This window comes from Callithrix jacchus, chromosome 7 (genome assembly GCF_049354715.1).
Source record: "Callithrix jacchus isolate 240 chromosome 7, calJac240_pri, whole genome shotgun sequence".
NCBI lineage: Eukaryota > Metazoa > Chordata > Mammalia > Primates > Cebidae > Callithrix > Callithrix jacchus.
The window spans coordinates 60,595,379-60,738,874 of record NC_133508.1 but is presented as its reverse complement, the minus strand read 5'-3'; the positions used below and the strand labels follow the sequence as shown (position 1 = coordinate 60,738,874).

The following is a 143,496-nucleotide window of genomic DNA, read 5'->3' as shown; positions in this document are numbered from 1 at the left end:
GACTCCATCTCAAACAAAAACAAAAAACAAAGACATCTGCCAAGTGCTGTGGCTCACACCTATAATCCCAACACTTTGGGAGGCTGAAGCGAGTGGATCACCTGAGGTCAGGAGTTTGAGACTAGCCTGGCCAACATGGTGAAACCCCACCTCTACTAAAACTACAAAAATTAGCCAGGCGTGGTGGTGCATGCCTGTAATCCCAGCTACTTGGGAGGCCGAGGCAGAATTGCACGAACCCAGGAGGTGGAGGCTGCAGTGAGCCAAGATTGCACCACTGCACTCCAGCCTAGGCAACAGAGCACTCCATCCACCTCAAGAAAAAAAACCCCAGAGACATCTGTGGTTCAGTAGAAAAATGGTGGTGAAAAAGTCAAGGGACCCTAGTTCAAGTCCTAGCTTTGACAATATCTGGCTGTGTGCCCTTCAACAAACCACTTAATGTCTCTGAGCCTTGGTTTCCCACCTCTAAAATGAGCAGCTGGATCACATTATTTCACTGAGCCCCTACACCCTGACAGTCTGTTCATACCAGCAACTTCCTCAGTCCATCTTGGTCTTGGGGTGGTTTCTCCTCTGGGAATCCTATCTGCCCTTTCCTGATAATAAACTCCTTGTGGATAGAAAGATAGTAAATTACTGCCCCTCTCACCCCGGGCCCCAGTCTCACTGCATGCACTGTACCAAGAGCAATGCTGGCACCTAATGATAACTGGCTGGTGGTTTGACACTAGTTTGAAGCATATTGTTACTAGCTCCTGCTTCCTTTCCCTTCCTGCTCCATTCCTCCTTCCCAGGATTTCCGCAGAGAGTCGCATATTACAGTTCCAAGGAGTGTGAAATCATCGTGCAGTTTGGTAAAATTTAAATAACTTCTCACCACCAGATTGTGCAACAGGCGAAGTGAAAAGCTGCAGAACAGATGTCATCTTCCAGCCCAGGACTTCGGATCCTATGTGTGACCATCAGAAGGAGCAGAAGAAAAGAAACAAATGGACAAGCTTTTGTTCTGGGTCTGTTTTCATTTATTTTCCACAGGCATCCCAGGTCACATTGTCAATCATGAAACTAATTTGATTGCGAATAAAACACAAGTTAATTCACTCCATGAACAATTTCTTTAATTTCTGCTTTTAAAACAGCATTCTGGCTGGGCGCGGTGGCTCACACCTGTAATCCCAGCACTTTGGGAGGCTGAGGTGGGCAGATCATGAGGTCAAGAGATTGAGACCAGCATAGCCAACATGGTGAAACCCCATCTCTACTAAAAATACAAAAAAATTAGCTGGGCATGGTGGCACATGCCTGTAGTCCCAGCTACTTGGGAGGCTAAGGCAGGAGAATTGCTTTAACCTGGGAGGCGGAGGTTTCAGTGAGCCAAGATTGTGCCACTGCACTCCAGCCTGGTGACAGAGAGAGACTCTGCCTCAAAAATAAATAAATAAATAAATAAATAAATAAAACAGCATTCTAAATTTAATTTAATTAGGAATTGCCTAAAGGATAGGCGAAGGGTCCCAACCATTTTTGGCATTTGGTGGCCTCTCAGCATTCGGCAAATTCCAAAATGTCAAAAAAAAATTTTCTGGCAGCAGAGAGTTCCATAGAAGCCACAAAAGCAGTCATCAACTTTAGGAACTTGGGCTAGATGAAGGATTCATTTAGAGATAAGGTAAATGGAACTCTTGGTGCAGAGCTCGGTGCTGGGACATGAGTGATTGCATTTAATCATAGAGCTCTTAACAGCTCTATGAGGTAGGCTATGAAAAAATGTAATATGCATGCTATCCCTCGATAGAAAAAAGAAGGAAGGAAGTGGGAGAGGGATCCTTTCTTAGGAAGCATCCTAAAAAATCAAATACTCTGCATGCTTGTAATCCCAGCATTTTGGGAGGCCAAGGCAGGAGGATCGCCTGAGCCCAGGAGTTCAAGACCAGCCTGGAAAACAGGAAGAACCCCTCTCTCTCCAAAATAAAAAAGAAATCAAATAGTCTATAATTATCTGCTGACTGCTCAAAAAGAAGTATGTGCTTAAATCTGTCAAATATGATGCCTCTTTATAAATCAAGATAAACACATTATAAAGAACCAATTATAAACAAAATTCAAGTTGTCATAAAATTTCTCAAGTTAAGGCTATTCTTCGCCACACACTGGACAACTCTTTCTGACTATAAGCCCTTGACAGACACTAAGAAGGAAAATCCTTAAAGCAAAAAAGGCTGTCCTGTTGGTTTCATGCCAGTATTTCCTCTTTCTGACAAATAGTGATACCCTAGATCTTCCTATGAACAAATAAAACAGCCCCTGACCAAAACGGCATTTATCTGATATATGCATAAATCAGAAAAAGAAACAAACAAAACAGTTTTGTTATAATGCTTATCCAACTATAGTTTGATTATTACAGTGGGAGGCCAAGGCGGGTGGATCACCCGAGGTCAGGAGTTCAAGACCAGCCTGGCCAACATGGTAAAACCCCATCTCTGGCTGGGCGCGGTGATGGCTCATGCCTGTAATCCCAGCACTTTGGGAGGCCAAGGCGGGCGGATCACGAGGTCAGGAGATCGAGACCATCCTGGCCAACATGGTGAAACCCCATCTCTACTAAAAAACACAAAAATTAGCTGGGCGTGGTGGCGCGCACCTGTAGTCCCAGCTACTTGGGAGACTGAGGCAGGAGAATTGCTTGAACTCGGGAGGTGGAGGAGGTTGCAGTGAGCCAAGGTCGTGCCACTGCACTCCAGCCAGGCTCCTGACAACAGTGCGAGACTCTGTCTCAAAAAACAAACAAACAAAAAAAACCATCTCTACTAAAAACATAAAAAATTAGCTGGGCGTAGTGGTAGGTGCCTGTAATCCCTACTCTACTACTGCTACTACTAATCCCCTCAGCTACTCAGGAGGCTGAGGCAGGAGAATTGCTTGAACCTGGGAGGTGGAGGTTGCAGTGAGCCGAGTTCCTGCCACTGCACTCCAGCCTGGGCAACAAAAGCAAAACTCTGTCTCAAAAAAAAAAAAAACTTATGAATGGTTTTCTGATATTCTGATATTTTTCATTTCATATCTTCAGACCATGATTGACTGTAGGTAACTGAAACCAAAGAAAGTGAAGCCGTAGATAAGGGGGAACTACTGTATTCTTTAGAGTAGTACTCCCTAGAATAATAGAGGAAAGTGGAAAAGTTTGGCTGGCACTCAGCATTTAGACAAACATTTCAAAAATTATGCTTCTCTGTCTCCACAATAAAATATAAATATCTGAAACCACCTAACCAAATTGATGACAAAAGCCAGCTCATGAGTTGTAAGATATTTTTCAAACAGCTGGTCAGCTAAACAAGTTTCCCACCTTCATTTAACCAGAGAAGGCCTATGTCACGAATCTTGAAGCCATTGTGATCAGTGATGTTATAAAACCAGAAGTGGCTGGTGATTATAGAAAACTGTTGGCCAGGGCACAGTGGCTCACACCTGTAATCCTAGCACTTTGGGAGGCCGAGGTGGGCAGATTACTGGAGATTAGGAGTTCGAGACCAGCCTGGCTAACATAATAAAACCCCGTCTTTGCTAAAATAATTTGAAATATTAGCCAGGCATGGTGGTGGGCACCTGTAATCCCAGCTACTTGGGAGGCTGAGGCAGGGAGAATTGCCCGAACCCAGGAGGCAGAGGTTGCAGTGAGCCAAGATCGCACCATCACACCATCCAGCATGGGCGACAGAGCAAGACTTCATCTCAAAAATAAATAAATAAACAAGCAAACTAGCTCTATTTACGTATTTACAAGGAAAAGTATCCCCTATATACAATGAATTATTTTTAAAGCCACAGAATAATACGTATAGACAAGCTTTTTCCCTTCCATTTCAATGTCTACACAGAAAACAAGCATGTCAATTCTTCCCTCCACCAACAGATGGCATTAGCTATAATGAACGGTCATGTAAACCATATACAATTCAACAATGTTGCTGTTCTTGTGTCCAAGTAATTTTTCACATATTATCAACCCCATAATTGCCAAGAATAATAAAGCCCGGGAGAATTCTGAACATGCTAATAAGAGGCAAGCAATTATAAAAAGAAACAGACACAGAAATAATATTTACTTTGAAAGTGGTGAGAAAACAAGAAAGGTAACATTGCATGTGACTATGGAGGAGATTGCCATCATGGAAACAGTTTTTGTTTGTTTATTTTAAAGATGGACATCTCACTCTGTCTCCTAGTCTGGAGTGCAGTGATATAATCATGTCTCACTATACCCTTGAACTCCTAGATTCAAGCAATCCTCCCACCTCAGCCTCCTGAAGAAGTTAGGACTATAAGCAGCTACCATCACACCCAGCTAATTTTATTATGATTATTAATTTTGTAAAGACATAGAGTCTCACTATGTTGCCCAAGCTGGTCTTGAACTCCTGTGATCCTCTCACTTCAGCTTCCCAAAGCACTGGGATTACAGGCATGGCTACTATGCCTGGCCAGGAACAGTTTTAAAGGACAAAAAATAAGGCATGCAGTACAGGAAAAGTGAGAATGATAAAATGGAAAAAAATTCAGTTCGTGACTAAATAATCAGAATCAAATGAGATATCTATCAGCTAATTTGTCTGGAAGTAAGTAGTGAGGAAGAGTCAATGTTTAGGCCTGAATTTAGATCAACCCTCATGAATTCAAGGAGACAGAGGGAGATGAGCCCCAGGACCAAAAGCCCCCTTCACCCCAGATCGCCACAGAAACTGTGGGGTTCCCTTTGCCGGCTACCCCTCCGAGCCCCTCCACTGCCTAAGGTTCCACCTCAACCCCTTAGAAAGAAGAGACCCTGAGATCAGGTAGTCTCGCTACACTGATTCCACAGCCTGGGGGTTGGAGAAGAAGGAAGAGTGACAGATGTTCCTGCTTGCTTCACCCTTGCAGGACTTCTGTATTGCCAATGTCACCGCGCAGATACCTGCCTCTGAAGAAAGTGAAGGTTTGTCCTAAAAGGACTCCAGCAAAAGGCAAGGCAGAACCAAACCAAAGCAAACAGGTCCTAGTCAAACAGGCAGTTATCCAAATATATCCAAAACATGTAAATATATCAATACATTTTTAAAAAGGAAAACCACTTTCTTCCAGACTGTCCAACATCCCCACCACAGCCCTCTATCCCAGGCCACAACTACCTACCTCCCAGACACAGGTTTAAGACAGCCTCAGCTGGGCACAGTGGCTCATGCCTGTAATCCCAGCACTTTGGGAGGCTGAGGCAGGTGGATCACCTGAGGTCGGGAGTTCAAGACCAGCCTGACCAACATGGAGAAACCCTGTCTCTACTAAAAATACAAAATTAGCCAGGCGTGGTGGCACATGCCTATAATCCCAGCTACTCAGGAGGCTGAGGCAGGAGAATCACTTGAACCTGGGAGGCGGAGGTTGCAGTGAGCCAAGATCAAGCCATTCCACTCCAGCCTGGGCAACAAGAGCACAACTCTGTCTCAAAAAAAAAAAGTCTCAATCGGGCTGAGTGCATTGACTCACATCTATAATCCTAGCGTTTTGGGAAGCCATGGCAGGAGGATCACTTGAGCCCAGGAGTTCAAGACTAGCCTGGGCAAACATAAGGATACCCTGTCTCTACAAATAATTGAAAAATATATATTTAATAGCCAGGTGGCTGGGTGCAGTGGCTCACACCTGTAGTCCCAGCACTTTGGGATGCCGAGGTGGGCAGATTGCCAGAGCTCAGGAGTTCGAAACCAGCCTGGGCAACATGGTGAAAACCCCTCTCTATTAAAAATACACAAAATTAGCCAGGCATGGTAGCATGAGCCTGTAGTCCCAGCTACCTGGGAGGCTGAGGCATGATAATCGCTTGAACTCGGGAGACGGAGATTGAAGTGAGCCAGTATCATGCCACTTCACTCCAGCCTAGGTGACAGAGTGTGATTCTGTCTCCCCACCCACCCCCCACCAAAAAAATAGCCAGGCATGGTTGTGCACACCTGTAATCCCAGCTACTCAGGAGGTTGAGGGAAGAAGGATTGCTTGGCTGGGCGCAGTGGCTCAAGCCTGTAATCCCAGCACTTTGGGAGGCCGAGGCGGGTGGATCACAAGGTCAAGAGATCAAGACCATCCTGGTCAACATGGTGAAACCCCATCTCTACTAAAAATACAAAAAATTAGCTGGGCATGCTGGCGCGTGCCTGTAATCCTGGCTACTCAGAAGGCTGAGGCAGGAGAATTGCCTGAACCCAGGAGGTGGAGGTTGTGGTGAGCCAAGATCGTGCCATTGCACTCCAGCCTGGGTAACAAGAGCGAAACTCTGTCTTGGAAAAAAAAAAAGAAAAAGAAGGATTGCTTAAGCCCAGAGGTCAAGGCTACAGTGAGCCATGACTATGCCACTGCACTCTAACCTGGGCAACAGAGTGAGACTCTGCCTCTAAAAAGAAAAAGATCCACATAGATGCGCTCTGCATAGCTGTCAAAAAAAAAAAGAAAGAAAGAAAGAAAGGAAGAAAAGTAGAGGCAAAAAGGAGAAGAATGTCCTCATTTTTATTTTCTGTTGGTTCTGGAATCTATGTTTCCCTCCGGCTTCCACAGTATCTCCAGGGTTGACTTTAAGGAAAGGAGGTAGCAATCCAAGCCAGTTCATCATCTAAAATTCAGGGCTCAGTGCTTCTTTTAAAATTATGATTGCAGTATAATTTACATGCATAAAATGCACAGGTCTTGAGTGTACAGTTTGATTAAAAATTTTGACAACCATATTCCACAGTAAAACCAGTATCCCCAACAAGATTTAGGGCATTCTAATCAACCCAGACATTTCTGCCACGCCACACACGAGTCAATCCCTTCACAGGCAACCATTGTCCTAATTTTCACAACCACAAATTAGTTTCTACCTGTCCTCCTGCTCCATATGAAGAGAATCACTCAGTATTGCTCTCTTGTATCTTGCTTCGTTCACTCAATCTGTTTGTTTGTTTTTACACAGGGTCTCACTCCAATGCCCAGGCTGGAGTGCAGGGGTGCGATCTCGGCTCACTGCAACCTTCGCCTCCCAAGTTCAAGCAATTCCCCTGCTCAGCCTCCCAAGCAGCTGTGACTATAGGCACGCACCACCACGCCCGGCTAGATTTTTGTATTTTAGTAGAGATGGGGTTTCACCACATTGGCCAGGATGGTCTCGATCTCCTGACATTGTGATACACCCACCTCGGCCTCCCAAAGTGCTGGGATTACAGGCGTGAGCCACCTCGCCCAGCCTAGGTGACAGCATTTTAAAGGAGAATGGGGGTGAGAGTGGGTGGAGGTGAGCAGGAACTAAAGGGAAAAATTATCAAGTATAAATGCAGTCAGCCAGCTGTGTCTGCTAGCTGGCGATCAGCAAAGTTGGGATTCTGTCTTCCCACAGAGACTGGGAGACAGAGGCCTTCCTGATAATCACATTTCAAAGGAATTGCTTTCAGGTCTTTGAGAAAGGAAAGTTGTAGGAGGTACACACACATCTCAAAGGGGCAGAGGAAGGAGTCTCAATAGGAAGCCCTTTTCATGAATGCTTTGTGAAAAAGCAGTCAGGGGTCTACGTTAGGTGCTGGCTGCAACAAACAGTGAAGACTTTTGATAGTCCGGAGATTTTATAGACAGGAACTTAAAAAGGGGCTGGATGGTCCCAGAGATGCCACCACAGGCTGCTAGAAGCCATGATAGACTGGTCAAATCTCTTAGCACAGGGGTTTGGACAGTCATTAGGTGACAGGAGTTCCTGGCAATTCTAACTACCATCATCCCAGACCCCAGTCAGGGACCCTGACCTTGCCCTTGCTACTTGCCTGCCTGCCAGCAACCTCTATTCTTGCCCATAAGCTGCCAACAGCCTCACCAATAATTGCTATTTACATCATATTTGACTTGGAGGCTCACAGTCTGCTGCTGGCAGAGGAAGGACTCAACTTTCTTTGCCGCTTGGGCTCCTGGTGCTACAGTTCCATTAGCTTTTGTTGTTGTTGTTGTTGTTGCCCAGGTTGGAGCACAATGGCATGATCTTGGCTCACCACAGCCTTCACCTCGAGGGTTCAAGTGATTCTCCTGCCTCAGCCTCCCAAGTAGCTGAGATTACAGGCATACGCCACCACGCCCAGCTAATTTTGTATTTTTAGTAGAGACGGGGTTTCTCCATGTTTGCCAGGCTGGTCTTGAACTCCCGACCTCAGGTGATCCGCCTGCCTCAGCCTCCCAAAGTGCTGAGATTACAGGCATGAGCCACTGTGCCTGGCTCCATTAGCTTTTATATCCAAATTAGTTTTCTTCCCCAGTGCAACCATGAGCCACCACCCTGTGCACAGCCACACCCTGTGCAAAGAGCAACTGCCTACATCCCATACAAGGCCCCACGTCTGAGCCTAGCATGGCATATTCCTTCTTCTCCATTGCGGCTTCTCCCTCTGGAACACAATTCCACCTATGGTGTGGCTCCATCCCCCACCAAACATGCCCAGGTAAATTTGACCCCCAAGTGAGAGCAAAGCTCACATTCTTTACTGGTGCTCCTAGACCTGTGAAATAAACAGTTGTAACCATGCAACCAGATGCTATTTTATACTGTTATCTAATGTGGGTTTTGTTTCTGAATCTTTCCACCCATTTCAGAAGCAGGTAGGACATTTGAAGCTCATTCCCTCAGGAAGTGATGGGGGTGACAGCAGAACAAAGAGTCCATTCTTAGCTTTTGAGTTTCAAATAGACCTTTGAAATTTATACCAGAGAACATATTTGTGGGGGAAAATAGGGGCAGGAGTTGAATTTTTAAATCTAAAGCCTGGGCCAGGCGCAGTGGCTAACATCTGTAATCCCAGAGCTTTGGGAAGCCAAGGAGAGGATTGCTTAAATCCAGGAGTTTGAGACCAGCCTGGACAATATAGCGAGGCTCGGTTTCTACAAAAAATAAACAAAAATTCACCAGGCATTGTGGAGCACCTGTAGTCCTAGCTATTTGGGAGGCTAAAGTGTGAGGATCACTTAAACTGGGAAGTCTGAGGCTGCATGAGCCATGATCGTGCCACTGCACTCCAGCCTGGGCAGCAGAGTAAGATCCTGACTCATAAAATAAAATAAAATCTGGCAGGGTGCAGTTGCTTATGCCTGTATCCTAGCATCTTGGGAGGCTGAGGCAGGAGGATCATCTGAGGGCAGAAGTTCGAGACCAGCCTGGCAACATGGTGAAACCCTGTCTCTACTAAAAATACAAAAATTAGCCAAGCATGGTGGCACACACCTGAAATTCCAGCTACTCAGGAGGCTGAGGTGGGAGAATCACTTGAACCCAGGAAATGGAGGTTGCAGTAGGCCGAAATGACACCACTGCACTCCAGCCTGGGTGACAGATTGAGGATCTGTCTCAACAAAAAATAAAATAAAAGCTAAAGCCTGAAAAAAAATTTATGTCTCAATAAATTCAGTGTGATGAAGTCCAGCAATTGCAGCTTCAAGACTGAGAGGACTGAGTCAAATTGTGGGGGGGGCACTTAGGTGTTGTGTCACTGAGAAGGGGCCCTGTTCCATGTCATGCTTGTTCCCTGGCCCATTCGCAAGGGTAAGAATGATGTCAGACCCCATCGAGACTCATTGAGGATCCAAGAGCAGAGAAGACCAAAGGCAGATGTTCTGGGAGGCTCCCACAGCTCAAGCTTTGGCCCTTTTACTTGCATTGGCCTCTCCCAATGCCCTGGACCTAATTTCACATTAACAGTTTCATTGTCTTTTTTTTTTTTTTTTTTTTTTTTCTGAAATGGAGTCTTGCTCTGACGCCCAGGCTGGAGTTCACTGGCACGATCTCGGCTCACTGCAACCTCTGCCTCCTGGTTTCAAGTGATTCTCCTACCTCAGCCTCCCGAGTAGCTGGGATTACAGGTGCACATCATCACACCCGGCTAATTTTTGTAGTTTTAGTAGAGCCAGGGTTTCACCATGTTGGTCAGGCTGGTCTCAAACTCCTGACCTCATGATCCACCTGCCTCGGCCATACAAAGTGCTAGGATTATAGGTGTGAGCCACCGCAGCTGACTAATGGTTTCCATTATCTTTAAAGAAGACCCCTAGAACTACATAAGCTTCAGGATCTGCCCCTGAAGAGGACCCAAGCCTCACTTCCTCAGAAAGAATCCCAGGACACTAGCCTGTTGGACGTAAGACCAGGAAGAGCAAAAACACCCTGGCTGAAACCGCAATCAAACAGCTCCCGGCCAAAGCCCCAGCTGACTGCAATTGCAAGTGATCTCGGACGAGACCAGCGGAAGAACCATCCATCAAATAGCTGACCCACACAGTCCTAAGCAAATAAGACAGTTGTTGTCATAAGCCACTAAATCCAAGAGTGTTTTGTTATACAGAAATAGATAACTGATGCAGTGAATTTGGACAAGTCATCAAAAAAAAAAAAGAATTTTTGGACGAGTCACTTTATTCACTCAAAATAATATTTACTGGGAAAAAGAAGTGAAGGGCGACAGAATACGCCACCACAAAATATGCCATTTTGGCTTAAGAATTATTTTGAGTTAGGGCCGGGCGCGGTGGCTCAAGCCTGTAATCCCAGCACTTTGGGAGGCCGAGGCAGGTGGATCACAATGTCAAGAGATCAAGACCATCCTGGTCAACATGATGAAACCCCGTCTCTACTAAAAATACAAAAAATTAGCTGGGCACGGTGGCACGTGCCTGTAATCCCAGCTACTCAGGACGCTGAGGCAGGAGAATTGCCTGAACCCAGGAGGCGGAGGTTGCCGTGAGCCGAGATTGTGCCATTGCACTCCAGCCTGGGTAACAAGAGTGAAACTCCATCTCAAAAAAAAAAAGAATAAAGGCATGAACACTGACACTTTTTCTTTCTAAAAGCAAATCCCCAGTGAAAGTTCTTCTTTCAGACCAGTCCAGTGGCTCACACCTATAATCCCAACACTTTGAGAGGTCAAGGCAGGAGGATCATTTGAGTCCAGGAGTTCAAGACCAGCCTTGGCAACATGGTGAAACCCCATCTCTATTAAAAATACAGAAATTAGCTGGGCATGGTGGCACATGCCTATCATTCCAGCCACAAGGGGGACTGAGGCACAAGAACTGCTTGAACCCAGGAGGCAGAGCTTGCAGTGAGCCAAGATCACACCACTGCACTCCAGCCTGGGCCACACAGCAAGACTTCATTTAAAAAAAAAAAAAGATGGGCGGGACACAGTGGCTCATGCCTATAATCCCAGCACTTTGGGAGGCTGAGGCGTGTGGATCACTTGAGGTCAGGAGTTTGAGACAAACCTGGCCAACATAATGAAACCCCCACACACACTAAAAAAAATACAAAAATTAGCCAGGCATGGTGGCAGGCACCCGTAATCCCAGCTACTCGGGAGGCTGAGGCAGGAGCATTGCTTGAACTCCGGAGGCGGAGGTTGCGGTGAGCCGAGATCATGTCACTGCACTCCAGTCAGGGCGACAAGAGTGAGACTCCATCCCCCTGCCCCAGCCACAAAAAAGAAAAATATCCTGTGTTAGCAAGACTCTCAAAGGCAAGCTCTGAATACGTCAACTGGAATGGCAAAACTGAAAGATGCTCTCCCAGTGCCTAAGCAAAGCTATTCTCAATCCTAAAGCTGGGGAGCCCTGGAGTACCCTCCCCAGAAGTCTTTCTTACCCAGGATTCAGTGTGCACAAATTCAAAGGCTGAGGGAGTGAGTAGGTTTCCTAACTCAGTTCTCCATGCCAAAGTTCATCCTCCCAGCTGAGAGCAGGCTAGAACTATTTCAGGCCCAACGTCAACATCCTTGAGAAGTTCTTATCTGGAAAGAGTGGGGAGGTTGCCATGGCAACCTTTCCCAGGCCCAGCCCTGGCAGCACTCCAAGGCACACAAATAAAGCCATTAGAATGTGGTGCAGAGCTCAGGGTGGGATAACTAGAAAGTTGCCAAGTTTCCATGAAAACCAAAAACATGAGGCCTCAGCTCCTGGAAGATGTCAGCAGGGAAGCTTGGGTCCTCACAGTGTCTACCCATTGAAATATAACACATTCCTCAACAGCACATATGTGCGTGCACACAGGATCACATGCACACGGCCTGCTTGGAGGACAGCGACACTGCTTCTTGAAAAAGAGGCTTGTTGAAAGGAGAGCACTGACCTTAGAGCCAGACAGAGATTCCAGTGCCCACCCTGACAATTCCTAGGAACCCCAGGCCTGTTTCTGAACAAATCCTCACCGCCACCTCTCTTGCCTTCTCCATGTGTTTGCTCCAGGGTCATCTTCACAAGACATTCCCGGTTCTCTCTCTCTCTTCTTTCTTTCTTTTTCTTTCTTCCTTCCTCTTCCTTCCCTTTCCTTTCCATCTTTCCTCCCTCCCTCCCTCCCTTCCTTCCTTCTTTCTTTCTTTCTTTTCTTCCTTCCTTCCTTTCTTTCCTGGCCAAAGAGTCTTGCTCTGTTGCCCAGGCTGGAGTACAATGGTACAATCTCAGCTCACTGTGACCTCCACATCCCAGGTTCAAGCGATTCTCCTGCCTCAGCCTCCCAAGTAGCTGGGATTATGGGCATGTGCTAATTTTGTACTTTTAGTAGAGACGGGGTTTCACCATGTTGGTCGGCTGGTTTTGAACTCCTGATCTCAGGTGATCCACCCACCTCAACCTCCCAAAGTGCTGGGATTACACGCGTGAGCCACCTAGCCCAGCCACCCTGGTGACTAAATAAAATTGCAGGCTGGGCACATTGGCTCATGCCTGTAATCCCAGCACTATGGGAGGCCAAGGTGGGTAGATTGCTTGAGGACAGGAATTCAAGACCAGTCTGACCAACAAGATGAAACCTCATCTCTACTAAAAAGACAAAAGTTACCAAGTGTGGTGATGCATGCCTATAATTCCAGGTACTTGGGAGGCTGAAGCAGGAGAATTGCTTGAACTCACGAGGCCGAGGTAGCAGTGAGCAGAGATTGTGCCACTGCACTCCAGCAAGATTTTGTCTCAAAAAAAAAAAAAAAATCAGGCCGGACACAGTGGCTCACACCTGTAATCCCAGCACTTTGGAAGACCAAGGCAGGTGGATCACAAGGTCAGGAGTTCGAGACCAGCCTGACCAGCATGGTGAAACCCCATCTCTCCTAAAAATAAAAAAATTAGCCAGGCATGGTGGCATGTGTCTATAGTCCCGGCTACTCAGGAGACTGAGGCAGGAGAATTGCTTGAACCCAGAAGGCAGAAGTTGCAGTGAGCTGAGATCGCACCATTGCACTCCAGCCTGGGCAACAGAGCAAGACTCCGTCTCAAAAAAAAAAATCAAATTGCAGCCTCCCCCACCCCCCAGATCCCACTCTTCTTTATTTTTCTCCATGCTCTTAGCACCATCTCACATACTCTGTATTTTACTTCCTTATCTTATTTATTGCCTTGTTAATGTCAGTTCCACAAGGACAGGAATTTTTGTCCATTTTGCCCATGCTCTATCTCCGATGCCTAGAACAGTGCCTGGCATGTAGTAGATGCATGAGGAACATTGTCGAGTAAATGCATGGACTTCTGCGAACATTAGTTTTGTCATTAGCCAAATAGGAATCATTGTACCACCAAAGGATTAATGTGAGGGTTGAAGGAGACACTATGCCATAAGTGCCCAGTCCTTAGGAGGGGTATTAGCGTCACTTCTGGTTACATCCTCCATGTGGTCAGGCCTCCTCATCACCTTTCTTTAGTACATAGATCGAATTTAAAAACAATTTTCATGGAATCTTACTTTCTGTCTGGGTAGGGGTATACCTGACCGCTGAGCCCAAGAACTTATCTGTGTCCTAGTCCTGCAAAACTACTAGACATTAAGCCATGTGTGGTGGCTCACACCTTTGGGAGGCCGAGGCAGATGAATCACAAGGTCAGGAGTTCGACACCAGCCTGGCCAACATGGGGAAACCCTTTTACTAAAAATACAAAAATTAGCCAGGCATGGTGGTGGACACCTATAATCCCAGCTACTCGAGAGGCTGAGGCAGGAGGATTGCTAGAACTTGGGAAGCAGAGGTTGCAGTGACCCAAGATCACACCATTGCAATCCAGTCTCGGTGACAGAGTGAGACCCCACCTCAAAGAAACAAACAAACAAACAAAAACCACTAGACATTAAAGACAGTGGAATCAGAGATTCAGTCCACAAAGAATTTTACCCTAAATATTTGTTAGGAGACTGTGTAAATGAACTAGTTCATTAATAGGAAAGCACATCTCCAAAAATACAAAGATTTCAACAAGCAGGAAATGTTTCACCTGTGAAAGGAGAGAACAGGTTATTTCTTGCATCCTTAACACATAACAGGTGGTGTGTTAGGCACCTGACATGTCTTTTGTCATTTCCTTCTGTGTCAACCTTATAAGTAAGATATTTAAAAATGAAGAAACTGATCAGGTGCAGTGGCTCACACCTGTAACCCTAGCACTTTGGGAGGCCGAGGCAGGCAGATCACTTGAGGTCAGGAGTTCAAAACCGGCCTGGTCAACATGATGAAACTCCATCTCCACTAACAATACAAAAAAATTGGCCAGGCGCCTGAAATCCCAGCTACCTGGGAGGCTGAAGCAGTGGAATTGCTTTAACCTGGGAGACAGAGGTTGCAGTAAGCCAAGATTGTGCCACTGCACTCCAGCTCGGGTGACAGAGCAAGACTCTGTCTCAAAAACAAAATAAGAATGAAGAAACTGAGGCATAGAGGTTATGAAAGTGGCCTGAAGTTTCACAGTGGTAAGCGGTGCAGCAGGAGTTGAACCCAGAATCAATCAAGCCCTGAAGCCTGTGTTCTTCCTATTGTCTCACCCACCTTCTTTGAAAACTCATTTAATAAGAGGCCTCCGCCAAACTAGGAGTTTGGATGTATTCTGTAAAATACATGCTAAATGCAATGCAATTCTAAAAATAAAAAAGCAACTGAGTGTAAGTATTTGGGATCTACTAAGGAAGCAGAAATTATTCCTGCCAGAGATAAATCAGAAAAGCTACAGAGAAGAGATGGCACTTCCTCCCGGCCTAAATGCTTTAGAGACTTGTATTCCATTAACTCATCTTCACAGAGTTTATCGCTGGCTTTTGGTTCTGACACGTGACTGTGAACAGCAGCCTCTACTTACATGAGTTTTCCATCTTGTCATATTTTCAGCAGGTCAGACCTTTGGGATCCTTTATTTTTACTTATAGCCTTTTGCATCACGTGATTGCAGGACTTTCGCATGTTCTGGCAACGGGCAGTGTCTGGGGGATGGGAGTCTCTAAGCACTACAAATCTTTTTTTTTTTTTGAGATGGAGTTTCGCTCTTGTTACCCAGGCTGGAGTGCAATGGCACGATCTCAGTTCACCGACACCTCAGCCTCCTGGGTTCAGGGATTCTCCTGCCTCAGCCTCCCGAGTAGCTGGGACTACAGGCTCACACCACCATGCCTAGCTAATTTTGTATTTTTAGTAGAGACGGTGTTTCACCTTGTTGACCAGGATGGTCTCGATCTCTTGACCTTGTGATCCACCCGCCTTGGCCTCCCAAAGTGCTGGGATTATAGGCGTGAACCACCACGCCTGGCGGCACTACAAATCTTTGAGAAAGAGGATATGGGGCCAGGCAAGGTGGCTCATGACTGTAATCCCAGCACTTTGGGAGGCCAAGACAGGTGGATCACGAGTTTCAGAGTTCAAGACCAGCCTAACCAACATGATGAAACCTCGTCTCTACTAAAAATACAAAAAATTAGCCAGGTGTGGTGACACGCAACTCTAGTCCCAGCTACTCAGGAGGCTGAGGCAGGAGAATCCCTTGAACCTGGGAAGTGTAGGTTGCAGTGAGCCGAGATCATGCCACAGCATTCCAGCCTGGGCAACAGAGCAAGACTCTGTCTAAAAAACGGGAAAAAGAAAGAGGGTATGGAATTTTCTCCGGCACAGAAACCTGCAAAGTCTAACAAAATCTAAAATCAGGGGCTATATCTAGTAGTGTGCCGGGTTCAGCTTGAACCAGCTCTTATGTTCAGTTACTTCAGGTAGCTTGAAATTAGATAAGGTAGAATTATTTATATCACAGAAATTGACAAATGTTATAAATTAAGAACTTTTTTTGTCTTCCTAAGGAGCCAGTTGTTAAACATTTACCAGTACATAACTGGCTACACCAGGTCTCCTGAAGCCCTGTCTATTATAAAAGAGCAGAAAGAATCCTGGATTCAAAGTCAGAAAACTTGAGTTTTAGCCTGGCACCATTATTAACTCACCGTAAACGTTAGACAAGTCATTTCGTCTCTCTTGGCCTCAGTTTCTTCACCCGGGGGTTATTAGCTGAATTCAAAACCCAGGATCACCAGGTCATAAGTGATTTCCCAAAAAAGAAAACAGCTTGGAGATTCTTCAAGCTGTTTTCAATATTTTAAAAAGAAAAAAAGTAAACCATGCATTAATCCTCTGGTAAGTCCACATAGGTTAACTTAATAAATAAATTGTGTCTGATGCTTAAAATCTTTCAAAATATGAAACTCGTGGAGAAAAAGATAGTAGGAGGAGTCAGCCCTCTGTTCCCCTAAATCCAGTGCATTGACCACCTGAAAGGAGACAGTCATTGCTGGTTTCTGATGTTTCCGTGGTGAAGAAAACACTGCCCTGCCCTTGGGAAATGTACAGATGAGGGCGGCAGATACACAGGCAAGTGCGCATCATAATAAAGAGAATCCATGCTCCACTGGGCTAAGAACTGGGCTTGAAGAGAGCATATAGCAAGAGCACTAACTGTTCAGAGAAGGCTTCTTGGCAGAAGGGACATCAAATGGGAATTAAAGCCCAGACTGGGTGCAGTGGCTCATGCCTGTAATCCCAGCACTTTGGGAGGCTGAAGCCGGCAGATCACTTGAGCTCAGGAGTTTAAGACCAGCCTGGCCAACATGGTGAAACTTATCTCTACTAAAAATACAAAAATTAGCCAGGTGTGGTGGCAGGCACCTGTGGTCTCAGCTACTGTGGAGGCTGAGTCAGGAGAATCTCTTGAACCGAGAAGCAGAGGTTGCAGTGAGCTGAGATTGCACTACTACACTCCAGCCTGTTCAACAGAGCCAGGCTCCATCTCAAAAAATAAAAATAAAAAAGCCCAGTGGTCACACAGTAGGAACACTGAGGGAGTTGCAGTCATTGAGAGCAACAAAAAATGTCTGGTACAAATTGATGCTGGGAAGGCACATGGGGCCTTGTGTATCACGTAAGGGAATTCAAAATTTACCCTTAGCGTTCTGGGAAGCCACTGAAAGGTGTGTGAACAGGTGAGTAATTTGAGCTTTAGAAAACTCATTCAGGCTGTTGTGTAGCGCATGAATGGAAAGGAAGCTTCCACTGGGAGCTCAGAGACCAGTTTTAGAGGCTCTTGCAGCAAAATGAGAGCCTGGTGACCTGGAGAGTGGATGGATGAGAGGGTACACTAGGGCTGCAGGAACAAAGTGCCACACACTGGGTGGCTGAAAACAACAGAAATGTATTGTCTCACAGTTCTAGAGGCTAGACAGTCAAAATCAAGGTGTCAGCAGGCCCTCCGCCCCCTCGAGACTCCAGGTGGAATCCTTCCTCCCCTCTTCTTAGCCATCTCATGCCACTTTCTACCTGGGCCATCACATAGGACATTCTCCACCTGTGTCTTCATGTCATCTTTTGATAAGGACATGAATCATATTGGATTAATTGAGAGGGCAGAACCCCTCACCTCCTTCAATTTCACCTCCTCTCTCCCCCTCTTCCAGATGGGAAGTAGGGTGAAGAATGGGAAAAAAATTAAATAAAATACCAAAGCGCTGGGAAAATAACTCCCTTTTTAGTTCCCAGTGTCTCTGCTATCTGTTAACCTTTGAAAGAGCTGCAAATGAATGTTATTCCTGCCAGCCAAAGCCTGGCACTGGGTCACGCCCCCACGTTTCCACGGACCATGCTCCCTCCTGGAAATCCCTCTGCCAACAAACAACTTGTTACTTTTGTCTTGTCTCTGTAAGCCCCCTTCCCTGCCCATGCTGCATACGAATTAGCAAATCAATAAAGCCAAAAGATTGTAAGATCGGACATCCAGCAATTGGACAATGACATAGTTCTGCCTCAGTTTCCCCTTTAGCATCGTAAGCCTATAAAAGGGGAGAGAAGCTGCAGCTTGGGGAGCTCGGTGGATGAGACTGTAGCCCCCCACAGCTCCTGGCCAAATAAAATGCCACTTCCTTCCTAGTTCGTTGTTTGAGAGGTTTGCTCCCCACCGCTCCTGCTACACAATGACCCACTCTACTCCATTATTACTGTCTTAGATTATTAGGGCTTCCATAACAAAATGCCATAGACTGGGTGGTTTATAAACAACAGAAATTTTTTTCTACAATTCTAGAGTCTGAGAAGTTCAAGATCACAGTGTCAGGGCTGGGCATGGTGGCTCACACCTGTAGTTCCAGTACTTTGGGAGGCCAAGTCAGGCGGATCACTTGAGGTCAGGAGTTCAAGACCCAGCCTGGCCAACATGGTGAAACTCTCTCTAATAAAAATACAAAAATTAGCAGTGTGTGGTGGTGCACACTTGTAGTACCAGCTACTTGGGAGGCTGAGGCAGGAGACTCACTTGAACCCAGGAGGTGGAGGTTGCAGTGAGCCAAGATCATGCCATGGCACTCCAGCCTGGGCAACAGAGTAAGACTCTGTCTCAAAAGAAAAAGAAAAAAAAAAGTTCGCGGCCAGGCGCGGTGGCTCAAGCCTGTAATCCCAGCACTTTGGGAGGCCAAGGCGGGTGGATCACGAGGTCAAGAGATCGAGACCATCCTGGTCAACATTGTGAAATCCCGTCTCTACTAAAAATACAAAAAATTAGCTGGGCATGGTGGTGCATGCCTTTAATCCCAGCTACTCAGGAGGCTGAGGCAGGAGAATTGCCTGAACCCAGGAGGCAGAGGTTGCGGTAAGCCGAGATTGTGCCATTGCACTCCAGCCTGGGTAACAAGAGTGAAACTCCGTCTCAAAAAAAAAAAAAAAGAGATCAAGGTGCCAGCAGATATAGTGTCTGGTAAAAGTCCAATTTCTCATAGAGCCTTCTCACTGTGTCCTCACATGTTGGAAGGGGTCTATTTCATGAGCACACTAATCTCATTCTTGAGGGCTCCACCCTCATGATCCTATCACCTCCCTAAAGCTCCCCCCCATGCCATCACCTTGGGCATCAGGCTCTCAACATATGCATGATGGGAGGGTGCATATTCTTTCAGACTATAGGAACAACTTCATCTTAACTAATTATGTCTGCAACAATCCTATTTCCAAATACAATCACATTGTGTGATGCTGGGGGTTAGGATGCAAACATATCTTTTTAGAGCCAGGCGTGGTGGCTCACGCCTGTAATTTCAGCACTTTGGGAGGCTGAGGCAGGTGGATCACCTAAGGTCAGGAGTTCAAGACCAGCCTGGCCAAATTGGCAAATCCCCATCTCTACTAAAAATATATAAATTAGTCAGGCATGGTAGCAGGCACCTGTAGTCCCAGCTACTTGGGGAGGCTGAAGCAGGATAATCACTTGAATCTGGAAGGCAGAGGTTGCAGTGAGCTGAGATTGTGCCACTTCAGCGCAGCAGAGCAAGACTCCGTCAAAAAGAAAGAAAAAAAACATAACCTCATAACCTCTTAGGTGACACACTTACTCTGTAATAGAAAGAGATTTCAATCCACAAAAGTTAGAAATTGGTTTGTAACCTCAACACTTTGAGAAGCCAAGGTGGGAGGATCACTTGAGCCCAGGAGTTTGAAGATATCCTGGACCACATAATGAGACCCCGTCTCTAAAAAATAAAAAATTAAAAAATTGCCAGGTGCTGTGGCTCATGCCTGTAATCCCAGCTCTTAGAGAGGCAGGGGCAGGAGGAGAGCTTGAGCCCAGGAGTTCGAGACCTGCCTGAGCAATATAGCAAGATCCCGTTCTCCACAAAAAGGAAAAAAACAAAATGACAAAAGAAAAAAATTAGCAGGACATGGTAGTGTCCACCTGTACTCCCAGCTACTTGGGAGGCTGAGGTGGGAGGATCACTTGAGCCCAGGAATTTGAGGCTTCAGTGAGCTGTGACCATGCCACTAACTCCAGTCTGGGCAACAGAACAAGCCCCCGTGCTTAAAAAAAAAAAAAAAAAAAAAAAAAACGAGAGATAGAAGTCAACATTTCCCGAAGCCTTAAGTTCACGTGTCCCATGGCCACTTCCTCAAGGAGGCTGAGGAAAACATTACTTTTAACCAGCACATTGCTACCCCACACAAAATCAGGGCTCTTTATTAAAAAGAAATAAAGGCAGAGGTTGCAGTGAGCTGAGATCATGCCATTGCACTCCAACCTTGGCAACAGAGCATGACTCTGTCTCAGAAAAAACAAAAACAAAAAGAAATAGAGTGAGTAGGTTTGAGACAGGAAATCAGCAGTTTCTGCCACGGTCCTCCCTTTGGCTAGCCAACGTTCAGATACATCATCTTCCCATGAAGAAAATACATTTCGTGGCAGAGCATGGTGGCTTGCACCTGTAATCCCAGCACTTTGGGAGGCCGAGGCGAGTGGATCACTGGAGGTCAGGAGTTCAAGACCAGCCTGGCCAACATAGTGAAACCCCATCTCTACTAAAAATAAAAAAATTAGCCGGGCATGGTGGCACCTGCCTATAATCCCAGCTATTCAGGAGGCTGAGGCAGGAGAAATGCTTGAACCCAGGAGGTGGAGGTTGCAGTGAGCCAAGATCGTACCACTGCACCCCAGGCTGGGAGACAGAGCAAGACTCCATCTCAAAATAGAAAAAAGAAAAAGGAAATGTATTTGCCCCCTCTCCCCCACCACCACTCCCACCAAGGGATACAGCAACAAAGTTACAACCAGTTACTAAATCCAGCTCAAAGTCCAGGATCTCTAGAAAATTAGGATCAAGATGTGGCTTCTCATGACTAGGGATCTGTAAGTTTAGAGACAATTTATCTCTCCCTAACAGGGTAAGTGCAATAAAAACTCCCTTTGGGAAAAAGAGAACATGGCAAACACTCAGCTGTCTCCAGACCATAGCACTTGTACAGTCCTGCAGGGCGGGAATAGTGGGGACTCGCTATCCCTGCAGTAGAGTGTCTTGACTGGCCAATCTATAGCCCCTAGTTCTGTTCTCTGGAAGGATTCGCCTGGCTTGCTATTCCCCATGGCTGCATCTGGGAAGGGCACTGTGTGGAAGTCCACTCCTGGAAGCTGACAAGCTTTAGCAGACCTCTCCTGCCCATATAGATCAGGCCCCATCAATTGCCTTGGGACTGAACAGTCACAGGCTGTGCTGAATGAGGCAGGATCAACTCAGCTTGCAATTACTGCAGCTTTGAAACCCATTTGTCTCTGCCACCATCCTTACCAGGACAACGATTTCCGCTAACACTGAGTTCACAGTGAGCCAGTTCTATGCCAAGTGGGTCCATATGCCTTATTTCCTTTCATTCTCCCTCTCTTCCTTTAGGTCTCAGTTCAAATGGCACCTCCCCTCTGAACCTTCTCCTTAGTTCTCTATCCTAAACCCTTCACAGAACATACAGCAATGTATAATTATTTTGTTCCACTTACTTTTAGTTGAATGAGTGTTGAACGCCAGTAACCACTCTCCAAGGTGGTTACCATTATTATCTTATTTTACATCTAAGAAAATTTAAACTCAGAGATTAAGTACTCGAATTTGCCGAAGATTGCAGAGTTAGTAAGTGGCACACCTGACAGTGGAAGCCAGACATACCTGACTCTAAAGCCCAAGTTCTTAATAATACCACTTCCAAAAACCTTCAACATATGAGAGGAATGGCCAGGAATTAGGGACAGGCAGAAGAGAGAGGAGAATATCTGGGTCACAGAAGAGTGGAAAGACCAAGGGACTTTCTACTAGAAATGGTTCAGAAGTAGCCCTGAAAAGGAAAGAGGAATCCTCACCCACTTCCTGATCCCAGGTATTTGAGAATTAGACAAGGAGTGGCATCCTTCTGAGAGAGCTACAGAGAAATCTCAGATGATGTCTACGTTTCCATCACACACAGAGAGGTAGAGACAAGAGTTTCCATGAAGAGCTCAAATTCTAGAAGGGTTTGCATAGCATGACATGAGTCTTCAGCAGGTGCAGGGGGAAGCTTTGGAGGAGCAAGGCAATGGGAAAAGGCAACACAGAGTAGAATGGAGAGGAGGCTGTAAAAGAAGAGGTTCATGCTTGTAATCCCAGCACTTTGGGAGGCTGAGACGGGCAGATCGCCTGAGGTCAGGAGTTCGAGACCAGTCTGGCTAACATAGTGAAACCCCATTTCTACTAAAAATACAAAAAATTAGCCTGTGGTGGTGTGCACCTGTAATCCCAGCTATTCCGGAGGCTGAGACAGGAGAATTGCTGTAACCTGAGAGGTGGAGGTCGCAGTGAGCTGAGATCACACCATTGCACTCCAGCCTGGACAACAAGAGTGAAACCCATCTCAACAACAACAACAAAAAGAGCTCATAGGGCAATAGAGGGTATTATAGATTACAGGGATGCTTATATTTGGAGCATTAAATCAAGGATTAGAGGATTGCGAGGGAGGGTAAGTCCAACTGGCCACAGCATTTACAAAGAATCTGTCCTGGCAGTCTGTTAATGGGCAGGGGAAATTCAGAGCATTCTGGAAGAAATCAGTCTGTCCTAAGTTGGTAATGCTTTTAAAGACACTCTCATCCAGGTAAACTGATCACTGATTGTTCTGTTGAGTCCTAAGGACTCTATCAACAGTTGAACCAAGAAGAGGGAGGGTAGGCGACAGAGGGAGTCTCCCATCTCAAAAAAAAAAAAAAAAGAATGCTATCACTTAAAAAATGTGGCTCTTGGTCAGGCGCAGTGGCTCACACCTGTAATCCCAGAACTTTGGGAGGCCCAGGCAGGAGGATCATGAGGTCAGACTGGCCGACATGGTGAAACCCTGTCTCTACTGAAAAATACAAAAATTAGCTGGACATGGTGGTTCGTGTCTGTATCCCAGCTACTTGGGAGGCTGAGGTAGGAGAATTGCTTGAACTGGGACCCTGGAGGAGGAGGTTGCAGTGAGCCGAGATCACGCCACACTGCACACCAGCCTGGGCTACAGAGTGAGACTCCATCTCAAAAAAAAAAAGTGGCTTTTTATTTATTATTTATTTTTTATTTTTTATTGCATTTTAGGTTTGGGGGTACATGTGAAGAACATGCAAGATTGTTGCATAGGTACACACATGGCAGTGTGATTTGCTGCCTTCCTCCCCATCACCTATATCTAGCATTTCTCCCCATGCTATCTCTCCCCAACTCCCCACCCCCCACTGTCCCTCCCCTATTTCCCCCCAACAGACCCCAGTGTGTGATGCTTTCCTCCCTGTGTCCATGTGTTCTCATTGTTCAACACCCACCTATGAGTGAGAACATGGGGTGTTTGATTTTCCATTCTTGTGTCAGTTTGTTGAGAATGATGGTTTCCAGGTTCACCCATGTCCCTACAAAGGACGAGGTTTCACCATGTTGGTCAGGCTGATCTTGAACTCCTGACCTCACGTGATCCGCCTACCTTGGCCTCCAAAGTGCTTGGATTACAGGCATGAGCCACCACACCCGGCCTGCATTGATTTATTTCTAATGTGATCATATAGCACAACAGAGATAAGCCTGAAAGTTCCCAGACAAGAAATACTATGTTTATTCAGCTCTGAAACTCCAGAATATAACAGATTCCCACTGCATATACTAGAAGGTACCTCACTAAATGCTTGTTGAAGAAATAAATGAACAAATTACATATACTGTTTATACTACTTGGGATGCCATTTAGCACAGCCATATAGCAATATAGAGTACTATAGAGCATTCAAATTCCAGATTAGATCAATAGGCCCCTCTCCCCACAAGAATAATCCCTGAAATAGACTGGGTGCAGTGGCTCATGCCTGTAATCTCAGCACTTTGGGAGGCCAAGGCGGGTGGATCACCTGAGGTTGGGAGTTTGAGACCAGCCTGACCAATATGGAAAAATTCCGTCTCTACTAATAATACAAAAAATTAGTCAGGTGTGGTGGCGCATGCCTGTAATCCCAGCTATTCAGTAGGCTGAGGTAGGAGAATTGCTTGAACCCAGAAGACAGAAGTTGCGGTGAGCCAAGATCGTACCATTGCCCTCCAACTGGGCAACAAGAGCAAAAAGTCAGCCTCAAAAAAAAATAAGAAAGAAAGAAAAGAAAATCCCTGAAATACAGCAAACTTTTATCATAATGAAAGTAGCTCAGAGATCACAAATGAATACATTTAATGTAAGGAAGAAAATGAAGATTACTTACACGACTGGGAAAGTATTCAAGGTAAACTTATATTTTCACTGAAAACCCTCTTTATTTGAAATGTTGGTTTTGGAACTGAGCCTGCAATTTCTCGACTACGTTTCCCAAGGCACTCAGTGCAACACTAAACCTTCTGTTTAACACAGCAAAGCTGGTGCTATAAAACAAAGTGCAGCCATCATCATTAAGTAAAGTGTTGAGCAAAACTAGTAATATTTGCGGTTTAAAAGTTGCTACCTGAATTACGCCTCCATTGCCAATGTTAATAAACCCCTTTAAAGACATGGTAAAGGCTGGGCATGGTGGCTCAAGCCTGTAATCCCAGCACTTTGGGAAGCCAAGGCGGGTGAATAACCTGAGATCAGGAGTTCAAGACCAGCCTGGCCAACATGACAAAACCCACCTCTACTGAAAATACAAAAATTAGCTGGGTGTGGTGGCACGTACCTGTAATCCCAGCTACTTGGGTGGCTGAGGTGGGAGAATCTCTTGAACCAGGGAGGTGGAGGTTGCAGTGAGCCAAGATTATGCCACTGCACTCTAGCCTGGGTGAGGATGCATATCTGCACCAATAGGAAGCAGGAGGGGCTGAGCAAGGTCCTGGCTGCCAATGAGGAAAGCTGCTGCCAAGAAAGACTGAGCCCCTTGCCCTGCCCTTTACCTGAAATAAAGAACAGCTTGATGGGGAAAAAAAAAGGTTGAACACAAAATGGTATAAAAAGTATATTCTTTTGTGGCCGGGCACAGTGGCTCACGCCTATAATCCCAGCACTTTGGGAGGCTGAGGTGGGTGGATCACGAGGTCAAGAGATCAAGACCATCCTGGTCAACGAGGTGAAACCCCATCTCTACTAAAAATACAAAAATTAGCTGGGCATGGTGGTGCGTGCCTGTAGTCCCAGCTACTCGGGAGGCTGAGGCAGGAGAATTGCTTGAACCCAGAAGGCGGAGGTTGTGGTGAGCCGAGATTGTGCCATTGCACTCCAGCCTGGGTAACAACAGCAGAAACTCCGTCTCAAAAAAAAAAGGATATTCTTTTTTACTTATTTTATTTTTATTTTTTTTGAGATAGGGTGTGGCTCTGTCACCCAGGCTGGCATGGAACACTGTGACTATAGTCCACTGCAGCCTTAAATGTCTGGGCTCAGGCAATTCTCCTGCCTCAGCCTCCAAAGTAGCTGGGACTACAGGTGCATATGACCACACCCAGCTAATTTATTTTTTATTTTTTTTGTGGAGATGGATCTCATTTTGATGCCCAGGCTGGTCTCAAACTCCTGGCCTCAAGTGATCCTCCCATTTTCATTTCCCCAAAGTACTAGTTTTACAGGCATGACCTAGCACATCCAACCCCAAAAAGTACATTCTTAAATTTGACAAAACATGGGCAAAACTTCAATCCTGAACACTCTGGCAGAACATCACTAAGAGAAATTAAAGAAGACCTAAATAAATGGAGAGATATACCATATTCATGGATTGGAACACTCAATACTGTTAGAATGCTTTAGTTACCTTAAGAAAAATGCCCATCATCAATAATTCATTGTTCAGAATGGTTGCTTACATTTTACATTATTTAACATCTGAAAAGTATAACCATTTGTATTAAACTTAGTTTGTTTCTGGGTAAGCTTAACAACAAATTAGTTTCTAAACCCATGAAGGAGATGACCAGAGCTAAGATTGTAGGTTTCTTACTGAGGGAATATCCTAGCAATGAGCAAATCACTTTGACTCTTTTTCACTTTAACAGTCTGAGATTAAGCCTCTGGCTCACAGGTAGAAGTCATATGTGAAATAATTTCTCAAGATAATATTCCTGGAATAGTCTTTAGGGCAAGAAATCTTCCATTTTCTCACATGTAAAATGAGATGAATTCCTATGTTGAGCAATAGGGCTATATTACAGATAAAGTCAGATCTTCATTTTTTTTTTTTTTTTCCTGGAAGGTAGATGTTATCATCCTTATTTATTTTTTTTTTTTTTTAGAGGGAAAAAGAGAAAAAGAAGGGGAAAAAAAGAAAAAGAGGGAAAAAGGAATATTACTTCATTCCTAAAATGGGTTTCAATAATGGCCGATCAATATTTTGAGTGTTTAAAGTGGTTAATGCATATTTTATGTGTTTAAAATGGAGACCTCTTTTGTGTTTATTTGTTCTGGCTCTCAGTTCAAGTCCTGGATATCGTTATCAATTTGTTGTCTTGTTGAATCTAAATCTCATTATGTGTCTTATGTATCTGGGTGTTAAGATCTCTTACTGTTACATTAATCCTTTTACCCTTGCATCCTTGTAGCTTTGAAATCTATTTTATTAAGTGTGAGAATTGCAACTCCTGCTTTTTATTTATTTATTTTTGTTCTCCATTTGGTTGGCGAGTTTTTTTCCATCCCCTTGTTTTGAGTCTTTGTATATCTTTAGATATATCGTTAGATTTTGTGGATAATGTATATTTTGTGTGTTTAAAATGGAGAGCTCTATTGAGTTTATTTGTTCTGGATCTTAGTTCCAGTCCCGGATATTGTTATCAATTTTCTGTCTCGTTGAATCTAAATCTCATTATGGGTCTTATGTATCTGGGTGTTAAGATCTCTTATTATTAGATTAATCCTTTTACCCTTGTATCCTTGTAGCTTTGAAATCTATTTTGTCAAATGTGAAAATTGCAACTCCTGCTTTTTATTTATTTATTTTTGCTCTCCATTTGGTTAGTACGTTTTTTTTTTTTTCCAACCCTTTATTTTGAGTCTATGTATATCTTTGGATATACCGTTGGATTTTGTCTGTATCTTTTGATTGGGAGATTTGGTCGATTTAAATTTAGGGTTGCTGCTGTTTGATATTAACTGGCTATTCTGTCCTTTCGTTAATAAAAATTCTTCTTTATGTTAATGCTCTTTACTTTTTGGTGTATTTTTAGAAAGGGTCATACTGGTTGTTCCTTTCTGTGTATAATGCTTCTTTTAGAAGTTCTTGTAAAGCAGGCCTGGTGGTACTAAAATCTCTGAGTACTTGCTTGTTCCTAAAAGATTTTATTTTTCCTTCAAATGTAAAGCTTAAATTGGCAGGATATGAAATTCTGGGCTGAAAGTTCTGTTGATTAAGTATATTGAATATTGGCCCCCACTCTCTTCTAGCTTGTAGAGTTTCCGTTGAGAGATCTGCTGTAAGCCTAATAGGCTTACCTTTATGGGTAACTTGATCTTTCTCTCTGGCTGCCATTAATATTTTCTCCTTCGTTTTGATCTTGGTGAATCTAACGATTATGTGCCTTGGGGTTGGTCTTCTTGAGGAATATCTTTGTGGTATTCTCTGTATTGCCTGGGGTTGAATAGTGTCCTGCTTTGCTAAATTAGGAAAATTTTCCTGGATAATGTCCTGGAGAGTATTTTCCAGCTTGAATTCATTCTCTCCGTCACATTCAGGTACACCAATCAAGCATATATTAGGTCTTTTCACATAGTCCCATATTGCTTGGAGACTTTGCTCATTCCTTTTTATCCTTTTTTCTCTGTTCTTGTCTTGTCGTTTTGTTTCATTAAGTTGGTCTTCGACCTCTGATACCCTTTCTTCTGCTTGATCCATCGGCTGTTTAAGCTTGTACATATTTCACTAAGTTCTCGCGTTGTATTTTTCAACTCCATAAGTTCATTTGTATTCCTCTCTATATTGTCTATTCTTTTCAACATTTCATCTAACCTTTTTTCCAAGTTCTTAGTTTCTTTACATTGGGTTAGAACAAGTTCCTTTAATTCCCAGAAGTTTCTTATCATCCACCTTTTAAAGCCTACTTCAGATAATGGAACACAGTCCTTTTCCATCAGGGCTTGTTCCGTTACTGATGAGTCCTTTTCCATCATGGCTTGTTCGGTTGCTGATGAGTCCTTTTCCATCAGGGCTTGTTCCGTTACTGATGAGTCCTTTTCCATCAGGGCTTGCTCGGTTGCTGATGAGTCCTTTTTCATCAGGGCTTGTTACGTTGCTGATGGGTTCTGATTTTGAGTATACTCGGCCTTCTTAGGCTGTTTTTTGCCCTTCATTGTAGATGAACCGCCTTTCTAATTAGGTTTCTGAGTCGACGTCCGACTTATTGATTCCCAGTGCTGGGATCCGAGCAACCCACTGTGGTGGCCTAAATAGCAGCAATAAGACTGATGGTGGTCTTCTGCCCGGGAATCTCTGGTCTGGCTTCCCTCTTGAGTCCGCAACAAGCGGCTCTGACTTCCTGGAGCTCCAAACTCCGGTCAGTAGGGGAAGCAGTCCCGTTGGCTCTGCGTGAAGAGCTGCTGCGCCGAGACGCCAGCAAAACCGCTGCGGCGGCCACAAGAGTCGCGCTGGTGACCCGTGGGGCTCCTCCACTGGGAATCGGCTAATCGGTGAGTGACGAAAATTCGTCTAAAGATGAGGCGTTGTCTCGTTCTCTGAGCTTTCACTGGGAGCTACAATCCTGAGCTGTTAGTGGTCGGCCATCTTGGATCAATCTCCAAAGTCAGATCTTCAGAACAATGGAAAGAAAATCACTGTTAGTAAGTTTTATGCGAAAATCATTCCCAACATTAAGAGTCAGGTTTAAAAGGAAGAATGAGCAAGGAAGACTGAAAAGGAATGTCTGGTAGAATAGGAGGAAATACAAAGATGATTAGGTACTGTATTAATCAGGGTCTAATCAAAAAAATCAGACTAGGTATTTCAAAAAGAATAAATTACTAATGAAACTGGCTACAAGAGTATCAAAAGAGGGGAGATAAAATTACTCAAAGATCAGTAACTTCAGGAAACCATTACTATCTTGGGACAGAGGAACAAAAACATTACCCAAAACTCAGAGACAGAATCCCGTTGGCTGTGGATCCAATCCAGTTGTCTAAACAGGAACCCAAGAGTCTGTACTTCTTTTTTTTGGTGGGGGGGACAGAGTCTTGCTCTGTTGCCCAGGCTGAAATGCAATGGGGTGGTCTTGGCTCACTGCAACCTCTGCCCCCAGAGTTCTAGCGATTCTCCTACCTCAGTCTCCCAAGTAGCTGGGATTACGGGTGCCTGCCACCATGCCTGGCTAATTTCTTTGTATTTTTAGTAGAGACAGTGTTTTGCCATGTTGGCCAAGCTGATCTTGAACTCCTGACCTCAGGTGATTTGCCCACCTCGGCCTCCAAAAGTACTAGGACAACAGGCATGAGCCATCGCAGCTGGCAAGAGTCTGTACTTCTAAGTCATTGCTCCTGTCCCTGGAGCCACCTCCCAGATCCATTACTACCATTTTCACTGGAGCCAGTGTCATCACCGTCAGTTACCTCTGCTGGCCAAAGATGCCACCAGAATCCAAAAGCAGGAAGACAGTCTATTCTCTCCTCCTTCCATCCTCCAGTATCACACCAATGCCTTTCATTGGCAGAACATAAACAGAAGCCAGCAAGGAAGCCTAGAAAATACAGTTTGTCTCTCTCTCAAATGTCTACCAGAGTGCAGAAGGGCAGGTGAGAGCAACAGCACAATCTACCCCATCGGTTACCCAGAATGTTTTGTCACTCTACCTACATTTAACTTTTTCTTTTCTTTTTTTTTTTTCCAGATAGGATCTCACTCTGTTGCCAAGGCTAGAGTGCATGGCAGTGGTGCCATCACGGCTCACTGAAGGCTTGACTTCTCAGGCTCAGGTGATCCTCCTACCTTAGCCTCCTGAGTAACTGAGACTACAGGTCACTCACTATGTTGCCAAGGCTGGTCTTGAACTCCCAAGCTCAAGGGATCTGCCTGCCTTGGCCTCCTAAAGTGCCAGGATTACAGGCATGAGCCATTGCTCCCAGCCTATATTTCACATTCATACAACAATTAAAACTACTGTATGCTTTCCTCCTTAAGAGTATGCAAATAAATAATCTCTCCCACAGACACATTCTCTTCCTCAAAAATGTGAGATATAAAATCCACTTCTGGTTGAGCGTGATGGCTCATACCTGTAATCCCAACGCTTTGGGAGGCTAAGGCGGGTGGATCACCTGAGATCAGGAGTTTGAGACCAGCCTGGCCAACAAGGTGAAACCCTGTCTCTATTAAAAAAAAAAAAAAAATTAGCCAGGCTACTCAGAAGGCTGAGGCATGAGAATCACTTGAACCTGGCAGGCTGAGGTTGCAGTGAGCTGAGATGGTGCCACTGCACTTCAGCCTGGGTGACAGAGTGAGACTCCATCTCAAAATAAATAAATTAATCAATTAATTTAATTAAATCAAATCCACCTCTGAATTGATCTCTGGCTGAAGCCAAATCATCTTTTAGCCCAATCACAACCCCATCTGGATGTTCAATAACTCAGAAACTAAGTTGAAGTTAGTTATCAACACTGCCTTATCTTATAATGTTGTACATAAACCTTTGGAGGCTCACTGTTTATCTTCAGATTATATATAGTCAAAATCCATCTGGCTGTGGTAGCTCATGCCTGTAATCCCAGCATTTTGGGAGGCCAAGGTGAAAGGATTGCTTGAGCCCAGGAATTCAAGACCAGCCTGGGCAACTGGTGTTATAAGTAAAATTTTGATGCCGCAAAAGAAATAGCACTCGAAGATAAATCCTCTCAGCAAGGCAGTTTACTTCTATAGAAGGGTGCAGTGTACAGATGGAGCAATGCAAACCACAGGCTTGGACAAGAAGAAAGGGGTTCTTATGCCTGATGGGGGTCATCCCCAATGCTGTATTGTTCCCCTTTTGGCTAGGGTTACAGGCACAAGCTAGACTAATCCCAATTGGCTATATTAAAGAGAGCAGGGTTCCGAGCTGCAGTGGCAGGGTGGGTGTTTTGAAGAGAAGGATGGTTATGGGTGGGTCACAGCAGGTAGCCAGCGGTGACCTAGGTCAAAGAAGGTGACCGGAGCAGGTGACTGGGGCAGGTGACTGGGATGAGTCAGGATGGAGCCGGGGGCTAGGGGAACAGATGTGAACTACTGATTAGAACCAGTGGAGAAGGTTGTTTACTGGAATTACAAGGAAGTTGAACTTTAAAATAGAGAATTAAAGAATAAGAAAGCGGAACACACTGACATAGTGATTCTTTGAAGAGAAATTTGGGTTTCACTATAATAATAAGGAAACCCTGTCTCTGCAAAAAATTATTTTAATCCTAGCTGGGCATAGTGGCACACCTGTAGTCCCAGCTACTCAGGAGGCTGAAGCAGAAGGATCATTTGAACCCAGAAGTTCCAGGCTGCAGTGAGTTGTAATTGCACCCCTGCACTCCAGCCTCGGCAACCGGATGAGATCCCATCTCAAATAAATAAATAAATAAAGTCTCCCACATTTGGGGTTTAAGGATCTACCAAGCTAAACCAAAGTCCTTACTTTCCTTTTTTTTTTTTTTCAATTAGCAACAATCGAGCCTCGGATAAACCTCATTGGCTACAATATTGCCACTGCACAAAGCTCAATCTTCCTTTCAAAACTTTTCACTACTGATTAGATTGATCTATATTTCATTTACCAAACACCCCTTATAAATTTCTCCCTCTAAGCTTTTGAGCTTGTCATTACTCCCATCCCAAATGCTTTCTCCATTCTCTTTTTCTTTTCTACCTCCTCTGCTCTAAACCTACCAATTTTTCAAGGCATAGCTCAGGTTCAATTTCTGCACACAGCTCTCTCCCAAAGGCACCAGTCCTCTGGGATAAACTTACCCCCTTGAGTTTGATTCTTCCCGGCTTTCCCACAGCACTTAGTGGCACAATGCCTCCCACATATCCATTTACTGACAAATACGGGGCTGTGCAGGATAGGGAAAAGGAATTGGCAGCGCATAGCTGGCTATTAATTTAAAACCCAAGGCACTTAATGCCCAACATCAGCTTCCTGTAGTCTCCCATCATCCCTACTCAGGATCTGTTTGATTCTGAGTTAAAATCTGAAGCAGTACATCCATTCACCACAGCAAACTTTGAAGGAGTTCAGCTGGTCTTCAGAGACACTGTTGTCAGATTACTATCAAGCTAGCAACCTGGTTGAGGTCATTAGCAAATCACACCCTTGCCAGCTAACATCAAGTCAAAGAGCAAACAAAAGGCTTTCAAAGGGGCATTTCTCAACAGTAATTGTTCACCCTGAGGAAACATGCAGGACACTGAAGAGCAAAGACGCAGAACTCAACAAATTCCTTCTTATCCGTCCTGGGTTTGCTCCCCACAAAGCCTAGAAGATGCAAAGCAGTTGCAAATCTTCCTTCTCTGTAGGGGTTTGAAGATGTGATTTGGAATGCTAACTTCTAACAACAATGACATTTTCATAAACACAAAGGGCAATTAGCAAAGAGCTTCAACACACAGTTCTTGTCCCAGTTCTGCCCTGGATGAACCTTGTATTTTCCCCTCCCTGGATCTTAGTTTTCCTATCTGAAATATGAGGGGGGTTGAACTAGATGATTTCCAAGGACCCTTCCAATCATGAAATCCAAAAACATCTTTAATTGCTTTCTGCTTTCCTTGCTACGGATGCCCAATTGTTCATTGAAGACCATTACTGTCTATTATCTTGGAGGCTACTAGCTATTATCTTGGAAGCTACCACATATGACTGTTAGAGTTGTGCACTGAACAAATCCAGAGAGCGCCATTCACATTACAGTCTATGCAAACTATATTACCGTGTTGAGCAGTGTGCAACCAGAATATCCATCTGGAGTGCAGTGGTGTGATCCATGGCTCACTGCAGCCTCAACCACCCAGGCTCCAGCGATCTTCCCGCCTCAGCCTCCCAAGTATATGGGACTACAGGCATGTGCCACCATGCCCAACTAATTTTAATTTTTTTGTATTTTTTGTAAAGATGAGATTTCACCATGTTGCCCAAGCTGGTCTTGAACTCCTTGCCTCAAGCAATCTCCCCACCTCCGCCCCTCAAAGTGCTGGGATTACAGGCATGAGCTACCACATCCAGCCTCTTTTATCTTCTTTTTTTTTTTTTTTTTGAGACAGAGTCTTGCTCTGTCTCCAGGCACCAGGAGTGCAGTGGCTCGATCTCAGCTCACTGCAACTTCTACCTCCTGGGCTCAAGCAATTCTCCTGCCTCAGCCTCCCGAGTAGGTGGGACTACAGACCCGCACCACCCACCCAGCTAATTTTTATATTTTAGTAGAGATGGGGTTTCACTATGTTGGTCAGGATGGTCTCGATCTCTTGACCTCGTGATCCACCCGCCTCAGCCTCCCAAAGTGCTAGGATTACAGGCGTGAGCCATCTCGCCCGGCCCCTCTTTCATCTTCTTAATATCCATTATTTCCTGACCTTGGTTCCTGCTGACAGAGCTGAAATTATATTAATATGTAGTACTGACTGACGCAAGTACTCTCTTAATAACTAACTCCTAATTATGTACATTAAATGAGAATAATAATAATGTTAATATTTATTGATATTTGTAAATATGTATTGATCACCTACCATGTACAAGATGCTTGACATGTATTACTACATTTGTTCCTTATGAAATCCTATTAGGGGCCGGGGGCGGTGGCTTATGCCTGTAATCCTAGCACTTTGGGAGGCTGAGGCGGGTGGATCATGAGGTCAAGAGATCAAGACCATCCTGGCCAACATGGTGAAATTCTGTCTCTACTAAAAATTTAAAAATTAGCTGGGTGTGGTGGCACACACTTATAGTTCCAGCTACTCGGGAGGCTGAGGCAGGAGAATTGCTTGAACCCAGGAGGTGGAGGTTGCTGTGAGCCGAGGTCTTGCCACTGCATTCCAGCCTGGCTCCCGGCAATGGAATGAGACTCTGTCTCAAAAAAAAAAAAAAAAAATCCTATTAGGTGTAAATTACTATCCTTATCTTTGGATGATGACATACTTTGGATGTGTGTCCCCTCCAAATCTCATGTTGAAATGTGACCTCCAACGTTGAAGGTGGGCCTGGCGAATGGCGTGGTGCCATCCCCATGGTAATGAGTTCTTGTTCTGGTAGTTCACACAAGGTCTGCCTTTTGAAAAGAGCCTGGCATCTCTCTTGCTCTTTTTTGTCTCACCATGTGACATGCTGGCCTCCCTTTGCCTTCCACCATGATTGGAAGCTGCCTGAGGCCCTCACCAGGAGCAGATTTTGGCACCACACTTCCTGTACAGCCTGTAGAACTATGAGCCAAAACAAACCTCTTTTCTCTATAAATTACCCAGCTTCGGGTATTCCTCTATAACAACGTGAATGGACTAACACAGATGAGAAAGCTGATGCTCAGGGACTAAGTAAATGGCCAAGCATCCATAGCTACAGCTAGAAAGTGGCCGAGACAAGGATTCAACCCCATCTCTGACTGCAAAGCTCATCCTCCTTCCACTTCACTACCCATTAGAGAAACTTCTCTGTGCTCCATGATCCCCCTACAAGCTTGACACCCTTGTGACATCGGTAAACAAGTGCAAGTAACTAGATCATTCCGTTAACTGGAAACGAGGGTAATGTCGCATAAACACACTGAAAAGAAAGTCATGACTCTCCAATTTCCATTCTGATGTTGTCACTAACTAAATAATATGCTTACCTCTCTGTGGGTCTCAGTGTTTTCATCTGTCAAATGGGGTGGTGTCTTGGGACCATGTTAGAATATTTAAATATCAGTAATTCCTATAGCAATAAGCACTAAATTATTTGCATTCTCATTTTTCAGTTTATTAGTCTTGTTGTCACAGCTGGACTCTTCTGACATTTTAGGAGAGTTCCCTGTGGCCCCTGCTTCTTCGTGGTCCAGCTCTGCTAAGTTAGGAAAAGGGGCCTGGGATTGGTGATGCCTCAATCAGGCCCACATCTTAGCTGCAACGGAGGCTGGGAATACAAGCATCTGCCTATGGCATCTATGCCTAAAGGAATTCCCCATACTGGGCATGGGGTTTAGTTGCGCAGGAAAAAGAACTACAGATGTTTATAATACAGCTATTACTTGTGGATATTGGGGAAACCCCTCATCCTCTGTTAGCTTTAGCAAGCTCAACTAAAAGAAAAACGGTAACACCTGCTTCATAGGATGAACGCCCAGGAGGCAAAGGCAAACCCAGATCCAGCCTCCCTGTCTCTCCAGGTGTGGCAGGATGGGGAAAGTGGATACTGGTCTCCCAGGAGAGGACTGAGATGGTTGTAAGGAGTATGAGCACAGGTGATAATATTTTGATCCTCAAGGCAAAGACCTAAGCTGATACGCCCATTCAAAGTGAGAATAATACAGAAGCCATTTCTTCCCAGCAGTTATCACTGAGCAAAGAGGAAGAGTCAAACTTAAATAAAGAAAAAACACATCAGCCGGGTGCGGTGGCTCGTGCCTGTAATCCCAGCACTTTGGGAGGCCGAGATGGGTGGATCAGGAGGTCAAGAGTTCAAGACCAGCCTGGCCAACATGGTGAAACCCCATCTCTAAAAAAAGATAAAGAAAAAACACAGAAAAAGATGCTCTGAAGTGAAACACTCTGTGTACAGAGTCCAGAGAGGGAGGAAAGTCAAAACCTAGAACAGTCCTGGCCGGACACAGTGGCTCATGCCTGTAATCCCAGCACTTTGGGAGGCTGAGGTGGGGGAATCACCTGAGGTCAGGAGTTCAAGATCAGCCTGGCCAACATGGTGAAACTCCATCTCTACTAAAAAAAAAAAAAAAAAAAAAATAGCCAGGTGTGTAATCTCAGCACTTTGGGAGGCTGAGGCTGGTGGATCACCTGAGGTCAGGAGTTCAAGACCAGCCTGGCTAACATGGTGAAACTCCATCTTTACTAAAAATACAAAACTTAACTGGGCATGGTGGTGGGTGCCTATAGTCCCAGCTACTTGAGAGGCTGAGGCAGGAGAAGCACTTGAACCTGGGAGGCAGAGGTTGTAGTGAACCAAGATCACGGCACTGCACTCCCGCCTGGGCAACATGATCGAAACTCTATGTAAAAAAATAAATAAAATAAACATGCTTTTAAGATATAAAGGTTTAATCTATAAAAAATGCAACTTTTTTTAAGGTAATACCCAGAGTAGGTGAAGATGGCTGACACAGGCTGAGAAAACAGCTTGGTGTCCTTAGATATCACCTCCCTTACTAAACAAGAGTGAATCAGGGCCAGGCACTGTGGCTTCCATCTGTGATGCCAGTGCTTTGGGAGGCCAAGGCAGGTGGATTGGTTGAGTTCAGGGGTTTGAGACCAGCCTGGCCAACGTGGTGAAACCCCGTCTCTACTAAACATACACAAATTAGCCGGGCGCGGTGGTGCATGACTTCAGTTCCAGCTACTCGAGAGGCTGCGGCAGGAGAATCACTTGAACCAAGGAGGCAGAGGTTGCAGTGAGCTGGGATACTGTCACTGCACTCCAGACTGGATGACAGAAGAAGACTCCATCTTAGGGGGAAAGAAAAGATAAATCGAGTCCTTTTCCTTTGAGTTTCCACTGTCACCTTAAATTTACATATATTGTACCTTATTGTTGCTGGCTATTTACATGCCTATATCACCCAGTTAAATTTCAAACCTCTGAGAACTGTGGCTTATTCTTCCATATATACCTGGCACAGAGTATAAACTGTACACATGTTCACTGTGTGTTTATTGAATGAGTAATGAGAGTGAAACCGATGCAACCTTCCCAAAGGGTATTTTGATCTTGTACATCAAGTTCTTAAAATTGTTCATGTTCTTTATTCAACACTTCAGAATTTGTCCTTAAAATTTTGTACTTCTGAGACAACAATGATGGTTATCTCAAGGTTAATGTATTAGTCCATTTTCATATTGCTATAAAGAACTGCCCAAGACTGGGTCATTTATAAAGGATAGAAGTTTAATTGACTCAGTTCAGCATGGTTGGGAAGGCTTCAGGAAACTTACAACCGTGGTGGAAGGTTAAGGGGAAGCAAGGTACCTTCTTCACAAGGCATCAGGAAGGAAAAGTACTGAGCAAAGGGGAGAGAGCCCCTTTTAAAACCAGCAGATCTCAAGAACTCACTATTATGAGAACAGCATAAGTGAAACCACGGCCTTCCCCCTCCACCCCACCATAATTTAATTACCTCCACCTGGTCTCTCTTGACACGTGGAGATTATGGGGATTACAATTCAAAATGAGATTTTGGGTGGGGCACAGCCAAAGCAAATCAGTAAGTTTTAATAATAAACAGTGGGGCCAGGCCAGGCACCGTGGCTCACGCCTGTAATCCCAGCACTTTGGGAGGCCAAGGTAGGCAGATCACCTGAGGTCAGGAGTTGGATACCAGCCTAATCAACCTAGAGAAACCCATCTCTACTAAAAATACAAAATTAGCAGGGTGTGGTGGCACTTGCCTGTAATCCCAGCTACTTAGGAGGCTGAAGCAGCAGAATCACTTGAACCTAGGAGGCAAAGGTTGTGGTGAGCCAAGGTGGCGCCATTGCACTCACTCCAGCCTGGGCAACAAGAGCAAAACTCAGTCTCAAAATAATAATAATAATAAATGGGTCCGGCCCAGGTGGCTCATCCCTGTAATCTCAGTGCTTTGGAGGCCAAGACGGGCAGATCACAAGGTCAGGAGTTCGAGACCAGCCTGGCCAATATGGTGAAACCTCGTCCCTACTAAAAATACAAAAATTAGTGGGGCATGGTGGCAGGTGCCTGTAGTCCCAGCTACTCAGGTGGCTGAGGAAGGAGAATCGCTTGAACCCAGCAGGCAGAGGTTGCAGTGAGCCAAGATCATGCCACCATACTCCAGCCTGGGGGACAGAGTGAGACTCCATCTCAAAAATTTTAAAAAAATAAGTAATTTTTAAAAAATGGGAAATAGGGCCAGGTGCAATGGCTCATACCTGTAATCCCAACACTTTGGGAGACTAAGGCAGGCAGATTGCTTGAGCCCAGGAGTTTGAGACCAGCCTGGGCAATGTGGCAAAACACTATCTCTATAAAAACAATGCAAAAATCGACCAACTGTGGTGGTGCACTCCCGTAGTCCTAGCTAATTAGGAGGCTGAGATAGGAGGATTATCTGAGCCTGGAGAGGTCAAAGCTGTAGTGAGCCATGATTGTGCCACTACACTCCAGCCTGGGTGACTGTCTCAAAAAAAAAGAGAGAGAGAGGGAAACTGTCTCTAAATAAATAAATAAATAAAAGGCTGGGTGTGGTGGCTTACGCCTATAATCCCAGCACATTGGGAGGTCAAGGTGGGTGGATCACAAGGTCAGGAGTTCAAGGCCAGCCTGGCCAACATGGTGAAACACTATTGCTATTTATTTAAAAAAGAAATGATATTTAAAAAAAAAAAAAGGAAAACTAGGAAATAATGTCTGACATTCAGTAACAGATCAATTTTTTTTCTATGTTTATAGCCTATTTTTTAAATTGTGGTAAAATACGCATAAGATACAATTTACTATTTTAACCATTCTGAAGTGCACAGTTGTGTGACATTTAGTACATTCACGATGATGTGCAATCATCACCACTATCTAGTTCCAGAATTTTTTCATCACCCCAAAAGGAAACTTCACACCTATTGAGCAGTTTACTCTCCTTAGCCCTTGGGAGCCACTAATCTGCTTCTTTTTTTTTTTTTTCAGGTATCTTGCATTGGAATCTCCTTCTTGTCTCTATGGATTTTCCCCATTCTGGATATTTCATGTAACTGGAGACATACATTATGTGGCCATTTGTGTCTGGCTTTCCCTTAGCATAATGTTTTCAAGGTTCATCTATGGTATAGCATGTCACAGTACTTCATTTTTTTATAGCTGAATAATATCCATTGTATTAATACACCATATTTTATTTATTCATTCATCAGCTGAAGGACATTTGGCTTGTGTCCAACTTTTGGCTATTGTGAATAGTGCTGTCATAAACATTCGTGTACATGTTTTTGTTTAAACACCTGTTTTCGGTTCTTTTGAGCACATACCCAGGAGTGGAACTGCTGTATCATACAGTAATTCTATGTCGAACTTATTGAGGAGCTGCCGAACAGTTTTCCACCGGGACTGCACCACTTTACATTTCCGTCAGCAATACACAAGGGTTCCACAGATTAGCATGTTATTCCACAGTTTTGCTGTGCCAGACTATTCTGTCACTGATAAAACAAAGTCCCTGCTTTTAAGAAACACGTAGTCAGCAGAGGAAATCAGTTTATAACACAAATACTGTAAATCAATATTAATCTTCTTTGACTAATATCAAATAAATGGTTGATTTTTTCCAACATTTAAAACTGTAAAACAGGTGGGTGCTGTGGCTCATTCCTGTAATCCCAACTCTCTGGGAGACCAAGGCAGGAGGACTGCTTTAGGCCAGGAGCTCAAGACCAGCCTGGACAACATAGTGACACCAAAAAAAAAAATCTAAGACAGAGTCTTGCTCTGTCACCCAGAATGGAGTTCAGTGGCATGATCTCGGCTCACTGCAACCTCCACCTCCTGGGTTCTAGTTATTCTTCTGCCTCAGCCTCCGGAGTAGCTGGGACTAGAGGCATGCACCACCACACCTGGTTAATTTTTATATTTTTAGTAGAGATTGGGTTTCACCATGTTGGCCCGGCTGGGCTCGAACTCCTGGCCTCAAGCAATCCACCTGTCTCGGCCTCTCCAAGTGCTGGGATTACAGGCATGAGCCACTGCACCCGGCCAAAAAAAATGATTTTTTAATTAGCCAGGCATGGTGGCTCAAAGCTGTAATTTTCAGCTACTTGGGAGCATGAGGAAGAAGGATCACTTAAGCCCTAGAGCTCAAGCTGCCATGAGCAACCTACTACTGCATCATATAAGCATAGCACTGCACTTCAGCCTAGGCGACAGAACGAGACCTTGTGTCCTAAAAATATATATAACAAAATACAATAAATAAATAAAAATGCAAAATTCATTATTATTATTATTATTATTATTATTATTATTTTAAGAGGGGTTTCACCATGTTGGTCAGGCTGGTCTTGAGCTCCCAACCTCAGGTGATCCACCTGCCTTGGCCTCCAAAGTGCTTGGATGACAGGCGTGAGCCACCACGCCCGGCCGCAAAATCCATTATTAGAATGTAGGTGATACAAAAACAGGCTGCAAGCCAGATTTGGCCTGAAGAGTATAGTTTTCTGACCCCTAATACAGACACCCATTTACCAAGACTTATATAGCTGCTGCCTACCTACCAGCTACAAAAACCAATGCTGTGGCTGGGTACGGTGGTTCACCGTAATCCCAGCACCTTGAGGGACCAAGGTGGGCAGATCATCTGAGTCAGGAGTTCAAGACCAGCCTGGTCAACATGGCAAAATCCCATCTCTTCTAAAAATACAAAAATTAGCATTGTGGGCACCAGTAATCACAGCTACTCAGGAAGCTGAGGCAGGAGAATCACTTGAACCTGGGAGGCAGATGTTGCTGTGAGCCAAGATTGTGCCATTGCACTCTAGCCTGGGCAACAAAAGTGAAACTCCGTCTCAAAAAAAAAAAAAAAATACTGAGCAAAAAATTTAATTTAATTTAATTTAAAAAATGCTGAACCCCCCCAGCACTATTCCTCACAACTGGTCTCAATTAACCCTCCTCAACAGGAAAAGATAGAGTTATTATTCTAGAATGGGGATTGGGACTGGGCGTGGTGGTACACGCCTATAATTCCAGCTACTCAGGAGGCTGAGGCAGGAAAATCGTTTGAATCTGGGAGGCAGAGGTTGCAGGGATCGTGCCACTGCACCCTAGCCTGGGCAACAGAGACTCTAAAAAAAAAAAAATAGAATGAGGATTGGGATGAAGATACATGGAACCCAGGTGATCTATATGGGTGTCTCGTCATTTCCTTTGCCAGTTGAAAGTGAATGGACAAGTGCTGCGACCTGAGAAGGGTGTAAGGAGGCATGACTTTTCTCTACCCTCAGAGTTTTCAACTGGGTCTGCAAATTAAATCGACATAATGCAAATTAACAGGAGAAAAGCCTACAGGCACATCTACATTGAGAGCCCTCATTGGAAAATAAAGACCCTGTGTAGGAAAAACTATGTTTTTGGGGGTTTTTATTATTATTATTATTATTAGAGACGGAATTTCACTCTTTTTACCCAGGCTGGAGTGCAATGGCTCGATCTCGGTTCACTGCAACCTCCGCCTCCTGGGTTCAAGCAATTCTCCTGCCTCAGCCTCCCGAGTAGCTGGGACTACAGGCGCGCCATCATGCCCAGCTAATTTTTGTATTTTTCGTAGAGTCAGTGTTTCACCATGTTGACCAGGATGGTCTCGATCTCTTGACCTCGTGATCCACCCACCTCAGCATCCCTAAGTGCTGGGATTATAGGCGTGAGCCACCGCGCCCGGCCTATTGTTTTGTTTTTGAGATGGAATTTCGCTCTTGTTACCCAGGCTGGAGTGCAGTGGCACGATCCCCACTCACTGCAACCTCCGCCTCCCGGGTTCAAGCAATTCTTTGCCTCAACCTCCTGAGTAGCTGAAATTGCTGGCACGCACCACCACACCCAGCTAATTTTTGGATTTTTAGTAGAGATGGGGTTTTACCGTGTTGGCCAGGCTGATCTCAAACTCCTGAACTCAGGTAATCCACCCACCTTGGCCGCCCAAAGTGTTGGGATTACAGGCATGAGCCACCGCGCCGGGCCAAAGCTCTATGTTTTTCCCCTACTCTCATACCTCAACAACCACATCAACACAAAAGAAGATTTCTGTGACCAAATGAGTGGGGTTTTTTCCCATACACACCAAGCAGCAGACACCAGCTGGGTGTCCTCCAATTCAGTTCTAACACCACGTACCCTTAGACAGTGCCAGATCCCACAGGTTGAGGGCTCAGTCCCCAAGACTGCCCCTGCCCCTCCACCACACACACAAACACCCGTCATAAGTCCAGGCCTCCGGAAATTCTGACCAATTGGCTTCGAGTTGAGGTTTCATGATCCCCCTCTTTGAGTTCAATTAATCTGCTGGAGCGGCTCCCAGAACTCAGAGAAACGCTTACATTTACTGGTTTATTATAGGCTATTGCCAGGATACAGATGAAAGAACATGTAGGGCAAGGTACGAAGGAAGGGACTCGGAGCTTCCATGGTCTCCCTGGCTGTGCCACCCTTCTGGAGGCTCCACTTTTTCAAGTATCCAGAAGCTCCTGAACCCTGTCCTCATGGATTTTCATGAAAGCTTCATGACATCAGCATTCCTTACCTCAGGGTATAGGATGGGACCTTCTTATAGGAGAGTCTTAAGACCCATAGTCAGTTGGGCTGAGCACAAGCATTTTGGGAGGGCAAGGCCGGTGGATCACCTGAGGTCAGGAGTTCGAGACCAGCCTGGCCAACATGGTGAAACCCCGTCTACTAAAAATACAATAATTTGCCAGACATGGTGGTGTGTGCCAGCAATCCCAGCTAGCGGGGAGTTAGAGGCAGGTTCTTGGGTTCTTGCTCGAACCCAAGAAGCGGAGGTTGCAGTGAGCTGAGACGGCACCATTGCACTTCAGCCTGGGCGACAAGAGCTAGACTCCATCTCAAAACAAAAACAAGCCGGGCGCAATAGCGGGTCCCTGTAGCCCTAGCTACTCGGGAGCCTGAGGTGGGAGGATCGCTTGAGCCCAGGAGTTCTGGGCTGTAGTGCGCCATGCCAATTGGGTGTCCGCACTAAGTTCGGCATCAATATGGTGACCTCTTGGGAGTGGGGGACCACCAGGTTGCCTAAGGAGGGGTGAACCGGCCCAGGTCGGAAACAGAGCAGGTACTGATGGGAATGCTGATCAGTAGTGGGATCACACCTGTGAATAGCCACTGCACTCCAGCCTGGACAACATAGCTAGACCCTGTCTCTAAAAAATAAAATAAAACAAAGAACAAAAACTCACAATCAGACAATCAGAAAGGGCCAGGGTTCATTCTTCACAGAATTAGAAAAAACAATTCTAAAATTCATATGGAACCAAAAAAGAGCCTGAATAGCCAAAGTAAGGCTAAGTAAAAAGAACAAATCTAGAGGCATCACACTACCGGATTTCAAACTATACTACAAGGCCATAGTCACCAAAACAGGATGGTACTGATATAAAAACAGGCACATAGGCCCAGGTGAGGTGGCTCACGCCTGTAATCCCAGCACTTTAAGAGGCTGAGGTGGATGGATCACCTAAGGTCAGGAGTCTGAGACCAGCTTGGCCAAGCTGGTGAAACCCCATCTCTACTAAAAATACAAAAATTAGCTGGACGTGGATCTCCATCTCAAAAAAGAAAAAAAAAGATAAATAGCTGGGACTTCATTAAACTAAAGAGCTTTTGCACAGCAAAAGGAACAGGCAGCAGAGTAAATAGATAAGCCACAAAGTGTAAGAAAATCTTCATAATCTATACCTCTGACAAAGGACTAATATCCAGAATCTACAATGAACTCAAATAAATCAACAAGATAAAAAAATCCCATGAAAAAGTGGGCTAAGGGCCAGGCACGGTTGCTCATGCCTGTAATCCCACCACTTTGGGAGGCGGAGTTTGAGACCAGCCTGGCCAACATGGCAAAAACCCATCTCTACTAAAAATACAAAAATTAACTGGGCATGGTGGCACCTGTAATCCCAGCTACTCAGGAGGCTGAGGCAGGAGAATCTCTTGAGCCTGGGAGATGGAGATTGCAATGAGCCAAGACTGTGCCACCATACTCCAGCCTGGGCAACAGAGCAAGACTCCACATAAAAAAAAAAATTTTTTAAAGGGCTGGGGAACATGAGAGTCTTGGCATTGTGCAGGTGAAAGGAGGGCAGGAGGTCAGAGGGACTGCTCCTGTGGCCTAACACACCCAACATTAGAACAAAAGACTGTAACTAGGGTGATGGGAGTTATGAGCCAGAAACCATGGTTGAAAACAAATAAATAGGACAGGCATGTTGGCTCATGTCTATAATCCCAGCTCTTTGGGAGGCCAAGGCAGGAGGATCACTTGAGCCCAGGAGTTCAAGACCAGCCTTGGCAACATAGTGAGACCTTGTCTCTACTGGAAACAAATAAATTGGCCGGGTGTGGTGGCACATACCTTTAGTCCCAGCAACTTGGGAGGCAGAGGTGGGGGGATCACCTCAGACTGGGGAGGTCAAGGCTGCAGTGAGCCATGTTTGTGCCAATGCACTCCAGCCTGGGGAACACAGCAAGACACTATCTCAAAATAAAATAAAATTATATATATATATACTACAGACCCAAAGAAGTGGAAAAATCTAAGTGCTTGTATTCCATGTTGAACAGAAAAAGGCAATTGCACAAAAGTAACTAAAATATGTGGGGAAAATAATGAGTATTATAATAAGGTCTATTTGTACAAATTTTTCTCAGCCTTGACTCCCTATCTCTGGTGACAAGAATGTTGCTTCCTCCTGGCTTAGGGAGGACATCTTTCACATGGGAGTTTTATCTCCTGCTTTCAGGAAGAAGAAAGAGAGGCCAGAGTCCCCTTCTTGTATCTACCATTTTTCAAGTGCCTTCAGTTCAAAATAATCCTATGTCAAAGTGGCATATTTTGTAGCGTCATATTCTGCCACCCTTCACGGGCATGATAACAGGAGCTCAGGTAAACCATCAAGATATCCCCCTCTCCTTTCACAGGGTCACATCCAGTTTGAAGACCCTGTTCAGGTCCACCTTTTCCTGTTCTGTGTTTCTCCTTTCTATTTCACATGTATTAACCTCCATAGATTGATTGCATTTTTTGCACCATCTTGGCATCTGCTTCCCAGAGGATTCACCATAGGACCTAGTAATTCCACTTCTAGACATTGACTCATGAGAAATAAGACCATACATCTACAAAAAGACTGGTGCACAGATGTTCATAGAATCTTCATTCTTTTTCTTTCTTGCTTTTTAACAGTCTCTTTTTGTCACCCAGGCTGTTCAGTGGCTCAGTCTCACCTCACTGCAACCTCTGTCTCCCGGGTTCATGTGATTCACATGCCTCAGGCACCTGAGTTGCTGGAATTACAGGCACGTGCTCCCACACCCAGCTAATTTTTGTATTTTTTGTAGAGATGGGATTTCACAGTGTTGTCCATGCTGCTCTCAAATTCCTGGCCTCAAGTGATCTATCCACCTTGGCCTCCCAAAGTGCTGGGATTACAAGCATGAGCACCCGCACGTGGTCTAGAAGCTTCGTTCTTTTTTTTTTTTTTTAAATAAAGACAGGGTTTCACCATGTTGGCCAGGCTGGTCTATGAACTCCTGACCTCAGGTGATCCACCCACCTCAGCCTCCCAAAGTGCTGAGATTACAGGCGGGAGCCACCATGCCTGGCCAGAAGCTTAATTCTTAATGACCCCAAATTGGAAGCAACCCAAATGTCCAGCAATAGGTGAGTGGATAAACAAATTATAAAATAACCACATGTATTCTTCAAGGTTCCCCGGGGAAACAGGACTAATAGTATGTGTATATCTATCTAGAGACCAGAAATAGTGACAGAGGTAAAAAGATTTATGATGAGAAATTGGTTCATGTGATTATGGAGGCAAGAAGGCCCAAGATCTGTAGTCAGCAAGCTGGAGACCCAGGAGAGCTGATCGTGTCATTTCAATCTGAGGGCAATGTCCCAGCTCAACGAGTCAGGCAGGTGAAGTTCCCTCTTACCCAGCCTTTTTGTTCTATTCAGGCCTTCAATGGATTGGATGAGGTCTACCCCCACTGTGGAGAACAATCTGCTTTACGAGATCGTTACTCTCATCCAATCTGCTTTACTGATTCAAATGTTACTCTCATCCAAAAATAACCCCACAGACACACCCAAAATAATGTTTAATGTCTGGGCACCTCATAGCCGTCACGCTGACACATACAATTAACCATCACACCATACAATAAGATACTACTTGGTCACAAAAAGGAATGAATTACAGATTGATTACAACAATCTCAAGGAGATTGCTTGAGCAATCCTCCTGCCTCGGCCTCCAAAATGCTGGGATTACAGGGGTGAGTCACTGCACCTTAACTTGTTTTTTTTCCTCTCCCCAACAGATACAATTCTATATATTGGATTTCTGGTAATAATTTGTTTGAAAAAGAAGCTCTGTGGCCTTTTAAAGATGACTGAAATCCACTGACAGGATGACCTCTATTTATTTATTTATTTTTTTGAAACAGAGTCTCCCTCTGTCACCCAGACTGTAGTGTAGTGGTACAATCATGGCTTATTGCAGCTTCAACCTCCTGGGCTCAAGTGATCCTCCCATCTCAGCCTCCCAAGTAGGTGGAATACAGGTGCATTATTTTTTTTTTTAGAGGTAGGGTTTCACTATGTTGCCCAGACTGGTTTTGAACTCCTGGCCTTATGCAATCCTCCCATCTCAACATTCTCACACAGTCATGCATGGCTTAATGATGGGGATTTTTTTTCTGAAAAATGCATCATTAGGCAATTTCATCAATGTCCAAACTTGAAAGTATACTTACACAAACCCAGATGATATACGATATGCTCCTAGGCCACAAACTTGTACAGCATGTTACTGTTCTGAATACTACAGGCAACTGTCACACAGTGATACTGTACTAAATAGTATAAGCAACTGTCACACAGTGACCATGTTGTCCAGACTGGTCTCAAACTCCTGACCTCAAATGATCTGCCTCCCTCGGCCTCCCAAAGTGCTGGGATTATAGGTGTGAGCCACTGTGCCCAGCCCAGAGGCTACTTTACAGTTAACTTTCTAATATGTAAACAGAAGATGTACACTCTAAACTACACTTTTTGGTGGTTATTAAAAACTATTAATAATTAATATTATATGTGTATATATTTTAACCCATGAATATATACATATCCTGTGTTTTCCCAAAATATTAAAAATAAAAAATTACCCAAAATAAAAAGCATAATATAGTAAATACATAAACCAGTAACATAATCATTTATTATTATTGTCAAGTATTATGTACTGTATATAATTGTATATGCTATACTTTTTTTGACAGGATCTCACTTCCACCTTGGCCTCCCAAAGTGCTGAAATTACAGGTGTGAGCCACCACACCTGACCTATGCTAAACTTTTATACAACTGATAGCCCAGTAAGTTTATTTACACCAGCAACACCACATAACAATAATGACATTAACCTATGACATTAAGACAGCTACGACATCACTATAATGCCATAATCTTTATAATCAGCTCATTATAATCTCATGGGAGCACCACTGTACATAGCTGGCATCCCCAAACCCCAGGCCACAGAATGGTACAGTCTGTGGCCTGTTAGGAACTGGGTCACATCGCAAGAGGTGATCAGTAGAGCTTCATCTATATTTACAGCCACTCCTGTTGCTGGCATTCCTACCTGAGCTCCACCTCCTGTCAGATCAGTGATGGCATTAGAGTCTCATAGAAGTGCGAACCCTATTGCGAACTGTGTGTGCAAGGGATCTAGGCTGCAGGCTCCTTACGAGAATCTAATGCCTGATGATCTGTTATTGTCTCCCATCGCCCCCAGATGGGACTATCTAGCTGCAAGAAAACAAGCTCAGAACTCCAACTGATTCTACATTATGGTAAGTTATATAATTATTTCATTATATGTTACAATGTAATAATAATATGAAGTACACAAGAAATGTAATGTGCTTAACTCATCTTGAAACCATCTCCCATCCTTGATCCATGTCCATCAAATTTGATCCATCAAATTGTCTTTCATGAAACCAGTCCCTGGTGCCAAAAATGTTGGGTGAGACATTGGTCACCACCTGCAGAAGTCTGACCTGCAGACCCTGACTCAAAGACAGATGAGTGAATGCACTCTCACGCCATTACAGTGATTCAAGTGGGCTAGGGATGGCCATTGGCTGCTTTCTGAGGGTGAAATGCAACCAATGCCCCAGACTCCCTGTTTATCCACACATTTACTCCCCCAAGGTTTTACAACAGAGGTTCTAAGTTAACATACTTGTGGATAATTAACATGGTTAAAAGAGTGGTTTTACAAATGATAAAAGCTTTAGGTTCTGGGCCCAAAGTAAACACTATTAACAGGTAATTCCCCTTTGATCTCCCCCTGAGAGGCACAACGTTTACCTGAGTAAGCAGAGTAGAGACAAAGGGATGCAGGGTAAACAGAAGATGGGAAAAGCCTCTTCCCTATCTTCTCCCTAACTTAATGGACTGGCCAGCTGCCTTCAGCCTGCCCCAATAAAACCTTTTGGCCTTCCAAAAGGTTTGAGACTAATCTATAACTTTCCCTAAATGTTTTCTGTCATATTTTGCCAATCACCCCAAGTGAATTACAACAGTTGGGGACTGCTAGTATACAGGGCTGTTTGTTGACCAAAACCTCGTTATGAAGTCCATGATTCTTTTCTTCAGTTCTTTCCCACGCCCTTTGTTACATGATACCAATTGTTTCGTGTTAGCCTAGATAACCAGGCTACAAGAACAGTAAGCCTTGGCAATTCCGCAAAGGTTTTTTTTTTTTTTTTTTTTTTTGAGACGGAGTTTCACTCTTGTTACCCAGGCTGGAGTGCAATGGCGCAATCTCGGCTCACCGCAACCTCCGCCCCCTGGGTTCAGGCAATTCTCCTGCCTCAGCCTCCTGAGTAGCTGGGATTACAGGCACGCGCCACCATGCCCAGCTAATTTTTTGTAATTTTTAGTAGAGACGGGGTTTCACCATGTTGACCAGGATGGTCTCGATCTCTTGACCTCGTGATCCACCCGCCTCGGCCTCCCATCCGCAAAGTTTTAAAGCAAAGGTTCTTACCTCTTCTCAGCTCCTACATGCACTCCTTGGTAAATCAGAGCTCCCTGATCTACTTTTCTAGGGAGATGTCATTTGACATTTAAGAGTCAGGCTCCAGGCTGGGCGCAATGGCTCATGCCTGTAATCCCAGCACTTTGGGAGGCAGAGGTGGGTGAATCACTTGAGGTCAGGAGTTCGAGACCCCATATCTACTTAAAATACAAAAATTAGCTGGGCATGATGGCGGGCACCTGTCATCCCAGCTCCTCAGGAGGCTGAGGTAGGAAAATCTGGGAGGCAGAGTTTTCAGGGAGCTGAGTTAGTGCCACTATGCTCCAGTCTGGGTGACAAGAGCAAAACTCCTCCTCAAAATAATAATTATAATCAAAGTTTTATTAGTAATTAGTTCTGAGTGGTAGGGTAACAGGTGACTTTTGCTTTCTTTAAAGTTTTCATTTCCAAATTTTTAACATGTTATTTGAAGACATTAAGCCAGGAGTAGTGGTTCATGCCTGTAATCCCAACACTTTGGGAGGCCCCAGTGGGAGGACCACTTGAGCCCAGTTTAACAGGGGCCAGCCTGGGTAACATAGAGAGACTCTACCTCTACAAAAAAAAATTTTTTTTTAATTAGCAGGGTATGGTGGGTTGTGCCTTAGTCTCAGCTACTTGGGAGGCTGAGGTGGGATGATCTCTTGAGACTGGGAGGTCAATGCTGCAGTGAGCCATGATTGTGCCACTGCATTCCAGCCTGGGCAACAGAGTGAGACCCTGTCTCAAAAAAAGAAAAATTAAAAACATAGAGAATGTGTTAAACAAATATGTCTATTAGCCATGAATTCTCCCACAGAGCAGAACTAGTCAGAGCAGGGATTAAAAGGAGAGCCTGCACATAGATATCAATAAATTGATAAATGTGTACATATGTATGTGCCCAAAAGTTTCCAACTCACAAGTAAGGAATGTTTAAACGAGAACACTGAGTTCTCCGCAGCCTGAGGATCTTGGCTTGCTGCTCACTTACTAGAGTGAGGTGGCTTATAGGAAACACCAGGCATGTCTTATTAAACAAATTAAATGAACATGCTTCTAATTGATTGCTTGATCATGTTGACAGAGACACAACACCAAGCACTGTCTGTGGCAGCTGTCTGAATTAAGTAATTGTACCAATAAAATTAATATTGTATTGACTCAAGGCCTTGGTTCTGATTATGGAGTCAGACTCATAATTCCACTGACTTATTAATACACAGAATTTGTCCATGCAGCAAGCAGCATGGCTCAATGAGTGTGGTGTCTGTGCCACTGCCCACAAATCAAGGAAGAACTATTTCAGGATCAAGGAAAATTCAGTTATATTCTTTATATTTGGGTCTTATTTGTGCAGTTCTGAGAACAGTACCCAAGGACAGTGGTTTTCTAACATAAATCCCAATAAAACATAATGTCTTCAAGAAGAGGTACAGTGCCCAACAGATCATTTTCAGAAATTAACGTTTGGAGGCCAAGTGCAGTGGCTCATACCTCTAATTCCAGTACTTTGGGAGGCTGAAGCAGGATGATTGCTTGAGCCCAGGAGTTCGAGACCAGCCTGAGCAATACACTAAAATCTCATTTCTGCAAAAACCTTAAAGAATCAGCCAAGTATGGTGGTTTGAACCTGTAGTCCCAGCTACTAGGGAGGCTGAAATGGGAGGATCATTTGAGCCCAGGAGGTGGAGTTTGCAGTGAGCTGTGATTGCGCCACTACACTCTGGCCCAGGAGTCTCAAAAAAAGAAAAAGAAAGAAAAACAAAGGAGGGCCAGGTGCAGTGGCTCAAGCCTGTAATCCCAGCACTTTGGGAGGCCGAGGCCAGTGGATCACGACGTCAAGAGATCAAGACCATCCTGGTCAACAAGATGAAACCCTGTCTCTACTAAAAATACAAAAAATTAGCTGGGCATGGTGGCATGTGCCTGTAATCCCAGCTACTCAGGAGGCTGAAGCAGGAGAATTGCCTGAACCCGGGAGGCGGAGGTTGCGGTGAGCCAAGATCATGCCATTGCACTCCAGCCTGGGTAACAAGAGTGAAACTCCGTCTCAGAAAAAAAAAAAAGAAGAAGAAAAGAAAAAAGAAAAACAAAGGAAGAGAAATCGAGAGAAATGAACATTTGGATCTTCAAAAAAATTACCAGCCCTGGTATTATACTCAGAATTAAATACAATGCTCTTAGCACATTGGGCAGCACTTCTGGGATGCAACGTTGTACTTTGAAAATTCCTTAGTGTATCTTCCCTTGTTCCTCTCCCCACAATCTCAGCTGATTCGTAGTTTGGTAAATTACCCAGCTCAAACCTCATCTCTGTCAGAAAGAAGTTTACTCTTTCTCTACTTTTCTCTTCATCATCATTTTCTTGGTTCTGGGATCCTACAGCAGAAAACATCAAAGGGACACTTTGTGGGCCGGGTGCAGTGGCTCATGCCTGTAATCCCAGCACTTGGGGAGGACAAGGTGGGTGAATTATTTGAGGTCAGGAGTTTGAGACCAGCCTGACCAACATGGTGAAACCCTACCTCTACTAAAAATACAAAAATTAGCTGGTCGAGGTGGCACATTCCTGTAATCCCAGCTACTTGGGAGGCTGAAGCAGGAGAATTACTCAAACCTGGGAGGCAGAGGTTGTGGTGAGCCAAGACTGTGCCACTGCACTCAAACCTGGGTGGCAAAGCTCTCTCTCCGTATCAAAAAAAAAGGACACTTTGTGTGTGAGGCAGAAAGGAATTCTGGTGTGTAAATATTTGTCCTTCAGTTGCCTGTATTATTTCTCAAGGCATTATGAAAAATAATAATTGCTAGCATTCCGGGCCAGCTCCTTGAGCGTGCTGCTTGTGCACTGGAATGGACCCACGCTCAGAAGGACCCTGCACTTGGCTTACTACTCTGAGATTGTCATTTTGAATTTCTTAATAAATAGTGAATGAAGGGCCTTGCATTTTCATATTGTACTGGGCTCCTGTGATCTTGTTAACATTTTAGGGCACTTTCTCTGCATCAGACTCCATTCTAAACCTTCACCCTATTAAACATGAGTGGCTGGAGTACCACCAGACTGTATAAATTTCCTCCATTACTTAAGGTAATTTGCAGGAATCTGTTTCCTTGCCACTGAAAAGTGCTTGACTTTTCAGTGAGGGGCAGGGGAGACACTTACTCAGCAAGGCCTTCCTAGGCAACCCTGTTTTAAAAAGTAAAAACAAGGCCGGGGTTGCAATGCCTTACACCTGTAATCTCAGCACCTAGGAAGGCCGAGGCAGGCAGATCACTTGAGGTCAGGAGTTCTAGCCCAGCCTGGCCAATATGGTGAAACCCCGTCTCTATTGAAAATAGAAAAATTAGCCAGGCATGGTGGCGGGCGCCTGTAGTCCCAGCTACTCAGGAGGTTGACACAGGTAAATTGCTGGAACCCAGGAGGCAGAGGCCACAGTAAGTTGAGATCCAGACACTGCATTTCAGCCTAGGTAACAGAGCAAGACTATGTCTCAAAAAATAAAATAAAAGTAAATAAAAATCAAAAACAAGAAAAAACCCATTGCATTACTGTTTCTTTCATATCACGAATCTGCGATTACTTTGTTTACTTATTTTCTCATTGTCTCCTCTAGAAATATAAGCTGTATGTCTTTCATTACTGACTTTCAAGCTGCTAGCAGAATGTCTGACACATAACAGGTAATCAAACTTTTTGTTTTGTTTTTCACCTCAGCCTCCCAAAGTGCTGGAATCACATGTGTAAACTGTCAGGTCTCCATATGCAAGCCTGGAGCCTGAAAGTCTGAAGTCCTGCTTGCCTCGGCTGAAGTCTCCCACCCCCTACCTGCATTCGCCATTGTCCCTGATTGTCCAGCTGAGCTTCCTCCGACAAGCCCCTCACCCAACACTGCCATCTTAACTGTTCTCATGATAATGTAAATACCTCTCACCCAACCCCACCACTGTAACTGAACTTACTCTGCAACGCCCCCACCCTCCAAAAACTACCCAAACCTATAAAGCCAACTCCTATCCCACTGCCCTTTGCTAATGCTCTTTTTGGCCTTAGTCCACTTGCACCCAGCTGAATAAACAGCCATGTTGCTACACAAAGCCTGTTTGGAAGGTCTCTTCATTCAAAGCGCCCGTTTTTTCAACATAAACCACCTTGCCTGGCCCAACATTTTAATAAATTAAGCATGCAAATCTTCCTGGGAAACAAAAATTTAAAATAGCTCTGCTACAGATTGCTACAAACTATCACTACTTGCATCAAATCACTTAATTGTCTTAGATGCTGAATGACACAAAACTAATGCTTTTATGGCTTTTTATGAAATAAAAGCTCATTTAATTAAACAGTAGTTGAATCCCTGCTACTTGCTTGGCACTGTGCCACACGCTGGAGGCATTCTAACTGGAGTTCCCTCTTCTCCAGAAGTTTACTCTTACGGAGCAGGAAATGGCTCTCAATAGGGTCTCCAAAGTCAAAACTATACTAAAGATTATTTGCTATTTTCTTGCTCATTCACTTACAAGCTGTTAAAAAACGCACGCTTTGAAAGAGGAGACTCCCCAAGCAGGCTTTGTGTGAGCAAAATAGCTGTTTATTTACCTGGGCACATGTGGGCTAAGGCAGAAAAGGGCGTTACCAAAGGGCGGTGGGATAGTTTTCTTTTTTTTTTTTCTTCGAAGAAAATCACTTTATTCTAATTAACTCACAAAGAATAAAATCATAACAGCTAGTTTAAGGAGACCACATAAACATTTGACCAACTCCAAATTCTACAGAGTAGGAACACTCCCTTCCATTTCAATTCTGAAGCAAGGAAGCTAGGAATGACAGGAGAGGTTTAACTGAGGGCTACACTTTTTACTTTCACTATCAATTAAATTTTTATATTAAATTAATTTGGTTATGAGAGCTGGTTTTCCATTTCTCCAGGCTGAACTTCTTGATTAGGTCAATCCGTTTGCAAGTCGGCACTGTTTCAGCCCTCACTGAAACCCTCACAGAGCTTGGTTCTGGGCACACTCCAAGAACTGTTTGATCTCATAGAGAAGCAAGGCTGCTGCTGATGTGCCGGCTGGGTTCCCTGAGGCTCCTGGTAAGTGATGTCAGGCCTCGCAGGCTTAGGATCACTTCCTCCACTGAAGCCCCCAGTAATGGCGTGGCCCAGTGTGTGCCCCACAGCAGAGCCCACAGCCACGCCAGCTGCGGTGGTTGCCATCTGGGACAGCAGACCTGGCTGCCAGGGCGCAGCAGCAGAGAGCCAACTGCAGAGGGGGGTGCCGCTACTGGTGGCTGAGCGGCTGGTGCTGGCCTGGGCGCAGCTCTCATCTGAGGGACCCGGCTGGCCGGAGGGGCCATGCGTGAGGTGGGGGAGCTAGGCCTTTAGACGTGCAATAACCAGGGAAGAGCTCAGCGGCTTCTCAGGAGTTGGTTTTATAGGTTGAGGGGAATCTTTTGGGGAGGGGGCAGGGGTGTTATGGAGTAGGATCAGTTACAGTGGGGGGGGAGGGGCAAGGAGTATACATTACTATAAATTCAGTTGTAATGGCGGGTGGGGTAAGAGTAGTTAAGATGGTAGGGTCGGGTGAGGAATATTCACACTATCATAGGAACAATTAAGGTGGCAGGGTGGGGTGAGAACCTTAAAGTCCGGGGGAAGCTCCTCTGGGCGATCAGGGATAATGGCGAACGCAGCGGGGTAAGTGGGAGGTAATCAGCCGAGGCAGGCAGGACTTTATAGACTCTCTGGGTCCAGGCTTGCACGTGGAGGCCTGACACGTGCAGGTGGTGTTTTCCAGAGGGTACATGTTGTGATGTGTGAAAAAGGGTAGTGGAGTGTGTCAAAGTTTTCTCCATTTTAAGTTCTCATTCAGTAACTACTTATTAACAGGTATAACCCATACTTAGGTATAACCCATTAATAGGTATAACCCATACTTTAAAAAAAAAAAAAAAAAGCTCTTTGGAATCTTCCATCAACTACCAAGAATATAAAGGGGTTCTGAGACAAAAAGTTTTGAGAACAGGGATGGGGGTTGCAAAAAGCAAAAAGTTTTTTCTGCAATACAGGTCCGATGCATACCCTGGAAGCCGTCAGCAACAACGAATACACTACAGATAACCACGGATCCTACAGTGTGAGGTTTGGTCCCACCCAGAAAGTTGGGAGCCAAATGCGTGGCTAAGTGGAGATGGCCAGGGTTTGGGTGAGGGGCAAAGGCGAGTTGAAAGCACTGGAGAGACAGGCCCGACTCTGTGCTAGGGAACACACCTCCTTCCTTTGCATACTTAATACAAGAAGCTATAAATCCTTCTCTTGCTGGTCAGGGCATAACCTGGACCAAACGGGAAATTTTATTTTATTTTTTTTATAACACCATGCCTCAAAAGTGCAACCAACAAACGGGAAATTTAAGGCAAAATAAGAGCAGAGCATAACTTGGACTAAAGGGAAAATTTAAGGCAGCCTCTCTAAATTACATAGCTTAAAAATCTGTCCACTTAGTAATAACTGCAAAGTTCGGCCTAAAGACTAAAACACATGCTTCCTGATTTGGGGGTGGAGATGAAGGGGAGTGCAAGAAGAAAAGGGCGGGAAAGTGAAGACCTAAAGAAAGAAATAACCGGCTAGGGGGAGGGGAAGAGGCACCACAAGAGGCCAATGAACGAGACCGAGGCTGAGACGCGTGCGCCAGTTCTCCGCATGCGCAGGCGCACGCCTGGTGATCTCGCGGGAAAGAACCGTTGCGGGCCCGGCTTTGCGCCGAGATAGGAGGGGGTGTGGAGGCGGGAGTGAAGTCTCGCGAGAAGAGGCGGTTGCCGTAGCGGAGCCCTCTGGCTGTGTGTGGCTGAGGTTTCGGCGCCGGAGTCGCGGACGGTCTGCTGAACCCGTTAGTGCGCCCGGCCGAGACACGCCGCCGCCATGTCTCGCTACCTGCGTCCCCCAAACACGTCTCTGTTCGTCAGGAACGTGGCCGACGACACCAGGTGGGTACAAGGCAGGTATTCCGAGCCTAGCGGGGAGGCCGCAGGCTCCCGGAGAGGACCCTGGCGGTGGCGGCACTGGGCCGGGGGAGGGGAAAGGGTGAAGATGGCGCGTCCGGCTCCCGCTTTGGCGCCGAACTAGGCCGCGTAGCCGGCCTCAGCCGCCGCATGGGAGCGAGGGCAGCGCCTCTGCCCTCACCCGACCGCGTGGCGGGGTTTTCCGAGCCCCCTCCCCCTCTGCAGTTCGCAGCCCCTTTCTCCCCGCTTCCTCCCGGCGCGGGCAGCCCCCGCCGTGGCCTTTCCGCCAGCCGACGGCCGCCCCCCATTGATTCGAAGTTCACGTTCTTCGGGGTGCACGCCCCCTTGGCCCAGAGATTTTTTTTTTTTCCAGCTAAGAGTGAGGTGAAATAACGGGATCGAGGGAGAGGAATGCTGCTTTTATCCTTTTTTTGTTGCCGTTGTTAATATTTGGGGTTTTTAATCAGATGGAGGTGTTTGGAGAAAGGGAACGTTGAGATTTGGGGAGTTAGATTCCTCCAGTTACTTGTTGCGAGTAGTTTTTCTTATTTCCTGGAAATTCTGGTCAGCCTTTGAAAAGGGAGGTTTAGGAAGCCTCAGTCATTAGGACGTTGACAACCAAATTAGATTATTTTAGACCTACCTTAAATAGGCTTTGTTCTCACCCATTCCCTTGTTTCGAGTTGCTTTCAGATTATTTTGGAAGAGATCTTAACTACAAATGAGGCTTCGTATTTCACAAATAATCTACACACAGAAAATACATGGTTTGGGTTTTTTGGTGTTTTTGTTGGGTTTATTTATTTTTTGCTAGCTTTGTGATCCTTTGTCTTAAATTTAAGCTGGAAAGACATAATAGTAATTACGTTAGCGTCTGGAGAAATTTTCCCTTTACGTCATTTTGACATTATTTAAGGCATTCGATATTTGTGACTTTTTCAGTCCGTATTTGCCTACTGTTAAGTGTCTAAACCTGTCGCTACAATTGGGGAGTAAAAATAAGTGCTTGGTGTTTTTCAAAGTACTGGAGTCGATTTGATGCTGTAAAAAGTAAAACAAAATAAAAAATAGCAGTGTTTACATACAACCTAATGCTGTTGTACCTTTTATGAAAAACGAAGGCTATAGATAAAAACAAAGGTCATTCCCTTGTACCTAATGTCTGCTGTTGTCCTGTTAATGTAAACTGCATTTTTATCTTTCAAATTCTTGAACCTAGCTTTCCTTTATCAAAAAGATATATTGCCTATACATCTTAAGGACTTGAACATAAAAATTTGAGGTCTTTTTATGATGTTTTAGGTCTGAAGATTTACGGCGTGAATTTGGTCGTTATGGTCCTATAGTTGATGTGTATGTTCCACTTGATTTCTACACTCGCCGTCCAAGAGGATTTGCTTATGTTCAATATCCTTTCTTCAGATGGCTGATTAGTGAGGGGTGTTGAAGTTTGAAATTCAAGTTTATGTAAGTGGTAACATCTAAAAAGTAGTTTGTTTTTGTCCTCTAATGTCTGTGTCTTCAAATTTTTGAAAATTAATTCTGACTCACACATTGCTCTTGTTATTTCTTAAAGTTAATTCAAAAATGGTAAAATATTTAAATTCCCATTCATGCTTCTGAAACTCAAATCAATGATTATATGTGTGATTTAAATTTGAATGCACTCTAGTTGCTACTACCTTTAAGTCCATTAAAAGTTAATATGTTCTTGTGCTTAGCAATTAAAATTTGGTATTCTTGTTTGTTAATTTGAATCACTTGATCAAAAACAAATTGTATAACAATGAGGTAAACTTCTTTAATATTGTCCCCTAATTTGCTGTCCTCTGTTGTTACCTCAGAGAATGTAAAGCTGTACAGTTATGGCGACCCCAAAGAGAAAGCATGAAAGAACCTTTAGAGTAGAGTTCAACACTTAAGGCAAGTAGACAAGCCAAAGACCTCTTAAGGATCAGGCTTGAAGAGAAGGGAGAGTTTGGGAAAAGAAAAAATAAAGAAAAGCTGGAAGAAGGACAAGCCTAATGGGAGACAAAGCCTCGCTTTATCTACAAAAGGGGGAAAAGGTTGTTTTTCAAAGTTAAAGATAAAGCCATCTGTCATATTTGGCCAAGCATCTCATGACAAGTCCTTCTGACAAGCACTTAAAGAGTTAAAGGTCAAGATGAAGTTGAATTGAATGATGGCCAAGATTAAAGGAGTCATACCTGATGTATCCTACAGAATAACTATTTTTCTTTTTTTTTCTTTTTTTTTTATATTTTGTAAGCAGTTAATTTTCAAAATCTGGTTTGGTCTAGTGACAAAACCTATAACTTGATTTGTGTGGGCCTTTGATGATGTGATTGTGGTCTTGTATAAATGCACTCTCTCTTAGTTTATCAAGTTAAAGTGTAACAGGATGTATATTGTTAAGATTAAATTCAGCATATTTTGGTTTTGGACCAGGTGGTCAGATGCCACGGAATAGCAGGCAGTGCTCTTTGGAGTAGCATGGGTTCTGGGGTTAAGCCACAGAGCCCTGCTTAAAGGAGAGACAGGTGTATGCACTGGGGACTACTTAGAAACAGCTTGGGTGGTCTTAAAGGGTCAGAGCCACTAGAAATTCTGTTTATATATAGATTTTAAAGTGCTTGCTGGGGACACACAAACCCTTAACTTCTGGAATTTAGCCCTGTGAAGACTGCTAGCCCTGTGCTGCTTTAGCGCAAATGATCAGTTGGCCCTGAATGAGTTGCAGAAGGCATTCTTCCTAATGTAGATGCCTAATTGGGACCGGTGAGAGACTGGTCCCTGACCCAGAGTTTCAGGTGATCTTACTTCCTCCTTTCAGTGTGAGATCATCTCCCTGCAACAAGGGTTTGGGTTTCGGACCACAAACTAGGAAAAATTCTTCCTGCTTAAATTCAGTGGGCCTCCTGAAACTTGTAATACATTAGTTGAGTCCTTGTGAGACAGGGAAAAGCCAAAAGCTACTCCTGCAGGGCCAGCGGTCAAGGACATTTGTGAGAATTGGTTGCAGACCTCCATTACAGAGAAGAGAATAGCCGTATCTGGCTTAGTAAATGAAGGTAGCAGTACATTCTGTCTTACAACATAAACCTAATTTTACCTAGTGTTGGGTGGCCCAGGAATCAAGGTCAATAGTAGTTTGATTCAAGAGTATGTGATACTTGAGGCAGAAAAGGGTAGTAATTCAAAGCAATCTAAAGGAGAATGATAATTTTTAATACATATTCAGTAAGTCTGTGGTCTTAAAATAGATGAAATAACAGGCTTATCAATTTCATTTTTGAAAAGACCATAAAGTACAAATTTCTCCATTACTGACATCAGAATGATACTTAGCTGCCTCTGCTGCTACTGTCTCTCTCTGACTCAATTCCCAGTTAGCCTTTTCTTCCTATCCGTGGCTTACCAAGTAAAGTAGAAACTTGCCATCAGCCCAGGATTCTGTTTTTTGAGGATAGCCCCAGAGAGGATGCTCTGCTCTCATTAATAATTTTTACGGCTCTCAATAGAAATCCTTTTTATACTTATATTCTGTCTCTTGGGGTAACAAAGTAGTATACCCATCAAGTGAACTTACTCCTTCTAATTAGAGTCCAGCTGCATTAACCTTGAGGGATGTTCAGTTACAGTATTCACGGTTCTAAAGTCCCCATCAGCCTTTGCCTTTTCATATTGAAAGCCCAGTTGTTTAAACCTTGTCCTTCCATTTAATCTATTCATAATGGCCTCAGGAAGAGAGAGCTGGAAACCTGCAGTCCTTAATTCTGTTCAGAACAAAAAGTGAGTAGTCTAGTAAGGCAGACCTTTTAGTCTCTAGAATAAAAGAATACCAGTATCAATCTCAAAAAAGAAGTGTACAATTTATAAAATTACCTCTCCAAATCTTCAGTCTTGTGATGTCTCAAATTTAGGAAATAGAAAGGTGCAAACTAAAATAGTGATTTTTTTAGGATAGAATGAAACTCTATACCCGGACCTAACTAGCTCTCTTTCCAAACCATTGATACCTGCCTTGAATGTGTACTTTGCCTCTGTCATGATGATGGTTTTAGGAAAGGAGCTAGGTTTGGGCAGAATAACTGTAAAGCCAGGAGTTCTCATAGTATCATTGCTGACATGACCAGTGAGAACAAAGGGCTTAGCTTCTCAGATCAAAAACAAGTACCAGCAGTTCCTGCTTAAAAGCTGGTAAATAACAAGTTGGAAACCAGTCTCAAACCCAGTTCTTTGCAAGAAGTTGAATATTTCGGATCATGGTTAGGGTTTTCTGGTCTAGGAGTCCTTACAGTGGTCTGTTGTTTCTTGGTAGCATGCTTTTACAGTCTGCATGGATGTAATAACGCATTTGGTATAGTGATTGTCTTTAGTACTGCTTGACTCTGTCTCGATGCCCACAAATGGCTAGCATGCTTGTCTTCCCATGCAGTGCAAGGAAGACAGTTAAATAGTAGTATTAGATATATATGAAAGAGAAAATAGCAAAATTAATTTGAGGTTAATACTTCGTCTCTTGTAAGGTAAGGCATATACTGTTTGCTTACACAAGAACTATTGGCATTTTCTTTTTTTTATTTGAAACATATGAAAAATGGTATTTTGGTTTTAAGAAACTAACATACAACATAGAACTGACGTTTGTTTTTCTTTTTTGTAAACTTAATTCTTAAAACTTAGGAAAATTCTTGGATAGGACAACTTGGTGATTCAGCTATAACATCTTATTTCAATAATAACTTTACTGCAATATGTATTCATACATTTTCAAATGTGTGCCTTAGGAAATCACAGGTGCTTTTATACTGTGAAGTGTTAATGGCTGAATCCAACTGAATCACCAACTAGTAAGTGGGGTCTGGTTGATTTTCTGGAATAATATTGGGAGATTGTGAATTGTTCCAGATATACGAACTGAACTTTCATTCATTATCAAAGTTTGCAAAACTTCCCAAGCCCCTTAACATTTAGCACATTTGAGGATGTTCGTGATGCTGAAGATGCTTTACATAATTTGGACAGAAAGTGGATTTGTGGACGGCAGATTGAAATACAGTTTGCCCAGGGGGATCGGAAGAGTAAGTACTGTTATACCTGATGTGTATGATGCATTATTTTTTAGGTAGTGTTTTGAGATTTTTTTTTTTTTTTAAGAATTTAAGCAGTTTGTGTATCTGTTCAAAACTCAAAAGGATGTTTTTTTTGTTTTTCCTTTTTTTGAGATGGAGTCTCAGTCTGTTGCTCAGGCTGGAGTGTAGTGGTTAATATCAGCTCACCGCAACCTCCACCTCCTGGGTTCAAACAGTTCTCATGCCTCAGCCTTCCGACTAGCTGAGATTACAGATGCATGCCACCATACCTGGCTGATTTTTGTATTTTTAGTAGAGATGGAGTTTCACCACGTTGGCCAGGCTACTCTCAAACTCCCCACCTCAAGTAATCCGCACGCCTCAGCCTCCCAAAGTGCTGGGATTATAGACGTGAGCCACTACACTTGGCCCAAAAGGATCATTTTTAAGAAAATGGGGTGTCTTGAATATTTAATCATATTTTTTAAATGTATTATAAAGTTTTGGGGTAAGTATAGGTGGGAGGTGGAGATTGGAGCCTGAAATATATCTAGACTCCTTGAAAGTTAACCAACTTTATACAGGCTTACCAGATGTTTGCTGCATACTTATGAGGCAGGAGTACAGGTTTTAGATTCAAATAGACCTGTGTTTGAATTCTGGCTTAGCCATTATGTTGCCTTGGGCAAGATACCAATTAAGAGATTAAAATAGCTGCTGAAGAGAAGAGGAACACTTGAGTAAACACAAACTGTTGGTAACTCTGGTTCTTGAGTTGGGTAATAGATTCCTGGTTATGTGTTAATGTACTCCAATACTTAAAATATCTGCTTAATTGAACTGAATGAGATAAGAATTGAAATGTATATAAGGCATGTAGGAATGCCTTATTCTACTTAGGTTCTTAGAACTGTAATTATATATTACTGCATTTTGACACTGCAGATTATTCATAGGCCACTATAAATACTTTGTTAATTGTGTTCCTAATGAATAGAATCCATGGTGGGATCATTCCAAATCAATACGGTTCAGTGGTCATTTTTTCAACCATTTAAGAATGTAAAATGGCAGCATGAAAATAAACTAATACTCTGTGGTTAGAAAAGAAATGTAAAATGGGTGGATGTGGTAGCTCATACCTGTAATCCCACCATTTTAGGAGGCCTAGGCAGGAGAATTGCCTGAGCCCAGGAGTTTGAGACCAGGCTGGGCAGCAAAGTGAAACCTCTGTCTCTACAAAAAATAAAATAAAATAATTAGCCAGGTGTGGTAGTACCTATGGTTCCAGCTAGGCAGGAGAATCAGTTGGGCCTGAGGTTGAGGCTGCAGTGAGCCATATTTCCACAACTGTACTCCAGCCTGGGTGACAGCAAGACCCAATCTCAAAAAACCACTCACTCCCATTTTGAGTTTTAAAAAATCCTTTTATGGTACAGACTCCCAGTGTCAGAATAGTTGGCAGGACTTGGCTAACAAGCTAGGTGGTGAGAAGATTTTGAAAATAGTTGGAGATAGGGCCGGGCATGGTGGCTCACACCTGTAATCCCAGCATTTTGGGAGGCCACGGTGGGCGATCACAAGGTCAGGAGATTGAGACCAGCCTGGCCAACATGGTAAAACACCGTCTCTCCCAAAAATACAAAAAGTTAGCTGGGCATGGTGGCAAGTGCCTGTTATCCCAACTACTTAATAGGCTGAGGCAGGAGAATCACTTGCACCCTGGAAGCGGAGGTAGTCGCTGAGGTTGCACCACTGCACTCCAGCCCTGAAGACAAAGTGACTCTTGTCTCAAAAAAAGTTGGGTAAAAGAGAGGGTTTTTTGTTTTGTTTTGTTTTTTGTTTTTGAGACAGAGTTTTGCTCTTGTTACCCAGGCTGGAGTGCGATGGCACGATCTCGGCTCACCGCAACCTCCGCCTCCTAGGTCCAGGCAATTATCCTGCCTCAGCCTCCTGAGTAGCTGGGATTACAGACATGCGCCACCATGCCCAGCTAATTTTTTTGTATTTTTTTAGTAGAGACAGGGTTTCACCATGTTGACCAGGATAGTCTCGATCACTTGACCTCGTGATCCACCCGCCTCGGCCTCCCAAAGTGCTGAGAATACAGGCATGAGCCACCGTGCCCGACCTTAGAGAGTATTATTTTTAACACAAAACAGTCTTCTAATATATTTTCTTGAAAATAAATACATAGATCGGGCGTGGTGGTTCACCTGAGGTCAGGAGTTTGAGACCAGCCTGAACAACATGGAGAAACCCCATCTCTACTAAAAATAAAAAATCAGCTAGGCATGGTGGCGCATGCCTGTAATCCCAGTTACTTGGGAGGCTGAGGCAGGAGAATCGCTTGAGAGGTGCAGGTTGCGGTGAGCCAAGATCACACCATTGCACTCCATCCTGGGCAACAAGAGCGAAACTCCATCTCAAAAAAAAAAGAAAAGAAAAACATGCCTTTTCCAAGGTCAATGTTTGCAGTTAACTTCAAGCCAGCCTAGGCTAAATCACTTTCTGCCTCTGCATCTCACACCAAAACTACAGACACCTCTAAAACAGACTCCAGGCTGGGTGCAGTGGCTCACACCTGTAATCCCAGCACTTTGGAAGGCCGAGGCAGGCAGATCATTTCCGGTCAGGAATTTGAGACCAGCCTGGCCAATATGGTGAAACCTGTCTACTAAAATGCAAAAATTAGCCAGGTGTGGTGGCACGTTTCTGTAATCTCAGCTACTCAGGAGGCTGAGGCAGAATGGCTTGAACTGGTGTGGGGTGGAGGTTGCAGTGAGCTGAGATTTGCAACACTGCACTCCAACCTGGGTGACAAAGCAAGACTCTGGTCTCAAAAATAGAATTTAAAAAAAAAAAAAAACACTCCAAAACATACACTTTGTTATTATTATTTTTTTAGAGACAGGATCTCTGTCCCCCAGGCTGACATGCAGTTGTGTGATCACAATTCACTGCATCCTCAAACTCATGGGCTCAAGTGATCTTCCCACCCCAGCCTCCCCCGTAGCTGGAATATATATTCGAGCCACCAGGCACAGCTAATTAATTATTTTTTGTAGAAATGGAATATTGCTATGTTGCTCCAGGCTGGTCTCAAAATCCTGGACTCAAATGATCCTCCCACTTAAACCTCCCAAAGTACTGGGTTTACAGGTGTGAGCCACCACGCCTGGTCTTACACACTCATGCAGAGATTTTTTTTCCTCTATTTATTGAGGGCTTCAATACTGTTTTTAGTATTTCTAAGTATTTCTGTTACTTGTATTTCCTAGCACCAAATCAGATGAAAGCCAAGGAAGGGAGGAATGTGTACAGTTCTTCACGCTATGATGATTATGACAGATACAGACGTTCAAGAAGCCGAAGTTACGAAAGAAGGAGATCAAGAAGTCGGTCTTTTGATTACAACTATAGAAGATCGTATAGTCCTAGAAGGTAAGTGTGATGCGTAAACACAGTGATCTGTTTTAAAAAAGATGTATTTGTTAGCATTTAATTTTTTTTTTAACCTTTTTGTATGCTTTTAATTACATACATTGAATGCTTCATTGAGACAAAAAAATCTTTTAGCATTTTAAAAGTTTGATAGCCGGGTGCAGTGGCTTACGCCTGTAATCCCAGCACTTTGTGGGAGGTTGAGGTGGGCAGATCACCTAAAGTTGGGAGTTTGAGACCAGCCTGACCAACATGGTGAAACCTTATCTCTGTAGAAAATACAGAAATTACCCGGGCGCAATGGTGGATGCCTGTAATCTCAGTTACTCAGGAGGCTGAGGCAGGAGAATCACTTGAACCCAGGAGGCAGAGGTTGCAATGAGCTGATAGTGCGCCATTGCATTCCAGCCTGGGTGACAGAGTGAGACTCCATCTCAAAAAAAAAAATTTTATGGTTTGCTTTTAATTTAAAATATGGCCTCTACGAATAGATATTTGTCACTGCTTTTTCTGATATGCTTTTTAGCAGTAGACCGACTGGAAGACCACGGCGTAGCAGAAGCCATTCCGACAATGATAGGTAAATAACTTTGCTTTGAAAAAGACTCATATGTTTTTTAATTTCAGAGTGAACTTTTGCTCTAAAAGTAACAAATTTGATTAATATAGAATCTAATTTTTACTCTAATTATATCTCTCCTCTGTTTTGAAAGATTCAAACACCGAAATCGATCTTTTTCAAGATCTAAATCCAATTCAAGATCACGGTCCAAGTCCCAGCCCAAGAAAGAAATGAAGGCTAAATCACGTTCTAGGTCTGCATCTCACACCAAAACTAGAGGCACCTCTAAAACAGATTCCAAAACACATTATAAGTCTGGCTCAAGATATGAAAAGGAATCAAGGAAAAAAGAACCACCTAGATCCAAATCTCAGTCAAGATCACAGTCTAGGTCTAGGTCAAAATCTAGATCAAGGTCTTGGACTAGTCCTAAGTCCAGTGGCCACTGATAGTATAAACCATGGTCATTTTTAGGCATGTATCATTTACTCATAGTTTGGTTTACTTAAATTATCAGGAATACAATGTTGCAATGATGCTTAAAAAACACTTGTTAGTTTTCCCTGTACCAGGCAATGGTTATAATTAAAATGATATGCTGTTGAGAAGCCACTCTTAAGAGTCCAGTTTGTTTAATGTTATGGGCAGCTACCAATTTGTGGTGTCTCTGTATATTTTTGTAAAGATTCTCATTTTTTTATGCTTGAAGTATTTGGTGAAAAGATGTTGGTTGACCATAATTTGCAACATTGTCTCATTAAAAATAAACTTTCATATTCATATTTGGTAGAACTGTTAACCTAGAAATGTAGCTTGCTAATAGGATAGAATGATACAAAAGTGAAGTAGTAGCCACAGTACAGCACTGACTGCTCAGACACACTTAGGTTCAGGATGGGCCTTTATGTCTTGTCAAAGTGTTTAGGCCCCGCCGGGTGCGGTGGCTCGCGCCTGTAATCCCAGCACTTTGGGAGGCCAAGGCGGGTGGGTCATGAGGTCAGGCATTTGAGACCAGCCTGACCAACAGGATGAAACCCCCTCTACTAAAAATACAGAGTTAGTTGGGCGTGGTGGTGCACGCTTGTAATCCCAGCTACTTGGGAGGCTGAAGCAGGGGAATTGCTGGAACTTGGGTGGTGACAGTTGCAGTGAGCCAAGATTGCATCACTGCACTCCAGCCTGGGTGACAGAGTGAGACTTCATCTCAAAAAAAAGTCTAGGCCCATGATAATTACTTATGATGGTGAATTAGTTCTTTTGTTAACCCCACTGTCTTGGGGAATGATGCCAGCTGGGTTAGGTAATATTTTCAGGGAGATTGAGTTTTTGACTGAAACATGGAGGCTTCACTGCTTTTTTTCTGGTTCCTGTGAAGATTTGGAACGTAGAAAACACAAAAACTTATCTTAAAATTTGAGCAGGTCGATGATGGCAAAAATAATTTTAAGGAGAAAGGAATATTCTTACGTAGTTATTCTAAAGTTTAAGGAGCGTTGTTGACCATAATATTGCTTAGTTTTTCTTCCTGCTGTTAGAAGGGAGTAAATTGTTTCAAAGTAGGTTTTGTGTGTGTGTGTGTGTGTGTGTGTGTGTGCATAGTATAAAAGAACTGAATTTTTTTGATGCTTAGAGCACTTGACCTGTGCATTTGTATCAAAATTTGCCTGCCTCTTTATGAGCGAGGCCTGCTTTTCACACCTCAGTTTATTTAATATGAGGCAAGTTGAAAGACAACACTCATTCTAGGCGATTCTGTGGTGCCATGAAATTTAAAATAATTTTGGAAAAAGGATTAGTCAGTTTTAAGCAAGAGTCACATCTTCTGAGTTTTTGATTATCAGTGTAGTACCTGACTAAAAACGAAGTAATACCCTTAACCATTTATAATTTCTGGTATTTTTCTGAAAGATCGTTTTGGGGACAAAAGTGACTTGACATGTCCAATTTCATTTCAGAATAAAAAGCTAGCATCTTTAAAAATCAGATTGCTTGCTTACAGATATAAGTAAGAATTATGGAGAAACAATTCCTTTTAGAGGATTACTTTTTTCAATTTTGGTTTTTGGAATCTAGGCTTTGCCTGTAAAGAATAAAACGATGGATTTTAAATACTGTTTGTGGAATGTGTTTAAAGGATCGATTATTCTAGAACCTTTGTATATTTGATAGTATTTCTAACTTTAATTTCTTTACTGTTTGCAGTTAATGTTCATGTTCTGCTATGCAATCATTTATATGCACGTTTCTTTAATTTTTTTAGATTTTCCTGGATGTATAGTTTAAACAACAAAAAGTCTATATAAAACTGTAGCAGTAGTTTGCAGTTCTAGAAAAGAGGAAAGTTGTGGGGTTAAACTTTGTATTTTCTTTCTTATAGAGGCTTCTAAAAACGTATTTTTATATGTTCTTTTTAACAAATATTGTGTACAACCTTTAAAACATCAATGTTTGGATCAAAACAAGACCCAGCTTATTTTCTGCTTGCTGTAAATTAAGCAAACATGCTATAATAAAAACAAAATGAAGGAAATAATGATTAACTGGAATTATTACAGTATTGAATATGATTCTAAAATAACAATGGAAACAATCCTTTATAGATTTAGGAATGTTTTTAGTCAGTGTTGCACTAGGCACAAATAACTTTTACTTTGGAAATGATAGAACTTGCCAGAAAGGTACATCTTTTACACAGTAATTAAAAATTCATTGTGTAATGTCAGAGTTGTTTAATGATTGCTCATTCAGCCTCTTGGGTTAACTTAAGAGGTTGTTTGGTAGTGTTAAGATAAAGTTTGGATCAGCTAATTCTAAGTGTATACTTTCATATTGGGTGGATCAGTAATTCTCTCCCGCTTCGTAAACAAATGCATTGGAACTTAAATGTTTATGACATGATTTTAAATCATTTTGAATTGAATGTTGATGAGCAGCTAATATTAAGTGATAACCTCTTCAGGGAAGTAGGTTGTGATTTGAATTCCATCTACTTTATGACAATGATAGCTGATAATTTATTAAGTATTCATGATGTGCCGGGCACTTGAAAAGGCTATGTGTTAACTCATTTACTCTTCACAAAACCCTATGAGATACTTTTATTTTCCCCATATCACAGATAAGGAAACTGAGGCACAAAGAAAAGTCTATAAGGCAGAACCAGGATTTGAGCCCAGGCCTGGTCCTTAGTTTTAGGGTGGGTTTTGTTTGTTTTACAGAATGTAATTTGAGAGAAGTAGATTGAGGAGATAGCTCATAGAAATTGTTCATTCTGTGGGGCCTGATTTTATTTTTATTTTTTACTTGTGTCCACTTGTTTTTAAATTTGGACTATTGAGAACCTTATATGTTGTTTCTAAAGTGACACACCTAACAGCTTCAAAAGGACTGTGTTACAGTTGAACCTGTGGTAGTTTGGATCCTACTGGTACTTGAGGATCTTTACAAAGTGTTTTATGTTAGTTTTGGGTGATGTAGTTGAGTCCCCCACTTAATTGAGTGTACCTACTATGTGTGTGGTACTGGGCTCAATAATAATAGAATGGTTATATCAACACTCAAATGAGGGCTGACACATTTCACCTCTCCTTTTACTTAAGATCTCTCTGCATTTTTTTAAGCCCAGTAAGCAAGAAGAAAAATGAGATAATGCTTCAGTGAGAGAGGAAAGGTGCTTCATAGAGTATGAGCTGTTAAGTTACATCCCAGGGGAAAGACCTGGGAACTATTGTATTCTCTTGAAAATTTGGCCCAGTAAGCTGCTACATCCAGTTCAACTAACAAAATCCTGTATACCACAGAGAAGAATAAAGAAAACCAAACTGACAAACATCCTTCTTTTATTTAAGACCAAACTGCAGCTGGAATACCCAGTACAGTTCTGCTTACTACACTTCAAGAAAGATCTGAAAGCGGAAAAAGAACCAAAGAAGGGCAGTTCAAGCGACCAAAGGGTGGGTGGAAGGTGCTGCAGTATGAATACTGTACGAATATTTTGACTCTGGTCTGAAAAGATAAAAGAATGTTATCGAAAACTACATGGAATAATTGAAGTCCCTTCAAGTTTGAAAGTAAGCATTTTAGGACAAATAAAAGGAAATTCAACTTTGTACTTGTGGAAACTAATCCCTAAATATGAATAGGTTTATATTGATTCATGGGTACCAGATCCATAACAAATTATTGGAAAATAGGATGTCTGAATATCAAGGAAGACAGCCATAGTCTCTTACGGTGCCTCTGTTGGTCTGTCTCAAACTGAATTGGGTGGGAAAATGTATGGTCCAATATAAAAGTTCCATTTTCGCCATTATTGGCAAATCTTGCCTTTGTTTATTTCGGTGCCAGTGTTTTCTGCTTAAACATTTGCTTTGTTGGCATCTGCATTTATTTACTTGTACACCACATGTAGTTTACATCTTCCTTAACTACTCTCCTTCCCAGGTAAATTCGAATTACATTTGACATCCAGCTAAGAGGGCCCATCTCTTCTCACCTCTTTCCTAGTCAATATGTTCAGCAAATATTTATTGAGCCCTTACTATGGGCAAATCATTGTACTGGATAATTGAGGAGAAAAATAGTTGATTCCCTTATTCGGTAAATGTCTACTGAGCACAATCTAGTGAATCATTACATATCACCTTGTCGTTTTGTTTGAGGTATATTATTCGTAACAATATTTTACACCATTCATATCTTAATGTAATTATAGAACCCAATATACTATCAAGAATAAGTAATTATGTGGTTATTCTGCCATTTAAAAGTATTCAGTATTTGTTTGATCCCAATATTACAAATAATGAAAAAATGATTTGTTTTAATCTGTAATAAACTGGTTTATTGTGCAGTGACTGTAATATACTAGAGTTATATTAAAGTGTTCACTCTGCCTCACCAAACACATACTAGGAAATAACCCCCAAAATAAGTATTTAACTTTGCATTAGATATAAAGGATACTGGGTGCTATAATTAGATTATTTTGAGGCAGACAGCTGTTATCCCAACTGATTTAGTATGTTCTGTAATTGAGAAAATGTTCACCAAATTATACTTTTTAGTGATTTATATGTACATTTTATAGGGGACGTGTTCTGTGTATAGTGAATAAATAACTTTTATAGTATCATGAAATGTTTTGGATTCCTTAGTTTCTTATTAGGATGTTTCTTTACCTATACATTGATTCCATCACATTTGATTTTTGTCATCTTTTTGCCACATATTTAAAACTTACCATGTAAAATTATTAACTAAAAATCTGGAAGTGGAGTTTAAGCTTTTAATTTATAGCAATTTTGAAAATATAGCAGAGGTATATTTTCAAGGGAGGTATGAAATGGAATTTTTGTCTGTATTTTATTTTAGAATTTTTTTTTTTTAATTGTCCAGGATCCACACAACAAGTGTCAGATATTAGGTTAAAGTCCATAATTTTTCACTTGTTTCATCTTTTGTTATATTTTTTGTTGTTGTTTAATCAAATGGGGAAATGTTTTTATAGCTTTATTTTCATGGAGATAGTGAAATTGATATAATGGGAACTAGAATTTACTTAGAGCCAAAATGACTAGATTTAATTACAAAAAGTATTTTGTTGTATGCAGTTACACACTCATTAACATAGTGGGTGGTTCTTATGGATAGAGGTTCTCTGTATTTTTAAAAGAATATGTAGAGTTCATAGATGTTTTTTGCCCTTTACCTCCCTTCTCCATTTTCTTTTGAATTCTTATGGATAGAGGTTCTCTGTATTTTTAAAAGAATATGTAGAGTTCATAGATGTTTTTTGCCCTTTACCTCCCTTCTCCATTTTCTTTTGAATTGAAGTTAAGACATTTAAGGGAGAGAATTAAGTTGCATATTGAGTTGGGATTTTGTTTAAAAATAGGTGAATACTTATATAAATACAATAACAATAGTTGGTAGTTCTCTGAAATATTGTAAGTCAGAAAAGGACCTTTAATTTTTGCATCTGTTGAATGAATTGCTTTCGGATCTCTTCTGTGGTTGTTTCTCTTTATATTGAATGCTGTCAATATTGTTGAGGACTTACTGTGCCGAACCATGTGCTTTTCAAATATTTAATTCTAAAAACACTCCTGGGAAGTGGGTATTATTCCCATTTTACAGATGAGAAAATTGTCCTTTGTGGAATACCCACCATGTGATAGCATCTTGCATATGTTCATTCCTCACAACTTTACAAGGAAAATGGATAATGTTCCTAGATGAGAGATTAAATATAATTCAAGATCTCATGGCTGTGTGGCTCAGAGACTAAGCATGGCTTTCCAAATCTCATTCTCTTGAAGAGATTTTTCCATTGTATTGCATTTTGACCATATTCCTATTTACAAAACCTAATATATTCTGACGTAGGGAGGCTGTGACTTGAGCAGTAGCTTCGGAATAATCTAATGGCATTCTACTAGGAAGGAGGACTAGCAAAACCTGTAGAAGTCCCAGGCATGAACTGTTCTCATTTTAGATAGGATGACTTGATAAATAGGATGAAGTGAGCAACGTGTTTTGTCTTCAGTTGTTGATATCTACAAGACGTTCTGCTAGTCACTGTGGAAAAGGTTCCTTCTCGGATGTTTTCCTCTGCCCCTTCCTCTAACAGTGTTGGTTATCTTTATTATGTTTCTGTGTATTTGTAACAGCTATTTACCCTTGTATTGCACAATGGGGATTTTTCTTGGAATAAAAAGTGAGGCATGTAAACTCATTGAGAACTAACAGTAGTTTGTAAAGAAGTAAAAGGACTTTGTATCTAGTTTTTTGCAGATCACATTTCTTTGAATGCTGGAAAGTGAAATAAACTGGTCTAGGAGCCAAAAAAATGTTCGTTTTTTTAACATTTTGCTCTACATTAGATTTGTTACCACCCAGGTGCACTTTTTCCTAATTTGTATAAGAGGTTTTAGAGATGAACTCTGTCCCTCTCGATTTACAAAGTAATTCCCTATGAGAGAATGCAACCAAAACAGTAGAAACAAACTTACACAAAACCTTTCAGATTTTTTTCCTGTCTTGTTGTTTTAGGGAAGAAGAAAATTTATCAATGTGTATTTTAAGCTTAAGGTTTTGGATCTTGATTCTATCAAAGTTTAACTGCCATCAAAAAGATAAATTGAAATTACTTTTTTTTTTTTTTTTTAAGACAATCTCATTCTAACTTCACGCAGGCTGGAGTGCAGTGGCACCGATCTAAGCTCACTGCAAGCTCCGCCTCCAGAGAAGCTGAGTTTATAGGTGTGTGCCACCACTCCTGGCTAATTTTTTTTTTTTAGATAAGTCTTACTCTGCTGCCAGGTGCCAGGCTGGAGTACAGTGGCACAATCTCGGCTCACTGCAACCTCCGACTCCCAGGTTCAGGCAATTCTCCTGCCTCAGCCTCCTAAGGTGCCTCAGCCACCACACCCAGCTAATTTTTGTATTTTTAGTAGAGATGGGGTTTCACCATGTTGGTCAGGATGGTCTCAATCTCTTGACCTCGTGAGCCACTGCGCCCAGCTTTTCTGTATTTTTAATAGATACGGGGGTTTCACCATTTTGGCCAGGCTGGTCTTGAACTTCTGACCTCGTGATCCACCTGCCTCAGCCTCTCAAAGTGCTGGGATTACAGGTGTGAGCCACCGTGCCTGGTGAAATTACACTTACCGAAGGTTCACAGTATGGCTGATTTCACAATTGCATTGATTTGGGCAGTTCTTATCACCATTCTCTAGGCTAACCAAAACTTCTCAGTACCTCTCCTAAAGTATGAGGTGTTTATATGGTTACTTTTATTCAGGTTACCTTTAACCTGCTAAAATTTTTACAGGTAACCTTTTTTCACTCCCACTAAATTTATCCATTTTGCTTGAGTCAAACCAAAAACCTAGTGTATATAGCTTAAAAACAGCTAGGTTGAGATGTCTTCAGTACACGAAGTTCAATTTTGCAGTCCTTGGCATTTTTCACAGAAATTACCCTGGAAACAAAAAATGAAGGCTTAAATGTTGGCTCTGCCTTAATTCCAGCTTGCATGAAACAAGATAGTTTTGCTGTGGGACTAGTTGTAGAATTTTAAGGATTACTCTCAAACTGGTTTTAAGATGCCCTATCATTTGAAACCTGTATTAGAAAGCAGGTGTGGTTGTGATGCTGAGGGTCCCTTGTGTATACTTTTGTCAGCATATTTAAAACACAAGGGTTCCTGTTAATATCAACCTAGATCATAGAATCATGTTCAAAAGCTTTGTAACATTTTCCATGTGTGGCCTTTTTTTCTGTATCAGCACTAGTTGCTCCTTTTCAAGCCGAAATTCCTGTCACATTTTAGTTGCAACCAGCCTTTTTTTTTATAATCAGGTATTTAGTGGCTTATAGTTCTGGAGTCTGAGAAGTCCAAGAGTTGTGAGATCATTGAGAATATACAAGCTTCCAAGTCAGTGACAAGTAGAACACATTTTTAAAAAATATTAGATAATCAAAACCATGTTTAAAATAAAACCAACCAGTGGGGGGAAACAATTTTATTTAATTTTATGCTTCAAATTCATATATACATAAATTTGTCTTTAGGTTATCAATATTTAACTTGGGCAGTACTTCATCTTGATTTATTTGGAGAAACACACCTTAGGCATCAAAAGAGGTGCCAATTAGAAAATAAGGCATTAACAAAATTTTTTAACTGACCCACATGCTTTTTAACTTGCTATTGGTTTCACTTATATTTAAGCATTTACTCTTAAGGTTGGCAAAACATGTTATCAATGTATTGTGCAGGAGTTCATCTTTTGTGTAAGTAGTCTGTTGGATTGCCACCCACCCTTGGCCAAAGAAAAACCAAACCCCACTGGCACCATACTCTAAACCACCTGTAATCCTAGGTTAGAAAATTGTGAAAGCCAAAAATCTGTAAGGTTGGAGGGACCCTTTAGTTAATCTTTGGGCTTAGAGGAGGAAAAAAAATAGTCCCATACTGCATTTCACATCTCTTAAAAATAATTTTAGCAGCTTAAACCTTTTTAGTTATAAAACTTATCACACTAGGATTTGCTTTGAAATATAGTTTACAACCAAATCAAGTATAATATATATACACTGGCACTTCAGCACAAGGGCACACTTTAAAAACAAATTATTTTCGACCTTTAAAACTAGGCCATACTATAAAAAAACAGTCCACGGTCTTACATTCAGCAAATTCATACTAAAATATCCCATTTTTGTAAGATAAAGGCCAAGAAAACTTTACATATGCTACAAGTTCATTACAGGTATTTACATGGCTCTTTCTCCCCTAGGTACTTAAAATTTTCACATTATACAGCTCCCGAAAGCCAGCTTTGCAGGAATGATGAGGCCAGATCACTATTATAATAGCCTGTGCAGTGCTGTAATACAAAAATGTATTTTGAAAGCTACTGAGTGACCATTAAATACTGTTAAAAAATGCTTTTGGTGTATTTGTTGGCAGACACTTAATCCACTACATTTAATAAACAGGGCCATTGGGGTGTACTATGTCTAATTCTAATGAGCTCCAAATGCCCTTTCCACCCACTGTATAATTCACTAAAATACAATTATTAAGAAAAATTCACATTTTCTTTCAGCAGTGCATCAGATTGTTAGCATATTACTGATGTGGGTGTTTCCAGTATACTAAACTTGCAGATATTTACCTAATTCTGAATCTGATTCACCAACACAACAATCTGGTCCATGAATGATAAATTACTATCTTCCCCTAACAATAGAAAAAGCTGATTCCTTTACCACTCCCCAAATCTAAACTTGGCTGGTTTCCCCTTAAAAGTTACTCAGTTGAGAACACTTAATATCAAGTACAATTATTTAGTTTTAAGTTGCACTGATACTACCATTACATCACAGTGCACACACACATACGTGAGATGCAGTCTATATTTTTTACATTAATTAGCAGTTCTACACAAATAGATTAACTCCCTGGCGAATTTGTTTCAGACCAGTTGACAACTATCCATAAACATAACTAAATTTAAGCGTAAGTACTTTGTCTTATTTTATACCTGTACTTTAAGTAAGGTTTTAAGTTGAAATGTCATTATTTCCTTGTCTGAAGGATTAAAGGAAACAGGGACCCAGTGGCTTGGTGGTTTGGGAAGAACACTTGGTGATGGCGGCTCACTAAATTTGGCACCAGCATAGTTCTGATTAGCTTGAGATTTAAAAAGTAAGCTGGGACCTGATAAACTAGAGTTCCAACTTTGATTATTTGGAAAATTTTTGTTCTTTCCCCCGTTTTGCATGGCCTGCCACACAGCTGCTGATGAGTTATAACCATGTCCTCTTTCTTTTTTCTTATGAACAATCTTCATCTGGGAATTCTGATCCTTGGTCTTCTGTCTGTTAAGCTGTTGTTGGTTCTTACTAACATTTCTAGATTGAGGCGCTGGAATGTTATACCTCTCTCCACCACCCATCTTCAGCTTCTTTGTCACCTACAAATGAATGGAAACAAATATTGAGCAAAATTCCGTTAAGAAAGGTTCAGAATCTTTAAGAAGCTTCTATGGCTCCAACTGAAAACTCCAGATATTTTGGATAAGACTTAGTAATAAGAGTATTCAGCTGCTTTAACTCAAAAATTAAAGGAAGCTGTTCAGACTCCAATATATGCACAAGCATTATTATACCTTCCCTAAGAAAAATGAGCTTACCCACAAATCTGCATAATCTTCTATTTTAAAATAAAACAATGGTTTACCGTGGCTCTATCATAAAATGCTTGCCCATTATGATGTTAATTTCCTTACCTTTCAGTCTGCTTTTCAGATCGCAGGATTTCCAATACCTGTCCTCTTCCTTGCTGCCAAGCCCAAGATAACAAGTGTTGCTTTCTGACAGATCCTTTCCTTTGTCTCAATACAGAAGTTTTCATGGGCCGATCTGCTGAGTTCACCCTAGGAGCTGAGGCCCACATCTGAGTCTCCTCAGCACACAAGTTTGAGAGAAGTCCTGGCTAGAAAAGTAAAGATTCCTGCATTATTTCCAAAATAATGCAGACGTTGAGAAAGTTACCATTTAGACTTACTATAAAAATCGTTGACTGTAAAAAAGGCTACTTCCAGAACTAAAAGGTAGAAAATGTGTGTTAAGAAGGCGTTCTTTGACCTCATAACCACCACCATTTAAAAAAAAACTCTTCACCCTTGAGATCCAGTCATTCCTGGGGAATTTTTTGGAAGTGTCTCCAAGTCCCGTAGTAAGTTTGTATCTTTTTTCTGGGAAATACCTCCAAATTCTCTCGCGTATAAAATCAAATAATTGGTAGCTGTTAAGGGTCATACCAAAAAATTGGTTTCTGGCGGATTTTCTAAAGAGACCACGTTTTTAAAACTCCCACCAGAATGTTCCAATCTTTCGACACGCCACATCCATTTTCAGTCTCTCGGAACATGTAGACATCATGCAGCATTTCCTTTGGTTATTAACACCTTCGCCTCCCCGTCTTAAAATAACAAGTTCTCACAAGCCCTAACAGCCTAAGCCCCTCTTAAATGTATAAAAATGTCTCCCTAGAGGGAACAGCTCAAGGTTTTGTTTTAATTTGATGTTCCAAGACAATAAGTTACCAAATAGTTAACCACCCTTCCTTTCAAAGGGGTAAGATTGCCTTCCAGACAGAATAACCACCCTTAATTACCATTTCCGGGCTGTGAGTCATTCACAACCCAAACCCGGAAAACTCGCCTCCTCCGACGCCACAGGGGCTTGGCTTCCCAGTGGCCCCATCTCTCCGGATCCGTAGGGGTCGCGGCGCTCCGCCCGCCCGCGCCCGCCCGGATGCCCGGATCTCGCCTCCGCTTGCCTCCTTCCCCCAACAATGGGGAGCGCGACCACCAACATGGCCGCGCCCGCGGCGCAGCCGCCACTTACCGACTTCAAGCTCGGAACTACGGCGGCAGCGGCTCCCTCTTGACGTCGAAGCCTCCCCCCCCCTTTCCAGGGAGAGACTAGGCACGGACCTACAAAGCCCACGAGAACCGATGAGCGCGCTGCCGGCCACTCCAGCTTCTACAACCCGACCTCCTCCTCCTGCCTCTACCGACAAAATGGAGTCGGCGGCGGCCGCAGAAGCAGGGCCGGGAGGCTCCGCGGCCAATCAAAACACGACGGCGAGGACCTGGCCAATGAGAAGCGGACCACCGCCTGTTGCTGGGGCAGGCCGGGGGCGAAGCGGGGAAGGTGGGGCTGCCGAGGGTTTGAAATCCGCCCCGGGAGGAGGAGCATGCCGGGAGTAACTGCTGGGTCCGCGGGTGTCTCCAGCTTTCTCCCGGCTGCTAACCCCGTGCCACTGGTCCCGGCCGCTGGGTTTTGGCTCTTCCTTCCGCTCGGCTCTCCTGCGCGCGGGATCGCCGCCCTTGGAACTGCCCCAAGGGAAAAGACTGACCGGCGGGAGACGTTTGGTTCTCGACTTAAGGCCACTGAGTCACGTAGCCTGTATTGATAGATAGAGGATACTCCGGCCTTGCGCCTCGGCTTCTGGGTCGCCTCCCCGACCCACAACTCCGCGTCCGAAGCCAGCGCGTCCCCGCGGTTCCCTCCGGTGACCCCACCCTCCAGCCTCGCATTACTCAGAAGTTGCCTCCTTGAGAAGGCGGTTCAGACACCCGGCCAAATCAGTCACTTCCTCCTTGGTGGCCCCATTGGTCCTTAAGTTCAATTAGAGCCCTTCACGCGCCTTGTTAGTTTCCGTGCCTGCAGCTCTCTCCACCCACTCACCCTCGAGAGTCACAATCGGTTTTGTTTTTCTGAGCATAGCGCCTCGCACGTTGCAAGTGCACGGTAAGTTTGCTGAGAGAATGAGAGCTGCTCCCTTCCCCTTTCTGCCGCCCTTGTTAAGTGAAAAAAGGGGAGTATATTCAGTTCATTATGCCAGCCAGGTGTAGTTAAGGTAAAAAGAGCAATTTCTTTGGAGTAAATGTATATGCAACCCAATGTGAATCTTTTCAAAAAGAACACTAATTTCAATGAGCGTGAATAATTCTGGGATAAACAATACAAAATCAGTCCCGTTACATTCACAGTTCGTTCGTATACACACATGTTTATGTTACAGGATTTATATTTACCAACTTTTTATAAATCTCACGTAATTCGTTTTTTGTTTATTTTTGAGACGGAGTCTCGCTCTGTCGCCCAGGCTGGAGTGCAGTGGCTCAGTCTCAGCCCACTGCAACCTCTGCCTCCTGGGCTTAAGCGATTCTCCTGCCTCAGTCTCCTGAAGAGCTGGGACGCCCACCACCACACCCGGCTAATTTTTGTATTTTTAGTAGAGAGAGGGTTTCACCATGTTGGCCAGGCTGTTCTCGAACTCCTAACCTCAGGTGATCCGCCTGCCTCAGCCACTAAAAAGTGCTGGAATTACAGGTGTGAGCCACCGCGCGCACCCTGTGATTCGTTTTTTAGTCTTCATTTTTTTTTTTTTTTTTGCCACCGTCATCCCACACCTCCCAATCCCACCCAAATTCCTATATTCTAACCATTGAATCTTAAGAAAAGTTACTGCATCTTAAAAGATGCAGTTTGTTCATTTAATTGGATAATAGAGGTAGTTTTGAGCATAGGGACTTTCTGATGCTATTATAGTCAAATAAGAAGTATGTGGTGCCCGGGCGTGGTGGCTCATGCCTGTAATCCAAGCACTTTGGAGGCCAAGGTGGGTGGATCATCTGAGTTCAGGAGTTCAAGACCAGCCTGACCAACATGGTGAAACCCCGTCTTAAAAAAAAAAAAGAAGAAAAAGTATGTGGTAAACCAACAACTGTCTTAGTGAAAGTGTAATCTGTTTCCAAACACTCAAGAAGTTTGTTTGGATGTCTGGCCAGCTGTGTTTAATGAATTTTTAATGGTGGTGTCACTTCAAAAGAAACCACTTCCTGGCTGGGTGCGGTGGCTCACGCTTGCAATCCCAACACTTTGGGAGGCCAACACGGGCGGATCACCTGAGGTCGGGAGTTTGAGACCAGCCTGACCAACATGGAGAAACACCATCTCTACTAAAAATACAAAATTAGCCGGGCATGGTGGCCCATACCTGTAATCCCAGCTACTCAGGAGGCTGAGGCACGAGAATCACTTGAACCTGGGAGGCAGAGGTTGCAGTGAGCCGAGATTGCGTCATTGCACTCCCGCCTGGGCAACAAGAGCAAAACTCTGTCTCAAAGAACAAACAGGACAGGTGCGGTGGCTCACACCTGTAATTCCAGCACTTTGGGAGGCCGAGGCGGGCAGATCACAAGGTCAAGAAATCAAGACCATCCTGGCCACCGTGGTGAAACCCTGTCTCTACTAAAAATACAAAAATTAGCCGGGCATGGTGGCATGCTCCTGTAATCCCAGCTACTCGGGAGGCTGAGGCAGGGGAATTGCTTGAACCCGGGAGGCAGAGGTTGCAGTGAGCCGAGATTGAGCTACTGCTCTCTAACCTGGGCAACAGAGCATCTCAAAAACAAAGAAACAAAACAAAACCACTTCTGTGGCTCCAACTTGTAATACAGAATAAAATCTAAACTTTAAACATTTAGAAAATTATTCAAAACAAGCAATGGGGAAAGGATTCCATGTTCAACAAATGGTGTTGGGAAAACTGGCTAGCCATGTGCAGAAAGCAGAAACTGGACCCCTTCCTGACACCTTACACTAAAATTAACTCCAGATGGATTAAAGACTTAAACATAAGACCTGGCATAATAAAAACCCTAGAAGGAAATCTAGGTAAAACTATCCAGGACATAGGAGTAGGCAAGGACTTCATGACCAAAACACCAAAAGCATTGGCAACAAAAGCCAAAATAGACAAATGGGACCTAAAGAAACTCCACAGCTTCTGCACGGCAAAAGAAACAGTCAATAGAGTGAATCAGCAACCAACAGAATGGGAAAAAATTTTTGCAGTTTACCCATCTTGACAAAGGGCTGATATCCAGAATTTACAAAGAACTCAAACAGATTTACAGGAAAAAAACAAGCCCATTCAAAAGTGGGCAAAGGATATGAACAGACACTTTACGAAAGAAGACATATATGAGGCCAACAATCATATGAAAAAATGCTCATCGTCACTGGTCATCAGAGAGATGCAAATCAAAACCACATTGAGATACCATCTCACGCCAGTTAGAATGGTGATCATTAAAAAATCTGGAGACAACAGATGCTGGAGAGGATGTGGAGAAATAGGAACACTTTTACACTGTTGGTGGGAGTGTAAATTAGTTCAACCACTGTGGAAGACAGTGTGGCGATTCCTCAAGGCCTTAGAAATAGAAATTCCATTTGACCCAGCAATCCCATTACTGGGTATATATCCAAAGGACTATAAGTCGTTCTACTATAAGGACACATGTACACGAATGTTCATTGCAGCACTGTTTACAATAGCAAAGACTTGGAATCAACCCAAATGCCCATTGATGATAGACTGGATTGGAAAAATGTGGCACATATACACCATGGAATATTACGCAGCAATCAGAAATGATGAGTTTGTGTCATTTGTAGGGACATGGATGAATCTGGAGAACATCATCCTCAGCAAACTGACAAAAGAACAGAAAACGAAACACTGCATATTCTCACTCATAGGAGGGTGATGAAAAATGAGAACACATGGACACAGAAAGGGGAGTACTAAACACTGGGGTCTATTGGGGGTAAATGGGGAGGGCCAGTGGGAGGGGGAGGTGGGGAGGGATAGCCTGGGGAGAAATGCCAAATGTGGGTGAAGGGGAGAAAGGAAGCAAAACACACTGCCATGTGTGTACCTATGCAACTATCTTGCATGTTCTGCACATGTACCCCCAAACCTAAAATGCAATAAAAAATTTAAAAAAAAAAGAAAATTATTCAAAGCCATTGCAATCTAGAATTAGTCTTTTTCACCTGTAATCTCAGCACTTTGGGAGGCCAAGGCAGGAGGATCATTGAGCTCAGGAGTTTGAGAGTAGCCTGGGCAACATGCCAAAACCCTATATAAAAAATTAGCTGGGTGTGGTGGCACACACCTGTAGTCCCAGCTACGTGAGAGACTAAGGTGGGAGAATCACCTGAGCCCAGGAAGTAGAGGCTGCAGTGAGCTGTGATCATGACACCGCTCTTCGGTTAGAGTAAGACACTGTCTCAAAAAAAAGTTCATCTCTTCAGCCACTCTGAATTTGATCTGCATAAACACACACATAACATTGGAAATGTATAAACACACATACATAGTGTGTCCTTACTCTGCTTCCTATCCTGTGCTAGATGTTTTGCTCACATTATTTCATTTAATCTTCACAATACCGTTGTGGGCTAGGAGTTGTTTTGGCCCCCACTGTACCGATGAAGAATCTGAGGCTCAGACAGTTGGAAGTTGAAAGCTGGGCACTGGGATTCAAGAGCCCAGGCTCCATATTCTCTGCAGCATCCGTGCTCCCAGCGCCTAAAAGGTATTTTGCCCAGAGCAGACACAACTGACTGTTGACTGGGCTGCCATGGCTGTTAGGGCAGCAAGAAGCCTCTGTCCTGCCATCTGGCAGAACCAGTTTCTTTGCCAGAAAATACTATACAAATATACAAAAACTCAGATCCACCAGCACAATCCAATTAGCGGTTCTCAATTCAAATAGGAAAATGTCGATGCCAACAAACAGCTCTCAGGATATAGCTCACCTAGACTGGAAGCCAAATGCAAAATAAATACATGGATGTTTAATACAAAATATTTAGCAAAGATTTATCTGGTGCCTACTTTGTGCCAGGCACTATGTCACGCCCTGGGGATACAACAGTGAAGGAGGCTCCATCCTGGCCCTAAAGGAACCCAAAAGCTGATTCCTTTACTGTTTATCAGAGGGGGAAACTGGTGCCTGGGGAGATTTATTCCCTCCCTTCTTCCCCTGAGAGTCAAAATCAGGCAATGCCAAAATCAACCTGCTAACCCCAGTAAGGACCTGCAGGTTACAAACATTGTGACTGGACCCTGCAAATAAAGTAGAAAAGGAGGGAGACTCTCACAACTTGTTAAAATTGTTTCACTGGAGGATCTGTTTTAAGCTATGTATCAGTGGCAACCAAAATCAACAAAATCATTAGGAAAGCATTATCTACCTAATCTGTAAAGCAGAAGCGGAGCAAAAAAAAAAGTGTTTCTGGGCCGGTCGAGGTGGCTCACACTTGTATCCCAGCATTTTGGGAGGCCGAGGTGGGTAGATCACCTGAGGTCAGTAGTTCGAGACCAGCCTGTCGAACATGGTGGAAACCCCGTTTCTACTAAAAATACAAAAGATTAGCTGGCATGGTGGCGTGCATCTGTAATCCCAGTTACTTGGGAGACCCAGGCTGGAGAATCACTTGAACCCGGAAGGCGAGATCGCACCATTGCACTCCAGCTTGGGCGACAAGAGCAAAACTCCATCTCAACAAGTAAATAAATAAATAAACTGTTTTTGAAAGCCCAGCTTTCGGGTAGAGACAAGTTGTAGGCTGAGGCACACAACCCCACCTGTGCCAGGGTGGTTGGAGCAGTCACTCAGGTTTGCCATGATTTTGGAATAAGTCTGTAGTAGAATCGACTGGTTGTCAGGCTGTCTCTTTCTGCATCTGTAGAATGGCAATCCTCCCTGTCTTGTAGAGCTCATGGTAGGAGCCAATGAAATAATGAATGTAAAGTACTTTTATGATGTAGATTTAGAATATACCTGTAATCCCAGCAGTTTGGGAGGGAAAGGCAAGAGGATCACTTGAGCCCAGGAGTTCTGGACCAGCCTGGGCAACATGGTGAAACCCCATCTCTACAAAAAATACAGAAATTAGCTGGGGGTAGGGGATGGTGTGCCCCTGTGGTCCCAGCTACTTGGGAGGTTGAGGTGGGAGAATTGCTTGAGCCTGGGATGTCAAGACTGCAGTGAGCCATGATGATACCCTTATTCTCCAGCCTGTCTCAAAAATAAATAAACAGAACATGCTAAAAATGTTAGTTACTATAATAATATCCCCCAACTCCACCCCCACCCTATCATGTTCATTTCAAAACAAAAGCTGGTTTAGTTCTTTTTCTCTTTCAAGTTCATATATGAAATCAGATGGTCAACTTTGAATGTTTGCAGATCTGTCAGCCCAGGGCTTAATTCAGTTTGAAGAAGAAAGCAAATTCTTGGAAACTGCCAGAAGAGTGAAAGGGAACACCTGCCCAATGTTTCAATGTGCCTCAGAGCTCTGATCTTGTTGCCAAACTGATTTCAAAACACACACCCCTCGCCATACCTTGAATTCATTTCCTGGGGAAGCATCTGCTGCCTCCCTGCTTGCTCAGACGTTCCTGAGAAGGGTCAATTCTGTTCTTAACCATTGCAGCCATTTCGGTCTAATTACTAAATGGAGCATAGGAAGTCAGTGCTGAACTCCCATGCATTCTGTTGACCCTGATCCAGGGGTCCAACCTTCGAGACCCTTAAGGGATTCTGATGCCCAGACCCCATCCCAGAATCAGAATCTTTGAGCATAAGGGTGTGGCTATTCCAATCCAGCTGATTCCAGTGTCTCACTCTAGTTGAGAATCACTGCTTTCAGTTTTACTAAGGGCAATCCCCTGGTCTGAAGGCATATTTATGAAGGAGACCCCCTTTGTCCTAATACCAAGTATTATTACCAACTTTGAGAATTACATAGGACAAAAGTGGTCTCATGTTGAAACCCCGTCTCTACTAAAAATACAAAAATTAGCTGGGCGCGGTGGCGCACGCCTGCAATCCCAGCCACTCAGGAGGCTGAGGCAGGAGAATTGCTTGAACCTGGGAGGCGGAGGTTGCAGTGAGCCAAGACTGCGCCATTGCACTCCAGCCTGGGTGACAGAGTGAGACTTTGTCTCAAAAAAAAAAAAAAAAAAAAAAAGTGGTCTCATTCGTAAATATGCCTTCAGACCAGGGGATTGCCCTTAGTAAAACTGAAAGCAGTGATTCTCAACTAGAGTGAGACACTGGAATCAGCTGGATTGGAATAGCCACACTCCTATGCTCAAAGGATTCTGATTCTGGGATGGGGTCCGGGCATCAGAATCCTTTAAGGGTCTTGAAGGTTGGACCCCTGGATCCAACTTGGTGTTATCCAACTTGGATATTATACCAACTTGGAGAATTACACAGGACAAAGAAGTCAGAAACTAGCTCTTGAACACCCAGAGTTATTTAGATTAGCTTTTCTTTTTTTATATATAAACAAAAAATATGGAACACTTCACGAATGTGCATGTCATCCTTGTGCAGGGTCCATGCCAATCTTCTCTGTATCGTTCCAATTTTAGTATATGTGCTGCCAAAGCGAGCACTTAGATTAGCTTTTAAACGCATTTTTCATGCAGGTGGACTCCCAAGCTTGGCCATGGGGTTCCTTGATAGTTTGTTGACACCACCTGTCTAATTCTTGGCCCACTCCAGGGTCTTGGCCCCAGTCCCCAGGCAAGAAGAGAGAGACAGTCAGCTATCTTGAGAGGAATGGCTGAAACAGATTGAGACTGATACTTACATTGGTAGAAGAGGAAATCTGGAAGACCCACTGCTCATCCCCCCAAAAATAATGGTATATCGGAGCCATCTACTTATATGTAAAACCATAACAATGCCTATCCCCCAACTATTCACACCCGTGGCATGAGGAAGAGACACGCCATCCCCAGCTCAAAAATAGTGGGAGGCTCTAAAGAGAATCAAAGGAGACATGAAACCACTGAAGCTCCCACACAGTGTTTGCTTGACAACATTCTCCAGATTCCTGCAAAATATACTTGCTTTATTGCTTTCTACCTTTTTCCTGTGTGTGTGTGTGTGTGTGTGTGTGTGTGTGTGGTGTATGTGTGTGTTTTTTGAGATGGAGTCTAGCTCTGTCACCCAAGCTGGAGTACAGTGGTGCAATCTCAGCTCATTGCAACCTCTGCCTCCTGGGTTCAAGTGATTCTGCTGCTTCGGCCTCCAGAGCAGCTGGGACTATAGGTGCCCACCATCACACCTGGCTAATTTTTGTATTTTTAATAGAGATGGGGTTTCACTTTGTTGGCCAGACTTCAAGTGATCTGCCTGCCCCGGCCTCCCAAAGTGCTGGGATCACAGGCATGAGCCACCGCACCCAGCCTCTGTTGGCATTTTCACAGGTGAAAAACCGAGGTTCAGAGTCACTGTGCCCGCCTCTGTTTTGTTTTTTGTTTATTTTTTTGAGATGGAGTCTCGCTTTATCCCAGGTTGGAGTGCAGTCACGAGATCTCGGCTCACTGCAACCTCCGACTGCCTGATTCAAGCAATTTTCCTGCCTTAGCCTCCTGAATAGCTGGGAATACAGGTGCATGCCACCATGCCTGGCTAATTTTCATATTTTTCATTGAGACTGGGTTTCACCACGTTGGCCAGAATGGTCTCAATCTCTTAACCTCGTGATTTACCCGCCTCAGCCTCCCAAAGTGCTGGGATTACAGGCGTGAGCCACTGAGCCCTGCACCTTTTTTCACTATTTAAACTCAGTATAGGCTGGGCGTGGTGGCTCATGCCTGTAATCCAAGAACTTTGGAGGCCAAGGTGGGCGGATCACCTGAGGTTGGGAGTTCAAGACCCGCCTGACCAACATGGTGAAACCCACCCCCGCCCCCCTCTTAAAAATAAAAAAGGATAAACTCAGTATATTGTGATCATGTTTCCATGTATATACACATTCATCATTGTTAACCATATTTTATGTTATGACCACTTGTGATTAATTTTAGTATTCTCCACTGTTATTTCCAATTTTTTCCTATTATATGCTGAGTCGGATGTTCCTATAAATAAATCTTCATGTCTGTAAATAAATTTTCTTTAAATAAATTCCTAGGGGTGAAAGTACTAGGTCACAAGGTAAATCTATAAGTAAGACTTTTGATACATATTACCAAATACCTTCCAGAAATTACGTATCCATATATGCCCCCAGCATCAGGCTAAAAGTCAGCCCCAAGCTTCTGGCGTTGAGATACCGTTCTCCGTCCTTATTGTGGCTGCTTCTGTGACACTGGCTCTGTAAGAGGAGTTGGTGAATTTACACTGGCGAATTTCTTTCTTTAGTTTTGTTTTTTGAGGCAGAGTTTTGCTCTTGTTGCCCAAGCTGAAGTACAATGGCCCAGTCTCAGCTCACTGCAACCTCTGCCTCCTGGGGTCAACCGATTATCTTGCTTCAGCCTCCGGAGTAGCTGGGATTACAGGCATGTGCCACCATGCCTGGGTAATTTTTTTGTATTTAGTAGAGACAGTGTTTCACGATGTTGGCCTGCTGGTCTTGAACTCCCGACCTCAGGTGATCCACCCACCTCAGCCTCCCAAAGTGCTGGTGGCATGAGCCACCACACCCAGCAGGGAATTTCTTTCAATGGGAAATAGTCAAAAGAATTTTAAAAGGTGTTTTAAAGATCATGTGCTATGTATGGCCTTTGTACAAAGTATGCCTGTGGGACAGCTTTTTCTGGGAAACATGGAGCTTAATAAGGTCCATTTATTCGTCACAGCCTTCATAGCTGTCAATTTAGCAGTTAATGAGCTACAAACATCTGGAATTTTCCACTGACTCAGGCAGGCGTGTCTGTTCTCTGGCTGATGGCTTGGGTTTGGAAAGAGACTGTGAGTCAAGCTAACATGGCTCTTGAGCCTGGATTTTGCCACAGCAGAACAACAACAACAGCAACAAAATTGACACAGTCTTTTATTTTTATTTTTATTTTTGAGATGGAGTCTTGCTCTTTCGCAAGGCTGGAGTGCAATGGCACGATCTTGGCTCACGATCTCTGTCTCCCAGACTCAAGCGATTTCCCTGCCTCAGCCTCCTGAGTAGCTTCGACTACAGGCGAGCGCCACCACACCTGGCTAATTTTTTTTTTAATTTTTTTATTTTAGTAGAGACAGGGTTTCACCATGGCCAGGATGGTCTCGATATCCTAACCTCATGATCCGCCTGCCTCGGCCTCCCAAAGTACTGGGGTTACAGGCGTGAGCCACCACACCCAACCAATTTTTTTGAATTAAAAAAAATATATATGTATATTTTAAACAGAATCTCACTCCGTCACCCAGGCTGGAGTGCAGTGGTGAGATCACGGCTCACTGCAGCGTCAGCCTCTTGGAATCAAGCAATCCTCCCACCTCAGCCTCCTGAATAGCTGTCCCCGGCAAATTTTTGTATTTTTTGTAGAGACAGTCTTGTCATGTTGCCCAGGCTGGTTTCAAACGCCTACGCTCTAGTGATCCGTCCATCTCAGCCCAGAAAAGTGCTGGGATTACAGGCATGAGCCACTGCACCAGCCTGTCCTCAACAATTGATACGCATTATCTTATTTAATTCTCATCACAACCTACTGAGGTCACTGGTAGTATTACCTCATTTAACAGATGAGAAAACTGAAGCTCAAAGAGGTAAGCTAAGTGATTTGCCCAAAGTCACATACTCTAACTGAACCTGGGTCAGCCTGATGCCAAAACCTGCTCTTAGCCACTCTGCTACACCAACCTCATCTTCAAGGTCCATATTGCTAGAAAGTGCTCAGAATTCAGTATGCTCTAAATAGGAGGTAGCTACCCTTCCGCTTCCATGCTCTCACTGGCCAGTAAAGTTGCACATATATTTTCATGCCTATTAGAAAAGAAAAAAAAAGGAAAAAAAAAAAAAAACCTAGAGTATTTGTAGACCCTCATGTGGATTTTTTTTCTTTCTTTTTTTTTTTAGACAGAGTTTCACTCCTATCGCCCACGCTGCTGTGCAATGGTATGATCTTGGGTCACTGCAACCTCTGCCTCCTGGGCTCAAGTGATCTGCCTGCCTCCACCTCCCAAAGTACTGGGATTCCAGGTGTGAGCCACCTGCCTGGCTGGAGTTATTTACAAAGCCCGCAAGGGTGGCCCCTGCAATAGCAGTCTTACAGCAAGATAGAATACTATAGAGGCAGAAACTGAAGGAGCTTCCAGGGCAGTCAGCCTAAGGAAAAGCATTGCCCACTGCAAAGGATTGCAGCTGAGAGAGCTCAAGCGAATTTGGTAAAGAACAAGTGGCCGTGAGAGAAAGAGGCAGCTTTAGCTATCTATCAGGCCAGGAAAAGTGACAAGAGTTCTGGTCAAGTAGGAACCTTCTTACCTTCTTCTACCCTTCTTCCTCCCTGATTGCAACCCTTTCCTATAATTAAGTCCGGCCACACTGGCTCACACCTGTAATCCCAGCAATTTGGTAGGTCAAGGCAGGTAGATCACTTGAGGTCAGGAGTTCGAGACCAGGCCGACCAACATGGTGAAACCCCCGTCTCTACTAAAAACACAAAAATTAGCCAGGCATGGTGGTTCCTGCCTGTAATTTCAGCCACTCTGGAAGCTGAGGCAGGAGAAATGCTTGAACCCAGTAGGCGAAGGTTGCAATGAGCCAAGATTGCACCACTGCCCTTTAGCCTGGGCGACAGAGACCCTGTTGTTTTGTTTCGTTTAAAAAAAAAAAAGAGGGGGGGAGGGCAGGCATGGTAGCTCATGCCTGTAATTCCAGCACTTTGAGAGGCCGAGGTGGGTGGATCATTTGAGGTCAGGAGTTCAAGACCAGCTTGGTCAACATGTTGAAACCTGGTCTCTACTAAAAATACAAAAATTAGGCAGGGCGTGGTGGCTCATGCCTGTAATCCAAGCACTTTGGAGGCCAAGGCAGGCGGATCACCTGATGTCGGGAGTTCAAGACCAGCCTGACCAACATGGTGAAACCCCGCCTTAAAAAAAAAAATACAAAAATTAGCCAGGTCTAGTGGCCCGGACCTGTAATCCCTGCTATTCGGGAAGCTGAGGCAGGAGAACTGCTTGAACCCAGGAGGTAGAGGGTGCAGTGAGCCGAGATTGAGGTACTGCACTCCATCCTAGGTGACAGCAAGAATGTCTAAAAAAAAAAATTGAACTGTGTTCGCAGCTACCGCTGCACCGCCACCACTCTCCAACGCCAGCACCAGTGCCGCCTCCGGCTCACCAAGCTCCAGCCTAAGAAGAAGGGGGGATGAATAAGGAGGTCTCTATACCATGGCTCACACAAAACAGACTGCCCGCAAATCAACTGGTGATAAAACACCCAGGAAGCAACTGTCTACAAAAGCCACTCGAAAAACTGCGCCCTCTACTGGAGGGGTGAAGAAACCTCATCGTAACAGGCCTGGTACGGTGGCACTCGGTGAAATTAGATGTCATCAGAAGTCCACTAAACTTCTGATTCGCAAACTTCCCTTCCAGAGTCTGGTGCGAAAAATTGCCCAGGACTTTAAAACAGATCTGCGCTTCCAGAGCACAGCTATCGGTGCTTTGCAGGAGGCAAGTGAGGCCTATCTGGTTGGCCCTTTTGAAGACACCAACTTGTGTGCTATCCATGCCACACGTGTAACAATTATGCCGAAAGACACCCAGCTAGCACGCCACACGCGTGGAGAACATGCTTAAGAATCAACTATGATTGGAAACATTTCACTCTCGAAAAAAAAAAGTGTATATATAGGCCAGGCTTGGTGGCTCACACCTGTAATCCCAGCACTTTGGCAAGCAGAGGCTGGCAGATCACAAGGTCAGGAGATCGAGACCATCCTGGCCAACATGGTGAAACCCCTTCTTTACTAAAAATACAAAAACTTAGCCAGGCATGGTGGTGTGTGCCTATAGTCCCAGCTACTCGGGAGGCTGAGGCAGGGGAAACGCTTGAACCCAGGAAGTGGAGATTGCAGTGAGCCAAGATCGCGCCACTGCACTGCAGCCTGGTGACAGAGCGAGACTGCATCTCAAAAAAAAAAATTCTTCTTCCTGTTATTGGTAGTTCTGAATGTTAGGTATTTTTTTCCATGGGGTCAAAAGGTACCTAAATATATGATTTTGAGTGGAAAAATAAGGGACAGGAATCAGGTATTGGCAGTTTTTTCATTTTCATTTGTGTGTGAATTTTTTTTTTTTTTTTCTTTTTGAGACAGAGTTTCGCTCTTGTTACCCAGGCTGGAGTGCAATGGTGTGATCTCGGCTCACCGCAACCTCCGCCTCCTGGGTTCAGGCAATTCTCCTGCCTCAGCCTCCTGAGTAGCTGGGATTACAGGCACGCACCACCATGCCCAGCTAATTTTTTGTATTTTTAGTAGAGACGGGGTTTCACCATGTTGACCAGGATGGTCTTGATCTCTTGACCTCATGATCCACCTGCCTCAGCCTCCCAAAGGGCTGGGATTACAGGCGTGAGCCACCAAACCCGGCCTGTGTGTGAATTTTTAATATAAATGCAGAGACTTAAAACATTAATGCAAATTAAAATGTTTCAGTGAACAAGTTTCAGCGGTTCAACTTTATAATAAGTATAAATAAACCTGTTAAATTTTTCTGGACAATGCCAGCATTTGGATTTTTTAAAAACAAGTAAATTTCTTATTGATGGCAACTAAATGGTGTTTGTAGCTTTTTTTTTTTTGTAGTCCTAAAAAAATTACAATACTATCAAGCTGAATTCAACAGCATACTAAAAGGATTATTTATACACATGACCAAGTAGGCTTTATTCCTGGAATGCAAAGATAGTGAAAATCAATCAAAGTAACATACCACATTAATAGGATGAAAGAGGGAAAAAACCCACATGATTAGCCCAATTGATGCAGAAAAAGCATTTGACAAAATTCAACATTTTTTCATGATTAAAAACACTCAACAAACTAGGAACAGAAGAAAATACTTGAACATAATAAAAGCCATATATGAAATATTCACAGTCAACATCATACTCACTGGTGAAAGACTGAAAACTTTTCCTCTAAGATGAGAAATAAGGTAAGAGTGCCTGCTTGCACCACTTCTGTTCAACATATTACTGAAAGTCCAAAGCAATTAGGCAGGAAAAAGAAAAAAAGGGATCGAAATTGGAAAAGAAGTAAAATTCTCTCCACTTGCAGATGGTATAATCTTATATGTGGAAATGCATAAAGATCACACACACACACACACCCGAAACTGTTAAAACTATCCGAAAATTGCCTGGGTGTGGTGGCTCACGCCTGTAATCCAAGCACTTTGGAGGCCAAGGTGGGCAGATCACCTGAGGTCGGGAGTTTAAGACCAGCCTGACCAACATGGTGAAACCCTGTCTTAAAAAAAAAAAAGAACTATCTGAAAATTTTGGCAAATGAGCCGGGTACAAAGCCAACATACAAAGGTCAGTTGCCTTTCTAGACACCAATGATGAATAATCCAATTAAAAAAATAAGAAAACAATTCCAAGCCGGGCATGGTGGCTCACGCCTGTAATCCCAGCTCTTTGGGAGGCTGAGGTAGGCAAATCACCTGAGGTCAGAAGTTCAAGACCAGCCTGGCCAACATGGTGAAACCCCATCTCTACTAAAAAAAAAATCCATTTATAATAGCATTAAAAATAATAAAATGCTTAGGAATTAACTAAGGTGAAACACTTATTCAATGAGAAATATAAAAACAATGCTGGAAAAAAATTAAAGACATAGGTAAGTGGAAAGACATCATAGATTAGAGAAGACTTAATATTGTTTTTTGTTTTTCGTTTTTTTTTTGAGACAGAGTTTTGCTCTTCTTACCCAGGCTGGAGTGCAATGACGCGATCTCGGCTCACCAGAACCTCTGCCTCCTGGGTTCAAGCAATTCTCCTGCCTCAGCCTCCCGAGTAGCTGGGACTACAGGCGCACGCCAGCATGCCCAGCTAATTTTTGTATTTTTAGTAGAGACAGTGTTTCACCTTGTTGACCAGGATGGTCTCGATCTCTTGACCTCGTGATCCACCCGCCACGGCCTCCCAAAGTGCTGGGATTATAGGCGTGAGCCACCGCGCCCAGCCAATATTGTTAAGATGTTAATACTACTCAAAATATTCTATAGATTCAATGCAATCCCTATCTAAATCCCAACTTTTTTACAGAAATAGAAAAATCCACTGACAGTGAAGTGGAAATAGGCAAGCAAAAAGGAAAAGAAAAATCCACCCTAAGGCCAGGTGCAGTGACTTACGCCTGTAATTCTAGCACTTTGGGAGGCTGAGGTGGGTGGATCACCTGAGGTCAGTAGTTCAAGACCAGCCTGGCCATAATGGTGAAACCCCATCTTTAAAAATAAGAAAAAAAGGTCCAGGCACGGTGGCTCATGCCTGTAATCCCAGCACTTTGGGAGGCCAAGGCAGGTGGATCACAAGGTCAAAAGATAGAGACCATCCTGGTCAACATGGTGAAACCTCGTCTCTACTAAAAATACAAAAATACCAAAAAAATTAGCTGGGCATGGTGGCGTGTGCCTGTAATCCCAGCTACTCGGGAGGCTGAGGCAGGAGAATTGCCTGAACCCAGGAGGCGGAGGTTGCGGTGAGCCGAGATCGCGCCATTGCACTCCAGCCTGGATAACAAGAGCGAAACTCCGTCTCAAAAAAAAAAAAAGAAAAAGAAATCCACCCTAAAATTCATATGGAATTTCAAGAAATGAATAGCCAAAGCAACCTTCAAGAAGAGGACCAAGGTTGGACATTCCACATTTCCTGATTTCAAAACTTACTACAAAGCTACAGTAGTTAAACTTGTATGCTACTGGCATAAAGGCAGACTTACAGACCAATAGCAAAGAATAAAGAGCCCCAAAATAAGCCTTCACATACATGGTATAATAATTTTTGTCAAAACCATTCAATGGAGAAATGACAATCTTTTCAACAAATGGGGTTGGGAAAACTGGATATAAAATACCAAAGAATGGAGTTGGACCCTTACCTAACATCATATGTGAAAATTAACTCAAAACGAATCAAAGACCTAAATATAAGAGACAAAACTACAAAACTCTTAAAAGAAAACACAGGGCAAAAGCTTCATGACATAAGATTTGTCGATAATTTCTTGGATTATTGCACCAAAGGCACAGGTAACAAAAGAAAATATAGAAAAACGGGACGGCATGAAAGTTAAAAACTTTCGTGCATCAAAGAACACTATCAGCCAGACACAGTGGCTCACGCCTGTAATCCCAGCACTTTGGGAGGCCAAGACAGGCAGATCTTAAGGTCAGGAGTTCAAGACCAGTCTAGCCAATATAGTGAAACCCCATCTCTACTAAAAATACAAAAATTAGCCTGGTGTGATGGCACATGCCTGTAGTCCCAGATATTTGGGAGGCTGAGACAGGAGAATCATTTGAACCCAGAAGGCAGAGGTTGAAGTGAGCCAAGATTTTGCCACTGCACTCCAGCTTGGGCAACAGAGCGAGACTTCGTCTCAAAACAAACAAAAAAAGAAAAAAACAGCAACAACAAAACCAAAAACACTATTAACAGAGGGAAAGGGAAAATTATGGAATGAGAGAAAATAAAATATTTGCAAATCATATATTTTATAAGAATTTATAAATAACTCCTAAAACTCAACAAGAGAAATAAACTGATTCAAAAATGAGCGAAGAGCTGGGTGCGTGGTTTACGCCTGTAATCGCAGCACTTTGGGAGGCTGAGAGGGAAGGATCATTTGTGCCCAGAAGTTCAAGACCAGCCCTGGCAACACAGTGAGACCCCCATCGCTACAAAAAATTTAAAAGTTAGCCAGGCATGGTGTGCATGGCTATATTCCCAACTACTCGGGAGGCTGATGTGGGAGGACTGTGTGAGCCCAGGAGTTCAAGGCTGTGGTGAGCTATTATCATGCCACTGCACTCCAGCCTGGGTGGAAAAGCAAGACTCTGTCTCTTAAAAATAAAATTTTAAAAAGTGCAAAGAGCTTGAATGGACATTTATCCAAAGAAGATACACAAATGCCAATAAGCACATGAAAAGATGTTCAGTATCACTAATCATGAGGGAAATGTTAATCAAAACCACAATGAGGTACCACCCAACACCCATTAGGATGCTACTATCAAAACAAAAAGCAGAAAATAACACATATTGGCAAGGATGTGGGAAAATCGCAATTTCTGTGCAGCATTGGTGGGGTTGTAAATGGGTACAATTGCTGCGGAAAACAGTACAGGAGTTCCTCAAAAACTTAAAAATAGTATTACCATATGATCTAGCGATTCCACTTCTGGGTATGGAATTTGAAAGCAGGGTCTTAGATAAATTGCATACCCACATTCAAAGTATTATTCACAGTAGCTAAAACATGGAAGCAACCCAAGTGTCCACCCATGGATGAACGGATAAGCAAAACAGATATACTTACAATGGAATATCATTCAGTCTTAAAACGTTAGGAAATCCTGGCTGGGCACAGTGGCTCACGCCTGTAATCCCAGCACTTTGGGAGGCAGAGGCAGGTGGATCAGGAGGTCAAGAGATCAAGATCATCCTGGCCAACATGGTGAAACCCCATCTCTACTAAAAATACAAAAAATTAGGGGGTCATGGTGGCACACGCCTGTAGTCCAGCTACTTGGGTGGCTGAGGCAGGAGAATCCCTTGAATCTGGGAGGCGGAGGTTGCAGTGAGCTGATATCACACCACTACACTTTAGCCTCAGCGACAGGAGCAAGACTCCCTCTCAAAAAACAAAACAAAACAAAACAAAAAACAACTGCTGATAGAACAGATTCTTTTTTTTTTTTTTTTTTTTTGAGACAGAGTTTCGTTCTTGTTACCAGGCTGGAGTGCAATGGTGCGATCTCGGCTCACCACAACCTCCACCTCCTGGGTTCAGGCAATTCTCCTGCCTCAGCGTCCTGAGTAGCTGGGATTACAGGCACGCACCACCGTGCCCAGCTAATTTTTTGTATTTTTAGTAGAGACGGGGTTTCACCATGTTGACCAGGATGGTCTTGATTTCTTGACCTCGTGATCCACCTGCCTCAGCCTCCCAAAGTGCTGGGATTACAGGCGTGAGCCACCACGCCCAGCCTAGAACAGATTCTTTTAAGTCTGATAGAAGCATTTACAGTCTATTCTCTCAGAAGTTTGTTGCTACCTGAAGGCTTCATCTGCATGATAAAACTTTGGTCTGCCCATTTTATCATAACCCATTCATTCTTTTCTGTTGATTCCCAGTGTTTCAACCAATTGCCAATCAGAAAATCTTTGTATCCACCTATGACCTGGAAGCCACCCCCCCACCACCCATGGCTGCTTCCTGTTGTCCTATCTTTCCAGAACAAACAAATGTACACCTTACAGGTAGTGATTGATGTTTTATGTCTCCCTAAAATGTATAAAACCAAATTGCAGCCCGACCACGTTGGGCACATGTTCCAGGATCTCCTGAGGGCTGTGTCAGGGGCCATTGGTCACTCGTAGTTGAATCAAAGTAAATCTCTTCAACTATTTTACAGAGTTTGACTTTTTTTGTTAACAATTTGAACATGCTTTACGTGAAGTGACGGCATCTCTTTTACCTGATTGTATCATGGGAATGAACTTTGTATTTCATTGGAGAATGTTTCCCCTACCTGATACTTGAAAGCATGTAAATCTGCCCTTCAAGCAATGTTAATTGGACATGCTAAATGGGAACCAGTAAGACTGCCCAGGTCCACACAATGCAGAGTAGAAGCTAGAGTACTGGTAGGGTTAAATTCTCGACTTGATAACCCTCTGTGGAGCATTTCCTGGGGCTATGGCAAAAGCCTCTTAGCATCTCCCAGCAACAACCACTGGGACTTTGGACTAGAGAATTTTTGCTCGAGGGGCATTTACTGCCTTGCTGAAACTACCCCTATGACACCTGAGATATCCAAGCCGTCACAGGTGATGTCAGAGAAACATTCTAATGGGGGGCCGGGCGCGGTGGCTCACGCCTATAATCCCAGCACTTTGGGAGGCCAAGGCGGGTGGATCACGAGGTCAAGAGATCGAGACTATCCTGGTCAACGAGGTGAAACCCCATCTCTACTAAAAATACAAAAAGATTAGCTGGGCACGGTGGCGCATGCCTTTAGTCTCAGCTACTCGGGAGGCTGAGGCAGGAGAATTGCTTTAACCCAGAAGGCAGAGGTTGCGGTGAGCCGAGATCGTGCCATTGCACTCTAGTCTGGGTAACAACAGCGAAACTCCGTGCAAAAAAACAACAACAACAACATTCTAATGGGGATGAAGGTGCCCAGAAGAACTCTCTAATAAAATAGAAGTAGTTGATTAGTTGTTAGAGGATCATGCTGCCTGGGGATGCAAGGAGGAGACACTCTAGGGTAGAGAGTTTCTTTTCTCCTTAGGACTGACTCTGGAACTGTGTGAGAAACTGCTGGATTCATGGCTGGGCACAGTGGCTCATGCCTGTAATCCCAGCACTTTGGGAGGCTGAGGCAGGTGGATCACCTAAGGTCAGGAATTCAAGACCAGCCTGGCCACCTTGGTGAAACCCTGTCTCTACTAGAAGTACAAAAATTAGCCAGGTGTGGTGGTGTAATCCCAACTACTTGGGAGGCTGAGACAGGAGAATCACTTGAACCTGGGAGGCAGAGGTTTCGATGAGCCAAGATCTTGCCATTGCACTCCATCCTGGGCAACAAGAGTAAAAATCCATCTCAAAAAAAAAAAAAAAAAAAGAAAGAAATTTCTGGATTCTACAGTGCCCAAAAACAGCTCTCTACTGACCAGCCAAAAGCTACTTGGTTAATGGACAGCAATTCCAAACCAAATGGAACAGCCATCCTGTTTGGAGGGCTGCTACTTTGATCAAAGAAGGTAAAAATGGATCAAAAACAGATCTGCTTGATGGGTGAATTGCATGGTGATTTTCTTTATATATATATAGATATATATTTTTAAGAGTACAGTATTTTTTATTCACTGATAAACTAAAAGCCAATTTCTTGGTATTTCTTATTGTTTGGAAAACTCTGCCCCTACCGTGAAAGCTCTCTTTCCCTCCCCCATGAAGAGGCTCCCTTATCTCTCACTCTACATGTTTGGAAAACTCTGCCCCTACCGCAAAATCTCTCTCTCTTTCCCTCCCCCACAAAGAGGCTCCCTTATCTCTCACTTTACATACCGGCCCTAGCCCTCCCGCCGCCCAGCTTCCCGCCCAGCAGTTCAAACTGACCAACAGTTGCCCACCACCTCGGCTTTTGGCTTCCCCACCCCCCAGCCCTTCAGCCCCCTATAAAACAACCCTGCCCCTCTGAGCGGCGCGGCCATTTTTCCTTTTCGTCCCGGCTGGTCCGCCCGGAGGCTCTTTCCTCTCAATAAAGCCTGAACTTAAGGAATTTCCTCTAGCCTGCGGTCCGGTTTCTTTCCCAATGAGCTCAGTCTTCCCGCAGAGGGTAGGTCGGACACTTATGTTTACTTCATTTATTTTATTAATAAGCAAAGCCCTGTAAGGGAAGCCTTTGCCTAGTCCTCCAACTCTGACTCATCTTCATCTTGACTAATCTGGAAGTAATGAAGTTCATATGTCTCCTTGTCAGATGCAACCACTCAAAGCCAATCATGAAGATTGTTCTTCTTTTTTTATTATTTTTTATTTTTATTTATTTATTTATTTTTAAGACAGGGTTTCACCATGTTGGTCAGGCTGGTCTTGAACTCCGACCTCAGGTGATCCACCCGCCTTGGCCTCCAAAGTGCTTGGATTACAGGCATGAGCCAGCATGCCCGGCCGAAGATTGTTCTTCTTAAGGTATTTCTTTGTAAGGTATTTCAATAGAGAACTGTTTCTCAGAAACAACAGTGATTTTATTCTTGAAGCATTCAATGTGAACAACATTCCCAAGATTTCCAGTTTTGCCATTAACTTTAACCTTCTCCCATAGAAACTGCTCAAAATTTCCAGAATCAAAAATTCCATCTTCTACTGGATGAGTAAGATCCAAATTAAACTTCCAGGTGGACTTCTTGGGTTTCTTGTCTTTCTGAGGCACCATGTTGTAAGTTGGCTGCACGAGCACCAATATATTTTTTTTTTATTGTACTTTAGATTCTGGGGTACATGTGCAGATCATGCAGAATTGTTGCATAGGTACATACATGGCAATGTGGTTTGCTGCGTCCATCTCCCTGTTACCTATATCTGGCGTTTCTCCCCATGTTATCCCTCCGCAACCTCCCTACCTTCTGCTGTCCCTCCCCTAGTCCCCACCAATCAACCCCAGTGTGTGATGCTCCCCTCTCTATGTTTATGTGTTCTCATTGTTCAACACTCACTATGAGTGAGAACATGCTGTGTTTGATTTTCTGTTCTTTGTGTCAGTTTGCTGAGAATGATGGTTTCCAAATTCATCCATGTCCCTACAAAGGACACAAACTCATCGTTTTTTATAGCTGCATAGTATTCCATGGTGTATATGTGCCAGATTTTCCTTGTCCAGTCTATCATTGATGGGCATTTGGGTTGGTTCCAGATCTTTGCTATTGTTAACAGTGCCACAATGAACATAAATGTGCATGTGTCTTTATAATAGAATGATTTATAATCCTTTGGATATATATACACAGTAATGGGATTGCTGGGTCAAATGGAATTTCTATTTCTAGGTCCTTGAGGAATTGCCACACTGTCTTTCACAATGGTTGAACTAATTTACACTCCCACCAATCGTGTAAAAGTGTTCCTATTTCTCCACATCCTCTCCAGAATCTGCTGTCTCCAGATTTCTTAATGATCGCCATTCTAACTGGTGTGAGATGGTATCTCAATGTGGTTTTGATTTGTATTTCTCTAATGACCAGTGATGATGAGCATTTTTTCATATGGTTGTTGGCCTCATGTATGTCTTCTTTGGAAAAGTCCTTTGCCCACTTTTGAATGGGTTTGTTTGTTTTTTTCTTGTAAATCTGTTTTAGTTCTTTTTTTTTTTTTTTGAGACGGAGTTTTGCTCTTGTTACCCAGGCTGAAGTGCAATGGTGTGATCTTGGCTCACTGCAACCTCCACCTCCTGGGTTCAGGCAATTCTCCTGCCTCAGCCTCAGCTGGGATTACAGGCACGTGCCACCATGCCCAGCTAATTTTTTGTATTTTTAGTAGAGATGGGTTTCACCATGTTGACCAGGATGGTCTCGATCTCTTGACCTTGTGATCCACCCGCCTCGGCCTCCCAACGTGCTGGGATTACAGGCTTGAGCCACTGCGCCCAGCCAAATCTGTTTTAGTTCTTTGTAGATTCTGGATATTAGCCCTTTGTTAGATGGGTAGATTGCAAAAATTGTTTCCCATTCTATTGGTTGCTGGTTCATGCTAATGATTGTTTCTTTTGCTGTCCAGAAGCTCTGGTGTTTAATTAGATCCCATTTGTCTATTTTGGCTTTTGCTGCCAATGCTTTTTTTTTTTTTTTTTTTTTTTGAGACAGAGTTTCACTCTTGTTACCCAGGCTGGAGTGCAATGGCGCAATCTCGGTTTACTGCAACCTCCGCCTCCTAGGTTCAGGCAATTCTCCTCCCTCAGCCTCCTGAGAAGCTGGGACTACAGGCACGTGCTACCATGCCCAGCTAATTTTTTATGTTTTTAGTAGAGACAGGGTTTCACCATGTTGACCAGGATGGTCTCGGTCTCTTGACTTCGTGTTCCACCCGCCTCAGCCTCCCAAAGTGCTGGGATTACAGGCATGAGCCACCATGCCTGGCTTTGCATCATCTTAAGGGCCAGTTGGTTCAGACAGTGCAAAGACTGCTTTGCTTCCCTGTGGCCTGATAGAAAAGAATACCTTTCAAGAATGTTCCTCCTACCTTTGAAGAATCAAACCCTCAATATGACAGCACTCAGGCCCAGCATGGAGTAGATGCCTCCTGTAGATGGTGGCATCTCACAGTGCAAGGGCTGGTGAGGCCAGCTCTACTCAAGGAGCTGAGAAAACCACCTTCTGAACCCTCCCCTACAATGCTCCTGGCCCTCCCAGGGAAAAAAGAGAACGGACTTTCTCTGTGGGCCCCATCAGACCTACCCAGGGAACTTAGAGATTGTGGAGCTTGCTTATTGATCCTCTTGTCCAGTGCTGCCCATACGGAGTCCAAGGACCGTCAGCATCAGCCTCCCCTGAGAACTAGTTAGAAATGCAGATTCTTGGGCCCTACCCCAGAATAGTGAATCAGAATCTCTGGGAGTGGGGCCCAGCAATCTGTGTTTTGGGGTTTTGTTTTTAAGAACCAAGGTTTTCTCTCTGTCACCCAGCCTGGAGTGCAGTAGCATGATCATAGTTCACTTTAACCTCAAACTCCTGAGCTCAAGCAAGACCCCCTCCCGCCTCAGACTCCCAAAATGCTGGGATTACAGGCATGAGCCACCTCCCCCAGCCCCAACCATTTGAACAGGCCCTATGAGTGACTTCGATGCACTCGGGCGTTTCAGCAACACCTGTTATCTCCAACTTCCTCATTTCAGGAATGGAGAAATTGAGACTAGACACGGGAAGTAACTTGTCACTCAGCCAGGCAATGGCAGAGATCACACAGAAACTCAGCTTCCCAGGCCAGCTGGTGGTGGCTCATGCCTGTAATCCTAGCACTTTGGGAGGTCGAGGCGGGCAGATCACCTGAGGTTGGGAGTTCGAGACCAGCCTAACAAACATGAAGAAACCCTGTCTCTACTAAAAATATAAAATTAGCCAGGTGTGGTGGCACATGCCTCTAATCCCAGCTACTCAGGAGCCTGAGGCAGGAGAATCACTTGAACCCAGGAGGAGGAGGTTTCGGTGAGCCGAGATCACGCCATTGCACTCCAGCCTGGGCAACAAGAGCAAAACTCCATCTCAAAAAAAAAAAAAGCCCAGTGTTCCCAGTGTTCCTTCCACTTGAACTTTCTGTAGCTTGCTTGCTTTCTCTTTCTTTCTTTCTTTCTTTCTTTCTTTCTTTCTTTCTTTCTTTCTTTCTTTCTTTCTTTCTTTCTGTCTTTTCTTTCTTTCTTTCTTTCTTTCTTTCTTCATTCATTCCTTCACTCATTCATGCCTTCGGTCTCCAATTATATGCTTTGGGCTGCAATGGAGAGCCAGGCGTTTGGGGACAGCATCACCCTTCTTCCCAATGTGGGGCTTTCTCAAAGCCAGAGGTCTAGGATTCCGGATTGTGGAAGCATCTGCTAGGTCTTTTCCAGCTCACCCCTGGGTCTCCAGTTCCAGCCCAAATAGGAGTGTGATGTGGGCTGCAGGTGGCCCCTACTCCCCAGCTCCTTCCTGTCTTCTCCTGTTTCTTGGCACCTGGGGCTCTCTGTCCCATTCCTCACTGCCCATGTCTTGCTCTTGGGACAGGTGCAAGGGCCGGAGGCTGTCACTGTTCCATTTCCCAAAGGGACTAATGATCAAATTAAAGGCCCTTCCCAGCAATGGCTTTGCACTGAAGGAGCCAGGCAAGGTCCAGACCAGGGTTCACAGGTTAACACTTTGGGCTGGCTCATTCCTTGCTGTAGGGCGAGCTGTCCTGAGCATTGCGGGATGGTTAGCAGCAGTCCTGGCCTCTACCCAGCAGATGTCAGTAGAATTCCCCCACCAGGTTGTGACAACCGAAAATATCTCCAGATATGCCAAGTGCCCCCACTGGGTGGTGTTGCCAGATAAGACACAGAATGCCTGGTTACATTCCTTTGTTTAGAGACAGAGCCTCACTCTGGAGCCCAAGCTGGAATGCAATGAGGCAATCTCAGCTCACTGCAACCTCCGCCTCCGAGGCTCAAGCAATTCTTGTGCCTCAACCTCCTGAGTAGCTGGGATTACAAGTACGTGGCACCACACCTGGCTAATTTTTCGTATTTTAGTAGAGACGAAGTTTCACCATGTTGCCCAGGATGGTCTTGAACTCCACCTGCCTTGGCCTCCCAGAGTGCTGGGATCACAGGTATGAGCCACCACGCCCAGCCAAGCAATCTAATCGCAGATAAGCAACAAGTAATTTTTTTTTGAGATGGTGTTTTGCTCTGTTGCCCAGGCTGAAGTCCAATGATGCGATCTTGGCTCACTGCAACCACTGCCTCCCAGGTTCAAGCAATTCTCTTGCCTCAGCCTCCTGAGCAGCAGGGATTACAGGTATGTGCCACTACACCCAGCTGAGTTTTGTATTTCTAGTAGAGATGGGGTTTCAACCATGTTGACCAGGATGGTCTCAATCTCCTGACCTCATGATCCACCCATCTTGGTCTCCCAAAGTACTGGGATTACAGGCATGAGCCACAGCGCCCGGCCACAACAAGTAATTTTGGGTGCCTGAAATGTCTCAACTATTGTTGTGCTTCTTTTACATATATACATATATATATATTCTTTCTTTCTTTCTTTTTTTGAGACAGAATCTCACCCTGTCACCAGCCTGGAGTGCAATGGCACAATCTCAGCTCACTACAACCTCTACCTCCCAGGTTCAAGCGATTGTTCTGCCTCAGCCTCCCTAGTAGCTGGGATTACAGGTGCCTGCCACCACGCCCAGCTATTTTTTGTATCTTTAGTATAGACAGGGTTTCACCATGTTGGTCAGGCTGATCTTGAACTACTGACCTCATGATCCACTCGCCTCGGTCTTCCAAAGTGCTGGGATTACAGGCGAGAGCCATTGCGTCTGGCCCGTTGTCTTATATTTTCTACCTGAAGAATCTTGCAAATCTACCTCAGGGGTGAAATCTTTCTCCACTGGTCCAGATCAGGGTTTGGGGTGTGGGGAGCAGTTAGTGAGAAGATCTGATTAGATAATCATAGGCCATGAGCTTACAAGGGCAAAACCTTTGCCGTGATCATCTCTGTATCCCTAGAATATAACGGAGTCTCATTAAATATTTGACCTGATAGTAGGTGAGAGGACACTTGGAACTGTGTCAGAGACCGCACCTGAGTATTTACATCCAGCCCCGGACTGGACATTAGAGACACACTCCCTAATAAATGTAAACTGAAGATAATCTTTTGTTTTACTCACATAGCATTTTTTAAAAGATGTGACTTTGGGCTTTATATTCTAAAATTGGTAACTGGCTGAGGATGGTGGCTCACACCTATAAATCCCAACACTTTGGGAGGCTGAGGCAGGAGGATTGCTTGAGCCCAGGGGTTCAAGACCAGCCTAGGCAGCATAGTGAGACTCCCCATCTATTCAAAAAATTAAAATTAAAAAATGAGCCAAATGTGGTGGCACATGCCTGTACTGCCAGCTACTTGAAAGGCTGAGATGGGAGGATCACTGGAACCCAGGAATCTGAAGCTGCAGTGAACTATGATAGTGCCACTGCACTCCAGCCTGGGAGACAGAACGAGACCCTATCTCAAAAAAATATAAAATAAATAGGAAGTGGCCCGGCTTGGTGGCTCACGCCTGTAATCTTAGCACTTTGGAAGTCTAAGGCGGCCTGACCTCACTTGAGGTCAGGGGTTCAAGACCAGCCTGGCCAATATGGTGAAACCCCGTCTCTACTAAAACTATAAAAATTAGCTTGGCATGATTGCATGCTCCTGTAGTCCCAGCTACTCAGGAGGCTGAGGTAGAATTGCTTGAACCCAGCAGGTGGAGATCCCAGTGAGCCAAGATCATGCCATTGCACTCCAGCCTGGGCAGTAGAGTAAGACTCCATCTCAAAAACAAAAACAAAAACAAAAAACACACAGGAAGCTATCACCTAAGTCAAGATTTCTAGTATCTCTTGGAAAATACAGCACAACTTCCAAATGCGTGGAACATCTGGCAGTTCATCTGTACTCCCAATCAGAAAAGCTTGGCTGGAACTAAGAGGTACCTGCCCCTCTCCACTGGCCCAGATCAGGGTCTGGGGTATGGGGCAGGTACCTCTCAGCTGGGCCGGTGGAGAGGGTCAGGCACCTCTCAGCTCCAGCCAAGCTTTTAACTTGAGTCCTGTGTTCCCCCTATTACCCACAGTCCCTGCCACTCCCAATTGCCCCACACCAGTACCCATCACCCATTATGTTAATCTGCCTGTAGACATTTGCATTTTTTTTTTTTTTTTTTTTTTTGAGACGGAGTTTCGCTGTTGTTACCCAGACTGGAGTGCAATGGCACGATGTTGGCTCACCACAATCTCCGCCCTCTGGGTTCAAGCAATTCTGCTGCCTCAGCCTCCCGAGTAGCTGGGACTACAGGCGCGAGCTACCATGCCCAGCTAATTTTTGTATTTTTAGTAGAGACGGGATTTCACCTTATTGACCAGGATGGTCTTGATCTCTTGACCTCGTGATCCACCCGCCTTGGCCTCCCAAAGTGCTGGGATTATAGGCGTGAGCCTCCGCGCCCAGCCGACATTTGCATTTCAAAGCTCTGGTCTAGTGGTAAAGAGGCATTGGAATGACACGTCCTTTAGATGATCTAGTGTAAGGCGAGTGCATTATCCTCATTTTACCGATAAAGAAATTTGCCTTTAGGGAAGTTAAGTGAATCAACATCATAACAAGGCAGGATTAGAACCCAAGTCCCTTGACTCCAGGCTCTAGGCCCATGCCCCACCCTGGACAGAGTTCGTTGTGAGAAAGAACCCAACCGCAGGGGCAAAAGCATTGTCACACCGGGGACCTGGAGGGGAAGTGGTAACAGGCACGGAAGGCCAGACCTCCTCACACTCACTCATCTGTGAAAAAGTACAAAAGCAAGAGAAAGCTGGCTGTGGGGTGGCAGCTCAACAGGTGCTCTGAGTGGCACCCAGGGTCGGGTCCTGGGAGAGGACAGAAAGCAACTGGGACCCCTCTACCCCCGGCAGCTCCCGGTGCCCAGCCACCCACAACTGTGAGTAGCTTTTTATGTTGTTTATTTTAGGCATCTTCCTCATTCCAGAAAACCTGTATTCTTTTTTGTCTGTTTTTGAGACAGACTTTTGCTCTGTTGCCCAGGCTGGAATACAGTGGGGCAGTCTCAGCTCAGTGCAACCGCCACCTCATAGGTTCAAGCAATTCTCCTGCCTCAGCCTCTGGTGTAGCTGGGATTACAGGCATGCGTACCACACTCAGCTAATTTTTGTATTTTTAGTAGAGATGGGTTTCATCATGTTGGCCAGGCTGGTCTCAAACTCCCAACCTCAGGTGATCTGTCCACCTTAGCCTCCCAAAGTGCTGGGATTACAGGGGTGAGCCACCGAGCCCAGCCAAACAGTATTCTTACCTTATCCCTTCCCTGCAGGGACACAAGAAGCCAGGTGGGCCTGTCTGGGGCAGGGGATAGATGTCATTTCAGGACACCTGGGGTTTTGGAGGACCAGTCACAGGAATGCTCAGGGCTGATATCCTCCTCCTAGGACCAGGAATCGGGACTTTGGCTTTCATTTCATTACAGAGACAAGAATCACACACACACACAGATGGCCTTGCTGTGTGCCAGGCACTGCCCTAAGAGCCTTTGGTGGTTTGATTTATTTAATCCTCACAACAGCTGAATGCAGTAGGCGCTGTCACTGTTGCCCACTTGATAGATGTGGCTAGTCACGCGGGCATTGAATGAGAGCACTGGCTTGAGCCTAGGCACTCTGGCTTCACAACCCACCCTTCATCCCCCAGGCTATCCTGCCTTACTGCGGACTGCAACAGTAGATGGGGCCAGGAAAGGGCAGGGGCTGACAGAGGCCTCTGAGATGACCAGGTGAGTCCCGTGCTCTCATTTTATAGATGGGAAACCACAAGGTAGTGTTAGGGGTACATTGGACTCAGGAGACCAGGGGTCTGCCTTGGGGTAAGTTCCACCCAGCGGACGGAAGAGCAGTCTTTTCCAGTGCGCCCTGGGGTCAGCATCTAGGTCTGAATCCCAGCTCTGCCACTGGTATCTCGATGGCCTCAGGCAATTCATTCCATTTCCTTCCCGCTCAGCTTCCTCTTCTGAAGAAATATGGGCCCCAGCAGGTCACTCACAGGCTTGTTGTGAGGGTCAGCTCTCTGACGCAGGCACAGGGAGGGCAGTGGCACAGGGCTTGGGAATGGCCGTGGTGGAGAGTTTGATTTTCACCACATCTGCCCTTGACGTGGATTTGAGATGTGGATAAATGAGACCTGGCTGCTTTTCCCTGGAATGAGTGGCAAACAGACATCTTGGCGGCATGAAAGCCAGGACGAAGGCTGGGGAGCAGTTCAGAGAGACCTCAGGAGGTGGAGTCCCAGCAACCCCGGCCGCAGTTCTGCAACCACCTTGTGGCGCACCAGAATGACCCCCTAAACGGCCCTGGGCAGGTGAAGTGCATCCTTTACCCTTTGGCCAGCTAAGGCCAGGCTAAGGCAATGAAGACGGGAAAATGGCAGCCTGGCTCAGCCAAGCAGAGACCTCCAGCGCCAGCCCCTTCTCTTCCCTCCTCATTTTACAGTAGCAGTCGCTTTTTTTTTTTTTTGAGATGGAGTCTCATACTGGTGCCTGGGCTGGAGTGCAATGGTGCGTTCTCTGCTCACTGCAACCTCCGCCTCCTGGGTTCAATGATTCTCCTGCCTCAGCCTCCCAAGTAGCTGGGATTACAGGTGCCCACCACCATACACAGCTAATGTTTTTGTATTTTTAGTAGAGACGGGGTTTCACTATATTGGCCAGGCTGGTCTCGAACTCCTGACCTCGTGAACCACCTGCCTCAGCCTCCCAAAGTGCTGAGATTACAGGCATAAGCCACCATGCCCAGCCACTGGTCACTCCTACTGCACACACTCAGATGTGCATAAAATATTCTTTCCCTTATTCAGATTAAATCACATTCAATAGGACTCAGAGCCTCATCCTATTGGGCTAGGAGGAGTGGAGTCTCCAAGTGCACTGAGCTTCCCTCACTCCCACCCCCACCTCTCAGCATCACACATTGACCCAGAGGGTCACAGACAGAGCATAAGCGTGAGGGAGGCTCCTGGGTCTTCTTATGATGGATGCCCATTGCCCAAATCGGCTTGATCACCTGAAGTCCAGCCTTGCCCACTTCCCTGGCATTCTTGGAGTCCAGATTCTTTGCAAGACCTGAAACAACTGTGTCTCATTTTGACCTCCCAGTGACTTCCCCGAGAGGTCCTGCTATCTCCCCGGAAAGCCAAGCCCATGACCTCTGGTCCCCTCTCCATCAGGGACAATCTCTCCTCTCCCCTTGGCTATGGATGGCAGATGGATACTCTTCTTTCCCCACCCTCCATCTACCTGGCCTAACCTTCTCACTGCACTCAGGTTCTCAGTTCTCAGGAAAGGACAGGAAGAAGGGTTGTCTTCGTATAGCTTCTGCTTTCTACTCTCACCCCTGCAAAAAGTCCCTGAGCCAAGAGAAGCAAAGGGTACTCTTTGAAAAGAGACAGGCAGCCCTATCTTACAGACAAGAAAAACCAAGGCTCAGCAGTGTCACACAGCCAAGGAACAGTGGAGCCCATGTGAGCAGAGTCCCGCGCTCTGGGCTCAGAGCTTGTGCTATCAGTCACAGAATCATGTGGAAACCCAAGTCTCCCTCATCAATTACTCAGGTGACCTGGGGCAAGTCACATCACCTTTCTGAACCTCAGTTTCTTCCACCCGAAAAATGACACTATCATAGCATTCCCAACCTGCCTCAAAGGAGCTCTCTTTTTTTTCTTAAGCAAACATTGATGAAACATTTGCTATGCATTTGAGCTCTGTGACCTTTCCTCATTCGCTCCTCACCACAGCTTAAGAGGGAGCTGCTATCACTAACCATGTTTGCAAGGTGAGAAACTAAGCTCACACAAGCTTAAGACTCATCCAGGGGGCTGGGCATGGTGGTTCACACCTCTAATCCCAGCACTTTGGAAAGCCCAGGCAGGAGAATAGCTTGAGCTCAGCAATTCAAAACCAGTCTGGGAAACATAGTGAGACCCTGTCTCTACAAAACAAAAAATTAAAGATTAGCCAGGCCTGGTGGCACATGCCTGTGGTCCCAGCTACTCAGGAGGCTGAGGTGGAAGGATTGTGTAAGCCTGGGAGATTGAGGCTGCAGTGAGCTGTTGCCTGGGCAACTAAGCAAGATCCTGTCTCAAAAAAAAAGACAACAAAAGAGAAGCTTGTCCACAGTCACACAACTGGTGGTAATGGCAAAGCTGAGACTCAAGTCCAGGACAGTCTGGATCCAGAACCAAGCCACGTCGTGGTGGGAATCAAGTCGGAGAACAGGAGTGGAAACGCCTCTGGGTGCAGAGATTCAGTGCAGGCTCAGGAGCCATCACCAGGGCTGTCTTTATTGTGTTGCTTGCAAGGTTGTGGTTCAGATGCCATCACATGGACAACCTGAGAACCTATGCTGGGGAGGATATTGGGGGGATATCATATGAATATGGCTGGCTTCTCTCCCCCCACCCCAAACTGAGCAGTCCACTCCAGTCCTGCGAGGTGTCCATTCTGTGCCAAGACTCTGAGGCTCTAGCCCTTGGCCCAGGTGACTTCCTGTTTTCATGATGATCTCTGACAAACCTTCTCTGCCTGTGCTTAGGGCTGTCACTGGTGTTATTTTATGTAATCCTCACCTCAGTCCTGTAAAGGCACTTCTCTTTCTCTCCCCAAGCTATAAACGAGGACACTGAAGTCTCGGGAGAGGGCAAAGTGGGAACCCACGCACAGCCAAGACTCTCAGGCCCCAGCTATGCTGCAGGGACCACCAGAATAGTAAGATCAGGTCTCAGCCCTCTTCCAGCAGAGCCCAGAACAGTGTAAACTGCTCCCTTTATCCTCCCTCTTCTGGGAAGGGAAAGGATGTACTCAGTCTTCACCCCATGCAGCGAAGACCTCAAATGCCAAGGAGAGGAAGTGGCAGACAAGGGCAGATTAATGGGGTATGTCGGCTGGGGAGGAACTGCACAGTGGGGTTAGGGCCAAGCAGGGAGGGAAGGATTCCCCAGCAAGTGAGGGAGTGAAGGCTGCTGGGGCTCCATCCAGTTGGGGAGGATGTGGGTGAGTCCTTGAGCAGAGATGACTTTGTGGTTCAGTGTCCCGTGAGCTTCGTGGCTTCTCCTCCCCTACCCAACCTGCTCCCACTGCCCAGAGAAGAGGTTTTTGATCTGCTTACACAGTGAGTCAGAGGCAGCTTTTCCATTCCCCCACCCCACCAACCCACCCCTCTCTCAGTGGCTCCATGGCCTCCCTAGAGGTTGAGGCCACCCCTAAGTTCCTCTTTGAGAGCCACAGCTGCATTCACGGTGTCGCTTTGGCCCAAATTCAATGAGTTTGTCCTCTGTTTTTCACCAGGATCTGTTTGGGTTCTGGGAAACCAGTCCAAGCTGGAAGCTGGGGAATAGAGCCCACTGAGGGCCAGGGAGGAGCCAGAGGGTGCTTCACTGACCTTCTGTAACCCTCCCTCCCTTCCAACAGGCCCATTTGACAGATGAGGCCCCAGGGCTTAGACACAACAGGCAGGGACAGGAGTCAAACCCAAGCCTGTCTTCCCACTACTTTCTACCATCTTTTCCCACCAGGGAGGGAGATGTTCCAGAAGGTTCACATCATTAGAAGGTCTTGATGCCTGTTTCCATTTTTCAAAAAGTAGTGAATAATTATTGTAACATTTAGGAGATATTTTTCTCAATGTGTGAGATCTTCCTAGGATAAGTGGAAGAATCCAATCCGGCAGTTATAGCCTGGCATGGCACACCCCTGCGGTGCCAGCAACTCAGGAGGCTGAGGTGGGAGGATTGCTTGAGCCCAGAAATTCAAGGCTACAGTGAGCCAAGATTGTGCCACTGCACACCAGCCTGGGTGACAGAGCAAGATCCCCATCTCAAAAGCAAAATAAATTTTTAAAAAGCGATGGTTGGTCAGGCTTGGTGGCTCACACCTGTACTCCCAGCATTTTGGGAGGCCAAGGTGGGTGGATCACAAAGTCAGAAGATTGAGACCATCCTCGCCAACATGGTGAAACACTATCGCTACTAAAAATACAAAAATTGGCTGAGCACGGTGGTCTGTGCCTGTAATCCCAGCTACTTGGGAGGCTGAGGCAGGAAAATTGCTTGAACCAGGGAGTTGGAGGTTGCAGTGAGCCAAGATCGCGCCACTGCACTCCGGCCTGGTGATAGAGCAAGGCTCCATCTCAAAAAAAAAAAAAAATGATAGATTGAACAAACAATTATCTCATGACTCACCAACCAGGTAATTAATAATTCATCCATAGCTTTGGCTGATACATGACTTTACATGGTTTTTGCTCTTAATCTGATATCATTTAATTTATACACTTACTGAGCCAATGATTAAAGACAACATAGAAACTGATGTTAAAAGAAACTGATGTCGAAAATACAAGGAGGCTGGGTACAGTGGCTTGCATCTGAAATCTCAGCATTTTGGAACGCTGAGGTGGGTGGATCAGTTGAGGCCGGGAGTTCGAGACTAGCCAGGACAACATGGTGAAACCCCATCTCTACTAGTAAAAATAAAAATAACAATTAGCCAGGTGTGTTGGCACATGCCTATAATTCCAGCTATTTAGGAGGCTGAGGCTGGAGAATCGCTTGAACTCAAGCAGCAGAGTCGAGATCACATCTTTTTTTTTTTCTTTTCAGACAGAGTCTCGCTCTTGCTGCCCAGGCTGGAGTGTGGTGCAGTGGCGTGATCTCCGCTCACTCCCTCCACCCTCCGGGTTCAAGCAATTCTCCTACCTCAGCCTCCCAAGTAGCTGGGATTACAGGCACATGCCACCCCACCCAACAAATTTTTTGTACTTTTAGTAGAGATGGGGTTTCACCATATTAGCTAGGCTGGTCCTGAACTCCTGATCTCAGGTAATCTGCCCACCTTGGCCTCCTAAAGTGCTGGGATCACAGGCATGAGCCACCATGCCTGGCCTGCTTCAAGATTCATAAATGACATTTACCTGATCAAATTTCTTTCTTTTTTTTTTTTTTTTTTTGAGACAGAGTTTCGCTCTTGTTACCCAGGCTGGAGTACAATGTCGCGATCTCGGCTCACCACAACCTCCGCCTCCTGGGTTCAGGCAATTCTCCCGCCTCAGCCTCCTGAATAGCTGGGATTATAGGCACACGCCACCATGGCCAGAGAATTTTTTGTATTTTTAGTAGAGATGGGGTTTCACCATGTTGACCAGGATGGTCTCGATCTATTGACCTCGTGATCCACCTGCCTCAGCCTCCCAAAGTGCTGGGATTACAGGCGTGAGCCACTGCGCCCGGCCTATCTGATCAAATTTCTTATATGACATATCAGAGAGGTCCTAGCACTTCACAACATTTCAAAGATTGGTAAGAAGAATGACTAATATGTATTCTTTCTTTTCCGGTGCTGGGCATAAAAGAGATCTACACCTGTGAGGCATATAGAGAGGCATGCAAATAGGGCCCTGAGACATATTTTTTTCTTTTTTTGACACAGAGTCTCACTTTGTCACCCAGGCTGGAGTGCAGGCATGGCTCACTGCAGGCTTGACCTCCCAGACTCAAGCCATCCTCCCATCTCAGTCTCCCAATTAGCTGGAACTATAGGCACATATCACCACTCCCAGCTAAGTGAGACCTTTTTTCTCATATATAACATTTTCTCATCATATAACAAACAGAAAATTACTTTTCAAAAGTATAAATTGGCCAGGTGTGGTGGCTCATGCCTGTAATGGCAGCACCTTGGGAAGCTTAGATAGATGGATCGCTTGAGCTCAGGAGTTCAAGACCAACCTGGGCAACATGGCAAAACTGCATCTCAGAGAAAGAAGGAAGGAAGGGAGGGAGGGAGGGAGGGAGGGGAAAGAAAGGGAGAAAGAAAGAGAGAAACATTTCAAATGATGCACTTATTGAAAATAGTACATTTGATTTTAAATCACTTCTTTTTTCATGGGCCATAGGAAATTATGAAATGGCTCCAGTAATTCTCACTGGGTTTGTAAAATTATGTTTTCTCTGTCCCACACACCCCATTTAATCCTCACAACAGCCTGAGTGGAGGTATTTTCATTATTCCCATTTTACAGATGAGGACACTGAGGCTCAAGGAGGTGATGTAATTTGCCCAAGAGACCACAGCTTTAATAAGGGGCAGGAGGCAGGCACAGTGGTGTTGGCCTGGGCTCCCACTACTGGGGAGTCTGAGGGAGGCAGACAATAAAGCCTAGTTCTCCAAAAAACGTCAGAGTGGGAGCAGAATCAGAACTTACAACTCTGATTCAGGCTGCTTCCCTCTACCTATTTCCTCCTCGTTCTCACTTGGTTCTGAGAAAAAGTTCAGGACCAACTGAGAACCTGTGTTCAGAACCAACTGAGAATCTGTTTGTTTTACACGGAACAGGAACGGGAACTAGAAATCCAGGCTACCTTGCAAGTTTGGCTCCCAAGGCCTGAGATTGGCTTGATAGAGTGTCCTGTGGTCTCGCTAGATCCCGGATCCCAGACCAGAGACTGTAACATGCTTTCTCTTTTCTTTCTTCTTCTTTTTTTTTAAGACGGGTTTTCACCATGTTAGTCAGGCTGGTCTTGAACTCCTGACCTCAGGTGATCCATCTGCCTTGGCCTCCAAAATGCTTGGATTACAGGTGTGAGCCACCGCGCCTGGCCAACATGCTTTCTTTGTTATGATCCCAGGGACCAAAAGCCAACAGATGCATAAATGCACATTAATTTATTCTACTATAGAGAAGTAGAGGGAACACACAGGAGGGTCAGCTCCCCAGATGTCTGGCCTATGCCTGGCCGTTCCTCATCTCTCCATAGCCTGAGCACCCATGCCAGGTTTAATTCATCCATCAGCCTCTGCCCAGCTGTCCCTTTGTCCCCTCAAGCCCCTTTGCCACCATTCACAGATCTTATCAGCTCCATGAGTCAAGTCTCTCTGCTGATGCTGGTTTCCTCAACTACAGAACAAGAGTGATACTTGTCCCCTTCATGGACTAGTTGTGTAGAATATATAAATTAATATGTAAAGTGCAAAGATGGCTAGGCGAGGTGGCTCCCATCTGTGATCCCGGCACTTTGGGAGGCCAAGGCAGGTGGATCACCTAAGGTCAGGAAATTGAGACAAGCCTGACCAACATGGTGAAACCCCGTCTCTACTAAAATTACAAAAACTAGCTGGCGTGGTGGCAGGCACCTGTGATCCCAGCTATTCTGGAGGCTGCAGGAGAATTGCTTGTACTCGAGAGGCGGAGGTTGCAGTGAGCTGAGATTGCACCACTACACTCCAGCCTGGATGACAAAGCCAGATTCCATCTCAAAAAAAAGTAAAGTGCAGAGAATAGTACCTGACACACTGTATACAGTAGGTCCAATTTCAGTATTAGTTGCTACTATGTCATAATCACCAGGGTGTTTCAAGAGCTGAGCCTCCATGGCTCTCCACATCGCTTCACAAACTCCCCTCTTCTATTCCCCGAACCAGCCTGAATGGCAACCTCAGCCCCCCACTGATGCAATCCTAAAAGCAAACCAGAATCATGGCTAGGGCAGGGGTCCTGCCCTTTGCAATCTGGCCAAGTCAGGAAGAGGTGGAGTGGCCTGGAGGCAAACCACAGGTGATTCAGAATGTTCACCACCTGAACATTCTGTCCTACTGCTTTATAGAGAAGCCACCAGGAAAATTACTCATTGGCAAGGCACAGTGGCTCACGCCTGTAATCCCAGCACTTTGGGAGGCCAAGGCGGGCAGATCACGAGGCCAAGAGATCAAGAGCATCCTGGCCAACAAGGTGAAACTCCGACTCTCTTAAAAATACAAAAATCAGATGGGCATGGTGGCGCATGCCTATAATCCCAGCTTCTCAGGAGGCAGAGGCAGGAGAATTACTTGAACCCAGGAGGCAGAGGATGTGGTGAGCCAAGATCATGCCACTGCACTCCAGCCTGGTGACAGAGCAAGACTCTGTCTCAAAAAAAAAAAAAAAAAAAGAAAAAGAAAGTCCTCATTTTTAGGGGACAGGCCTCTCTGTCCCCTGGTTATAATGCCTTACTTTGTATGAAAGTTTCCTTTCCTACAGAGAGCACTGCATGGACAGAAGGGGTGACTGGCCACTTCCAGATGTGACTTGAACAATGCTCCTCCCACCCCCATACAAATGCATACTTCCTGATGACTGATTGAGATTTCACCAGTAACAGGCTACCCTCAGGATGAGGGAGATCGGAACCTGCTTACCAGTCATTTACTTACACTTTAATATCACAAAGCATCAAATACTTTTCTGTAGTAGGCTTTCTTTGAAAGAGGGAGATAGGCCTTGTAGTTCCTGCTATAAAAAATGAAGATTGGCCAGATGCAGTGGCTCACATGTGTAATCCCAGCACTTAGGAGGCAGCAGCAGTCAAATCACCTGAGGTCAGGAGTTCCAGACTAGCCTGGCCATCATGGTGGAACCCTGTCTCTAATAAAAATACAAAAAATTAGCCTGGCGTGGTGGTGGGCACTTATAATCCCAAACTACTCGGGAGGCTGAGCCAGGAGAATCACTTGAACCGGGGAGGCAGAGGTTGTAGTGAGCTGAGATTGTGCCAGTGTACTCCAGTCTAGGTGACAGAACGAGACTCCAAAAAAAAGACAGGATCTGAGTATCTGAGTGACATCCCCTGGATCACAAGGGAGCTCGCTAGTGGGACAAAGAAGATGCCTGTTTTCAGGCAGTGTGAACTCTGGACTCTGGTGAAGCAGAAAATGGGGAGCCTGAATGCCATTTTTTAACATTTCAAAGGGCCCCGCAGAATGATTAGACAGTCCCCAGGAGAAAGCCACAGGAGCCAGCTAAGCAACTAGGAGGCAGGCCCCCGTGATAGATGCAGGCCTGAGCACAGGTCTGGGTTCACATCAGGCTCTGCCCTTTTGTGCAGCCTCAGGCAAATCATTGCATCTTTGCGCCTGGGTCTGCTTGCCTGCAAAATGGAGATGATGATAATAGGACCTCTCCCTGACTTACTGTGAGGGTTAACTGCATTTTACACAACCAGCTCTTGTTAAAGTGCAGCTCCCCACAATCCCATTTTCACCCTTGCATTTATAGCAGGTTAGGTTCTACAAAGCTGATCCATACATCCTTTGAGGAGCAACTTTGGTGTGTTACACTAGGCATGCTGAAAATACAAACATTAGCTGGGTGTGGTGGCACTTGTAGTTCCAGCTACTTGGGAGGCTGAGGCAGGAGAATCGCTTGAACCCGGAAGGCAGAGGTTGCAATGAACCGAGATTGCACCACTGCACTGTAGCCTGGCAACAGAGCGAAACTGTCTCAAAAAAAAAGTGCTTTTTTTTTTTTGAGACAAAGCCTAGGGTCTCACTCTGTTGTCCAGGCTGGAATGCAATGGCATGATCACGGCTAGCTGTAGCCTCAACCACCTGGGCTCAAGTGATCCACCTCAGCTTCCCAAGTGTCTGGGACCACAGGCATGCACCACTACTCCTGGCTAACTTTTTATTTGTAGAGACAGGGTCTTCCTATATTGCCCAGGTGTGTCTTGAACTCCTGGGCCCAAGGGCTTCTCCCACCTCAGCCTCTCGAATTGCTGGGATTACAGGTGTGAATCACTGCACCCAGCCTCACTTTGAAAAAGTGGGCTTTTTCAGAAAGCAGGTTGCCCTCCTTGAGGATGTTCGCATGTGTCAGAGAGAATGCCTCCAACCAATCCATTAGTAAACAGTTATTGAGCAGTGATCATGGGTGAGGTAGCTTCACTTAAGATACAGGAGTGTGGCCGGGTGCGGTGTCATCCGAGCATTTTGGGAGGCTGAGGTGGGCAGATCACAAGGTCAGGGGTTCAAGACCAGCCTGGCCAACATAGTGAAACCCTACTACAAATACAAAAAATTAGCTGGTGTGGTGGCAGGTACCTGTAATCTCAGCTACTTGGAAGGCTGAGGCAAAAGAATTGCTTGAACCTGGAGGCAGAGGTTGCAGTGAGCCAAGATTGTGCCACTGCACCCCAGCCTGGGCTGGGTGACAGTGTAAGACCGTGTCTCAAAAAAAAAAAAAAAGATACAGGAGTGAACAAAACAATGGGCTCTCACTCCCTTGGAGAAACTAGTCTAGTGTCCTGGTGACTAATGGTGGTGCTGGAAGCATGGTTCGGTAAATTGGTCCAAGGTGGGAAGGATAAAAATGAGATTAGGGAAGAGACGGTTGCCCATAGGTATAAGAGCGACCCCATGCTTCTCCATCTGTAAGCCCCAAAAGCATTCACCTTGCCTGCTGCCTAGACAGAGCCTATTCCTCAAGGCAGCAGAATTGCAGTAAAGAGTAATTTACAATTCCTCAAGGCAGCAGAATTGCAATAAAGAGTAATTTATGCAGAGCCGGCTGGCAGGAGATGGGAATTTTATTATCCCAAATCAGTCTCCCCCAGCATTTGAGAATCAGAGTTTTTAAGGACAACTTGGTGGGTTGGGGGGGAACCAATGAGTCAGGAGTGCTGATTGGCCAGGGATGAAATCACAGGGAGTCAAAGCTGTCTTCTTGCACTGAGTCAGTTCATGGGTGGGGGGCCACAGATCAGATGAGCCAGTTTATATATCTGAGTGGTGCCAGCTGACCCATCAAGTGCAGGGTCTGCAAAATATCTCAAGCACTGATCGTAGGAACAGTTTAGGGAGGGTCAAAATCTTGTGGCCTCCAGCTGCATGACTCTTAAACCTTGATGGATGGATGGATGGATGGATGGATGGATGGATGGATGGATGGATGGATGGAGACTCCTCTGTTGCCCAGGCTGGAGTGCTGTGGCACGATCTCGGCTCACTGCAGCCTCTGCCTCCTGGGTTCAAGCAATTCTCCTGCCTCAGCCTCCTGAGTAGCTGGGATTACAGGTGTGCACCACCACATCTGGCTAATTTTTGTATTTTCAGTAGAGACAGCGTTTCACCATGTTGGCCAGGCTGGTCTTAATTCCTGACCTCAAGTGATCAGCCTACCTCAGCCTCCTAAAGTACCGAGATTACAGGCATAATCTCACACCTGGCCCTAAACCATAATTTCTAATCTTGTGGCTAATGTTAGCCCTACAAAGACAATCTAGTCCCCAGGCAAAAAGGAAGTGTGTTTTGGGAAAGGGCTGTTATCATCTCAGTTTTAAACTAAACCAAGTTTGTCCCAAAGTTAGTTCAAGTTTGTCCCTACGCCTATGAATGGACAAGGACAGCTTGGACGTTAGAAGTAAGATGGAGTCGGTTAATTACTCTCTTTACCGTTTCAGTCATAACTTTGCAAAGGTGATTTCACATCTAGGCTGCCCAACTTCTGTGGCCGGGGTCTGGCACCAGCTATATGACAGCAGCCTGTGTTTGAATTCTGACTCTGTCATTTACAAACTTTGTGACCTCAGGCAAATTCATTCTAGCTGAGCCTCTGGTTCTTCACAGATAAGATTGGGAAAATGAGACAATCTACCTCTAAGCGCAGTTTGGAGGACAAAGGAGACAGAGCATTTCTATGTGGTAACAACATTTAAAATCTACTCATTTAGCAATTTTGATATATGCATCATAACATCACTCTGCTATTCCATAAATATATAAAATTATTATTTTTCCATCAAAAATAAAATGAAAACATTTAAAAATAATATATAGTATGGGCCGAGTGTGGTGGCTCATACCTGTAATCCCAGCACTTTGGTAGGCGGAGTCTCAAACTCTTGAGATCAGGAGTTTGAGACCAGCCTGGCCAACATGGCAAAACCTCGTCTCTACTAAAAATACAAACATTAACCAGGCATGGTGGCGCATGCCTACAATCCCATCTACTCGGGGGGCTGAGGCAGGAGAATTGCTTTAACCTGGGAAGGTGGATGTTGTAGTGAGCTGAGATCACACCTCTGCACTCTAGCCTGGGTGACAGAGCAAGACTCTGTCTCAAAAAATAATATGTAGTATGGATTTGAACAACAGAAAAGGACACACTGCATGTTAAAAGCCTTTCACAGGCCGGGCGCGGTGGCTCAAGCCTGTAATCCCAGCACTTTGGGAGGCTGAGGCGGGTGGGTCACAAGGTCAAGAGATCGAGACCATCCTGGTCAACATGGTGAAACCTCGTCTCTATTAAAAATACAAAAAATTAGCTGGGCATGGTGGCTTGCGCCTGTAGTCCCAGCTACTCGGGAGGCTGAGGCAGGAGAATTGCTTGAACCCAGGAGGCGGAGGTTGTGGTGAGCCGAGATCGCACCATTGCACTCCAGCCTGGGTAATAAGAGGGAAACTCCGTCTCAAACAAACAAACAACAACAAAAAAAAAACCCACTCCTGGTGCAGATGGACCTACTGAGAAGGCACTCTTGTGCCTGAGGTTATGCAGCCATCAGTTCCACCTGGGACTAGAACCAGCATCCTGCCTGTCTCGTTAATCCAGGGCTCTCCTTATGATGGCAAGCTGGCAGGTGCTCCCTAGCACAATCTCGGCTTCCTGTTATTTCATCCCCAAAAGTTCTGAGGGGAGACAGTCTTCCCCCTCTGCTTTCCTGTCCCCATCGTCCCTCCTGCCTCTCACCTCTCTCTTTGACATTCCCCCTATCAGCCCAAGGGCACAGCAGAGATGACATTGTCACTCTCATTGGTTACCAACTAGCAAAGAACTTAAGAAAGTGAGGAGAAAGTTCTAATGGGTACATATATATAGGATATATGAGCTGCCATTCACAGAGGGCTTAGTGTGTGGCAGGCACTATATTAGGCTTGAGCTAACTCACTTAATCTTCATGCCTCACCACCACTGATGGGACAAGCACTACTTGTTATGCCTGTTCTATGGATAAGGAAACTGAATGAAAGAAATGAATGAAGTGAGTGACTTGACTTGAGAGCGCAAAGCTAATAATACTTGGCAGAGCCAAGACTGGAACTCAGTGCTATCTAACCACAAAGCCCAACAGCCTGATGGTCAAATCCCTGTGGGTGAGGTCAGGACTCTACCAGGAAAGTGGGGAAAGGACTAAAGTCTAGGGCCTGGCCGGGCTCAGTGACTCATGCCCAAAATCTGATCACGAACTTTGGGAGACCAAGGTGGGAGGATCACTTAAGGTCAGGAGTTTGAGACAAGCCCGGGCAATATAGTGAGACCCCCATCTCTACAAAAAGTAAATAATAATAACAGCCCAGGCCAGCTAATGGTAGCAATGAGGCATTACTGGGAAAAAATGGTCAGAAAAATGCAAAGTCAAAAAGAGAGAGCAGAGAGATAGGATTTGCTTCTGGAAATAAAGACAAAAGATTGTGCGTGGTGTCAGGGCCCCTTGCGCTGTGCAGAGTCATGCATTCGATCCTGCGTCTTTACCAATCTGACCTTGTCATGACACAAGGACCCCAGTCCTGGCATTGCCTGCCACTTGCTGTGGGTTTCTGGGCAAACGACTTGTCCCCTCTGAATCTCTTTGCTCATGGAATAGTTGAGCCACACCTGCCTCACATAACAGCCGTGAGCTTTCCCAGGCTGTGTAAATTGTCGAGTGTGTTATGAATGTGAGCATTATTAGCTCGTTCTCTAAAAGAGAAGTTGCTGAAGTATAAAATAATTGAAAGAGGAAGAAGATGTTCAAAAAGACTCAACAAAACTGTCCTGTTGGCAGATTTCCTTTTTTTTTTTTTTTTTTTGTGATGGAGTTTCCCTCTATCGCCCAGGCTGGAGTACAGTGGCTCGATCTCAGCTCACTGCAACCTTTGCCTCTCAGGTTCAAGCGATTCTCCTACCTCAGTCTCCCAAGTAGCTGAGATTACAGGCATGCGCCACCACGCATGGCTAATTTTTTTGTGTTTTTAATAGAGACTGGGTTTTGCCATGTTGGCCAGTCTGTTCTCAAACTCCTGACCTCAGGTGATCCGCCTACCTCAGCCTCCCTAAACTCTGGGATTACAGGCGTGAGCCACTGGGCCCTGCTGTGTTGGCAGATTTCTAATTAGTTAATTTACCAAGTATTTGTTTGGAGGTGGGAGGGAAGAATGCAAAGCAATTGGATGGGATCCTAGGTTTCCAGAGAAAGGGACAAAAGCATGGATTCCAATGTCCTGAGCAGGACATTTTTCTTTCTTTCTTTCTTTTTTTTTTTTAGACAGAGTCTCACTCGGTTGCCCAGGCTACAGTACAGTGGCAGGATCTCCACTCATTGCAGGCTCCACCTCCCAGGTTCAAGTGATTCTCCTGCCTCAGCTGCCAGAGTAGCTGGGACTACAAGCTCACGCCACCAATGCCCAGCTGATTTTTTTGTATTTATAATAGAGAAGGGGTTTCACTGTGTTGGCCAAGCTGTTCTTGAACTCCTGGCCTTGAGTGATCAACCCTCCTCAGCCTCCCAAAATACTAGGATTATAGGCATGAGCCACCTCACCTGGCCAAGTTTCTCTCTCCCTCCCTCCCTCCCTCCCTTCCTTCCTCCCTCCCTCCTTCCCTCCCTTCCTTCCTTCTTTCTTTCCTTCCTTCCTTCCTAACTTCCTTCTTTCTTTCTCTGTCTCTCTTTTTCTTTTTTTTTTTTTTGACAGAGTTTTGCTCTTGTTGCCCAGGCTGCAGTGCAATGGCACTACCTCAGCTCACTGAGACCTCTACCTCCCAGGTTCAAGTGATTCGCCTGCCTTAGCCTTCAGAGTAGCTGGGATTACAGGCACGTGCCACCACGTCCAGCTACTTTTGGTTTTTTAGTAGAGATGGGATTTCACCATGTTGGTCAGGCTGGTCTCAAACTCCTGACCTCAGGCGAGCTGCCCACCTGGGCCTCCCAAAGTGCTGGGATTACAGGTATAAGCCACCATGACTGGCCTCTTTCTTCTTCTTCTTCTTCTTTTTTTTTTTTTTTGAGATGGAGTTTCGCTCTTGTTACCCAGGCTGGAGTGCAATGGCGCGATCTCGGCTCACCGCAACCCCAGCGAATTTCTTGTATTTTTAGTAGAGACGGGGTTTCACTATGTTGACCAGGATGGTCTCAACCTCTTGACCTCGTGATCCACCCACCTCGGCCTCCCAAAGTGCTGGGGTTACAGGCTTGAGCCACTGTGGCCAGCCTTCTTCTTCTTTTTTTAATAAAATGCTGCAGAAACATCTTTCTTCTCTTTTTTTTTGAGACAGGGTCTTGCTCTGTTACCCAGGCTGGAGTGTAGTGGTGCGATCACAGCTCACTGTAACTTTAATCTACTGGGCTTCAGTGATTCCCCCACCTCAGCTTCCTGAGTGGCTGGGACTACAGGCACATACCACCACACCCAGCTAATTTTTGTATTTTTTGTAGAGATGGAGTTTCACATTGCCCCGGCTGGTCTCTAAGTCCTGGGCTCAAGTGATCTGCCTGCCTCGGCCTCCCAAAGTGCTGGGACTATAGGCATGAGCCACAGTACCCAGCTCCCAGAAAGTTTCTTCATCTATAAAATATGGAAAATAATAATAGTAAGATTCTTGCAGGGTTGTTTGAGATTTAAATGAGATAATGTGTAGATAGTACTAGCACCGTGCCAGGCACTCATCAGTATCCCCAATCTTCTTTTCAAATGGCAATACTGGGACAAGAGAGAGTAGGTGGCTTCTCAATAGACCCCAGTGATACCAGTGCCAGGGCTTAAACCCTGAGCACCTGATTCCGAACTTAGGACCCTTTTCTTTCCACTACATCCAACACTCTTGAAAATTCACTCAGGCAAAAAAGCTCCTGCTTAGTTTTAAATAATTATTTAATCTGCACATACAGAATATAGGGATTTGTTTTCCATTCACAGAGGAAGAAACTGAAGCTCAGAGAGTTTGAGTAACTTTCCCCAAGGTCACACAGCCTATCAGTGACTGACCTGAGATTTGAACCCAGTGATGTTTCACTTTCACTCTAAAGCCTTGGCCCTTAACCTTGACTAAAGTGGAGGGAGGCCTTAGACATCATTTAGCTCAACTTTGCCCAGGAGGCAGGCTGGAATTGATGATGCAGAAGGAAGGTCCAGGGAAGGTCTAGGGAGAATGAATGAATTGAGACAGCCTGGATGGAGGTGATGAATGCTGAGTGGACAGCAGGCTGGGGATGGAACACTTCAGCCCCACAGGGAAGACTGAGTTTCTTTGATAACCCATAGACATTTGAGAAGGGAACCACAGAGAAGACCTTAATAAGAATCCTTTGATCTTAACCTGTAAATTAGACATTCTTTCTTTTTTGTTTGTTTGTTTGTTTTTTTGAGACAGAGTCTTACTCTGTCGCCCAAGCTGGAGTGCAATGGCACAATCCCTGCTCACTGCCACCTCCACCTCCCAGGTTTAAGTGATTCTCCTACCTGCCTCCCAAGAAGCTGGGATTATAGGCACCCACCACCAAGCCCAGCTAATTTTTGTATTTTTAGTAATAATGGGGTTTCACCATGTTGGCTGGGCTGTTTTCGAACTCCTGACCTCAAATGATCCGCTCACCTTGGCCTCCCAAAGTGCTGGGATTAGAGGTGTGAGCCACCACGCCCAGCCTACACATTCTTTCCTGAAAGGACTAGAGGTGGCTACGTTACAAATTGGGGCAGTTAAAATAAAAGCAAAGCATTAGAAACCACTAAAAGGGGCTGACGCCGGGGCTAACACCTGTAATCCCAGCACTTTGGGAGGCCGAAGCGGGTGGATCATGAGGTCAGGAGTTCGAGACCAGCCTGACCAACATGCTGAAACCCTGTCTCTACTAAAAATACAAAATAATTAGCTGGGTGTGGTGGTGCTTGCCTGTAATCCCAGCTATTCTGGAGGCTGAGGCAGGAGAATCTCTTGAACCCAAGAGGCGGAGGTTGCAGTGAGCTGAGATTGTGCCACTACACTCCAGCCTGGGCCACAGATCGAAACTCTGTCACCAAAAAAAAAAAAAAAAAAAAAAAAGAAAAGAAAAAAAAGAAACCACTTAAAGGAGCAATAAATAAACCAGGACCTGACCTTGAATGGCCCTGTAACTGCACTTCCACACTGCATTTACCTCTGGGCTTGCTGGCAGCCAAGGGAAAAAGAAGTACAAAAGTGGGTCTGAAGGAGCCCGCTTTTCTCCTAATAGACATTCATGGATTCTATAAATCCATTTTAAATATTTAAGCACTCACTTTGTGCCAGGCTTCATTCCAGTTTGGGTGCTGGAAACCCCAGGAGGAATTTATTAAAGGAACTGACTCAGGAAACAACCCCTTTGGCAGCCCTTTTCATCTCTCCTCTAGGAAAGCTTCCCTATTTTGCCTTCCATCAATAAACCTCCCCTGGGACCTATATCGCTAGAGAGATTTTAAGTTCCCTTGCTGCCCAGTGCTGTCCCACCTCCCCTGCCAAACCCATTTTAGGAATGACTATCCTGGTGCTCTGTTCACAAGGTCAAGAGCCTGGGCAGGCACCATCCTTCTAGTTCACAGTCTGCTTCAGGGCTGCTGCTTGTGGTTCCAACCTCTTTTTGCAAGTCTGGTTCTCTGGGCCAGGAGCACTAGGGTGAGAAGCATGGTGAGGTTCAGGGAGCACGATGACTTCGAGTAATGAGAAGTGTCCGCCTTGGGCTTGGGATTGAGGAGTGGGAGCCTGAGGCCGTCGGATTACCTTGCCTGGCTAGGCTGAGTTTCATCTCTCCAAGACTGCTCTGCTCAGCTCTGGCTCCTCATCATAAAGACCTCCACTGAGAGTCTACTGTGGGCCTGACATTGTGCTAGGAGACACTTTTTTGGGCGAGTGAGATACAAAGATGACTCCACTCCCAGACTCAGATTCTACTCTCAAGACTAGGAGCTCACAGTCCAGGAAGCAAGATGTGGAATGGACACAAATTATACAAGGTAGGCAGTTCTGTGAGGTAGGGCTCAACAAGGGGAGACCAGAGGATGCTTCTTGGAGGCGGTGGCTTTTGATATCAAAGTAGATATAAAAAGAGGTAAGATATGGGCTTTCTTTCCTTTTTTTTTTTTTTTTTTTCTGAGACAGAGTTTTGCTCTTCTTGCCCAAGCTGGAGTGCAGTGGTGTGATCTCAGCTCACTGCAACCTCTGCGTCCTGGATTCAAGAGAATCTTCTGCCTCAGCCTCTCAAGTAGCTGGGAATACAGGCACCCGCCACCATGCTCAGCTAATTTTTTTTGTATTTTTAGTAGAGACGGAGTTTCACCATGTTGGCCAGGCTTGTCTCAAACTCCTGACCTCAGGTGATCCACCCGCCTCAGCCTCTCAAAGTGCTGAGATTACAGGTGTGAGCCACCATGCCCAGCCTGACTTGTGTTTTCAGTATAATTCATAGATTCAAACACACACACACACACACACACACACACACACACACACACACACACAGATTGGGGCCAAAAAACCCCACAGTCTACAGCCCCAAACTCCAGAAAAACTTCATTGCAACTGCAATCAAGAGTTATAAACAACAGGTCGGGCACGGTGGCTCATGCCTATAATCCAAGCACTTTGGAGGCCAAGGCAGGCAGATCACCTGAGGTCGGGAGTTCAAGACCAGCCTGACCAATATGGTGAAACACCATCTTAAAAAAAAAAAAAAGTTACAAACAACAGAGGGAGGCCAGGCGCAGTGGTTCATGACTGTAATCCCAACACTCTGGGAGGCTGAGGTGGGCAGATCACTTGAAGTCAGGAGTTCGAGACCAGGCTGGCCAATGTGGTAAAACCCTGTCTCTACTAAAAATACAAAAATGAACCAAGTGTGGTGGCTCACACCTGTAATCCCAGCTACTTGGGTGGCCAAGGCATGAGACTCGCTTGAACCTAGGAAGTTGAGGTTGTAGTGAGCTGAGATCACCCCACTGCAATCCAACCTGGGCAGCAGAACAAGAATCTGTCTCAAAAAAAAAAAAAAAAAAAGAAGAAGAAGAAAACGAAGGAGAAGGAGAAGGAGAAGAAAGAAGAAGAAGAAGAACAACAGAGGGGGACTAAGAGAAGAAATGTGGAAGGAAAGCCCCATGACACCCTTCCTATGACTGGACACAGCAGCAGGGGCCCGGCCAGCTGGGGAGTAGGTCAAGAAGGTCTCCTTGGTCTATGTCTGATGGGTCATTCTTGCAAGTTGACAGGTTTTGCAAAATGTGATGATTTGTCCTCAGTGGTGATAAGGTGTCAGCTGAGATTAAGTAAGGATTGTTCTATCTGCCTCAGCTTTCACGTAAAGGTCAGGCATGACTGGAGCACAGAATCCTTTTTTTTCCTTCTTTTTTTCTTTAAATTTTTTTTGAAACAGAGTCTCACTGTTGCCCAGGCTGGAGTGCAGTGGCACGATCTCAGCTCACTGCAACCTCCGCCTCCCAGGTTCAAGTGATTCTCCTGGCTCAGCCTCCCGAGTAGCTGGGACTACAGGCATCTGCCACCATGCCCAGCTAATTTTTGTGTTTTTAATAAAGACAGGGTTTCACCATATTGGCCAGGCTGGTCTCGAACTCATGACCTTGTGATCTGCCCACTTCAGCCTCCCAAAGTGCTAGGATTATACATGTGAGGCACCGTGCCTGGCCTCATTTTCTTTTTTTTTTTTTTTAGACAGGGTCTCACTCTGTAAGCCAGGCTGGAGCACAGTGGCACAATCACTGCTTACTGAAGCCTTGACTTCCTGGGCTCAAGTGATTGTCCTGCCTCAGCCTCTGAAGTAGCTGGGACTGCAGACATGCACCACTGTACCCAGCTAAGTTGTGTATTTTTTGTAGAGACACAGTTTTGCCATGTTGGCCAGGCTGGTCTCAAATTCCTGGGCTCAAATGATCCACCTGTCTCTGCCTCCCAAAGTGCTGCGATTACAGGCATGAGCCACCATGCCTGGCACAGAATCCTGTAAGAATCCTATAAACTAACTCTATTAAGCATCTCCTGCCTTTGATTAGATACCTACTGCAAACCAGGCACAGTGCCATGAATTTGGTATACTTCTATCATTATCTGTACAATCATATGATATGGATAGTAGCGCTCCCAGTTTACAAATGAACCAAACAGAGGCTCAGAGAGGTGCAGTAACTTGCCCAAGGTCACACAGCCTGAAAGTTGCAGAGCTGGATTTGAATCCAGGAAGGTCTCGTTCCCAAAACTGTGACATTGTCATCCAACATGCTTAGTTTCCTGGAGGAGACCTTGGGAATCACCCCATCAACCCAACTGCTTTGAAAATAAGAAAATAAAGGCCCAGATGTTCAGGCAAGATGGCTCATGTCTATAATCCCAACATTTTGGGAAGCTGAGGGGGAAGGACTGCTTGAGGCCAGGAGTTTGAGACCAGCCTGGGCAATGTAGCAAGACCCTATCTACAATTTTTTAATAAAAATTAAGAAAAGAAAAGAAAGGCCTTAGATAGGAGAAGCGACCTGCCCAAAGTCACTTGGTAGCAGGACAAGCACTAGAACCTAGAGCTCCCTATTCCCAGCTGGAGATAAAAACGATGAAGCTGTGGCATCAATCTCAGCTTCCCACTGCAGATGTGGTACCACAGGCAGAGCATCGTCCTCCTCCTTGCCTCCAGCTCTGACAGATTTAAACACAGCAGCAATGGGGGGTGGGGAAGCTGCTACTGTGGCTTCTTTCACTTCACACTTTCACTTCAGGTCAGAAAACCCCCAGGCACACCTTTTTCTGAGCAGTTTCTCAGGTCCCAAGGTTCCCTTCCCAGATGCTCAATATGATCCAGGCTCCAGGCTGCAGCCCGTAACGCCAATCCAACCCCACCTTGGACGCTCCCTGTGGAAAGTGCCAACATGTGGTTTCTGCACAGTGGTATTTTTGTTAGGTGAAGAAAGCACTTGGTCATGGTGGTTCACTGTCTTTTCTTTCTTTCTTTCTTTCTTTTTTTTTCTTTGAGACTGAGTCTACTTCTATTGCCCAGGCTGGAGTGCAGTGGTGCCATCTTGGCTCACTGCAACCTCTGCCTCCTGGGTTCAAGTGATTCTCATGCCTCAGCCTCCCGAGTAGCTGCGATTATATGCACCTGCCACCACTCCCAGCTAACTTTTATAATTTTAGTAGAGACAAGATTTCACCATGTTGGCCAAGCTGGTCTCAAATTTTTGACTTCAAGTGATTCACCTGCCTCAGCCTCTCAGGGTGCTGGGATAACAGGCATGAGCTACTGCACCTGGTCTTTTTTCTTTTTCAATCGGGCAGCCCAGAGTAGGTTCACAGCAACTCTCACTTCCCTTTTACTCTTATGTCTGTACAAAATGTTTTTGCATGCATCAGTGATTTTTAATGTTCAGAACTCTGCTGGCACACGGATAGAAAGTGTGAGTCTTGCTCATGCCTGTAATCCAAGCACTTTGGAGGCCAAGGCGGGTGGATCACTTGAGGTCAGGAGTTCAAGACCAGTCTGACCAACACGGTGAAACGCCGTCTTAAAAAAAAAAAAGTGTGAGTCTTTCCCCCTAACCAAAAAATGCACAGACATGAAGTTTTATATATGCCTTGAAATGACCAATACTCCCATCAAAGTCCACCCATGGACCCAGGGTAAGAAGCTATGATGGAGGTCATCAGTCCATTTGGCATCTCAAGGAGAATAGGACAGGTATGTTACTGTCATTTCACAGATGAGAAAAGGGGCTCAGAATGTTGAAGGGACTTGCCCAAAGTCACCTGATGAGCCCAGGGGTAGGTGGAACTAGAACACTGTTTAGTGTGGCAAGCACTAAGTCTGTCTGTGCTGGATATTCAGACACAGATTTCGCCCTGGAAGAAGGCCCTGCCTAGAAACCAGACATTCTGACTCCGAAAGGGATTTCTCTCGGTCCAAAGGGAAGATAGGGAGCTGGGTTTCCTGTTGCTCTGTGTGTCCCATTGTCAGATGTTGGCTTGTTAAGACCTGCATCAAAACGCCTGCATTTCCTGCCCTTACCTCGGCCGGGCACGGTGGTTCACGCCTGTAATCCTAGCACTTTGGGAGACTGAGGCAGGTGAATCACCTGAGGTCAGAAGTTTGAGACTAGCCTCACCAACATGGTGAAACCCCTTCTCTACTAAAAAAATACAAAAATTATCCAGGTGTGGTGGCGTGCTCCTGTAATCCCGGCTACTCAGGAGGCTGAGGCAGGAGAATCACTTGAACCCAGGAAGCAGAGGTTGCAGAGCTGAGATTGCACCACTACAGTCTAGCCTGGGTGACAGAGCGAGACTCCGTCTCAAAATAAATAAATAAGTACATAAATAAAACCACACATGTTGGTGACCATGCCAGGCCTAGATGAGACCTAAAGCCAGCTGCCATCAGCCCCAGCATCCCTCTTCTAAGTTGGATTCTACATGAGGTAAGCTATTTTCTAACTGGAGGGGAAACAAGGGAAGAGAGTCCCCGGGTGGCAGGGGCTGGGGCAGGGGGTTCCTAGCAGGGGTGCAGGGAGCCTCCTAGCCTCCTGAGCTGAAAACATCCAGAAGTAGCTAGGTGTGGATGTGGGAGCTGAGAAAGGCTTGCACTGTCTGTCACTAGTGCCCAAGGTGGAGAGGTGAGCTGGCACTGTTTCTGTCTGAGCTCAGGTGTGACCTTGACAACACTCAGCAAAGGTTACCAGCCTCACCAACATGGCAAAACCCTGTCTCAACTAAAATACAAGAATTAACCAAGCGTGGTGGCACACACCTGTAATTCCAGCTACTTGGGAGGCTGAGGCATGAGAATCACTTTAACCTGGGAAGTGCAATTCGTAGTGAGCCAAGATCTGCCCCACTGCACTCCAGCCTGGGAAACTCTCAAAAAAAAAAAGATAAAATCAGGACACACAGAGCTACAGGAAACCCAGCTTCCTGTCTTCCCGACAGAGAGAAATCCCTTTTGGAGTCAGAACCTCTGGCTTCTAGACAGGGCCATATCTACCTGTTTTATAAACCACTGTTATGCAGATTGTAAAAAGCACCTATTCTCTTAAAAATTTTAAAGTCACTGGGTTATAATAAGAACTGACATTTATTAAGCTCATATAATGTGCCAGACATATTATTCTTTTAGCGGGGTGGGGAGGGAGACAGATTCTTGCTATATTGCCCAGGCTGGAGTGCAGTGACACAATCTTATCTCACTGCAACCTCCACCTCCCCGGTTCAAGCAATTCTCCTGCCTCAGCTTTCTGAGTAGCTGGGATTACAGGCACATGCCACCATGACTGGTTAATTTTTATATTTTTAGTAGAGATGGGGTTTCATGTTGGCCAAGCTGGTCTCAAACTCTTGATCTCGTGATCCACCTGCCTCGACCTCCCAAAGTGCTGGGACTACAGGCGTGAGCCACCGCACCCGGCCCAGACATATTATTCTTAACAACCTCATGGAGTAGGTGAACTAGCCCCATTTGAAGATGTGCCTAAGAATAATAATAATAACAAAATAGCAACAATGAACACTTCCACATGTTATAGTAATTAATCTAAATCCTCAGAAAACCCCATTTTAAGATAAGATAAGAAATGAGATATCTTTCTTTAAGATAAGAAATGAGAAGACCAAGGCATTAGGTATTTTGAATGAGGTCACTGGCTAGGATTTAAACCTATGTGGTTTGTTCCCATCTCCCTCACACTCATACTTGGGGTCTATGCTATTCGAGACAGCCCTTTTCCATTCAAGTGGATTTCAGTATTTAATAGTTTTCTTTATTTCTTTTTTTTAAGAGATAGGGTCTTTCCCTGTCACCTAGGCAGGAGTGCAGTGGCATGACCATGGCTCACTGCAGCCTCCAGTTCCCAGGCTCAAGGGACCCTCCCATCTCAGCCTACGGAAGTGTGGGATTACAGATGTGAGCCACGGCACCCAGCCTCAATTAATAGTTTTTGAGCACCTACTATGCAGCAGGCATTGTGCTGAGCCACTAAAGGTCCAGAAATAATAAAACCTTAGTTCCTGACCTTGACAAGCTGTGTGGCCTCCGCCCAGTGGTTTAACTTTGCCGAGCTTTTTATTATCTGTGAAATAACAACAACCATAAGTCTAATATTATAGAATTGTGGGGATTAAACTAGCTGGTTGGCCAGGCACAGTGGCACATGCCTATAATCACAGCACTTTGGGAGGCCTAGGTGGGCGGATCATTTGAGGTCAGGAGTTTGAGATTAGCCTAACCAACATGGTGAAACCCCATCTCTACTAAAAATACAAAAATCAGCCAGGTGTGGTGGTGTGTGCCTGTAATCCCAGCTACTTGGGAGGCTCAGGCACAAGAATCGCTTGAAGCTGGGAGGCGGAGGTTACAGTGAGCCAAGATCGTGCTTGGGGCTAGCCTGGGTGACAGAGGGAGACCCTATCTCAAAAAAAAAAAAACAGAACTAGATGGTGGCTGTGAAAAATATTTTGTGGAATTTAAATTCCATTCAAATGTTGGTCTGGGTGGTTAGTGTTCTAGTCCAGGGGAAAGACTAGCGCAGCGCTGGCTACCATACATGCAGAGTGGGCCAGGTGCTTCCGGTGTGACTGCGGGATCCTCGAAGTCTTCACTGGGCAGGGGATGAGCCCAGAGGGAATGTCACGAGGGCAGTGGACAAGGGAAAGGACCCCTGGGGCAAAGGTGTGGAGGTAAGAAAGCAGGACTGTTTGGAACTGTGAGGCATCCAGCTGAGCCTGACTGGGGAATGAGTTCTGATCAGACCGTCGGCAGGCAGGGCTCCTGGGGTCTAGCACTGTCCCACAAGGCTATGACATGAGACACGTGGGTAATTAAAAATTTTTCCATAGCCACATTAAAAAATTTAAAAATAAAAAGAAACTGGTGGAACAAATTTTTATCTAACCCAATATATTCCAAAATCTTGTCATCTCAACTTGTCATCACTATAAAAAGTTATTGAGATATTTTATATTCTTCTTTATGTAACCTTTGAAATTCAGTTTGTGTTTTGTGACCATAGCCCATTTCAATTCAGACAAGCCATACTTACAGCACAGCCCAGTTCTCATACTTAAAAAACTAGGTCAGACCAGGTACAAGTGGCTCATATCTGTAATCCCAGAGCTTTGGGAGGGCGAGGAAGGAGGATCGCTTGAGGCCAGGAGTTCAAGGGTGCGGTGGGTTATGATTGCACTACTGCACTCCAGCCTAGGCAACAGCCCCACCCTGTCTCTAAAAGAAAAAATCTATTTGTATATATATATTCTTAATTTTTATTTTTAAAGAAGTTTTAAAAATACATATATCTTTAAATTTTATAAAATAATAGTGTGGGCCAGGCATGGTGGCTCATGCCTGTAATACTAGCAGTTCCAGAGACTGAGGCAGGAGGACTGCTTGAGACCAGGAGTTCAAGACCAGCCTGCCTCATGATCCACCTGCCTTGGCCTCCCAAAGTGCTGGGATTTCAGCTGTGAGCCATGGTGTTCAGCCCTCTTTTCTTTTTTTGAGACAGGGTCTCACTCTGTCCCCTAGGCTGGAGTGCAGTAATGCTCACTGCAGCTTCCACCTCCTAGGTGTAAGCGATTCTCCTGCCTCAGCCACATCAGTAACTGGGATTACAGGTGTGCACCACTAGGCGGGGCTAATTTTTGTATTTTTAGTAGAGATGGGATTTACTAGAGACAGGCTGGTCTCAAACTCCTGGCCTCATGTGATCTGCCCGCCTCGGCCTCTCAAAGTGTTGGGATTACAGGCATGAGCCACCATGCCTGGCCAGTAATATTTTTTAAATTCTTAATTTAAATTCTTAATTTCTAAATAAATTTTGTGTGATCAGAATACAATTTTATACTATAGATCATTTTATATTTTTTGAAATCTACTTTTCACCTAGGACTTAGGTTTGATAAGTGTCCACATTTGCTTTAAATCAATGTGTATTCTCTAATTATTGAGTGCTAAATTCCACTAATAGATTGTTTGCTGGCCAGGCAGAGGGACTCACTCCTATAATCCCAGCACGTTGGGAGGCTGAGATGGGAAGATCACTTGAGCTCAGGAGTTCAAGACCAGTCTGGGCAACAAAGTGAGACCCTGTCTCTACAACAAATTTTGAAATTAAGCAGGCATAGTTAATGGTGCTTGCCTGTAGTCCCAGCTACTCAGGAGGCTGAGGTAGGAGGATTGCTGGAGCCCAGGAGTTAGAAGCTGCAGTGAGCCATTTACTGTGCCACTGTTGCCTGATCAACAAAGCAAGACCTTGTCTCAAAAACAGAAAAGTCTGTTAATTCTAAGTTCAAATATTATACATCTTTATTAATATATTCTCTGCTTAATCCACCAGTTTCTGAGAAAGAAATGTTAAAATTGCTTGCTATTCAATTTGAATTAAGTTAAATTCCACAAATATTTATTGAGTGCCTATTATGTAACAAAGACTATTCTAAGCCTTCATGATACTTCAGTGAACAAAGCAGTCAAAGGTTCCTGACTTCACGGAGCTTATATCTGGTGGAACAGACAGTAAAACATAGTAAGTAGGTAAATTACATAGGATAAATTATACATAAAATTTAAATTATATTCTATGTTAATTTATATTTAAAATATATATTCTATGTTAATTTATATTTAAATTATATATATAAATTATAAGCCAGGCATGGTGGCTCACACCAGTGATCCCAGCACTTTGGGAGGCCAAGGCAGGTGGATCACCTGAGGTCAGGAGTTTGAGACCAGAGACCAGCCTGGCCAACATGGCGAAACCCCATCTCTACTAAAAATGCCAAAAAAAAAAAAAAAAGGAGCCAGGCGTGGAGACAGGCACCTGTAATCCCAGCTACATGGGAGGCTGTGGCAGGAGAATCGCTTGAACCTGGGAGCCGGAGGTTGCAGTGAGCCAAGATTGTACCATTGCACTCCAGTCTGGACAAGACTGAAACTCGATCTCAAAAAAAAATAAGTAAAAATAATAGATGTGGTGGTTCATGCCTGTAATCTCAGCACTTTGGGAGGCCGAAGCAGGTGGATCATGAGGTTTAGTAGAGGGCCTGTCCCTACTAAAAATACAAAAATTAGCCAAGTGTGGTGGCACATGCCTGTAGTCCCAGCTACTCAGGAAGCTGAGGCAGAAAAATCGCTTGAACCCAGGAGGCAGAGGTTGCAGTGAGCCAAGATCGCACCACTGCACTCCAGCCTGGGTGACGGAGTGAGACTCCGTCTCAAATAATAATAATAATAATAAATTATATATGTTAGAAGGTGATAGTGGTATGGAAAAAATGAAGAATAGGTCAGCATAAAGATAACCAAAAGAGGTAGAGGTTGGGATGAGTTAGTGTATTACATGGGATAGTCGGGGTAGGTGTTGGAAAAAGTAAGATCTGAGCAAAGACTTAAAGGTGAGAGCAAGCCAAGTAAATGTTGAGGGAAAGGTGATCCAGGAAGAGGAAACAGCCAGTGCAAAGGTCCTGAGGCTGGAGAGAAGACTGATTAAGAAGCCAATGTGGCTAAAGCTGGGTCACTAAAGGAAGGATCATAGAAGGGACAAGAACATTAAGGACTTTGGCTGTTACATACTGGACTAGGGAGCTATGCAGGGTTTGGGACAGAGGAATGACAAGATGCTATATTTTTAAAGGATTACTCTGACTGCTATGTTGAATTAGAAATGGGCCTGGTTAAAAGCAGGGGGCCCAGTTAAGAAGCTATTGCAATAAACCAAATAAGAGATGATGCCTGGTTTTATTTTAAGCCTAAAATTAATCAATGTCTTTACCCACTTCCCAGATAAAGCTTTAACTCTATTCATCTCTTTCTTGTCTTGCATTTTTGTCATTCACAATTTTATTTCTATTTTGTTTCTGTTTTTGTTTGAAACAAGGTCTCATTCTGTCAGTCACTCACACTGGAGTGCAGTGGCACAATCGTAGATTACTACACCCTCGACCACCTGGGCTCAAGCAATCCTTTGTCCTCAGCCTCCCTGGTAGCTGGGAATACAGGCATATGTCACCACGCCCAGCCAAATTTTTATTTCTTCTAGAAACGGGGTTTTGCCATGTTGCTTCTTAAGCTGGTCTTGAACCCCTGGGATCAAGCAATCCTCCTGCCTTGGACTTCCAAAGTGCCAGGATTTCAGGCATGAGCCACGGTGCCCAGTCTCCACTTTGGGTTTTTCTTTTTGAGGCAAAGTCTCACTCTGTTGTCCAGGCTAGAGTGCAGTGGTGTGATATTGGCTCACTACAACCTCTACCTCCCAGGTTTAAGCAATTCTCCTGCCTCAGTGTCCTCAGTATCTGGGACTACAGGTGCACACCAAAATGCCCAGCTAATTTTTGTGTTTTTAGTAGAGACAGGGTTTCACTATGTTGGCCAGGCTTGTCTCAAACTCCTGACCTCATGATCCACTTGCCTCGGCCTTCCAAAGTGCTGGGATTACAGGTGTGAGCCACTGTGCCTGACTCTCCACTTTGTTTTCATACCCTCTAAATTACTCACTATTTTCATTGTCGATTTGTGAAAGCATTTGCTTTTCTTTACTTATATATTTGTCAACTTACTTGCTAGCTATTCTTCTTCTCTTCCCTTTGGGTTGAAGTTCCTTCTAAAATGCACATCTTTAGATGATTCTTCAGTGAAGATCTGTTAGTAAATTATTCTCTTTAAAAGTTTTTAGACCTCATTCTTGAATGATAGTTTAGCTAGGTGTAAAATTCTAGACTGATAGTTTTTTCTTTATCTTTTGGCTTCTATTGTTGTTACTCAGAAATCTTCTTTTAAAATTAATTATACTTCTTTTACAGGTCATTTGTCTTTTCATTCTTACTGCCTTGTCTTTTTGTCTTTGGTATCCTGATATGTATGCTATATGATATACATGAATATGGAATATGTATTTTTTTTTTTGGAATATGTTTTTTAAAATTCTGCTTGGGACTTGGCATGGTGGCTCACACCTGTAATCCCAGCACTTTGGGAGGCCAAGGTGGGCATGTCACTTGAGGCCAGGAGTTCAAGCTCAGCCTGACCAACATGGGGAAACCTCATTTCTACTAAATATACAAAAGTTAGCTGGGCATGGTGGCGCACACCTGTAGCCCCAGCTATGTCAGGAGGCTGAGACTAGAGAATCACTTGAACCTGGGAACTCTGTCCCCAAAAAAAGTTCTGCTTGGGGTTCTCTGTGATTTTTAAATCTGAATAGTCATATTTCTCATGGATCCTGAATAATCGTTTTTGTTGTTGTTGAGGCAGGGTCTCATCCTGTTGCCCAGGTTGGAGTCCAATGGCATGATTATGGCTCATTGTAGCCTTGACCTCCCTGGACTCAGATAACTCTCCCACCTCAGCCTCCCAAGTAGCTGAGACTATAGGCATGCACCACCATACCCAACTAATTTTTATATTTTTTTGTAGAGATGGGGTTTTCCCATGTTTCCCAGGCTGGATGGATAATTCTTTTCTACTGTCTCTTTACTGCCCACCACCAATTTTCTCTATTTATCCACGCTAACACTCCACTGAGATATAAACCTTTTTATTCAATCCTTTGTGTTTCTTTTTTTAAATTTTTTTTAAAGACGGGGTTTCACCATGTTGGTCAAGCTGGTCTTGAACTCCCAGCCTCAGGTGATCCGCCCGCCTTGGCCTCCAAAGTGCTTGGATTACAGGCGTGAGCCACCACGCCCAGCCAATCCTCTGTGTTTCTTAACTTCTCTTTCTTTTCTCTCTCTCTTTTTTTTTTTAGTTCACTAGACTAACTCAGCATTCCTGGATCTTAACTTCTCTTTCTTATTTTCCATCTTCTCCTCTCCTTGTTCTGCATTATGAGAAATTTCTTCCAATCTACTTTTTTAATTTTGAGACAGAATTTCACTATTATTGCCCAGGCTGGCGTGCAGTGGTGGGATCTCAGATCACTTCAACCTTCGCCTCCTGGGTTCAAGTGATTCTCCTGCCTCAGCCTCCTGCATAGCGGGGATTACAGGCATCTATCACCATGCCCAGCTAATTTTTTTTTTTGAGACAGAGTCTCACTCTGTCACCAGGTGCCAGGCTGGAGTGCAGTGGCGCAATCTCGACTCACTGCAACATCCGCCACCTGGGTTCAAGCAATTCTCCTGCCTCAGCCTCCCGAGTGTCTGGGACTATAGGCACACACCACCACACCCAGCTAATTTTTTCGTATTTTTAGTAAGGATGGGGTTGCACTATATTGTCCAGGATTGTCTTGATCTCTTGACCTCATGATCCACCCACCTTGGCCTCCCAAAGTGCTGGGATTACAGGCATAAACCACCAAACCCAGCCTAATTTTTTTTTAAAGATGGAGTTTCACCATGATGGTCAGGCTGGTCTTGAACTCCTGACCTCAGGTGATCCACCCACCTCAGCCCCCCAAAGTGCTGGGATTACAAGTGTGAGTCACTGTGCCGGGCATTTTTATATTTTTACTAGAGACAGGGTTTTACCATGTTAGCCAGGCCGGTCTCAAACTGCTAACCTCATGTTATCCACCCGCCTTAGCCTCTGAAAGTGCTGGGATTACAGGCATGAGCCACCACGCCCAGCCACAGATCTACTTTCTAGATCAATGCTTTTCAGTTGTTCTATTTTGCTCTTTAACTCATCCCTTAAGGATTTCTTTTTCAATGATTTTATTTTTCACTTCCAGAAATTCTACCTAAACATTTTTCAGCTACACAGAAACAATCTCTCATTCTGTACTCATGTTTTTAATTATTTATTGTTTTCATATCAAACATATTTTTATAAGGTATACCCGAGAATTATACAAAGTTCTTGAAAGTGTGATTCTACTGTCTGACGTTTCTAACTCTTGCTCATGTTTTCTTTCTTTCTTTTTTTATTTTTAAGAAGGGATTTCCTCATGTTGGCCAGGCTGGTCTCAAACTCCTGACCTCAAGTGATCTGCCCACCTCGGCCCTGAAAAGTCCTGGGATTACAGGCATGAGCCACCACGTCTGGCCTGCTCATATTTTCTTACGCATTTTGCATTGTGAGCTCAAATTTCATGGGCCTTTATATGTGGTACTCCTATGCAACCTGTTTATAAAGTGAATTGCTCTAAATAAATGATTAGTTTGCTTTCTAATAATAAACCATATAATATTAAGGTTCCTGAGGGTTTTTTCTTCAATATTTGAGACATATACTAAAAAATTACTTTTTAGTAATTTTGCCATTCAAATTTAACTGGGCTCCTATATTTTATCTAGTATAAAATGTTTTGGCCAGGCACAGTGGCTCAAGCCTGTAATTCCAGTATTTTGGAAGGCTGAGGTGGATGGATCACCTCAGATCAGGAGTTCGAGACCAGCCTGGCCAACATGGTGAAACCTGGTCTCTTTTTTTTTAAAGATGGGGTTTCACTATGATGACCAGGCTGGTCTCGAACTCCTGACCTCAGGTGATCCACCCACCTTGGCCTCCCAAAGTGCTAGGATTACAGGCGTGAGCCACCATGCCTGGCTTTTTTTTTTTTTTTTTTTGTCTTTTTTTTTTGCCCACCTGCAACTGTCTTGATCAAGTTATAGAAACCTGGTCTTTACTAAAACTACAAAAATTAGCCAAGTGTGGTGGGCGTCTGTAGTCCCAGCTACTTGGGAAGCTGAGGCAGGAAAATCGCTTGTACCTGGGAGGCGGAGGTTGCAGTGAGTCTAGATCATGCCACTGCACTCCAGCCTGGGCGACAAAGCAAGACTCTGTCTCGAAAATAACTAAATAGGCCTGGCACGGTGGTTCACGCCTGTAATCCCAGCACTTTGGGAGGCTGACGCGGGCAGATCATGAGATCAGGAGTTCCAGACCAGCCAGACCAACATGGTGAAACCCTGTCTTTACTAAAAATGCAAAAATTGGCCAGGTGCGGTGGCTCACGCCTGTAATCCCAGCACTTTGGGAAGCCGAGGCGGGTGGATCATGAGGTCAAGAGATCCAGACCATCCTGGTCAACATGGTGAAACCCCGGCTCTACTAAAAATACAAAAAGTTAGCTGGGCATGGTGGCGCGTGCCTGTAATCCCAGCTACTCAGGAGGCTGAGGCAGGAGAATTGCCTGAACCCAGGAGGCGGAGGTTGCGGTGAGCCGGGATCGCGCCATTGCACTCCAGCCTGGGTAACAAGAGTGAAACTCTGTCTGAAAAAAAATAAAAATACAAAAATTAGCCAGTCATGGTGGTGTGCACCTCTAATCCCAGCTACTCAGGAGGCTGAGGCAAGAAAATCACTTGAACCCAGGAGGCGGAAATTGCAGTGAGCCAAGATCGCGCCATGCACTCTAGCCTGGGCGACAGAGTGAGACTCTGTCTCAAATACATAAATAAATGATAAATAAATAAACTTGTTTAATCTTCCATAGTTTATCTTCCCATCACTTGGTGTGAAGCCAAATTACTATCTCCCATCCCCATATAGTACTTCAGTACTTTATTTCCCAAAATTGGCAAATAAACAAAACCAAACAAAATGTAAAAAAGAAAAAGCCTCAACCTTATCACTCTGATTCTATTTCTTCTTGGTTTTGACTGTTTGGGATTTCCCTTGCTTCAAAAGGAAGTCTTAGGATTAGTCTTTTGGAAAACAAAAGGCCAAAAAATTTACAGGTCACTTCTGCTTGTTGCATTCTTACATACCCTCCCCTGAGGCCGCCAGGACAGATCTGGCTTCCCGCTTGGATGGAGAAAGGACATACAGGAGAAGAAAACAAACTGATTGTCAGACATAGAATCCATCCATACAGGTAGCAGTTTGGCTACAGTCAGTTATCAGATGAGATCATTCTTGTGCTTACTGAAAAAGATTATTTTCTTCTCATTGTACTGCAGCAAAGCCTTCTAGACAAGCTCAGTGGAATCTGAAAGCCCACCCCATGGAGGGATGCTGGGTGACAGAGATAGCCAATGGCTCCATGGATGGCTTGGATTCCAACCCTATGAAGGATTACATGATCCTGAGTGGTTCCCAGAAGATAGCTGTTGCAGTGTTGTGCACTCTTCTGGGCCTGCTAAGCGCCCTGGAGAACGTGGCTGTGCTCTATCTGATCCTGTCCTCCCACCGGCTCCGCCGGAAGCCCTCATACCTGTTCATTGGCAGCTTAGCTGGAGCTGACTTCCTGGCCAGTGTGGTCTTTGTATGCAGCTTTGTGAATTTCCATGTTTTCCATGGTATGGATTCCAAGGCTGTCTTCCTGCTGAAGATTGGCAGCGTGACCATGACCTTCACAGCCTCTGTGGGCAGCCTGCTGCTAACTGCTGTTGACCGCTACCTCTGCCTGTGCTACCCACCTTCCTACAAAGCTCTACTCACCCGCGGGAGGGCACTGGTGACCCTGGGCATCATGTGGGTCCTCTCAGCACTAGTCTCCTACCTACCCCTCATGGGATGGACTTGCTGTCCTAGACCCTGCTCTGAGCTTTTCCCACTGATCCCCAATGACTACCTGCTGGGCTGGCTCCTGTTCATCGCCTTCCTCTTTTCTGGAATCATCTACACCTATGGACATGTACTCTGGAAGGCCCATCAGCATGTAGCCAGCTTGGCTGGGCACCAGGACAGGCAGGTTCCAGGAATGGCCCGAATGAGGCTGGACGTGAGATTGGCGAAGACCCTGGGGCTGGTGCTGGCTGTGCTCCTCATCTGTTGGTTCCCAGTGCTGGCCCTCATGGTCCACAGCCTGGCCGCTACACTCAGCGACCAGGTCAAGAAGGCCTTCGCCTTCTGCTCCATGCTGTGCCTCGTCAACTCCATGGTCAACCCTGTCATCTATGCTCTGCGGAGTGGGGAGATCCGCTCCTCTGCCCATCACTGCCTGGCACGCTGGAAGAAGTGTGTGAGGGACCTTGGGTCAGAGGCAAAAGAAGAAGCCCCGAAGTCCTCAGTCACAGAGACAGAGGCTGATGGGAAAATCACTCCGTGGCCAGTTTTCAGAGATCTAGACCGCTCCCATTGCTGATGAGGCGTCTTCCCAATTTAAACAACTCAAGTCAGAAACCAGTTCACTCCCAGGAGGAGAGAGGGGTCTTGGCACTCTCATCCTATTTGGACCAGCTTCAGGCACCTAGACACAGACCCCTTTTTGCTGATGAGTGTTGGTACTGACTCCTGGAAGGCAGCCTGGCTGTGCCTACCTGTACACAGTCTGTTGGATGGGTAGGGCCCACGAGGAGTAGCCAGGTGATCGAGACGCAAAGGGCCTGGGACAGGCTCAGTACGAGTCAGGTCAGGCTTCGCGCCTGCATCCTCCAGAGACCGCAGGAGCCAGAGCGAGCCTCCAGGTCCAGCAGTGGGGGACTTGGGAGAAATCTGAGAAGAATGGATTGTTCTCTTGGGAAGTCAGGGTATCAGATGGGATGGACAGCCAGGTCTTCTTCCTGCCTACTTGTCAAGGCCTCCTTGGCTCTGGAGCTATGAAAGGCCCCATTTTCAGGTCACCCTTGCCACTGTGGACCAAGAATTATGCTGTGATAAGGATCAAGGGTGTTGACTTGCTTCTTTCAGAGATTAAATGACAAGCCTTCACTTCAGGACATCCTGTTGTTTGGGTGAGGACCCTCTCTGATATCCTAATAATCCCCACCCACTGCCCCTGTAACCTCAGGTTCCTGGAAATACAGAGGAGGCTAGGATCGCTTGAGACATAAAAATCTTCAGAAAATTTTTTGAACCTCTGAAGTCCTTCCAGCAGCAGTCCTGGGGGTACTGCTTGAAGCAGGCGATGTCCTAGTCCAAACTAACTCTAAGAAAAAGGAAGATATTCACAAAGATTGTATACAACCCCAAACTGTTCCCCATCTCCCTTCAATTCAGCTCCCTTACCTCCTCCATGCCCCTGTAACATATAAATGCCCTTTCTATATACCAAGTATGGGGCTGACATTCCAGTCCACTGACCACAGCTAGAATATAACTCCATGCTTTTTTTTTTTAATTTTTATTTTTTATCAGAATCAAATCTGAGCCTTAGTTTTAGCTGACCAGAAATGGCAGGAGGACAGGTGAGGCGGGGAGCCAGATTAGGCCTAGAGCTGGATTGGTTTGGTGGCCAGGCTGGTAAATTTAGCATATTACAGTGGCCAGCCCAGACGGCTCCCCAGGCTGGCATGGGGAAAGGAGAGAAGGAGGTCTGCATCCCACGGGATGAACTAGCCATGACGAAGGTCCTAAGGAAGTGGTCCAGGGAATCAGGGAGCACTGGAGGCCTCTGCACAATTGTGTGGGCAGCTGGCTCTGAATGTAGCCAGTCCATTCCAGAGCTGCAGAACCAGCACCTCTGAGTGAAGCACCTCAAAGATCTAGGGGCTGGGCCCGGTGGCTCACACCTGTAATCCCAGCACTTTGGGAGGCCAAGGCAGGTGAATCACCTGAGGTCAGGAGTTTGAGACCAGCTTGACCAATATGGTGAAACCCTATCTCTACTAAAAAGACAAAAATTAGCCAGGCATGGTGGCAGGTGCCTCTAGTCCCAGCTACTTGAGAGGCTGAGACAAGAAAACTGCTTGAACCCAGGAGGTGGAGGTTTCAGTGAGCTGAGATCGTGCCACCGCACTCCAGTCTGGGTGACAGGGTAAGACTCTGTCTTAAAAAAATAAAATAAAATAGATCTCAGGGTACCCATTTTCATGTTAGGGAGGCTGGGTTCCTCCCAGAGAGTAGCCTAAAACAGCCGACAAGAGAAATTATTGGTGGCAGGAGGATTGCAGAGGAATTCTAATGTAGTTATTTGAGACCAAAGATGGAATAAAATGAAAGATATTGGTTAAACATATCTTCATTTAACACTTTTTTTTTTTTTTGAGACAAAGTCTCTCTCTGTCACCAGGCGCCAGGCTGGAGTGCAGTGGCATGATCTCAGCTCACTGCAACCTCTGCCTCCTAGGTTCAAGCAATTCTCCTGCCTCAGCCTCCCGAGTAGCTGGGACTACAGGCGTGTGCCACCACGCCCAGCTAATTTTTTGTATTTTAGTAGAGATGGTGTTTCGTCATGTTGGCCAGGATAGTCTCAATCTCTTAACCTTGTGATCCACCCACCTTGGCCTCCCAAAGTGCTGGGATTACAGGCGTGAGCCACCATACCTGGCCTCATTTAATTCTTTTAAGACGAAGTATCCACGAGCCATTCACTTATCCATTCATCTCATCAACCTGAGCCAGGCTCTGTGCAGGGTCCTGAGCACCCAGCCATAAATGAGACTGTGCCCCTGTCTCATGGGGCTTACAGTCTCCATCTGCTTGCAGGACGGCCAATAAGTCAATAAAGAAGATAACTGCAGATGGTACAACAAAGGAAATCTGCAGGGTCATGTAATAGGGATTGACTGAGTTAAATAATTAATGGTAGGGTAGAGCTACCACGTGCTCTGTTCATACAAGACGGCTCACTTTTATTGAGCCTTTACTATGTGCCAGGCAGCTGGCTAACTGCTTTTAAATGCCTTATTTCACTTTGTCTTTCCCAATAACCCGATAAGAAAGTCTTACTTATTTTCATTTTACAGATATGGCAACCTCAAAGATGCAAAGTCACTTGCCTAAGGTCACCCTGCTAAGTACCAGAGTTGGGGTCTCCAACCTAGTTCTGCAACTTCAAACAAAGCCTGCCTTTTTTTTTTTTGAGACTCACTCTGTTGCTCACTGCAACCTCTGCCTCCCAGGTTCAAGCAATTATTTTCCTGTGTCAGCCTTTGGAGTAGCTGGGATTACGGGTGCCCGCCGCCACCCCTGGCTAATGTTTGCATTTCTATTAGAGATAGTTTTGCCATATTGGTCAAGCTGGTCTCAAACTCCTGACCTCAGGTGATATGGCCCACCCACGTTGGCCTCCCAAAGTGCTGGGATTACAGGTGTGAGCCACCGCACCTGACCAAAGCCTGCCCTCTTAACCACTAACCTTTTGGCCTAGTTCAGTCAAATTCTGCTTGATTATTGCTCATTAGGGATAATATTAACTATCTGTAGCATCAGATTGCTGAAAAATTAACTCATCATAGATTCTCAATATACTCCATTTTATTCAATGGCCCCGTAATAAATTTCTACAAACCAGGTGGCTTAACACAACAGAAGTTTATTCTCTCATACATCTGGAGGCCAGAAGTCAAAATCAAGGTATGATAGGGCTCTGCTCCCTCCAAAAGTTTTAGGGGAGGATTATTCCTTGACTCTTTCAACTTCTGGTGGTCTCTGCCATTACTTGGCTTGTGGAACCATCACTCTCACTACCTCGGCCTCTGTCTTCATATGGTATTTCCTCTGTGTCTCTTCGTGTCTTTTTGTTTTTGTTTTTGTTTTTGAGATGGAGTCTCACTCTGTTGCCCAGGCTGGAGTGCAATGGTGTGATCTTGGCTCACTGCAACCTCCGCCTCCCAGATTCAAATAATTCTCCTGCCTCAGCCTTCCAAGTAGCTGGGACTACAGGTGCCCACCACCACGCTTAGCTAATTTTTGTATTTTTAGTAGAGACGGGGTTTCACTGTCTTGCCTAGGCTGGTCTCGAACTCCTGACCTCAAGTGATCCGCCCACCTCCCCCTCCCAAAGTGCTGGGATTATGGACGTGAGCCACCACACCTGGCCTTTTTTTAAGAACACCAATCACTGGATTTGGGCCCACTCTAATCTAGTATGACTTCATCTTAATTTAACTAATTATATCTACAGAGACCATTTCCAAATAAGGTCACATTCACAGATTCCAGGTGGACAAGAAGTTTGGAAGGACACTATTCAACTCAGTATGGATCTCGGAACAAAGTCCACCCTCTGGGCTGTGTTGAGTGGCAGTCACTAGTTTACCCTCCCCTGACGAGTTGAGCTC

The 143,496-nt window shown here is 44.6% G+C and overlaps 3 protein-coding genes, 1 long non-coding RNA gene, 1 other non-coding gene and 2 pseudogenes across 13 annotated transcripts; 3 read left to right on the top strand and 4 right to left on the bottom strand.

The window, feature by feature from the left end:
- Positions 1-31,648: 31,648 nt before the first annotated feature.
- LOC118143296 (U4 spliceosomal RNA) lies at positions 31,649-31,779 on the bottom strand (annotated as a pseudogene).
- Positions 31,780-53,935: 22,156 nt separating this feature from the next.
- On the bottom strand, positions 53,936-54,858 carry LOC108592415 (coiled-coil-helix-coiled-coil-helix domain-containing protein 2 pseudogene; annotated as a pseudogene).
- Positions 54,859-55,869: 1,011 nt separating this feature from the next.
- On the top strand, positions 55,870-71,985 carry SRSF10 (serine and arginine rich splicing factor 10). 9 transcript variants are annotated; one of them, XM_078330732.1, is made up of 7 exons: positions 55,870-56,038; positions 57,356-57,520; positions 57,898-58,265; positions 61,041-61,137; positions 64,410-64,572; positions 65,102-65,152; positions 65,286-71,985. In XM_078330732.1, the coding sequence occupies exons 3-7, from the start codon at positions 58,233-58,235 to the stop codon at positions 65,581-65,583; spliced, it is 642 nt and encodes a 213-aa protein (XP_078186858.1). In that variant the 5' UTR covers positions 55,870-56,038; positions 57,356-57,520; positions 57,898-58,232; the 3' UTR covers positions 65,584-71,985. The 9 variants fall into 9 exon arrangements, with proteins under 9 accessions (XP_078186858.1, XP_017829890.1, XP_054114894.1 ...); XM_017974401.4 differs by having other exon boundaries at positions 65,099-65,152; XM_054258919.2 differs by having other exon boundaries at positions 61,031-61,137; positions 65,099-65,152.
- A 1,662-nt stretch (positions 71,986-73,647) lies between these two features.
- Positions 73,648-76,112, bottom strand: PNRC2 (proline rich nuclear receptor coactivator 2). The gene is made up of 2 exons (XM_009000634.6): positions 75,937-76,112; positions 73,648-75,621 (listed from the first exon to the last, which is right to left on the bottom strand). The coding sequence occupies exon 2, from the start codon at positions 75,601-75,603 to the stop codon at positions 75,184-75,186; it is 420 nt and encodes a 139-aa protein (XP_008998882.1). The 5' UTR covers positions 75,604-75,621; positions 75,937-76,112; the 3' UTR covers positions 73,648-75,183.
- An 8,269-nt stretch (positions 76,113-84,381) lies between these two features.
- Positions 84,382-84,488, bottom strand: LOC118143334 (U6 spliceosomal RNA). The gene has a single exon (XR_004727561.1). It is a non-coding gene; the product is annotated as a U6 spliceosomal RNA (small nuclear RNA).
- Positions 84,489-97,265: 12,777 nt separating this feature from the next.
- Positions 97,266-103,778, top strand: LOC128932603 (uncharacterized). The gene is made up of 4 exons (XR_008482631.2): positions 97,266-97,398; positions 101,818-101,894; positions 101,985-102,082; positions 102,343-103,778. It is a non-coding gene; the product is annotated as an uncharacterized LOC128932603 (long non-coding RNA).
- An 880-nt stretch (positions 103,779-104,658) lies between these two features.
- Positions 104,659-141,413, top strand: CNR2 (cannabinoid receptor 2). The gene is made up of 2 exons (XM_035308136.3): positions 104,659-104,771; positions 138,511-141,413. The coding sequence occupies exon 2, from the start codon at positions 138,555-138,557 to the stop codon at positions 139,635-139,637; it is 1,083 nt and encodes a 360-aa protein (XP_035164027.3). The 5' UTR covers positions 104,659-104,771; positions 138,511-138,554; the 3' UTR covers positions 139,638-141,413.
- Positions 141,414-143,496: the final 2,083 nt, after the last annotated feature.

What these genes read in the sequence shown, in the direction of transcription:
- CNR2 (XM_035308136.3), top strand. Translation starts at nt 138,555, where the DNA reads ATGGAGGGATGCTGGGTGACAGAGATAGCCAATGGCTCCATGGATGGC.
- SRSF10 (XM_054258914.2), top strand. Translation starts at nt 55,974, where the DNA reads ATGTCTCGCTACCTGCGTCCCCCAAACACGTCTCTGTTCGTCAGGAAC. An exon ending in AGGATTTGCTTATGTTCAAT is followed by an intron (nt 57,463 to 61,035) that starts ATCCTTTCTTCA and finishes CATTTAGCACAT; the next exon opens with TTGAGGATGTTCGTGATGCT. An exon ending in AGCCATTCCGACAATGATAG is followed by an intron (nt 65,153 to 65,285) that starts GTAAATAACTTT and finishes CTGTTTTGAAAG; the next exon opens with ATTCAAACACCGAAATCGAT.
- PNRC2 (XM_009000634.6), bottom strand. Translation starts at nt 75,603, where the DNA reads ATGGGTGGTGGAGAGAGGTATAACATTCCAGCGCCTCAATCTAGAAAT.